This window comes from Dunckerocampus dactyliophorus, chromosome 11, assembly GCF_027744805.1.
Source record: "Dunckerocampus dactyliophorus isolate RoL2022-P2 chromosome 11, RoL_Ddac_1.1, whole genome shotgun sequence".
Classification (NCBI taxonomy): Eukaryota; Metazoa; Chordata; class Actinopteri; order Syngnathiformes; family Syngnathidae; genus Dunckerocampus; species Dunckerocampus dactyliophorus.
In genome coordinates, this window is record NC_072829.1 from 3279568 (window position 1) to 3420149 (window position 140582).

At 40.4% G+C, this 140582-nt stretch overlaps 2 protein-coding genes and 1 long non-coding RNA gene across 5 annotated transcripts; 1 reads left to right on the plus strand and 2 right to left on the minus strand.

The window, feature by feature from the left end:
• Nucleotides 1-16276: 16276 nt before the first annotated feature.
• pcgf1 (polycomb group ring finger 1) lies at nt 16277-20047 on the plus strand. 3 transcript variants are annotated; one of them, XM_054792289.1, is made up of 9 exons: nt 16277-16405; nt 17100-17205; nt 17280-17432; nt 17516-17587; nt 18212-18317; nt 18409-18451; nt 19437-19523; nt 19619-19699; nt 19874-20047. In XM_054792289.1, the coding sequence occupies exons 1-9, from the start codon at nt 16319-16321 to the stop codon at nt 19922-19924; spliced, it is 786 nt and encodes a 261-aa protein (XP_054648264.1). In that variant the 5' UTR covers nt 16277-16318; the 3' UTR covers nt 19925-20047. The 3 variants fall into 3 exon arrangements, with proteins under 3 accessions (XP_054648264.1, XP_054648266.1, XP_054648265.1); XM_054792291.1 differs by having other exon boundaries at nt 19440-19523; XM_054792290.1 differs by having other exon boundaries at nt 16319-16405; nt 17103-17205.
• A 2511-nt stretch (nt 20048-22558) lies between these two features.
• On the minus strand, nt 22559-24776 carry lbx2 (ladybird homeobox 2). The gene is made up of 2 exons (XM_054792321.1): nt 23771-24776; nt 22559-23389 (listed from the first exon to the last, which is right to left on the minus strand). The coding sequence occupies exons 1-2, from the start codon at nt 24108-24110 to the stop codon at nt 22932-22934; spliced, it is 798 nt and encodes a 265-aa protein (XP_054648296.1). The 5' UTR covers nt 24111-24776; the 3' UTR covers nt 22559-22931.
• A 152-nt stretch (nt 24777-24928) lies between these two features.
• On the minus strand, nt 24929-69921 carry LOC129190288 (uncharacterized). The gene is made up of 5 exons (XR_008572972.1): nt 69529-69921; nt 29453-32800; nt 29171-29350; nt 27372-27466; nt 24929-25862 (listed from the first exon to the last, which is right to left on the minus strand). It is a non-coding gene; the product is annotated as an uncharacterized LOC129190288 (long non-coding RNA).
• Between the last annotated feature and the right edge of the window lie 70661 nt (nt 69922-140582).

The window sequence follows — 140582 nt, forward strand, 5'->3', positions numbered from 1 at the left end:
CATATATTTTTCATTCTAGTTAATACAACATAAATACATTTATTAAAATATATTTTTTTAACTGCAGCATCAGAAAATGAATTATTCTTGTTAAAATAAAATCATTTTTAAAAATGAATCATTTCTTATTTCATAATTATATTAAAATGGAATACATTTATTAAAATAGATGTGTGGCACTCGAAAAAATAATCACTCAAAAGAAAATAACGACAAAACAAATTGAATTATTTTGTATTTGATTATTTATGTATTTAAATATACAACAATAGTTAAAATATTTTGTTTATTTTTACAATATTTGATCTCTTTTACATTTATTTTTAAATCATATTTAGTCAAATATCAATACATTTATTAAGATACCAATTTGTTTCATTGTGACACTGGAAAAAAACCCTCCATCGTTAAAATAAAATAATGGGAAAAAAATGGAATAACTTCTTATTCTATAATGTACAAAAATATTACTAAATGCATAAAAATATATATATTTTTAAATGGCAGCATTAGAAAATGAATCATTGTCGTCAAAATCAAGTCAGTGGAACCACGTAGGCCTGTTATTTTATCATTTAATACTTCAAGTATAATAGTTAAGTCATATTATTATTATATTAAATATTAATACAGTTATTACAATACCCATTTGTTTGTGGCTGTAGCGTTTTAAATGGCAATGTGGCTGAACAAAGCATTAGTGGCTTTTCATAATTAAACGCACACATGAACTCTGATGCGATAACAAGCACACACACGCACACACACACACATGCACACACACGCACACACACACACGCACACACACACACACACACACACACACACGCACACACACACACACGCACACACACACACATGCACACACACGCACACACACACACACGCACACACACACACACGCACACACACGCACACACACGCACACACAGACACACACACACACAAACGCATTCTAAAAGCACACACAACATTTTGGGAGCGGGTGGGGTTGGGCGGGTGGGGTTTACCCTGGCATTGTTTCTGTCTGAGTGCGTCCGCTTGTTGGTTGTGAAAGTTAGCGTCTTTGCTGTAATGCTCTCAATGTGTCCTTTCCACGCGCACACAAACAAGCGATGATGAGCGCTAACGCTGTGCGCTGCTAGCTCCGTCCAGTCTGTTGTTAATTAGCGCTGGCTGACCATGACGCGATGCTAACTCTGATGTCATGGAGAACCGCAACCTCGCGGGTCAGACGCCACATTGCACGCCGCGCGCTTCTTTGAAGCTCACAAACATCCAACTGGTCGCTGGCCCGCTTTTCCCCGATGCCAGCGGACGCTAAGTGAAGCTAAGTAAGGACGCTAAAAAGTGAAACAAAAATAATGTCGTTTTGATGTCATCTTAAGAAAGAACTAATGTTCAGTATGATTACACCCACGGCAATAGACATACTGTATATATTACTATGTGTCCTGTAGGGGGCAGTAATGTGTGTCATCATCATTATTGGCAAACGTAATCATTTTAAAGTCAGATGCACACCAAAATGTAAAGGTCGGTATTGCTGTTTGTACACGCGACTGATGGGGATTTTCCATTTGGGGCAGTGCCCCACCATTTGGCACTATGGTGAAAAGCACTTTTTCATTCTAATTATTTTTACAGGAATTCATATTTTTTGCAAAATTTACTTGCTTCGCCATGCTCTTTTGGAGTTTTTTCGTTAATTCGTTTTCTATGCCACTTGTCCTCGCAAGGGTCACGGGGGTATGCTGGAGTCTACCATTGTCTTTATTTTATTTTTATTTTATTTTAAGGACATGCTTAAAAAATAATTATAATAATAATTGTGAAATACAATGTAAATACTCTTATCAAAATAAAATAATTAAATAAATAATAGTAGTAATAAATTACAAATACATCAATTAACATAACAAATTTAAATAGCCAGCAGAGATTTTTAATATTATATTTTGGAATAATATTATTTGGGCATTGGTTGGCGTTTTAATCCATTTTAAGAGTTAATAGTACGAAATAGTTTTAATTACATTGAAGTTGAATTTTTTTCTCGATGTTGTGGCACCCCCTGGTGGCCGGGGCGCCCTTAGCGTTTGCCTATATTGCTTAATGGGCTAGCCGGCTATGATTCCCCCCCCCAGTTTGTGCCACAAACAGTAACATAAGTGACATAACGATTCATACTCGCTGGGAAGTAAAAAGTACACATCCTATCGTGAAAGCGAGTACTGCTTGTACATTTTTGGTAGAAATATTTGTATGTACACACTAGCAATTGTACTTTTTGGACTGAAAGATGACGACATGATGGACGTTTAGGGCCGACTTGATCTTCCAGCTGTGAGGTCGTCCGCTAGATGTTTCCATCTCCCAGGTAGAGTTCAGGTATGGGCTGCATTAGCGGCCTGCGCCAGTTTACGCATCAAAGAGAGCGGCGAGGGCGTAAAATGTGGCTTCATTCAAACAAACTGTAAAAAGAAAAACTTTTCTGGCAGAAGTATGTCAATATTTTCTTAAGCGGAGGTGAAATATTGAATCTATGGCAACTTATTTTGGGAGTGACAGGTCGAGGCGTACTGTACGTGTCGGGTTTGTACTGTAAAGATAAATGGAAACACACGCCATCTCCAACGGACCAGGCAGGTCCCAACACGTCCCTCCGAGAGAAAGTCCTACAAATAATCTCTCAAGGTGTTTCTCTTCTGGTCCTCCCTGCCGGAGCGGACAGGTGATCCCGCGTGTGATTTAAATGTCCTGACTGTTGCTCAGCCAATTAGCGCCACGCGCTTCCAACGCGCCGCCGCCTCCTAGACGCTCGTACATCAACTTGACTCAGGCTGGGGGGGCGGCCGGGATGAATTACTGGGAGTTTGCACTTCTTCACTGGAGGCCCCCCGTGCTCCAGGATGGACGCCAAATTGTACATCCTGGTCAATCAATCACACGTGGGGGGACAGCATATCAGTCAATCAATCGATCAGGGACAAATAAAAGTAAAAATAAAAATAAAAATAAAAATAAAAATAAAAATAAAAATAAAAATAAAAATAAAAATAAAAATAAAAATAAAAATAAAAATAAAAATAAAAATAAAAATAAAAATAAACATTTTTGGAATTAGAAATTGTAACCATTCAACTCGTGAATGAAATGTGAGAATAAAATCAAATAAATAAATTAGAATGTGAAATTAAAACATAGTAAAGCATAATAAAGTAAAGTGCGACTGTGAGCAGGATTTTTGTTTCGTCTGCCCCCTACAGGTCCGGAGTGGAACAACACGTCACCGGATTCACTATTAGGATGTTTGGGCTCTTTTGTGAAGTATTTTTGTTGCACGTTGATGTTTTCTGGTGTAGGAAATCTCTAAAAAGGCGGACAGTAAGAACGTAGGCGACACTATGACCCCACCTGACTTCAATGAGTCCAATTATGAGGCTCTAATCAAGTCAAGGAGACTCCTCCTGGAAGATGAAGAACAAGTGGTGATCCTCTTTCAATCAAACATCCTGTCCTACTAAAACTAAGTCCTCTTTGTCCTTTTTTCCCTTCTCCACACCATCTGCTAATGAGGACTCACAGAGGTCAACATAATTGTTGCAGGAAACCCGCACTGATCAGAGGTGCAATTTGAGGGGAAAACGGATGACCTCATCTCTTTGGTCCAGCAGGCAGGCGGGCGGGCAGGCAGCGCCCCAGGCATGGGGACGCTTCTGATTTGTCTTCTTGGGTCAGCAGCATCGCATGTTTGTGCGATGCGTTGGTGTGTCGAGGTCTCCAGTGAGGTCACGGCGGAGCGGGGATGCCAGCGATGATGAGTGTGAGATGATTGGACCTCCTAGGGATGATTCCACTTCCAGGCAGGGAGATTTAGTCCACTTGGAGGTCTTATCAAAGTTCTCGTGGCAGGAACCTGATTACGGCTGCTGATTAAACACGAATGTGGAATTAACCATTAAATGAAGGAATTTAGCAATGAAACGGGGAACTCCTGGATGTTCTTGGATGGCTTTCATGAGAGAAACGTGAAGCATATCCAACATAGCCAACATTTCATTCAACCACATTTTATTATCATTATTTCTTTGATATTTTTAGTATTTGTAGGAATATATATAATCCAGCTACCGACTCCAATAAGTTGCTAAATTATTAACAAATGTTGTATTTTTACAAAAATAAAAATCACCCTCAAACGCCTCTTTTCCACTAAACAGTACTACAAGGTACAATTTCTGCTCAATCGCTGGTGCAGAGGATTAATCCCTGCAACATTTGAAAATACATGGCCAGAAATGACAAAAAAATAAACACACACATGCTAATGTTAGCTCAGGACGTTGTGGTATTATATACTGGCTCCCAGAATGTTCATGATTAAGCATTTACATTTTTTGGTTTAAAATAAGTTTATTTTATTTTCTTATTTTTTAAATTGAAATTAATTTTGCATTTTATTTTATTCATGTTTTAATTTAAATTAACTTAATTTAATTTAGTGTTTTACCTGATTTTATTCCCATTTTAATTGAATTTAATAATTTATTTTTGCTTTTAATTGAATTTAATATCGAATTTTTGCTTTTGATTGAATTTAATATTTTATTGTTAATTTAATTTAATTTAATTTAACATTCACCATATGTCCATTATATTTTATGAAGATGCAAGGACGCCCACAAACATGTCTATTTTTGACACATGGCTCAGTCCCACTCCCTTTTTAATGGTGGAACAGTCCATTTTTGGGAAAAAAAATTAAAACAAATTTTTTGGACCAAAAATTTGCACATTTGTGGGGCTGTGAATGAATCCTCAAGATGAGAAGAGATTATTTCTTATGACCAGAAGATGGGCAACACCTGTGCCCTAACAATCTTTCGGGGGTCCCAATACCCCCAAAACAAACAAAAATGTTCCTTGATTATGTCCCAAAGACCACCAAAACGGACATGCCCGGTCACGCTTGCAATGCTGTTACCATGCCAACAGTGGAACAGGCCTCCACTACCACACAAAGCAGAGAAAGAACAGGGAGAGCTGTAAAGAACACCAAGCTAGACACACAAAGGAAGTGTACGCACGACCACTAATCTGAATTCAATAGAAAATATGACAGTTTTCACTTCAATGCCATTTGCTGTTGCACCTGTTGGGGCACTGTCTCGCTTGCCCCTGCAAAATAAAACCCCCTACTGGTCGACACTGAGCAAACACGCTCTCTCTAGCTGCAGAGCACTTTAGCGAGACAAAGCTGAGGCGAGCGAGACATCACATCGAGGAGAGCAAACAAAAAGCGCTCTCTGCCACTTAAGGCAAAAGTCAACAAAAGCGCTCGCAAGGCCTTTGATAGCTCAAGATAGAAGCGCTAGAGCATCTTTTTGATACGGTAAACAGCCAGTAAAGATCTGAAAAGAATAGAATGCCTTCAATTCATCTTGGAGCACTTAAGTGTCGGATTCCCTGTAATTATTCCCCATAATTACACGCATGCAAGCTTTTTATGGCCTTCACTTTTATGGGAATTAAAGCAGCAATTTGTACCTCTCAGGCAAGACAATGAATTGACGCCTGGTGCTTTTTCACTTTCATGCATTTTAGCCCTTTCTAGGACAGGAAACCAACCCATTTGCTGAGTTAAACTAGTACTGCAGTAGTACTAGCAGTACTTTGTATTTCTCCCAGCCTACCGTGACAACCTTTATTTGTATTATTATTACAAGTGGAACGTTGCAAAGCAGCTGTTCCAAACTGGTCTTCCCCATGGTAATAATAAGTCATGATTCACTTCATGTGCAGCAACATTTCTTCAATAAAATTAAATACAAGTAGAAGAATAAAATAAAATGAAATGTGCAAAGCGCTTTTAGTGCACATTATTTAAAAAAACAACAAGAAGGAACATGATAAACGCATGTGTGAAAGGTGAATAAAGTACAATGAATATATGTGGTATAAAATCATAATTCATACATCATCAAATGTACTGTATATAATGACATAACATTTGGTTTAGTTTGGATTTTACGCTGTGCTTGCCGTTTGCTCCACCACCTTGCACCTTTTGATGCTTTTCTATCTCAATAGCTCGTGCGGCCATACCTAATAAAGCGCATGCGGCGATTAGAAGCCTGAGTGGAGAGGACAGGTCGATGTTCCGTGCGCGGTGACGTGGCCGTGTGGCTCGTCCGTGTCAGCAATGGCACGCTAGGCAGCGAGATAGCAAGATAGATGAAAGAGCGCCCGCATGGGAAGAAGACGAGATGCGGAGGAAGTCTCCAAAACAATTCCATTATTGACACAGTGGGTGCAGCCCATAAGGGTCCACTCTTCTGGGTCCTCATCAAAGTTCTTCATAGGAGGCCACAAAGGAAATAATGCAATGAAGCAAATCGCTGGTGTGCATCAAAGGCTCGCCATTATCTCACACACACGCACGCACACACACGCACAAACTCACACACACACACACACACACACACACACGCACACACGCACACAAGCTCCCAGCATTCTTCGGGACATGTTGGAGTGACGTAAGGCTTTGATGTGAATTTATCTGGATGCTTAAATGGACACCATGTTGGAAAGGGTTCTGGTCCGTTGAAGAACAATGGCCCTGGTGACCTGTCCTGGGGGGGTCCAAACGCTAACACAGTTCTCCCTGGTCCGCCTACAAGCTATTGTTCTCTTCTGGACCACGACGGCCCCGATGGAACATCTGCATTTTACCACTTGGCAAAAGCTTCCACAACAAACTTAATGTTGGGATGTCCTCAAACGCACCGTTGGTGTGTTTAGGAACTGATGCCACCCAGCAGTACTTGTGTCCTCATTCTGGTACCATACGCATTTTCTGCTGCTTGCGCTGTAAAGGCTTCCAAAATATGAGACTAGAAAAACACTTGTCAAAGATCCTCTATATGTCAGAGCGCTGCTTTTAAGGATTTACTGCAGATGTGCTAGCCAAAGATTCTCTATTTCACAAGAGCACGCTGTTTTTTACAGGTTCTACATCAAAAGTGCAAGTCAAAGATCCTCTATATTGGGAAAGTGCTAGTCGAACATCTTCTATATGACAGGGGCACTCTGCTGTTTTTACAAATGTACCACAAAAGTGCTAGTCAAAGATCCTCTATATTGGAAACGTGCTAGTCAAAGATCGTCAATATGACAGGAGCAATCTGCTATTGTTTAAGGATCTACTACAAAAGTGGTAGTCAAAGATCCTCAATATGGCAGGAGTGCTTTGCTGTTTTTTAAGGATCTAATACAAAGGACCTTCTATATGACAGGAGCGCTGCTAGTCAAAGATCCTCTATATTGCTATGGTGCTAGTCAAAGATAATCTATATGACAGGAGCGCTCTTCTGTTTTTTTTGTTTGTTTTTTTTAATCTACAAAAAATCTGCAACCTGCTGTTTTTTGCAGGATCTACTGCAAAAGTGCTAGTCAAAGATCCTCTATGTGACAGGAGGCTCTGCTAAGTGCTAGTCAGAGATCCTCTATGTTGTGGTCAAAGTTCCTCTACAAGGCAAACGTGCTAGTCAAAGATAATCTATATGACAGGAGTGCTCTGCTGTTTTTTTAAGGATCTATTACAAAAGTGCCAGTCAAAGATCCTCTATATGACAGAAGTGCTCTGCTGATTTTTAAGGGCCTACTGCAAAAGTGCTAGTCAAAGATCCTCTATATGACAGGAGCGCTCTGCTGATTTTTTAAGGATCTATTACAAAAGTGCCAGTCGAAGATCCTCTATATGACAGGAGCGTTCTGTTGATTTTTTAAGGGTAAAACCGAGACGCGGCCTACGGCAAGCTAAGCCGTAGCACGGTGGAAGAATGCATGCAGACTGTGGTAGCGAGATCTCGCATGCGTTTAAGGTGGTGATGTTGAGCATGTGCCCGATGCATGTGCCTTGATGATGAGCGGACCCCAGGCTGGGTTGTCACAGTTCCCATCAGCGCGGGGCCCAGGTTGGCGTTTCGTGTAAAAGCGCTGATAGCAGCAAAGGACAACGTCTTCCGCGCTTTGAAATCTAAGACCCGGCAAAGAGGCGAGTCACGCTCGCCGGCCTTTGTCACGGCCGCCATCTGCTCACGCACGCTCTTATCGGCGCACGCCCATCTTGATCTTCATGGCCGTTTAAGAGGATAACGGTCAGGGCAGCACAATCCCGGCAGAAAAGGAAGCGCCGCCGGCGCTCCCTAGAGGAGGATGCGGGCCGGGCGAGTGCCTGATGAGCAGAAGGTGATGACGCGATGATGTGGATGTCACTGTTGGCTGATCCTATTCTCATTTTCGTGGCACTCTGCCAAGACGTCTGACTCTTGTTGACTTCTTTCCACATTCCTTCCCAACACTTTCACGCTCTTCCAGCAGGTGACAGCTTTTTGGCAGCAACCGACAAAAGACACACAGCGTTGGTTGGGGGGGGGGGGGTACTGTAGGTGAGAAGTGTCTTTGAACATTTAAAATACAACAGCTATGTTAGCACTGCGTAATATGTCACAAAAGCTCTTTAAACACAGCATTTTGGTAAGGAATATTTGAGTTAGGTCACGTGATGTGTGATGAAATCTCTTTGAAAGTACATTTTAGCAGCTTTTGATGAAATGTAAGCTGGTAAATATCGCAGAATCTAAAAATAAGCCACATATTCAACCCAGCAGACAGCTTTTTGGTGTGGAATATTTGAATTATGTCACGTAATATGTCACAAAAGCTCTTTAAAAGTGTATTTTACAAGCTTTTGACTAAATCTAAACTTAAATTTCAGAATATATTTTTTAAAAACTATGAATTTCAACCAGCAGATGGTATTTGGGTTTGGAATATTTCAGTTATGTCATGTAATATGTGATGAAAACTCTTTAAAAGTATATTTTCCAAACTTTTGGTGAAATCTAAACTTGCAAATATAGCAAAATGTAAAAATAAGCTACATATTCAACCCAAAAGATGGCATTTTGGTTTGGAATATTTGAGTTAGGTCACACAATGTGTCATGACAGCTCATTAAAAGTGTATTTTACAAGCTTTTGATGAAATCTAAACTTAAATATTTCCGAATATTAAAAAAAACAACAACTACCGTATAAATTTAAGCAGACGGAATTTTGGTTTGGAATATTTGAGTAACGTCATTTAATAGATATGTCATGAAAGCTCTTTAAAAGTATATTTTATAAGATTGTGGTGAAATTTAAACTCGAAAAGATATTGGAATATAAGAATAACCTACGTATTCAACCCAGCAGACAGCAGTCAGATTTGGAATATTTGAGTTAGGTCACATAATATGTGACAAAAGTTCCTTAAATGGATATTCCACAAGCTTTTGGTGAAATGTCAGCTGGTAAATATAGCAGAATATTTAAAAAAACCATGTATTCCACCCAGCAGACAGCATTTTGGTTTGTAATATTTGACGATGTCGTGTAATATGTCACTGAAGCTTTTTAAAAGTATATTTTTCATGCTTTTGATTAAATATAACCTCATAAATATCACAGATTATAAAACGAACCTACGTATTGAACCTAGCAGACGGCATTTTAGTTTGGAATATTTCAGTCAGTTCACGTAATTTGTCACGAAAGCTCTTTAAAAGCATATTTCACAGGCTTTTGGTGCAATTTAAACTCATTAATACAAGTATAACGGAACAAAATATGAAAATAACCTACATATTCAACCCGCAGGTGACATTTTGGTGAGGGACGTTTGAGTTATTTCACATAATATGTCACAAAAGCTCTTTAAAAGTATAATTTGCAACCTTTTGGTAAACTGCAGCCTACTAAATATGGCAGAATATAAAAGTAACCGATGTATTCAACACAGCAGACAGCATTTTGGTTTGGAATATTTGAGGTACATCTCGTAATATGTCACACAAGCTCTGTAGAGGTATATATTTGAAAAAAGGTGCGCGTCTACTGCATCCCATGGACCTGTGGTGGGGGACCCCTGCCTCAAAGGGTCTTAATAGGCTTCTGTAGCACTCACTGTGACAATCAATTACTTTTTTGTTAGTTTTTTTTTGCATCTGAGTGAATTGGGATAGCATATTTTTCATGCTAGCAGACAGCAAGGGGGGGGATTAACGGCTCTCCATCATTCATTATGCCCAGCAAGTACGCTGCTGGAGTCATTCCAAGGGGGCTCTCGTCATTAGCTTGCCACTTGGCGGGCCAATTGCTGGAGCAAAGCGGACAAAAGCTGCAGCTCGGCCCTGCATGCTCTGATTGCTCCCAGAGAGGCGACTGGAGGGGCCCCCCCTCCCTTGTTTGCGTGGTGCCACACACATTCTCACCACAGCCTGCTGGCTCGGCTTTGCTGGCTTTTGGCACAGAACGTCCCGCACAGAAGCAAACAGGACCACTGTCTCCTTTGCTCTACTGTACATATCATTAGGTACAACGCTACACATACTGCACACTCAGCGGACGTAACATTAGCTACACCATACTGCACACTCACTGGTAAGGAGTCGGTCAAGTAAGTATTTTCAGTCACGTCAACAGTATGATAACATACAGTGACTCATTCATCATAAATGATAATAAGAATAAAAATAAGTACAATGAAAAAATGAAATACAGTCAAACCTGTCTATAGCGGCCACTAAAGGGAAACGGCAAAAGTGGCCGCTATAGGCAGGTGGCCGTTATAGACAGGTTGGTGGCCATTTTGAATTTGTGCGCGCACATATTAACATGTCTGTGATTAGAAGCTTGTTGTGTTTGCAGATACATATAATTATACTGTTACATGTTGACCACTAACGAGCACTGTGGGACTGCGGATAAAAGTTGTAAAGAACAACTAGGCTTGTTATTCTACACCACCCACAGAACAAAGTTGTGTTACTATATACACGGCAGAGTGTCATTACAGCTTTAGTTCATCAGGAAGTGACGGGAAGTGACGGTGCGACGTCCCGAGCAGGAGAGCTAGGCTCAGTGCTAGCTGTGAGTGTCGAGAGAGTTGGGAAGTGTGTTTATGTTGGCGTGGATGTAAAGTCCTGCAGTGTTCTCCGCTGTTAATAAAGCCATTAAAGTGCATCGGCAATGTGAGTCTCTCCTTCCCCACAACAAGCGGCATTACAGTATTGACCAGTGCACATTGTCTCACACCAGGAAATAAACGGTGTCACTGTCTGCAACAAGCTCCAAAGAAGACGGCTTTTTTATGTGGAACAACTGACAGTTTGTGTGGATCTTGTGAATGATTGCGACTGAGCTAGGACTCAGTAATTAAAGTCTACACACAACGGCTTCATTGATTAAAAAACTAAACTTTTTCGTGCATGAAGCTTCTGCTTGAGTCGATATTTTGGCCGCTATATGCGGTCAGATATTGACCAAGGGATACAAAATGGGTGGCCGCTGGTCGCATTAGACAGGTGACCGCTATACACAGGGTCTATAACACGCAAATTTTCTGCGGGGGGTTTTTCCAGTGTCCGCTATAGGCAGGTGGCCGTTCTATACAGGTGGCCACTAAAACAGGTTTGACTGTACAAGTATATTTTGGATTATCCTATCATGCAGTCAGTAATAATATTGTTTATTCATTTTAACATTCATGTAAATTTAACAATTGCATTCATTTTAACACTGAAATTATGTAAACATATTTAAATAACAAATATTATAATATATATTATATATATATGTATAATATGTACATATATGAATAATATATAATATTGTATTATTCAATCATTATCATTAAATATTTAAAAAAAAATAAAATTTCATAAGAAAAAGTTTCTTCCTAATAATATTTAATTTTTAAAAAATGATATAATTATATATATCTATAAATATATTTGTATATGATATATATATATATATATATATATATATATATTAGATTTCTTTATTATTAGAATATACAAATTAAACATTCAGAACAAAAAAAGTTATTTCTAAATATAAAATATTCTGAGAATATTTTACTTGTTAAAAATGATGACAATTCCAATTAAAATTTTTCACAACATAAGTTACTTAAGTCCAGGATAATACTTCAAAACGTAATAGTAATTCATTGAGAATACAATACTCCACACATATACCAGAGATTCAATTACAAATATCAAAATGTATTGAATCAAATGCAAATTCATTCATTTATTATTTATTTTTGACATTGAGATGTAACCCACAAACATGTAAAATTGTTACAGAAATCTTGATTTGTAAAAGGAAATTATTCTTCAGTTAGTATTAATAAGAATGTCATTCATTGGCTCAGGGAATATATTCTTTGCACTTTTGACCCTTTAAATATATACTGCATATACTGCAGGTATTATCGTATTATATCTTTTCTCTGTAGGACGAGGGGTGTTTTTGATTTCCAGTATAAAAGTCATGGAAGCTGCCAGGAGAAAATTCAAGGCTGTCCTGTGCTGACTTGGACAAGAAAAAACAATAAGAGACAAAAAGCTTGGATCCATTTTAGGTTTCCTTTTCTTATGTTTTTTTTTTCTTCACAGTCGGCAGATGTGACTGCTCTTGCGCCTGCAGGCCTCCAGAGTCGAATGAGAGCGCTGTCAGTCAGAGAAGCGTTGACCTGGCAGATAAGACGTTACATGGCAGGAGACACAAGGCTCATCTGTGACGACTCGCTGAAGCGACACTGATCGCCCTCAAAGCACGCCAACACGACAACGCCTTCCTACCGTCCAAATTATATTGATGACGAGTTTTTTTAGGTCGCATGGTGGAAGAAGAAGAAGGGGCGAGGAGTAGCGTCCAATACCAATCACTCAGAATATCAATACTGTGATATATTGCATTGATAGATTAGATTAGATTAGATTAGATTAGATTAGATTAGAACAGAAATGTATTGGTGCCCTTGCATGGCGACCTGAGGTGGTGAGAAGAAAAGAAACTCTCCATCCACTTTGTGCAACAAAGAAATGTAGTGAGGCTGCAGGGAAAGTCTTTGTATGCGAGTGCAGCGTTTGGGTGGTCTTCAGGTTGTGGAAGCCCTCCGAGGAGGGTGGGGGGCTCAGGGGGACGTAGCCGTGTAACAGAAATACACGGACCTGTTCAAACACGGCCACACAAACAATACACAATCTTCACGTTCACGCCAACCTGCTCAGTACACGTACAAACAATATTTTACTAAATATATTGAAAGCACAAGTCCCCAAAAAGATGTGGAAATGATTTGCCGAGAGATGCAACCCAAAACTGCTGATTGGATACACTTTCTTTCCATATATACTGTATAATATCAATTAGAACACCATCCAATAACGTAATGTAACGTAACGTAACGTAACTAAACATTAACATCACATAACATAACATAGCACAGCACAGCACAGCATAGCACAGCATAGCATTACATCGCATAACATAGCATAACATAACATCAAATCAAAGAAAAATGAAAAGGAGATTAAAAAACATAACGTAACATAACGTGCGTGCGTAACATAAGATGCAAGCATTAGTATTCCTTTTCCGCTAAAACTTGACATGTCATATTAAGAAGCCGTACATTTAAATCGTGTCTTCCCTTTGCTTCTTTTTTGATCAGTTACTTTCATATGATGATAATGAAACTGTACAAAGTGTTATTTCTATTGGACAATTTGAAACCGTAGGCCAACTTTCTATTGGCTGTAAGTACCGGAATTCATTTGTGTTCAGAGCAATGCAAGAAATATGCAAAATTTGTGCCAGCGTGTGTTATTTAGTGACAAACAGTATTCCCCTGGTTTAAAAAAACACATAATCACATGATGTTTTAGTATTAGTATAGTTATTTGAAAAGCTTTTAAGTGTAAATTCTGATTTTTTTTATGTAGTACGGTAATCCCTCATTTATCACGGTTAATTGGTTCCACATCTGATGACCTTGATAAGTGAATTTCCACAAAGTAGGATTCCTTATTTATAAGTGGAATATTAGAGCATAGAAAACCAGTTTGTGACCTTCTAAATATGGTTTTTAACATTATTAGAGCCCTCTACTGTAGACATGAAATCTAGACACCCCTATAGCCACTTTTAAACACCTATTACCCAATATAGCAGACATAATATGAGAAAATAAGACATATAAGACATAAATAAGACATGATATAGACTATATCAGCAGGAGAGTTTCTTGTTTTTGTTTCCTTTTTACTTCCTGTTTTGTACAGTACTTCTTGCAGTGGCTATTGTCTCATCAATGTAACATTACTGACACCTGGTAACCAGTGTAGAACACTACATATCATCTTTGAATGCGTCTTCAGAATGCCCTATATTTGTATTTTACTTCATTTAGCCATTTTTATGCTTGGAAATGCTTAAGTTAGGGCAAAAAAAATCCGTAAATGTGTTCAAATATACATATTTTTGACTGATATTCAACCCCAAAACAGCGACGTTTTGTTAATTAATGTATTTTTTAAAAATTGTGATAGCGTGAAGCTGCGAAATGCAAATCGTAAAGTGGCGAGGGATTACTGTGCATGTACCCAGTAGCATAAACATGTGCTTTAAAAGCAAACATAAAGTCCCCCACCGGCTGTTCCCCGCTTGACACTTTTAGTCTCTGGCCTTCATAACCGCCGTCGACCGGTCTGCCGTCACTCTGACGGAACATCGCAAGCGCCGAACATAAACTGTGACGTTTTTTTGTGTGCACGTAGGAACAGCGGTGAGCTAACAGCGCAGGACTAATCCAGCCCTAATGACACTGCACCGCGCGGCCACAGCCCCTTTTAATCCTTAAATACTGTTTGGACTCAGGTTACGAGAACACGTTGCAGATGTTTCCTGGAACACCTGGAGGTGAGGTGCTATCACATTCTTGTCTTTGATAGGCACATTGCTGGAATAGCAGCAGGGCCTACATCATGGCTGACACAAATCTAATCTGGGCCCTTGCTAGGTTTGTTTAACGTTACATAAACAATCAGCGCGTGCATATTCTTCAATGAGCTCCCATACACTTTAGCACAATCATGCCAATTATATGCCCTTTTAAGGCGTGTTTTAATGCACGTGAGGTTCAGCAGACCATCTACTATGTGCTTAGAGCGCCCTCTATTGTCCATTTAGTTCAAAAGCAGGCAAGCCAAGTGAGGGGAAGCGCGAAAAAAAAAGACAGATTTGTGTCTTGAATGATGTCATTTGCTTCTCCTAATGCTTGAGGTCTTTTACCAAAAAAAGTGCTCAAATTTGGAGAGAACTTTACAAAACATTAAATTAAAGAAAGAATAAAAAAATGCAAAAATAAAATAAAATATTTGTATTCATTATAAGTTTAAAAAAAGAGAATGGTAAAAAATGTAATGTTAAGCATTAAAGAGAATTTGGGGTTTTAAACACGATTAAAAATAATATTTGTATTTGTTATTGTGTTATTGTTATTGTTATTGTAATTCGCAAATAATGTTAGTCATGTTTCCTGGTGCTAAACTGTTTTAAATTGTTAGTTTTGATATTGTAAAGTCTGCTTAGATGGACACAGTAATTAGTATATAAGTATAGTATACAATTTTTAATAAGTATTAGTATACAATATTGTTGTTATTGTGTTTATTTTACACCACCCATGTCAAATGTTTGGATAACATATTTTTTTACATACTTTATTTAGGGAGATTTTGGGATCTAGTCAAAACAACATTTTTAATAGTAAAAAAAAATTTTGTTATTGACAATATTTTCATATTTCCTGGTGCAAAGCTGTTAGAATTTGTAATTTCATTTAATTTAATTTCGATAAGCGGAAGAAGATGGATGGATTGATTTATTTTATATGAAACTGTTGTATTCCTATGTAACATGCGCATGTCCAAAATAAACTGACAAACTGAAAAAAATTATGATTTTTAAAAATCATTTTACTTTAATAAAACAATATTACCCATTTCAAATTGCACTTGTCTGGGCAATCATAAGAAGTCGACTACTACCACTAGTGTATCTACTGTGCTACTACTACTACTAGTAGTACTATTACGTCGATCTGGTCTAAAGGACACCTCTAGATATTTCGTCTACTTTAATGCAATTGTATTTCTGTAACATAAATGTATTACTAATATGACAACCTTTATAAAATTGTGATTTTACTTCATGATAAATCAGATAATGTACTTTATTTGTGTTGCGTGTTGCAGTTTGTTTTATTCTAAATACTCTGCGACTATTTTAAATCAAAATACTTTATTTAAGTTGTGCTTATATTTCTGGTATTTCTTGTTTATAACCCGCCTTCTTCGGGGTGCACAAGAGGCCACTTCCGGTTTACCCGGAAGTTCGCGTCATTCCCAAAGATGGCGGAGCAAGGTCCGATGGCCATAGCGATGCGGCTACGAAACCAGCTGCAGACCGTCTACAAGCTGGACCCGCTTCGGAACGAGGTGAGCGGCCGTGCTTGTCGTGGGGAGGGCGCTGGCGGGCGGTCGAAGCGCCGCGGAGGCGAGTTTAGAAGCCGCTTAGCTCGATGCTTGGGTGATGCTGGAGCGTCTGAGCATGCGTTGTCTTGCCGAGTCAAGCCCGCGATGTTCGCCTTCCGCGTCGAGGAGACTGGCCTCGGTTGTCGACTCTCCGGTGACCGGCCGTTCTTCTCTTTTGTCGATTGTTGTTTGACAAAAGTAAACAATCTGATGGAGATGCTAGGCTGCTAGCTGCTAGTTACAAGCTAGCTGCGCTCATTCACGGTAAAAGTCCAATAAATACATCAGAACATCTTATTGGACCACTAAAACCATGTCAAAGTCTACTTGGGTTTGGTCATTAGAATAAAAACCATTAGTTTATGATTCTAGCAGGAGGTTAGAGGTCACTGCCACAGCTGTCAGGTCCGGGGTGTAAACAGGAAAATAAACAGCAACACCACGCGGCGAAACAAGATAGCAGTTCGTCTTTTTAGCATGTTTTCTTCTACTTCACATGCTGCTGGGAGCACGGTTGACTAATGGCTAGCGCGTTTTATTGTATATAGTGCAGTGTGACCTGCAGGACTGCAATCTATCTGTGGCAAAAAGCATGCGTGGGAACCCCTGTGCTGTGATGCCTAGTTGTTGTGTAAAGTAAGAATGCTTGTGTTCCCAGGAGGAGGTGAAGTTAAAAATCAAGGACCTGAACGAGCACATCGTGTGTTATCTTTGCGCCGGCTACTTCATCGACGCCACCACCATCACAGAGTGTCTGCACACATGTGAGTCTCCTCCCAGCACCACCATTGCCGCCAACCCTCTTGACGATAACGCCTCCCTGGTCTCCCGTCCTCAGTTTGTAAAAGCTGCATCGTCAAGTACCTGCAGACCAGCAAGTACTGCCCCATGTGCAACATCAAAATCCACGAAACGCAGCCTCTGCTCAACCTCAAGCTGGACCGCGTCATGCAGGACATCGTCTACAAGCTGGTGCCCGGCCTGCAAGAAAGTACGTGTGGAAGATTTCATGTAAAAGCTGATCATACTGCGTGTGTACATAAATAAATGTCAATGAAATGCATGTGTTGACAGGCGAAGACAAAAGAATCAAAGAGTTCTATCAGTCGCGAGGGTTGGAAAGAGTTCTTCAGCCTGCAGGGGACGGTGAGTGGGACACTTTTACTACGTTTATGTTGTACGTTTAACACAAATGAAGGTCACCTGTCTGTGCGCATTGGTTCTGTAGTGGAATGAACGGAGAGAGTGAGCCCTCGTCCCGTTCAGCCTCTTTGTGGAGGCGGGGTTGTTAGTGAGTGGATGCAGAGGGTTAGCAGTTAGCCTCGTGAGGCAGCATACGTTAACATGAGTGAAGGCACAGAAGCGATGGTTCCTAAGGCGAATGCCACCGCCTCAGTGTGGGAACATCGTGGTTTTAAGCAGAATGAACAAGGTGAGCGCATGAACACCGACGACCGGCAAGGACAGTTTTCTCAACTGGGGAAAAAAAACACCAACCCATGGAGATGCCTGAGGCAGCGGAGCCTTCATCCCGACAGTCGACGCTTGCTGAGGCGTTGGCACATAATGTACTGTGTAGGCAGACATGAAAAAGACATGAAAAAGCTCAAAAGTAGACTTTAAAGCAAGAGAACATCCGTTTGAGAGAGTTGTGGAACGTGACGTGCTGCCACGATGCTACTGCATGTGTCCACTACACGTTCCACAAGTCAATATTCACTCCCGTGGTGATGGAAAATAATAACAATATCGTTGTTGTTGCTCCATCAGACTGCGTATCGGACCCGTCCTCTTTACCATACACCAGCTTCGACCACGCCAAGGCACATTTTTACAGATATGACGAACAGGTGTCGCTCTGTTTAGAAAGACTAAGGTGAGTTTTTGTCATCACACACACTATTAATAATAATAATAATAATAATAATAAGCATTATTGATGTTAATGATCTGTTTGCTGTGTGCAGTTCATCACTGGCTGGAAAAGACAAAAGCAAACTTGCCCTGCAGGTCAGTACTACTATATCATAATACTATACCCTTGTACTAGCAGTATCATCAACACACAAGTACAATTATGACACTTTCCACTTGTACTTGTCGTATCAACACAAACACTAATACTATATAACAATACTATGCACTTGTACTAATAGTATCACTCCGTAAATACTATATAATACTATACACCTGTGCTAGTAGTATCACCACTAATACTATGTAATACTACACATCAGTAGTAGTATCAACACACACACTAATACTATATAATACTGTGCACTTATACTAGTAGTATGAACACGCACACTAATACTGTATAATAATACTCTACGCTTGAAGTAGTAGTAGTAGTAGTATCACCACACATACTATATAATACTATACATCTGTAGTAGTATTATCAACACAAATACCATGTGATGCTATACACTTGTACTAGTACTATCAACACACAAATCCGATATAATAATACTATACACTTGTACTAGTAGCATCAACACACAGCTGTAGTAATAGTATAAACTTGTAGTACACATGCAATATAATCCTATACTATTGCAGTAGAACTAGTAATTGTACACGGACGTCAGTTCAACGCACACTGCAGACCACGGAAGTACATCCATTCAATGCGGCGCTGCATTCTGTCGTTTTACCAGCAGAGGGCGCCATTGCACTGGCTTTTACTGCTCCCTGACGTTCAAGCGTGGGAAAGCTGCGGTACATGAAAACACACACTTGTCATGAGACGCTGAGGAAAATGTGAAAGGCAGCAATGATATTCAGTGATGAGATGTGCAGAAATGCGGCTTGCTTCGACGTTGGAAAAGTGCTTTTGTATTTTTATAAGTGTGTCTCTTATTTCCAGAAATAAAAAATGATTTTGTTGATTTGCAGTATTAATTTTTTATCCAAGCAGCGCTGCATCGGCCATTGCAGACATCATTTCAACTTCCTGTTGTGTGTTTCTCGTGTGTGTGGTGTGTCTCTGCAGCAGAAGTTTGTGCGTTGTTCTGTGCGAGCGGAGGTTCGACATTTACGAAAAGTACTTTGCCACCGACTCAACGTGGAAAAACATCAGGTAACCTCACCTTCACTTCCTGTTTGCCTCCAAAATACAACAACTAGTACATGATTTTTATTCTTCTTTGTGTGTGTGTGTGTGTGTGTGTGTAGGTCCAGATGTTGTTCAACAACGAGTCTTTGCCTGATCACATGACCATGAAACGGTTATGGCTGTCACACTGGTTTGGAAAGGTGAGACACCTGGTGGCCACTTGCATATAACACGATTTAAAATATTTTCAGTGGTTAAGTTAAGTCGATAACACGACACACACACATATATTAGTTGTCTTTTAGTGATGATGCCAGCTTTAACACTAAAGTCGATCAGAAAGTAAGAATAAAAGTTGTGCTTTTGTGTTGCAGGCGCAGCCGTTAGTGCTTCACTACACCATCAAGGACAAACGCAGCAGATAGGACTGGTTTCCACAAACAGATTTTCTACTATACATATTTCTATTTTAATAGTCTTTGTGTACAGCAGCTTATTTTGCCTCCTTTTTGTATTTTTGGAAAAATAAATGGAAAATGTCAAAATGATGGGCGATTTATGATCTGCGATACTTTTATTTGATGCTTGTTTTACATTCACACCAAAAAACACATTCATCATTAAGGTTTTTTTATATATTTTTTTAATATGTTTTTTTATATGAGATTTCATAACATGAAGTTTAATAAAATACATTTTCATTTTTTCAGGATTATCATTTTGAGGCAGCTTATTTTTATATGATAAATATTGCTGTGGATAATTTTACATTTTTTTTTTACATTAAAAATCTGCCATTTCTCTCCAATAGTTAAAAAATAATAATTTTGCCTCTGAATAGAATTTAACATGAACTTAAAAACTGCCTGCTGCCTGTTGTGTTGTAGTGACGCCATGCGGCCGCTAAGTGGAGTCCTTGTGCCGCACGAGGCAAGGGCAGGCGTTCGTCTGTTGAGTCACGTGCTCATTATGTCACATTGAGACGCCCTTGTAATAAGTTGTCTCGCTTTTCATACGTTCGCTTGATCACATGACGATGTTTGAATAACGGAATCATTATTGCAATTGTGACGACGTCATTTGGGCTTCGTTGTTGGTGTTGATTATGCTTATGCAGCTGTCACGTGATCATAAATAACACCTTGTTACTAGCATGTACGTTATCGCTTGATAAAATGCACAAACAAATGTTCAGGTGTACTTAAATAATGTTTTTCCCATAAGAACAAAAGACACGCTGGTTATTCTTATGTGTAAAAAACAAAGAAACAATGTTTTAAGACATAAAAATGGCGACACCACAATTAATATTACATAGGCTAATATAAATACGAGACTAAAATAAATAGCAATCCTTTGTCATTGCAGTCATAATAATGTAACTTTTTGTTTATTTGTATTATTCATCCGCACTCAAGTCTTGTTGCCCCCCACCCTCTCCCTGCAGGCCTAAAGTGGTCGTGAGGGGGTGTCACTTGACTTTTAACCTCCGTGATTCCAGCCCATTACCTCCATTGTGTGCCGGCAGTCTGCTGCACTCTCACATATTGTGCCTTTAAATTGTTATTCGTTTGACACACACTCATCACCGGGAGCATGCAAATACTTTTCACATTTTACTTACTCTGTTTATTAAGTGAGAGTTAAAAATGATTAAGAATACATTTTGTTTGGGGGTGCGGTAATAATTCATGATTATTTATTATGATTATTATTATTAGGCGTGCCAGATTAAATTATTTGAATGAAATAACACTCATATATTAAATAAATTTTTTTAAACTCAGGTTTAGTTACTTATTTAGCTATTTTTTAGAGTTAAAAATATTTTAAAAATCATCAAGAAACACTACTCATAAAATTATAAATAAAAAATAATTGATCATAAGGCAAATGTTAAACATATCAAGCATAATAATATCAAAAGCTGTATATTTATAGTAATGTAGCATTACTGTGAAAATATATATATTTTTAAAACGAGTTATAAAGTACTTCAATAATGATCAAGAGAAATATTGATCAACCTGAAAAAGCTTGAACATTTAACCCTAATAGAGGTACAGTGTGTTTACAGTAATATTGCAGTGGCGTGTATTTTGGGAATGCCATAACAGGAAATACAAACAATGAACTCCAATAATGATCAAGAAAAATACTGATCATCCTGAAAATGTCCTGAGAAATGATAATAATGTAAAAAATGTTGCTTATCAGGAAAATGATTGAACGTATAAATTACAATAACGTTGTCATTTTCCATACATGCATTAGCAGCAACATACACCGTAGCTATTTTTTAATGTCATAACGGTAAACACGAGTTATAATGAACTCCAATGACGACCAAGGAGAGTATTGATAGTCATAAAAACGCTTTCACAAATAAATGATAACAATGTTGGACACAAAGAGTGTATTTTGAAACGCCTGAACAGGAAACGGGGCTTATGATGAACTCCTTGATCATCGTTTCTCAGGACAAGAAATCAACCTTCAAGCTGAGTTTTTGTCCCGAGTGAGTGCAAAGTGACGTTGAAATGAAAACCACGAATAGAATGACATATTTTTCTAGTGTTAGATAGCATGTTTCTTATTTGGATGGAAGCTGTGTAGTAAGTTGTCTTTTTATTCATGAGGAAGATTTCCCATTGACGGCTTCTGAAAGGAGGCCAGATGCCATCCGGCCTGAATGCGCTCCAAAGGCGGGCTCCGGCCGATCAATCAAGTGGCCGTGCAAGGTTGCAAGGTTGCGAGGTTGCAAGGATGCAAGGATCTTGGGACGCAAGCAGGAGGAAAACATATGGCGACACGGAAGAAGAAGATGGAGGTTGTTGCGCAAGAAGAGGGGCGTTAATTATTCCACATTTGTTTGTGTGTGGTTTTTTTAAACAAACAGGCGATTGTTTAAATATTTTACCTTTAAATGAAATAAAAAATATTTATTTAGTCATATATTCATACTTTGGATGTAACTGATATTTTTATTGTGATGTTATTTAAATAAAAAAAGACTTTCCAATAATTGAAATAAGCTTTATTTACATAGATGCCGATTAAATACACTTCACCTTTATATATATATATATATATATTGTATATATACACAGAGTGTAAAAGGTTCATTATAATAATAATAATAATGCTCGCAGACAGTTTTAGGTAAGCATTCATCCACAAAAAGGTGTCCAATGTCCCTCCTGAAGCACCACGTGTCCATTTGTCCTTGAAAAAAAGTGAGCTTTCATAAAAAAAAGTGTCTGTCCGTCTTTCTTGACAATAAATTAAAACGAAGGGAGAAAAAAAACATCCTAAAATGTTTTCATTTACGCTCCTTTTTTTTTTTTTTAGACAAAATCCGTGCAAAAGTTTGGGGGAAAAATGCCCTTGTTTTTTTTTTTTTTTTTTGAAAAACCCCCCAACAAAAACCTGTCAATCATCCACTTCGATCTCCTCGTCATCCTCAGAGAACTCGTCCGTAGTTTGGCCTCGGGACGAGGAGGGGGACTGTGGGAAGACCCTCATGTGTCCATCAGAGGGGGACTGCGACCCCGGTCCGCCCGGTCCAGCCTGGGCCTCGTCCACGTTCTCCATGGTGACGAGCTTCTGCAGAGTCTGCGGGGTGATCTTCTTCAGGGACTCCACGTCGGCCTTCATCTCCTCCAGGTCTCGCTTGAGCTTGGCGCGCCGGTTCTGGAACCACGTGATGACCTGGGCGTTGGACAGGCCCAGCTGCTGGGCGATCTGGTCCCGGTCTGCGGGGGACAGGTACTTCTGGTACAAGAAGCGCTTCTCCAGCTCGTAGATTTGGTGGTTGGTGAAGGCCGTCCGCGACTTCCTCCTCTTCTTGGACGTCTGCCTCTGGCCGAAGGCGTTCATGTGCTCGCGACCTGCATGCAAACATTTCAACTTTTTGTTGTTGTTGTTACACTCAAAACCAGCACAGCTTTGCTTCTATGTTTGCAATAAAACTTTCATATTTCAAATGCCAGCATGAAACATAGGAGCACAGAGTGCCAGTACACGCGCAGTCATTCACATTTCATTCGCTTTCATGAGGAATATTCTGCACATCCCGACACAGTAGATACAATATAAAGCCAAACTGTGCTATTTTCCACCTAGCAGCGTGAGTCAATAATAGAATTATAAAACATAGACACGTGCATGCTGGACTTCTAACGGTCACCCGTAAAATGAAATGTCTTCAAACGTGTTTATTTCTAGAAATATATATTTTTTTCTGTAGCGTATATCAGAGTTTGGTTTACCTTCTGCCGCCTGAATGACGTTGACCTCCAGGCCCTTGAAGGTCTTGCTGGCGAGCTCCTCCAGGGCGCACAGCGGGGAGGAGGGCGTGCTGAGGCCGTTCCTGGCAGCGTTGGAGGCGGCCACCTTGTCCAGCACCCTCGGCGGACACGTGACGGAGGGGGAGGTGGTGGTGGGCTTCTTCTTGACGGAGGGCTTGTTGAGGATGTCCTCGATGCTGAAGGGCGTCAGCGGCTTGTTGGAGTTGGCCGGCGGGGGCAGCTGGTCCAGGGGAGCCCGCCTCCTGTCCTCGCCGCTGGACTGCAACGCGGATCCCGCCTTCATGTCTTTGCTGGACGTCATCGACGATTGACCGGAAAAGTTCTTTCGGTTCTTTCTGCAGTGTTCGTCCGCGCTTAAAATTTTTTTTTAGAGCCTCTCGAAAGCGGGTCTCGCTGGCATGCTCGCTGCAGCCCGTCCTCCAAAAAGATCCATGCAAACGCTCGCAAGCAGCACCCGCCGGACCGAACCGAACCGGAGCGTCGCGCGGAGAGGAAAGACGAGTCCCGAGCGGGCAGCAGAAGCAGAAGCGAGAGAGGTCGGACTGCTAACGACTTGTTGTTGATTGGCTGAGGCTCAATTAGAGCAAAAGCACACTTTGACCCGCCGCTGCACTTCAAAAGAAAGAAGTGGACCAACCAACCGGAGGAAGAGGAAGATGAAGAGGAAGGCGGAGGAGGAGTCTGACGGCTCAGCATGTTTATCTCTACATGCACTCTGATACAATACTTAGTATTACTCACAAATACTTGACAACAGCCTGATGGGACACGTTCATTCACGACTGTTTACTGACATTCTTCAAGGTATTTACGAGATAACATCCAGTCCAGTAAACACAGAGCTATTGCAAACTTGTATTCTTTAATTACAAAATAAAATTGATTTGAAAACATCCCTCTCTCTAATATCTGCGTCGACGTAAACAGCATACGTCATTCACTGATGCAATAAATCCATTTGAATGATAGAAATATGTGCAATATTTGATCTACATGATTTAATTATACAGGAAGAGTGATGAAATAATCTTATTACAATTATAAATAAAAAAATATTTATGCATCATTTCTGAAAATTTGGTTTTTTATATATGTCAATGACAGTAAAAATAAAGTGGAAGTCATTACTGATTGGTTCCTGTGTTATTTATGAAAAATGTGACGCATTCCACCCACGGACGATGTAAAAATATGTACTGCACGTGTTTCAAGTGAAATGTTTCATGCATTATATGTGCCTGTAATCACTGGATTATATCACCTTCATTGTGATGATGATGTGTAATCAATTAAGCAACAGAAAGAAAGAACGAAATCATTTGGAGCACAGCAGCAGGTATATTTAAAAAAAAAAAGGTTTCTTTTTGTTTGACACGTGCATTCGTCCTATTTGCCACTATAATAATTGTCGAGCATTTGTGGTATAAACTATTATTATATTTCAATCCGATTAGTCAGAAATACAAATACACACACACACACACACACATATATATATATATACACAGTATTTGTTGCAGTTTCCTTTGAAAGATGAGTTGCTTGTGGACCATTTGGATGGAAGAAGAAGTGTTGTGTGCCAACAGCACCATATGGTGACAAGAGTTGTAAAACAGCAGGACTTTCTGTTACGGCTGCCTTGGAGGTCTTTGCTGCACCTTTCTATTTGTGGGAGGGGTGGAGGGACATTTTGTTCGGACGCAACACTGCCTCAGATTAAAAACGCCGCGCCATTTTAGCTCGCTGATGTTGATATTTTGCACTTGTCTGAGCATGATCGTGAAAAGCGCCGATGTTCACGCAAGCACGTGCTTCATCTGCAGTCGTTGGTGTCCCGTGCGAACGTTCAAAGTGTCACAGCTCATTCATAATCGCAAATTGAGGCGGATGCTTAATTCGGTGGCCGTGCAAGCAAAGCATGGCTGCTGCTAAACTTGTGCTGTTGCTTTTTTTCGTTGGAGCTTAATTGAAAGGTTAATTTGAAGCACGAGCAGCTGACCTCATCAATCATCAACTCCTTTAATTGGACGCCTCAGCTTCCATCAGCACCTGCCTGCAAAAAAGAAAAAGAAAAAAATCTTCGCGACGAGTTTTATTATTATTAATTCATTTTAACATATTATTGATTTAAAAAAAACATGAATTCCACAGGATGAAAAATAAAAGCAATCATCAACGGGTAAAGGTAATTAGTCCCCAATTAAATGACAGCTTTAAAAATTCACCTCACGAGTTTAATACATTAAAATCCAGTCATAACATTGCCGAAAATGACGCGTTGCTGCAAAAAATGCAGAAAAAAATCCAAATACGCGAAAAAGGCGCACAAATTATCCACGCGGAAATGTATTCGTGTGTTTTACGGTGCTGGGAAATGCAGTGTGTGGCGCCATTATTCCTGTTTCATCATCACTGAGGCCTAAAACAACCCTTATGTATGAATACAATTGAACACGTTTACCGTAAAAGAAAGACTGCAAATAGAATCCACGTTGACTTTATTCAACCACAAGACTAGTTTTTGTTACCTTTTAAAAAATATGGTCTTCTTGCCGTTTATGTAAAAATAGAAACACTTCACTCACGGGCCACTTTATTAGGTACAACCACACAATGTAAAGATAATATTGAGAAAAGATTGATTCCAAAAACAGCTGTGAAAGGATCATTTAATTGGTGGCTAATAATTTATTATCGTGTGTGTGTTGTAAAGCGTCACAGCGTGTCGTGGTGTCAAATGAACGTAAAAGAATGCGGTACAAGGAGGGCGATATAATATAACAACTAATATAACATAACATTTTATTGCTTGTTCGATGAGGAAACAAGGTGGTCCATGCATGACGTTTTGTGTGGCGCTAAGTAGCCTCATTTAGCAAAGTAGATGTTTTCCGTTGGGCGAGATTTAAATTTCAATAAAAATATTTCAAACTAACCACCGAGCACTACAATTATTTATATATTCTTGGAGGACATGCCGGTTCTGTATAGTCGACGCTTTAATTTTCTCCCCAAGCTATCGTTGAACGCATCTTTCCCGTCCTGGCACTCAGGTGTTCGTTTGCACAGCACCCCGGCGCCGCTTGGAGGGGCGGAGGCGCATCTTTCACGCGGTGACGCCACGTCCCAACTTGTCATTGGACGCCACCGGGGCATTCCGTGACTTCATCACCATCACCACCAGTCCAAAACAAACCTGCTCATTCATGAATTGATCCGTCTTTTCAATAGGTGTTTTATATAGCATGTGGTGATTTACATACATAAAAAATGTGTATATATGATACTGTAACAGTCCCCACCACACAAGCACTAATATGGTATTTATTGAATCCAAAACTTTGTGTCCAACATCAGCTTTTGTACAGATAGATGATGTTATATATTATTTGTTAAAATGTTCAGTGATATTTAAAAGTGACCTGCAGACAAAATTATGTGCATCTGAGCTTACAAAATCCAAACATGCAGTGTTTTGTTTTTTTTGTTTGTGTGTGCTTTCCTAAAGATGATGTGCATGCGTCCAGATGCTAGCAAAGGTGGCGATGGGCGTTGAAGTTACCACTGTGATGAAGACGACGCTCCCCACTGCAAAGAACCTCCAAGCTGGTGACAGACCGCACGGGCCCAACCACTGTGATCATCTGCAGCAGATGTCTGAAACCACAAAGCAAAGATGCTTCTAACTTGGGACATTTTCATGGTCTCTCAGTAAAGAAATGTATCGATGTGATCAGTATCAGTGTATAGACAACATTTACCGTGGCAGATACGCGTTCAATACAAGTTCTGCTATTTCATATTTCAATTACATATCACGCACACACAAAATCAGTATTCATCACATTTTCTCAAGGCTTCCAAAAACCAGTAATACATTAAATAAAGAAATATAAGACGAACAAAAATTGTAATAAAAAAAATTCCTCATTAAGGGTGTACAGTATATATATTATTATATTTAAAGTATATCCTCGAAAAACATGAACATGTCAGTTGGTGTTGGAGAGAAGCGGTTAACTCGATAAAAACATGATCTACATTGCAAAAATGTCCAAGTTTTGCTACTTCTGTAGTAAGAAATCAGTCAAATTTGACTTCTGTGCGACAAACACACATCAGTTACAAATAGGGTTGCTATCACTCACATATTATCCAACACCGGCGCCAAATCAAAATGGAAAGTGTACAAGTTTTGGCCAAAAACAATGATTTTTTTTTTAATTATTATTGTTGCGGGATTTCCTGACATGCAAGTTGATCATACTGTAATAGTTATTTAAATACTTCAATCATGCTCAGTAAGTCATACATTTAGCAATGTGAAATAAAATCCTCAAGAAACTGTCACAATTGTCACAGCAAAACCAGCTGCAATACGGAGCACAAAAAGTGCACCAAAAAAAGTACAGTACTTGAAGTATCATAGATGATTGTGTTGTAATATTGATGTTCAGAATTCCGGTGTTGGTGAATGCACCTCGCTGGCTGTGCATGTGATTGGTGGATAATGTGGAGTGTACGTATGAGTTTACCATGTTGGAACTGAGCACTGCTGCTGCCGTGTTAAGGTCAGTAATAACATTTAAGAAGCGCGTCATCTGTCAGGATGTTGCATTGCTTGCAAGACGTTACTTATATCATATCACCTTCAAGCACTTGTTGCAGGTGGCTGAGTCTGCATTCATTTAGCACCCAAATGAGGCATCGATATCAAGTTAGTTATACGCTGAAACCAGTGCCATTATGATACCGTTTGTGTACGCATCCTTAGTTACAAATGCTTATTTCCCCTTCTTGTTTGTTGATTTACATAATTTTGTAAGAACTTTGTTGGAAAAAACGGCAACTCTGTTTTTGTTTCCAAGAAAAAAAAGGAGTCTGGCCTCCATTCAGGACTATTAAGGCCTATCTTCTCATGTCACCGGCCATATCTTGGCAAATGAAGACAAATGTTTGTGTGAGAAGGCCGCGTTCCAGGGGGATCCTCGGCCAAATTAATCACTGCAATTCTATCCTCCACCACTTGGGCGCCCGGCGGGTCCCTGATGCGAGGTTGCCGAGGTAATGAGGGCGGAGTGATGAGCAAGTCTTTCTAGAGATGCTGTGACGCCGAAGCCTCGGAGATCGCCTCCTTGCAAGCCTGCACCGAGTCATCGTCTCCCCTCTCGACATCAGGATTTCATTACGGTGATTCTCTCCAGTCCATCACCACCACCACCGCATCTCCCCCACCATTCCCTCTCTCTTTGCTCCACTTTGCTCCCCAAACCAAATGAGGAAATAGCTTGTCTGCTTGCTGACAGTCTCCAAGCTTTGGCCGTAAAGATAAATGATCCCACATATTTAAGTATAACACACCTGATCTGTGGGATCCATGCAACAAAAACAAAAAAATCCATCTGTGGAAAAACAAAAAGAGGAAGCGTGTGAGTAACGAAGGTCAAAGAATATTCAAGATATGAACATCCAAGTGATACTTCATTGGGCTTTCACTTCTTTCTGACTCTTTTGACCGCAACAAAGGGCTATGGGCTATGCCTGAGGAAAAACACAAAAAATATGAGTTGGCTGATAAATTCAATAGCAGGGTTATCTGAAGACATCATTCACTATTACAAGTTCTCATCAATATCAGATTACATGCATTTGAGCTCCACCAGTTTTGGTGTTTCCTTGAGAGCTGCCATGCAGGCCCTGGTTCAGGGATCCACGCTGAACAACACCTGCAAAAACAACAACGGCAACACCAGAACCAGATCCAGAACTAGAATGGGATGCCGTGATGAAAAATAAAGGTTTGTGTAGTTGGATTAAAGCAGTGGTTCTCAATTGTTTTCTGTCATGCCCCCACTGGGGGAGAGAAATGTTTTAGCGCCCACCCGATTTGAAATCGGATGAAGAAAATGATAATATCTATTTATTTATCTGTACAGTACAGACTGAATTTGAAACGGAAACCGGCGAAATGCAAACAAATGGAGAGCAGTGAAGCATAATCGCGAGTCCAACTGCATGCTGAGTACGACAAATTCAGACGTGGGCAGGTCTGCACTAATACTCAAAGTCCTCCCTGCCTCTCATGCCTCCCCTGGCAGTTCGCCACGCTATCCACATGGGGCTATCCACATTGAAACGTTTTCAGGTCAAAACAGCAAAGTATTTGAACCTTTCCGCCTGTCATCCAGACGGGAACGGCGTTCTGGGTGCCCTGAAAAGGTATTTTTTTGAAAACATCTTGCAGAGTAGGAAAATCGGAAAACACCGGCTTGTCGTTTCCGTATAGACGACCGAACCTCTGTTTTTCAGAAACAATGACGTCACCAATCCGTTGCCACAACGACGCCGTCACGTGACCAGAAGTGAGCTTTGACGACAAGCCAACATAATATCTGAATATTTCGACGGACGTGACTCGGGTTGGGCATCGTTTGAATTTGAGCAATTCCGATTCCTCCTTTCGATTTCCAATTCCTAACGAGTCACGATTCCGATTCTTTTCAAAGGTAGAGTCATAAAAGTTGGCATGGTTTACATGAGGGCGCTAACCAAAGTTTTTGGATGAAATGTCTGAATGTCTCCATGATTTGTTTTAAATTATATGAACTTTTTATGAATTTACTATGAATATCTCACAGGGCTATTATTAACCGATATATAAACATCAAACAATTGAACTTGAACATAAATGTAACATAAAGTCATTTTTATTTTTGAAGACCAGTAACCATGTTACTGAGCTCCTACTAAACTGCTTGCAGAATACCAAATAAGTACGGTGAATGGAGTAACACTTCGCGCGGGGTCTGGTCAACTTCCTGGCTAAAGCTAGGTTAACATCAGGTAAAGTACACAGCATCACGTTAGCTGGATATATGAGTTGGCCACCGTATTCGCAGTACAAAGTATAATTTGTTTGCTACTTCAATGTTGGCATAAGATCAATGTAATTTACTGTTTTACTTATCTGACTTGTTGGAAGAAGATCACCAACGTAAAGACTGAAATTTTAAAAACATGAAAGATTCCGGCAGAATCAGGATGTAAGTCCCGGTTCCCGTCGATGCTCGATGGATGCACATTTTTTTCAACCCCCCAAAAAAAACAATCCAGAAATCATTCTATGTAGACAGGGCCTGAGAATTCTTCACCAGTTGTGCGTGGGGAAGGGTGACAAACTTGACGCAGGTCCATGAGTACCGTGATGGACTTGGGTTTGATTCCCCGTAACTCTCCTGGGCCCCACTGGTCTGCGTTCAGACTGAGCATTCGAACGACGGTGTGTTTACACGTCCCATCACTTCTACGCTGCTGCTTTACCGCCATTTTCCTGATTTAGTGGATTATTTTGATTCCTGTTAATTATTGCAAGAGAAGTGACACATTAAATGACACATTCTGCTCCAATTGTGATGACTTTGTGATTTATTTCCAGTCTTATTTGGAGTTTTTCGGATGTTGCAAGAGCAGTAATTGCATGAATTAAATGACACATTTTTATTATGTACCATGTGTATGACTTTGAGATAATTTTGAGACTTTGAGACGTGCCGTGCCTGGGTACGTATCGGTACACTCACACTAGTCAAACGTGCCGTGCGAGTGTGTCTGTAATTTTGTAACAATGCTCGAAAACATCGTAATCTCCTTTTCTAGCGCTATAGCGACTACATTTAATGGAACAGGAAAATAGCACTAAAACACATGTGAGAAACATAAATATGAGGATTGTGAAAATGTCTTTTGGCCCGCCGCCGGCCATAACTTACACTGTCACTGTACTGCCTAAATATTAACACCCGGCTCTTGAGAAGTAAGGAAAAAAAAACCCTATGGAGTCCATCGAGTTTTATTTTCCTTTCCTGGGTTCAAATCAGCAACAGGACAGTGTGATGGAAAGTTGTTTCATGTTTCCAGCTTAGGGAGATTTTGTCTGCAGAGTTATCAGAGGCCTTGCTAATTAATGACAGCGAATGTGGCGGAAATTAGTCAGCTGTGCTGCTCATTAACAGTTACAAATGGGACTCTGTTAACGCTTTACAACACAAGTAAACACATTTAAAATGAAGAACTTGATGGGTTATAAATATTCATGATGGTAAATTAACGTGACAGAAAAGTAGAAAAGCACATGATGTCAATAAACAAAGAACGTTAGGTGTTGGATGAATGCATACGTAGCAGAACGGTCACTTTTAACCTGCTTTTTCGATGAATGCTTCAGTTGGGAACCCACGTGCTAGTTGCAAGTTGAGACATTTTTAGTGTTCAGGTTAGTCCCCGAGGCCTGGGCCAATGAAGTTGTGCTATGGTTCTAGAAACCTTTTCTTATAAAAGTTGTTTTTGTTCCATGGGTGAACCGAGTAGGGTTGGTCTTGCTCATATTGGGTTTCCGGAGGACATTACCAATTGAGTTAGAGGGTTAATTTCAGATGCCTGTTGAGTTGGTTTAGTACCTCCTTTTATAGACTCAAGTTTCTTGCACACTGAGTTGAGTTGACCCTTGAGATATGTTCCACTGGCGAGAGGCCTTCACCAATGGAGTTCGGGTTGGTTCCAGAGACCTGGCTAAGGTTGGCTAGGTTCAGAGGTCTGATTTTCAGGAGCTAGCTAGGGTTTGCTCCAGAGCCCTGGGTAAATTCAAGTTGGCTTGGTCCAAGAACTTTTTCCATTGCAGAAAGGGTTACTTCGAGAAGCCTGGATCAATAAAGTTGTGTCTGATCTCATAGAGTTATCGATTGTTCCAAGGACCTGGGCGATTGGAATTGGGGCGGTCATTAGTGGATTGAATTGGATTAGTTCTGCTTTGTTTGTTCAAAAAGATCTGTTGAAATTGAGTTGAGCTGGTAGTTCCAGAGGCCTTCCTCAATAGGATTAGGGTGATCTACAGATCTGCTTCTGTGAATTTAGGCCTAGTTTCAAATTCTGGAGTTAGGGATGGTCCAAGAACCTTTCTTCTATGGAGGTAGTTCCAGAAGCCTTGATGATGACCTACAACAAAGAGGTATAGGGTTAGCTCGAAAGCGCTCTGCCGACACTCATTGAGCTGTTGATCCCTGAGAGATATTGTGATTCTGCCTGCCTATCTCCAAAGGCTTATTGGATTCTGGAAGATCCATGTAACCTGTTGGGAAAAGTCAAAGCCTGTCCACACATAGATTTCAGTGTCAAGCTTGAGAAGGAGCTCAGAGTCAGCCCATGTCTGTAGCCGGACACTCCATTTCCAACTACACTTATTGGCTTTGAAAAAAAAGACAACAGAGAGGAGAAAACAAAACTTGACAACACAATTCAATATCGAGTGTGCCAATAAGACGGCGTGTATGTTGGCGGGCCTGGCACCGCCCTTGGTGACCACATCGGGCGTAAACCGCCACAGATGAAACGATATGGAGATTATCGGGACAAAAAGCCTCCCGGCTTGTCACGGGATGCAGAGCGTATTGTACATCCACATGTATTGAACACCAACCTGTCACCGTGTGTGACAGCCCCATTCATCACGCACAAAGCCAAAGCTGTCAGTGGCACAAAGCGCTCTATCTGGGCCGCATCCTCCCCCCGCCTTCTTTTTCTAAGTGACAGCACTGAAATGAACACGAGGACGACACCGGAGTATGTATTCAAATTTGTTTTCCTGCCTCCCACTGAAGCCAATTTCCAGAGGCTAATAAACCCAGGAAATACATCATGTCAGGGAGGGGGGACAGCCCTTTTCTCGCTAAAGCATCATGAAGTCCCGTGGGTGGTTGCCATGGGAGACGGCAGAGCTGTAATTTAATTTGAACAGCAGCGAGAGTCTCCACTAAATGATTTCTCCAAAGCAAAGCTGTGCAGGAGCAGGAAGTCAAGGTTTATCAATCCGCAATGAAGGCTGTGGTGGAAAAAAACACCAGGAATACAGAAAAAAACATTGGCATTTTTTCATAAACATTTTTTTCACCAAGCATTTTTACAATTTAGATCACTGAAAACGGTCGAAAACCCCCCAAAACTTTTAGCTTATTCAGGTATGTAAAAAAAAAAAAAAAAAATTGCACATACAAAAATCTGCTAAACAGCGGGTCCACGATAGGGAACACTGTATTTATTTTCTATGGGAAAAACTGGTAACAAAAACCGAGTTACCGCTGTACATGATTAGAGTGTGTGTTAAAAATCCAAACCTACTTTTTAATTCTTCCAAGCCTGTTAAGAATTTTAGATTATTAGCAAACTTGTGACCTGCGAACACTTTTTATCAACACCACTCATAAAGGCATTAACGCAAAGTTTTGCGTTTGCAGCATGTGTTGGCTTTGGTTTGTGTGTTTGTATGTGAGATGCCTGGTGTGCGTCCTGAGTCAGCAGAGGCTCAGTAATTACCCTCGCATCCAGACGGACGCGCTCAGCCGCTCTGACAGGCCGAGCATCATTTCCCGAGTGTTCCCTGGGAGCGCACGCTGCAATAACGCCGCTCAACAGGCCTATCAACTTGATCCGCATCACACTCTCACACAATTGCAAGAGCCTAACCTATTTACGCCGTAAACAACCACAGCCAGCTAATAAAACGTCCCGTTTCTGCGCGAGGCTGTAATCCAATCAGGTGCCTTCTTAGATGGTGCCTCGACTTGAAGGCAATATTGGGTGAAGAAATGTTGCTCCCAGTATATCTTTAATGAACATAATGAGTCTTTTTCTATTAGAAATTCATAAAGAATGTATCAGGACTGCACCGCTCTTTCCGTAAATGCTCGCTTTGTGTCACTGTGCCCGTCAAATAGGAAAGAGTCTGACGTTGCTATTTAAACATCAGTTATTGTTTGCCTTGAAGCTGTCGCACTGCTGGCAAACAGCGTGAACGTCAGACCGGGTTATTGCTTGTATTTTCAAGACAGTACACAAGCGTTTGCGTGCAAGACTTACAGCCAGTTCAATCTCATTAAAGCCACTGCAGATTTAATTAAAGAGGGGCCACGAATGTTATTGATTTTTTTTTTTGTGCTAAAATGTTGAATACGACTTGCATCAATATTTACTTTTAGATTTTTTTTACATTGTTTCTAGCTTTTAGAAATGTTGACAACCTCAGAGGAGATGAAAATACCCATTAAATAACAAGACATTGTCACAAAGAGCAGAAAATAAAGACTGTCTTTGATCTGTATTATTAGTTTTCTTAAAAAGACTGTTAATGTTATCATTTTATAAGCTTTCAACGTAACGCCTCCAGAATGAAATATCACAATCACAACTTTGAATTGATTGAATTCCTTGAAACTTTGAATTTTACATGAACAATGTCGGAATATAATGAGGTCAATAATTCAGCATAAACTTGAAATAATAAAGAATAAATAATTATTTTTTTCATGTCGTGATATTAAGAGAAACAAAGAATATAACACATTTTTTGAAAATTAGGTTGCGGAAGAAGTTATGACATACATATGTTACAAGAATAAAGTCAACATATTATGGGAATAAAGTCAGAATTATGAGAAGAAAATTTACAAGAAGAAAGTTGAAATGGTGGGGAAACTTAAAAAAAACAACAACAGCAGAAATGGAAAAATGTAGCTGTAATTTTAGGAGAACAAACTCATAATATTAGGAGGAAGAATAATACTAAAAGTCTTTTTAGTAACATACGGTTGAAATATTAAAGAAAAAAAAACAAAAAACAAAATAAGGTTGTCATTTTTGGAAAATCAGGTTGGGGAAAAAGTTATAATATTGGAAGAATGTCAAAATATTATGGCAATAAAGTCATAATATTAGGCAAAGGAAGTTTGTGACGATAATTTAAGAAGAAACTTGAAATATGTAGAAAATAAAGAAAAAAAGCAGCAGCAAAAATGTGAAAAAAAGTTATATTATTAATAGATATTAATAATAGGCTTTGTCCACCCACAGTCTTGGTCTCAGACCAGCCTTCAGTGTGTTGTTCATTTTAATGCCTGATACAACTAAAGGTACCTTTGTTTGGGCAAATATAACAATGACAATAAAAATGGCTCACAAGAGTTACATTTTTGGGCAGTACAATGCTATAGCTATTCATGTAAGAATTTAAGTGATTTTGGTTATTATCAAGAAAACCATGGAAGTTGCTAGATATCAGCTCTTTAATCAGTGGACATCCCCACTTCTGAACATATCTACGTGGGTTTCTTTCCAAAATATCAAAGTGGAAAGTTGCATCCTTTCATTTTTCACGATGTGACCCTTGCTGGAAAAAGTTTAGACATCCCCAGCTTAGAACATTTAGCAAAAACAGTTAAATACAAATACGTTTTTAGGTGTTTTACCAATCTTCTTCAGAAGCTGCAAAACTGTTATGTCTAGAAGTCCAGAATCCACGTGGGCTCACCTAGCAAGGGTTGTTTAAAAATAAAGAAAAAAACAAACACGCAATGTTCCACATCTACTATGCTGTTGGAGAAAGCTTATTTGGAAGTCAGTGCACTATTCCCCCTAGTGCTTATATTTTTAATTAACCTCTGAAAGATAGCGTGCTGTAGCTTCCTGTGTCTGTGGCGGCGAGGTTAATGATTTTGCAGAGGACAGATCAATGCACCTCAATTCCCGGCGCCGCATGTTCCGTCTCACTTGCCGGACCACGGTGAAAGGGAGCAGAGGGCGACACTGATTGTGTCGGAGTGGACCGGCAAACACCCTCCCCCCTGCACAGGGCGAGACACGCGTTGCATTCAGCATAATCTGAAGAGAATTTAGTAAAAAAAAAAAAATGTTTGCAAAAATGTGAAGCGAACAGTACCAGCTACATGTACATGGGCAAAACCTGCAAAAAAAACTACAAATATGGACAATCATAATGTTATGGTTAGTGTCATGAAAATTCTATATTTTGCCATATTTTCCCCATTCCTCAAAAAATTCCTCCCATAATTCCACATGATCTACTTCAAATGACCAATGTAAAATTTATAATAAAAAAAAAACTTTTTGGATACAAACTGATTAATTAAATGTGCCATAATCACCTAAAAGCAATAAAGAAGGGGTGTCCAAAGTTCAGCCCCGGGGCCATTTGTGCCCCACAGCTATTTTTTTTATTGGCCTGCAGCGCTTTAGAATAAAATCACTTAACAAAAAAAAAACAAACAACAAAAATAGAAAAATCAGCAGTAATTTTGAAAGAATAAAGTCAAACTATTAAGACAAAAAAGTCCTAATTTTACGAGAATAACGTCATAGTATTATGTAGCATAAAGCTGAAATATTAAAGAAAGATGTTTTTTTTTTTAAGTCATAACAATATGAGAAACAAACAAAACAAAATAAAGTTGTAATTTTTGGAAAAATAGGTTTGGGAAAAGTTATAATAGTCAAACTATTATGAGGATAATGTCTTAATATTATGAGAATTGAGAACAATTTGCAAGGAAAAAGTTTGTAATAGTTAGAAGATTTAGAAGAAAACAGCAGAAATACAAAAACAACTGTCATTTTTACAAGAATAAAGGCAAAATATGAAGAGAAAATAGTTGTACTTTAACAACAAAAGTCGCAATTTTACAAGAATAAACTGACAACATTATGAGGAAAAATAATGACATTTAAGTAGCATACTGCTGAAATAGTAAAGAAAAAATTTCGTAACTACTTCCAAAAATTTAGGGATATGCACAACTGTTATGTTAGAGAACAGCAAATTGTCCGTTAAGTGCATTAAGTATTGAACATGTTGGACATGTGTATTCAAAATTAGAAAAGCTCAAATTAAGTTCACCTATAAAGTTGATAAAGTAGTACACTTTAGGTTCACACTGAAATGTGTGAGAATGTGAGAATAAAGTCAAAATATTATGGGACTAAAGTTATAATATTGCAAGAAGAAAATGTACAAAGATTATTTAAGAAGAAAGTTGAAATATTTTGGAAAAAAAAACATTGTGAAAATGGGATTTTAAAAAAAGCGCAAAGAGCAAAGTTGAAAAATAGTTAGATTTTTCACATATATCATAAAGCTGAGATGCTGTTTTTTCTTGAAATATACAATGTTTGTCACACTTAAATGTTTCAGATCACCAAACAAATGTAAATATTAGTCAATGACAACACAACTGAACACAAAATGCAGTTTTTAAATGAAATTTTTATTAGTAAGGGAGAAAAAAATCCAAACCTACAAAGCCATCCTTAGCGGCAACAACTGCAATCAAGCGTTTGTGATAACTTGCAATGAGTCTCTTACAGCGCTGGGGAGGAATTTTGGCCCACTCATCTTTGCAGAATTGTTGTCATTCAGCCACATTGGAGGCTTTTCCAGCATGAAGCGCCTTTTTAAGGTCATGCCACAGCATCTCAATAGGATTCAGGTCAGGACTTGGACTAGGCCACTCCAAAGTCTTCATTTTGTTTTTCTTCAGCCATTCAGAGGTGGACTTGCTGGTGTGTTTTGGATCATTGTCCTGCTGCACAACCCAAGTTGGTTTCAGCTTGAGGTCACCAACAGATGGCCGGACATTCTCCTTCAGCAGAATTAATGGTTCCATTTATCACAGCAAGTCTTTCAGGTCCTGAAGTAGCAAAATAGCCCCAGACCATCACACTACCACCACCACGCCAGATGTAATGGGACACACGCCTTCCAAAAAGTTCAATTTTTGTCTCGTCAGACCACAGAGTATTTTCCCAAAGGTCTTGGGGATCATCAAGATGTTTTCTGGCAAAATTGAGATGAGCCTTAATGTTCTTTTTGTTCAGCAGTGGTTTTGGTCTTGGAATTCTGCCATGCAGGCCGTTTTTGCCCAGTGTCTTTCTTATGGTGGAGTCATGAACACTGACCTTACAGTAACTGAGGGAATTTGCCTTTGGATGTTGTTGTGGGTTCTTTTGTGACCTCTTGGATGAGTCGTCGCTGCATTCTTGGCGCCATTTTGGTTGGCCGGCCACTCCTGGGCAGGTTCACCACTGTTCCATGTTTTCTCCATTTGTGGATAATGGCTCTCTCTGTGGTTTGCTGGAGTCCCAAAGCTTTATCAATGGCTTTATAACCTTTTTCACACTGATAGATCTCAAATAATCTCAGTTGTTTTTTCTCCCTTAATAATAAAAAGTTTAATTTCAAAACTGCATTTTGTGTTCAGCTGTGTTGTTATTAACTAATATCTAAACTTGTTTGATGATCTGAAACATTTAAGTGTGACAAACATGCACAAAAAAAAAGAAATCAGGAAGGGGGCAAACACTTTTTCACACCACTGTATATAACTTCACAGCATATCTACATGTGTTGCTTTACAAAATATCAAAGTGGCATCTTTTCATTTTTCACTATGTGGCCCTCGCTGAGAAAAGTTTGGACAACCCAGCAATAAAGTAAAATGAAGTTTTGAAATGGTGCAAAATGGTTAAACCAAGCGAGCAGCAGTCCTAATTAATACTGAAGGGTGTCATTACTTGCCGAGCGTACCAGCTTAAGATTTTGTTTACTCATTTACATGCTCAGTGAGGCGTCATTGACTTTATGTCAGCGCGGATGCTTATTTTTAAACCATATTGATCCTGAGGTCATAATGACCTCCTTGGGGACAAGCGGCTATCAAAAGAGTCACTTTGACAGAAAAGAGTTGCAAAACCGCCACACTGAAATTAGCTTGATATACACTAATTAGTCCGGAAGTTTTTCAAGAAAACATGAGGGAAATTTTACCTTTCATGGACACCATGACGGCGTAATGCTGGCAAAATAAAGCCATTTGAATGCCGAAATGAACAGAGATGAGCGGTATATGTATTCCTAATCACTACAGAGGTGTACCATTTTCCACAAACATTCAAAGTGAAGGACATTGAGTTCATGCCTGTATTTATTCTTTTCATTTAGGGGTGTTAAAACGTGGCAAGATATCTCATTTGGAGAAAAGCAGTATCATGAGAACAGGACAGCCAGAAGCCTACGAAGACAGTGAACTATGGCATGGCTAATATGAATGATGATACAGTAATATGGAAGTGGCAGTGTACAAGGCATTATTGGTAGAGCACATTAATAAGTGCTTGCAGTCCAACCTTGCAGTCACCTTGCAGTCCAACCTACCTTGATGTTCCCAGCGTCAGCGAGTGACGTGTGGCTGTTTTTTTCCCCCATCGTAGTTAAACAGCTGTTTGCTACTTGTTGATGTGCAAGCTGAAGATGTAGTAATTCTACATTTGATCAACTTTACTTAAAGATTTGTCAGATCTACCCACGTAGATGTTTGGAACTGTTCACACCCTTAATCACAGAGTGCTTCTACTGACGCTCATTGCATTTTGCTCAGCGCCAATAGATCCGTGTTGACAATTTAACGACATGGTTGATATATTTAACGAGTTAGGGTGCACATTTAAGTGTTTGTTGAGTCATGCGTTTATTCATAAATTAAATACAAGCCATTAACAAAGGTGAAGAATCTGCCGAGCAGGCAAGCTGGAGTAAGCTCCATCTCCGTAAGGCTGTGCAATGCACGTCTGAATGCTGTAAAAATCCCTCCACAATGCAACCTAGCCCCTGACCAACAGAGCCTAGAAATTAAGAGCGTGGACACAATCCTCCGTCACCTTGCTGCACCACGCCTTCATAGCAAAACACGTATCGGTGCCCAACATTCAGCGCAGGGGCCATTTGTGGAGCATGGCTCACCGCAGAAATGAAATAAACAAAAACCCAGCACGTACTATCGCGTATTCTTTGTCTCCCTGTTAGAAAATGCTAACATGTCAGTGAACAGAATATTGCTACGACTCGGAGAAGAGTAACACTAAAATAAGGTCTGCCTCTTACAACTCCTTTTCATACATGGTGAATTGTGTAAGCGTAAACGTGCCCCTAGGAGAACTAGCATGATGGAGCTGTTAAACCAGCACCAACTTCTGACAGGAAAGTGAGGGCTCATGCTGTGCTGTGCTCAGCATGTCCACACAACTATTCTCCCGCTCCCAGAAAAACTACAAGGATGGCACTAACCCCCGCCCGTCAAATCCACCGGGGCTCGGGATTAATGGAGAACAGAACTCAGGAGGGAAAAACCGGGCAAAATCATCTCCGCTATCCGCCGGAACATCAAAACCGGTCTGACCGCAGGGAGCCGGATCGGTTCGGTTCTGCGTCAGATCATTCATAGCTCTCAGTTGACCCCTAGCTGAGCGGCGTTCGCATGTGGACATCTCTATCTGAGGAGATTCACCCCTTCCCAACCTCTTACACCCCCCCGAGCACAGAGCTTGGCAGCCATGATGCATAAATCACCGCACGCCAGGGGGATGACATCACGGCACATTGGCAGGACTATCTAAGCAGGGACAGGGAGCTTTTGGGGAAGGTTAACGGAGATAAATGGAGCTTGCTGTCTTGGTTGCGTCCCTCTCCATGAGAACCTTGCTTGACTCATGTCCTCATGCCCTCCCCTTCCGTGTTCTGCACTCTGCCATTTGTTATCATCAACCATTTCAGTCCCGTCTTAATCCTAGATGATTCTGGAAATTCTGGAAAGGCCCGTTTCCATGATAAATATATCCCCACAAACATCAGCCACTTTCAACAGATACCTCTGATGTGATGCTTAACGAAGCTTCATGATTTATAGGCAAAGAGAAAGGTTATTTGCAGCAGTGTGAAGACAAAGCGACGCATGTGAGCCAGTTTTCACCAAGGAGCAACTGGAATCATGTTTGTGGAAAGAAGAAGCGCCAGAACCAAGTGGCCTAAAGTGGTCCCATCTTGTGGAGCAGTGGTGGACCAACACAATGAAAGAGAGCATTTGTGTGGAAAAGTTCAAGGAGGAGTGTTGGTCCAACAAACATCCAAAGACCCCAACTTTCCAGCCACTGTGGTTCTCAACCAAGTACTAAACTAAAAAGACACCTGGGGCAAATAAACTGTCAGTGACTTCATCAAAGAATGTGTAGTATTAGAGTTAGTTGAATGGCAACGAATGGCAAAATATATTATTATCATTACATTTTTTTCTTATACTGGTCCTCACAGTATCTGGCCAGTTTGCCCACTGAAGGCCGAGGTATCAAATGCGCTGCCTACTGCAGTAAAGGAGTGCCAATGTCTTTACACTACAGCTGTTTGTACTCTTGTTAAATTTGTTAAATTTGATTCCCAGGCCTAGATTTAAAGGTGTTTAATGCAACATGGCTGAGATAGCTAAGGACAAATAAGCCTTGAATTTCCTTCTGGATCAATAAAGTATCCATTAGGGGTGTCACAAGTTCTCGTGTCACAAGATCTCACAAGATTCGTTCAGAAAAAAAAACATCTTGTGGGCACTAAGCCTAGGACGATAATAAATGAATGAATTAATCACACAATAAATGAAAATGAACTTGATCATTTTGTCAGGATCAATATATTGCCATGTGCGTCTGTTTCCTCGTCTCTCGCCTCCAGGCAGGAGGAGGGTTCAGTCTGCGCAATGGTTTCAGCATCTTGCCGTGTTTGTTCCACCAAATAACGGCATGAACGAAGTTAGCGCTTTTGTCAGTCATACAGTCTCTCTGTCTCGCTGGGTGGAGACGGGGCCGCTAGCATACCCACAGTGTGTAACGTAGTAGAAGTTAAATTAGTCAATTGCAATATAATGTCATATTTTTTCATGGTACTTTTCTTAGTAAGTAATGTTAAAATCTCGTCTCGTACTCGACGTAGACCCAACTGCGTGTATCATGTTGTCTGGGGACAACTCTACTACGCATCTATCGGTCTATTTATGTAATCAGTGGCCACATGTTCTGATGTTCAAATTTGAGGGATTATTGTAGTTTATCAAAGCAAAAACTTGTGTTGGTGAATGATGGACTAGTTTAGGTTAAAGGTTACTGGTCATTGCGGCTTTCCACTGTTTCACGCAATAACACCAGGGTTTGGACTGCCACCACTTGAAGGGATGCGTACGCGCGCTTACTTTAATCTGAAAGAACAATTTAGCACAGCTCGTCTCCAAAGTGCTGCTATGAGGGGATGACTGACAAGGAGAAACCGATACGGGGGAGAAAATCTGGTTTTGCTTTCGCCGCTGGTCTCTTCTGGCCCGTGAAAGCCAATAAATCCTACATCCAGGGCTATTAGATTGACGGAGCTGCGCACCGTTTGATGTTCAGACGTATGAGATCAGTCTGCGGGCATTCCGGGGGCCAAATGCAGTTTAGCTGTCATCGACACGCCTACGTTTTGGCCATCAGCGGCATGCATGTCAATTATCCACGCCTCAGACAATCGTGCGTCCGAGATAATTCTTATCTGTTCAACCTTTTCACCTGGGTTGACACGGTATCTGTGCGGCGAGGAAAGCATCCAGGTTGCCCTGCTCGACCTCTCACGTTGTCACGGTACTTGTTGAAAGACAAATCCATGAGAAAAACGTGTTTATCCTCATCTTAGGGGAAGTTAATGACCTCTGGCTTACTCGCAATAGGTCATTCGTACCGCAATGGACTTGGGTGTGATTACCCCTCCCTCTCCTGGCCCCTGCTAGCCTGCACTCACACGGATCATTGGTGCTTCAGTTTGCTTGTGTCATCACTTCTGTACTGCTGCTTTACAGGAATTTCCCTGACTTCGTGGGTTATTTTGAGCGATTCTGATTATTTATATCATACAAGGGGCAGCTGTCATGAACTACTTACATGAGGAGCAATCACATATAGTGGAACCTTTGTTTGTGTACGCACTGGTAATGGGACAGTTACTGGTGTCAAGGTATACCACAGTATGGAAAAGTCAGTTTTCTAACCATGTTATTTCATGTCTTGAGGGCTCTAGTAATGTTAAAAACCATATTTAGAAGATAGTAAATAGGTTTTCTATGCCATAACAACACAAATATTCCATTTATTAATATTAAATCCTATTTCGCGAAAATCCACTTATGGCGGTCGGGTCTGGAACCAATTAACTGTGATAAACGAGGGATTACCTCTCTCATGCCTAGAACACCCTGGTTAGCATATTTTTCAGTTTATGCTGAAAATGTACGCAAAAATTTTGCTTTGGTTCGTGACGCGTCTTTATTATACACATGAATGTAGTCGTGACTTGTGGATTATTTACTATAAAATATGTTGGTTATCATGAAGAACTTGGGGTGATGGCATTACAGTCTTTCTATGACTCGGCTACGTTGCGGGTGTTCTACATAACGACCTCTTCCAAAGGAAACACTGAAGATGTCTAGCAACTCTGGGTCAGCACTGGATGGTATGATAGTAAATTCCCCCCCTCAAGTACACCATAAAGGTTTCAGGCATTGAGGAGAATGGAAAACTGCGTGACCTGTTGACCTTGACACCCTTAACCCCTGGCCCGGATCCTGGGCGCCTCTTCCCAAGACCATGCGAAAATGTTCACATTTGGACTTTTGTCTGTGTGACCTTTTCGCTGGTTGTCACTCCCCTGGTGTCCTAAGTACACCACTGGAAAGGGAGCTCTCCAAAGATGGATAACGTCTGTGATTCAAATTAAACAAACACCCGCAGGAATTGCTCGCTGATTCTAATTATTTCCGCATTAACGTTTTTGTCTTCAAGTCCCGCAGCCTTTGACGCTCACCTCTCTGCGAGCTCGTCGGTGAGCGAGAGACATGTTGACAAGAGGGTGCTAAGTGGATATGAGTTATGGGCAGTTGGGCGATGTGTTTGTTTAACCATCTGGTAGCGACTCCCTCTGTTTTGTGATAGAGTGCCTGTGGAAGGAAGGAGTCCAGTTCTCGTAAGGAAACACGTACACACAATGTTCCTTGAAGTGGGTCGAGCTACAAGAGATAGCTGCTAACCTCATTGATGCCCCTGTGATTGGCTTATCTCCACACACCAGGATTTTGTCCAAATTAGCCCAATAGTTACAAAGTCGCTTCCTGTTTTGGTTGAATTTAAACCACTAGTAGCTCCTCCTTGGTTCAGTCAAAATGTAATTTTTTCAAGAGATGCACATGTCTACAGAACACTCATGAAACAAAAGGTGTTTCCTACGACTTTAAACACTTTTCCTCGGTTGTTGATTGCATTGTCGATGGCAAACTTGAGATATGAGTTAAGAACGCGATTTTCTTTCCCCGCACGGTAGCCGCTAACTCAACCACGAGATGCCCCAGAGATCTTTGCCTCTGACATTATTAGGAGCTACAAGTGTGTGAGACTCAACATGGTGTAAAAACAAACCAAATGTCAGCACAGTTGCCCGAGCGCCTCCGCTACAGCCAGCAGCACACGTAATGAAATCTGGGAAGGGTCGGTTAGTACGCTGCTGACCTTTTATACATTTATTGTTCTCTTGACATTTCTCCCTGACGGGGGAGCTGAAACCCGGAATGAGGTGCCAGTGCAGGGATTGAGATTTTTTAACCTTCGTCTTGATGATTTTTATCGATCCAAACTCTTGGGCTCAGACAGAGTCAATATGCCGGCGCTAACGTGTCGCTTCTCTCTGCATGTTATAGGTTTTAGAAGCGTTTGTTGCCTACAGGGGGGGGCCTTGCATGACATGACTTTAGTTAGATTTCATAAAGTAATCTCTAAGTCTCGAAGGTCAGGGAAACATGGCTTTGGTGGGATGTTATAAACAGTATAGTTTAGATTAGAGGAACACGCAGCATGGTCCAAAAGAGTGAGTTTATTCCTCTGGAAGCAGTCCTTTGCCTGGTGGGCATTGTGAACTGCAGTATTGTCCTCTTGAAAAAGCCAGTCATGACCACGCAGACGAGGGCCTTCAGTCATGAGGGATGTCCCTTGCAACATCTCCAAATAGCCAGCTGCTTTTTGACGCCCCTGCACAACCTGAAGCTCCATTGTTCCATTGAAGCAAAAAGCCCTGCTCATGATGGCACCCCCTTCACTGTGCCGTGTGGAAAACATCTCAGGTGGGATCTCCTTGTCATGTCATTAATGTTGGAAGCCATCAGGACCATCAAGGTTACATTTTTTTCTCATCTGAGAATAAAACTTTGAATGTCCCATGTTTGGTGCTCTCGTGCAAATTCCACATGGGCAATTTTGTGGTGTTAAAGGAGGCAAGGCCTTTTTATTCTTTAAAGTCTTCTCTCGCAGATGCCCTCTGATGGTCACTGGACTGCACTCGGCACCAGTATCAACCTTCATTTGGGCCAAGGATGGTCCCATCAGCTGATGAACAGCCTAATTCACTTCAGTGCTTGTTTGCAATAAATTTCTGACTGAAAATGTTTTTTTGTATCACTCCTATTTTTTCTTTTTGCATTTTGAAGCTCAACTTAGAACCTCCTTAAGATCCAACAGTGAAAAATGTAAATCTTTGCAATTTTTCCAGTAGTCTCAACATTTTGATCAGGAGTGTGTCTCAAAAGAATATATTGATCGCAAGAGGCTGCAATATATATTGGATTTGAAGCCTATTACGCACATTCAAAGAGCAAAATGCTAACAAATCAGATGACGACTTCACATGAGGAGATCCAGGTGCGTGAAGAGAGAAATAGAATTTATCACCTCTACCATATGAAGACATCAAACTCAAATTGGTCTGAAAACTCCTCGCCGGGTCGGCGGCTTTGTGATACATCAAAAAGAGAGAGAAAAAAGAACATCAGCTAAAAACGATCATGACAGACGAGATGATGTACACGTTCATCCCTTTGAGCTCGTCACACCCCATAAATTTAAATCAAGTTATGTTTTCATGTGCAATTCCAGTGTTTTAGCTCGAGACATTACCCAGAAGTGGGGGGGGGGGGGGGCTCGTGTAACGGAGATCTGAGATTGTGCTCCACCGCTGATCACATGACCACTGCGGAGCAGGTTAATAAAGTTTGGGGCTGTGGCGTGTAAATTGTCAATTTGCCTTGGCTGGCCGCTCAAGGGGGCACGGGGGAAAGAAAACACCGCCGGGTGACTCAATTGACACTCCTTCCAGGTCAGAGGTTAATGAATGATTATTTCTCTCTCCCAGCAGGCGCTGCCCGCTCTCCCGTGGCCGGTCCGCTGAAAGAAAGTCAATTCAGGCGAGATAAATCCCAGGGAGATAATTTGCTGTGATTTAATCAGGGCTGAACTGATTGCCTGGGACAAGGCAAACATAACCAAGAGGAATTGGTTTATTGATCTCCTTGATCGCCACACTTACCGGCTGAGGGTTTAGTGGGTGTTAATCTATAGAAAGTGCTTTAATGGCTGCTCATTACTGCACTTTATTAGTCCACCCCCAGTGAGAGTAAATCCTGAACATTTACAGGACTAAGGATGGTAGACATGGAGCATGTAGCTTGTGTACGGCGGCGATGAGGCAGCTTTGAAACACATTATTGTGTGAAAGTGTCTCTACGCGTGACCTGAACCCAAACAACTTCTGCTGACTTCTGACCCGCAAACCCCGCTCGCCAAGCCAAATGAGAGGAGAAGCAGAGTTCATGATGGATTTGATTTCACTCCTGGACCAGGTGTGGGCTTTGTACTTGCCACGAACCGTGCCGGCACTCCGGCCATGCCGTCCTCCGCTGCCTTATTTACACCCGCGTTTTAGCCGGCGACAAGACAACGGAACGATTCCAGACTTCATCAAATGAACTCACCTTCACAAGACTATATTTTTGAATAGTCAATGTTGCAGATAAAAGGGATTTTACACTGACCGGCATTAATGTCTTGGAAATAGATGATAAACGATAATGGATAATACAACAAACAAACAAACAGCCATGTTTTTCAACCAATCTTGCTGAGATTTAACACACACATGCTTGCCAGTTGTCCAAAGGAGTGTACCAAATTTAGTGGCGATTTGGTTAAACATCCTTAAGTTACACTGGGTGTTTTGTAGATGGTATTCAGCTTTGTGTGAAATTTCAAGTCATACTGACATATGAGGTCAATTTTTGGGGTTTAATAACAAAAACCTAATAGCACAGGCAAAGGAATAGTGGTGCATGTGTTGACACTGTGTGAAAAGTTACACCACGGGGAGTAGTCATTTAAAGCTTTAGTTATTGTTAGATTTGGACGCACGGTGGCCGAGTGGTCAGCATGTTGTATCTCATGTCGTTAACAAGTATCTCAGTTTGGGCATCTCTGTGTGGATTTACATTATTTCCTGTGGGAAAAATCTGATTTCCTTAATTTGGGGGATCAGCAATCGGACGATCCTTACATTTGATACTGATCTTACCCATGAGCTCATCTACCTCCGCAAAGGTCAGAAAGTAAGCCACTGCTTCCCTTTGCTCGGCCACACTGACAGCTAGCAATCGAGCTAAGCCTGAAGCTAAAGCTAGCCGGAACAGAGAGCCCATAAACATACAGTATACTGTATAGAAGCCGCATCGAGCGCTGAGCTGTACGTCAACGTCGCCGCCATATTGGATGTGGCAAGACTGTGCTATAAATGAATACAAGTAAATGCACTTACTTTCATGAAGCGCCTTTCTACAAAGAAATTTAAGTTAATGCATTTATACATTCACACATGCACTAATATATCTCAAATCTTTGGTGCCTAACTGTTTCCCAAGTATATTAGTGCATGTGTGAATGTATAAACAAGAGGCATTACCTTCAATTTCATTGTAGAAAGTCGCCTTACGAAAGTAAGTACATTTACTTGTATTCACTTACAGCGCAGCCTTGATGCATCCAATATGGCGGCGACGTTGACGTATCGCAGCAGCGGACAAACCCACTCAATGCAGCGTCTATCTATGTACAGGAATGTCTTGTGAGAGCCAAGTAGCGTCCCGCTGTTAGCACTCATGAGCAGTGAAAAGAGCAAAACTACTATTTTTTGTTTGTTTTTAAAAAGTGAAAAATAAAAGACTGATATGATTTAGTAGTTTGGGCAGCAGTTTTGTATACTGTATATTTATGAGAGAAGAGAGAAGAGAATTTGTATTGCTTCACGGGTATTGTTCATTGAAGGCGTATGGTGTCAGCTATGGTGTCGCTCAGGTCAGGCTTTTTAAAGATCGGCGATTGGCCGAAAAATTGTGATTGGTGCACCCCTAGGAAAACACGGCCTTGGTTTTCATAAGTTTCGGAATGAATTAATGACAAACACAGAGGTTCAGCGGTATTTCTATTTTTGCTGTTTGTTTGAAATGAGGCATTTAGTCTCAAGAAACATTTTCAGGCTGAAATGGTTGATAAAACTCTCCTATGATGTTAGACCCTGTCAGTCATACAAGTCACGTGAGCGCTTGCCTTTTTATTGGCTGACTTTGTTGGAACTGTTGTGTGGTGAAGTTTGTTTCGCGGGATCTCATCTATCTGTCAAAGGTCATTTATTAGCCTTGAGCTTTGACTTATTAGTGCGGTCTCTGCTAGAGAAATGATTTATTTGATCATTTATATGCCGACGACTTGATGATATGCGAGGCTGTTGCCTGCATCTGCTGACTAAATCACCGATGAGATCAGCGGATGACGGCGTCGAGCCAAATGGGGGTTCATGCGGCACAAGGAGGCTTCATTTCTCAGGCCGGTGCTGGACAGTTGTCCTTTGGGTTAATGGCTTGCTGAAGACCTGAATCAGAGCCAGATGAAAGCCACCAAAAGGGCCCTCATTTTTTGCCATTAATCATCCTTGTTTTCTTTAAGCTGATCTTTTCACCCCGTTTTTAAGTACCTGTCCGTTTTCCAGAAGGGAACTTGTCCGGGGTGCAAGGGGCCAACTGGAGCCCTATCCGATCCCCCGACCCCTCCTCCCATGCAGTCCCATGAGCACAGAATCAGGCCCCCGGGTTTAGTGGCTTTTGTAATGGCAAATTATACGCGCTACAAGGGTAAGATTAATTGAAGGCCCGTCTCGGGCTGCTGCGCCGCTCCGGCTACGGGGTAACTTGAGAGCTTAGCGACGTACTAAAAAATGTAGGCGGCTGTCTGGTCAGCCGAAGTCATCTCATGACCTCTCGTGACGCTTAACCAATGCTTGTATTTTGGTTACCCCGAGGGGCCGTCTGACTGGGGAAAAAATCATCATCATTTGTAAAATTAACTAATTGTTTTGTCAGATTTTTCAACACCGCCATCATTCCTGCACTAATAGATTGTTGAGAGTCTGTGAACACTTACCTCGCTTCCATACACAAGGATCTAAATCATTTCTACAACACTAAGATATTTGATTGGTAGACGTAAAGAGGAAAAGGCACAAAACAATACATTTATGGCTTCTTAAGTATAGAAGAAATAAATTTGAAGCTAACTGGTTAGCTCACTTGCTTGCTTGCTAGCGGCCATCTCGAGTCCCCATGCAGAGTTGCGCAATGTGGTGTAAACAACAAATAATAGGAGTGTAAAGGTGACTATAGGCTTGTTATTTCATTTCTACAGGGCTCTAATAATGTTAAAAAAACACATTTACAAAGTCATAAACAGGTTTTCTATGCTCTCGAAAACATTCCATTTATTAATATTGGATCCTAATTACTTTATCGTGGTCTGGCCTGGAACCAATTAACCGCTATAAACGAGGTACGATTGTGTATACCACAGATGACTTATTTTACACATTTCTAATCTTCAAGGAAAACTGCACTTTTTGGGGAATTTTGTCCGTCATCCACAATCCTTATGTGATAAATGAACACATGTCTTTCTCATTTCTAAAGATATAAAAACATATAAAAAAAGCAGCTAAGAATGCACGTAATGGGACACACCTATTCCACCTATAAAGACTTCTAAAAAAAACCAAAAAACTCTAAAACGCGCCAACAACCCTCCATTTACAAAATGTGACCTGCATATTAACCAAGCTACTGCGACATTGTTGTTATTATTGGTATTAACATTGTTACGCTGAAGAACTACGTTACTGGCGTAGCGACACTTCACCACGCCACACACTCACTCACAGGGCGTCAGCGCCGCGCTCGCAACGCCTCAGGCCATTACCGAAAGGTAACGCTACACACTAGAGCTCCACTGCTGCTGTGCTTTTACTTTTGAGTTTGGAAAAGTTCACGCTAGGTGTAGCCTTTCTATGTTGCTTTGTGAAATCAATGCACCCAAGGACGTTCTGCTTAATGCTTAAAAGGACCAAAATACGGCAAAATATTTTAAGTATTACACTTCAATGTACCTGTTACTACATGGTCACAGCATGTATATGAAACCATAAAACCTTGTTGGAGGTTTTTGGAGGTGGTTTAATAGCGAGCTTTCAAGGCGGAATGGGTGTGTCCCGTTACGTGCATTAATAAGCTACCTCTTTTTAGCTGTCTTTACAACGCATTTATTAGAATATTAAAACAATAGATCTGCCTGTAAAAATATGTTTGACTGATGGGAAGACCGTCCATCTCATGCTAAACTAATGAACTGTCCCCCAGTTAAAGGCAAAAGACCAGATAGCCACCGAAACCGTTTCACGGCAGCCTCACCTCAAATCGCAACTAGCAGAATACGATGGCGTTTATCTGCTCAAATCTGTGGCCCATGTGGATCAAATCTGCATTTTGCCATTTTCAAATAAGAGTGGCGTCTCGGTGTGGTGTTTGCCTCCGAACAACATTTGACCTCTTGCAAGAATGCGGGGCAACAGGAGGGGAAAAAAAGAAAGAAATGCAAACGAAATGGGAGGCCGAGTGCCCCACTCATATCTCATCTCTATTAACGGGTTTACGGGTGACCCCGGGGATCCTCGTAAAACTTTACGCGGAGGTTTCAGTTAGAGATCTCTTTTAAGGAATGAAAGAAATTGGTTAGTTTATGGTTAGCCTTCAGAATTTTACGGCATGTTTTACTTAAGTTCCCCCTTTTTTTTTTTAACAGATCCTGGTTCCAATTAGTGAAGTAGCAGCACCGTCGGCTAAAGTGAGGTCCTCTTTGGTGCTCTCGGGCTAAGACAACAGCATAAAAAACAACGTAGGGACGTTTAAATGAATGACTGCCGACGGCCGAGGATGCCTTTGGGTAGAGTGGACAGGTGTGGAGATGAGGTCCCATGATTCTCTTATTCGATGCTGCTTCAGGGACAATGTGGGAACTGTCAGAAGAGAAAAGCGATCTCTTCTTGCATTACAGTCTTCTGCTGCTTTAAGTGGATGCTTGGCAGAGTTCAAACATCAAGCTTAATTTACAATTAACCTCAGATCCTCCAAGTATATTGTCTGCAGTGCCAGGGATGTCTTCTTATGTGGATTAGTGTGGAATTTGTTTTGTTCCAGAAAAGCTAGATAGAGCTATTGCATAAGATCTCAGCTTGTGTACGGGTACACCCAATGTTTAGCCTCTCATTGTAGAAGAAATGCGGTTCTGGACCTGCCCCATGAAGTGTATACCCACAGACAACAGCTGCTGTGATGAGGAAAGGGAATTTGACAACATTTCCTTGGTCATCTATGGCGAAATGAACAAAAATGTAACTACAGTCGTCCCCTGCTACATCGCAGTTTAAACATCACTCCCTCACTCTATCGTGTGTTTTCAAATATTAATTAATACATGATCATTGTTTCGTGGTTAACCACGGCCTATTGTTACGCATTATAAAAATCTGCATTTTCAAGCATACAAATGCCTAAAAAAAGCATACAAATACAGTACAAGCTATTAAAGGGTTCCTGACATGATTCATCAACTTTGCTTAAGTATTATATATTGTTTGTAATTATGTTTTATATTTTTTAAACAGTAAACTCGCAAAATTGACATTTATAGACCATGGCGCCATCCATGACGAACTAGCGCACACAGTTCAGCCTTAAACTGCAAAGAACAGGGGCCTACTGCACCAAACTAGGATAAGGGATTAAAACGGTTATTGTAGCTCAATTTATCCATGATCCGGTTGTACAAAAGCGGGATAGTGGAATGTGGAATATGTTCTGACATAAGTTACCGTGGAGTTTTAGTCTGTGGAGTTAGCCTGCTCCAGACCAGGCTAAGGTCCAGGATCTATGTCATCTCATCCCTTATGTCAATCAGTAGTCACCATAAACGGAAACCAATAATTAATCCACCGCCCATCACACATTGTTATCACATTCAACTACACCCACTGTCATTATTTCAACATTTGTCATCATTCATTTCAATCAATGTACAAAAAGGCTTTTAGATGATGTTGCAACCATTAGATCATTTATGAGATAATTTGCACGTACTATATATAAAATACACATCCCATATAAATACAAATACACATCTACAAGATAAAAGAGTTATACAGTCTGATGGAGTTATATTTACACAGTTTCACATCTGTAATCAATTTCACCTACAATTTCAACAGATTCATAATCACAGCGCAACTACGTTTTCGGAGATGTTAATTGTGTTGGTTGTGGATGTGTACTACATTACCCAGAAGCCTTAGCGCTCGAGGGGAAACCGGAAGCGAGTAATGGTGATATGCTAATAAAGCAAAGAGTTCATAGATACTGATCAGTGTACACCGCTGTCCTTCCGGGATCCGGGATTGGTTTCACCTGGCTTGATTAATCAGTGTATACTCATCCTGGCTTGGGCTTTGTGCAACCAATTAAGCCTAGACGCTCTTGCTTTGGATTGGTTGGATTTCTGAATCCTAGTTTTGTGCAATAGGCCCCACAACTCGACGTGGGCGTCCATCTGTCTCGGTCTCTGCACTTGCTTCATCCATTGTTGTTTTAAACCTTCCTCTTTCGGAAAAGAAAACAAAGTTACAGTATCACTCAGATCCTGTGAATATCCAGCAGCACGACTATATTTTTTTATGAAAAATATACTGAACCAAGTCGACGATCTACCACGAGAAGCGTTTGTTTACCCTGCTTTAGCTGAGAGGTGTCACCCTGACGACGTCACTTCCAAAATGAGGCTGAGTTGCGAGCTAGTTTGTCATGGGTGGCACCATCAACTATAAATGTAATTTTTGCTAATTTACTGTTGGCTTTCAAAAATCAAACAATGTAGAACATAATTACAAACAATATATAACATATTTAAGCAAAGTTGATGCATCATGTCAGGGACCCTTTACAACAAGCATTCAACTTGAGAATGTTGTATTCTACATTTTTCAATAGGTGTCAGTAATAGTTCCGTGAGACAATCACCAGTCTTGATCACCAGAACAGCTAAAACTGAACGCTGAAACCCGGCGTCACTTCCTGTCTGCCAGCAATTCTGCTCCCTTACAAGGTAAACTGTCTTAAAAGAAAACCACTTTTTTTTTTTTGCACATAATCCACAATCCTCAACTGAGATATGAACACACACGTCTCTCTTTTCTGTACGTTCTAAAGATATAAAATCTGATAAAAAGAGACAGCTTATTACTGCAGGTAATGGGACACACCTATTCGGCCTACAAAGCCTTCTATTAAAACATCTCCAAAAACCTCCAACAAGGTTTTATGCTTTTATATCCATGCTGTGAGCATTTAGTAACAGGCACATTCATGATAACATGAAATACTTATAGCATTTTGCTGTAACTTCCATCCTGGGCGCATTGATTTTACATAGCAACACAGAAACCACAGCTACACCGAGCATTAACGTTTCCAAATTAAAAAACAAAAACACAACAGCAGTGGCCACAGCTCCAATATGTAGCGTTACCTTTAGGTAGTGGCCTGAGGCCTTGTGAGCGAGTGTGTGGTGAAGCTAGTTGCTAACCGGCCAGTGGCTAGCCGGTGTGGTGCGGCGAGGTGTCACTACAACAGTAACGTACTTCTTGGGCGTAACAATGCTAATAACAACAACAATAATAATAATAACTATCAATGTAGATTGGTTAATATGCAGGTCACATTATGTAAATAGGGCGTTGTTGGCGTTTTTTTGAGGTTTATTCAGAAGGCTTTATAGGCCGAATAGGTGTGTCCCATCACGTACAGTCATGAACTGTATCTTTTTATATATCTCTCTTTTATATCTTTAGAACGCACAGGAAAATTCCCCCCAAAAAGTGCAGTTTTCCTTCAAGGGAACACTAAACACACATTTTACAAGCTCCAACCACATATCGTTTCTTGCATGAGGACGTGGCTGGCGAGTCCATACGCATGCCTACATGGGAGGTGACAGTTCTGTCTCGGCCGCCAACTTTTCAGTCCGAGTCCAAGCTCTGTCCTGGCCTGTCCTGTTTATCGCCACATCCAAACTGGAGCGCAGAGAGCAATGCAATTCCTGCCTGATGGTGGGATAGAGGAGGCCTGGCGGCGAGTCCCGTGTACTTGGACGCTCAGGCCAAGCGGCCCATTGACCGGAACATCAGTCAGAGACAAGCATACCTGGCAAAACAAAATGATTTGCATCCGCCGTCAATTCATCCTAAGCCGTCATTCGGAGAATTCCTAAACAAAAGTTTCCACTATAAATTACCAAGTGCCTTTGAGTGATGACAGGCTAACTGACGAGAACTCAGGTTCTCCGTTGTACTTTTTTTATTTGTGCTAAAACATGTGAATGCAGTAAATCTTTGTATATGCACTGTTTGAACCAAACTGATTTGTTTGAACACCAGTTCTATTTATATCATGCCAAATCACAACTAGGGGTTGCTATATTAATCATTTAATTAATAGAAGATTTCAGTCCATGGAGTGGAAATGATGGATGATTAATTGTATCTTGGAGATAATGAGATGAAATGGCGTGCACGTCTTGGCTACAGCCATCAGAGGCACTGTTGATTTAGAAATGCAGGCCGACGCTAAGCATCTCCTCTGGGCTGCACTGTTCAACTTGAAAGCATTGAAACAGGAATTCAGACTAGCGATTCTATTAAAATACAGCCAAAACTTGGTTTTCGTTTGCCCTAGTTTCCGTATGACGTGGTTTTTCGTCAAATTTCCGCGTGACAAAGTAGTCCATTTGCTCTCTACTACATCGTTCTGCCCGCCCTACGCGTTGCTGACTCAATGTAAGCTGTGAGTGTGCCAGGATGTACAGGAAGTCCGCATGAACAATAAGTCCCAACCATTCCGCATTTATCATTATTTTGCATTGTTTTCTGCATGTAAATCAAAAAGCCAACATTTAGTTATAGTAATGTCACGTTTATCGCGTTAATTGATTCCAGACCCGACCGTGATAAGTGAATTTCCAAAATATGGCAAAATACTGTGTTACGCATTAGGTTAACTTCATGATCCTCTGCAGACGCTCTCATTCCAAGAAATTCAAATTTCCCCGCCCTAATTCAAAGAAAAAGCAAAGCAGCAGGATTGAAAGGGCGTAAGTGACGATTGTAAGTGACATGTTCTGTGTGTGGAGCTGATCTGCAGCTCGTTGAGTCAGCTGCTCTGCTGTGTATTAAAGCTGCTGCAGACAGGAAACCACCACTGTGTTATGGATGTAGTTCCTTCCTAAAGCCTGCTGCAGAGGCTCAGAGGAGATAGGGAGAGGTGTGCGTGTGTGTGTGTGTGTGTACATGCTTTGGCGTGCCACTAACTTGAATGTCTGCTATCTGGAAAGAATCAAGATCCTTCTTGGATGAATATTATCACCAGCAAGTCAGCCTGACATTGTTTTGCTGCCTTCCATATTCAATTTATTTGCTTGTTAGTGTCCAGCTTGCAGACACTAACTGTACCGTAATGTGTGCCTTACCAAATATATGAATTCTTAATTTAATACCGTCTCTGCAAAAAGGTACAAGTGTGACTACAAGACATCATGAAAGAAAGCAAATCTGTGAATAGATAAGAGAGAACAAGAATGTGGTGGGGGGCTAAAAAAAGTGTGAAAATAAAATCCAGGGAGGAGCAGGACGCGGAGAGGGAGCCAAGCGAGGTTTTGGCTTTATTACATCCTAATACGTCTTCCATCTTGAGCCAGCGAGCAGAAGAGCGGCGAGACATAATTATATCCCCTCGGCGGGCAGTCTCCCTGTATTAGCGTCTCCTCTTAGTTCACTGGCTGCGACAGAGACAAATGAGAGAGTTTTTCCAGCGGATCATTCTCATCCGTTACTGCCAGTTCCGTGTGATGGATCGCCAGAGCCAAAGCGGGCCAATAGATCACGGCGTAAAAGAGACTCGCTAGCGTGGCCCAGCTTCACAGATCATCACCCGTCTAATGCACACTTTAGGTTAAGAGTCAAATCCCCTTAGTTGCTGTGCCCACCATGCACCCCATCCCCCAGTCCTCCCCCCATGCTCTGTATCCTCCTCCAATCCTCTCCTTGCTGACTTTCTCTCATGATGGCTCCCACCCCCGCCTGCCGATTAAGCTGAAATAAATGGCGTGCAATTGTTCCGCTGAACCGCGCGGGCCTTCCACTGCTGTGATGGTGATGATGTGAGAGCATAATTAGCTGACCTTAAATGAAGCCACTTATATTAAGCCATCATGTCACATCCTGGTGCAGTCTCCGTGTGGTCACCATGAAACAAATTGGGAATTATTCTACGCAACCCTCATTAGTCGTCCTACAAATGTAAATTATGTCATACAAAGGTGTTCAGTAGGGGTCAAAATATTAGAATGGGGTCCAGTTGTAATCCATTGATCGTTGAGAACTATTGTTTGATTTATTGGGTGGAATTGATTGTTCATTAATCACATCTTGAAGTAACAACTGCACTACTTGACTGCAACCAACAGAGGCGCTGTTGATTTTGATTAGTGTGTACTAGTACTACTATTATTACAGTGGATCACTGCACATTCGCAATTCAGCATTCATTATGTTCATCACCCATTTAATAGATAGTGTAATATTAGAAGTATTAATATTAATTTCTACTCGGAAGACAGACGAATTATAACAATTATAAATAGAATTTAAACATAAACATAAATATAATTGATATTATTTTTTGCCCCCCCCAGAAAAAACACTTAATCCACCACAAGCCGGTAATAATTTCTAAATACGTACATAATACAGGTACATACAGCGTACACTGTTAAAAAAGCCCACAATTTGTACATGTTAGTCTTTATGCACCATCGATGTTTTTCGTCAAGTGTTGAGATTCCGCACTTTGTTCGACAGTCCCTGAACGCAACATAGTTGCTGTGAGACGTAAACGTGAAACTCATACACAGTAATCCCTCGTTTGTTGCGGTTAATTGGTTCCAGAACCAACTGTGATAAGTGAATTTCCACGAAGCAGGATTCCTTATTTATAAATGAAATATTTTGGTAGTTAGAGTAAGGCTGGACGATATATCGCTATTATTCATATATTGATATTTCTTTTAAGCACGATATCAAAAACCAGCATATAGTTCATATCGATATAGACTGAATTGGCACCGTAACCCTTAGCATCTTGACGTGGAGGTCTCACTCACCACTCTGCACTGTGTGTGAGCAGACTGAGCAGAAGCCAGTCTTCAACGAAAATGGAAGAAGCGACAGTGACAGCGTCTGCAGTGGAAGAACTGGTCAGAAAGAATAAAGCAGTGGCTCAGTAATTTGGAGGTACTTTGGATTCAGAGCATCCGATTAGCAATAAAAAAAAAAGTGACTGTCAAGTGCAGAAGCACTAGAAATCTTTTTCGCCACCTTAAAACTTGCCAAACACTCCAATACGAGGAACGTGCGAAGCTGCGCACTGGCTGCACTCCTGCCACAACACACTGCTTCACTGCTTGCTTCTTTTTCCTGTTGCATTCTGCATGAGAAGGAAAAGCGCAAAGCGGTGTGCTATTACTAAAGCGGTGTCCTATCATATTGCTAAAGATATGGTCCCCGCACCAGTGGAAAAAAACAGCTTTAAGAATATGCTGAAAACAATAAACTTGCGATGTCCAGTGAGCTTCCCAGTCACAATTATTTTGCACGAGAAGCCCTACGACAAATGTACAAGAAAGTCAAACGGACAGTTGCTCAGCCTGAGGCAGTTGACAGGTTGGTGTTCCTGGCACAAACTAAGGACATGCATATGTCTTCTAAAAATATTAACCTAAAAAAAAAAAAAAAATTACTATTGTTCAATTTAAAGTATTTTTGAGTTGCTGCTGACCTTTAAACATGTCCCTCATATTTTGATGTTTTGTGCTTGTTCTATATTTCTTTCAAAAAGAGAATGGCCTACTATATTTTAGCGGCAAGTTTTGGTTAAAATTGTTTGTCATGCATCTTGCATGACACTTTAAAACACGTGTCAACCTCGTGCCCTGGAGGGCCGAGACGCTGCAGGTTTTCTCTCCAACCAGTTTCTTCAGCAGGTGATTTAATTGATGAGCTCCTTCCCTCAAACTGAAGGTGTTGATCATTAAAATCACCTGCTTTAGTGACTGGTTGGAAAGAAAACCTGCAGTGTGTCGGCCCTCCATGGCACGAGTTTGACACCCCTGCTTTAAAATGTAAAAAAAAAAACGTCCTCATGTTAAGTATTTTAATAAAACAACTTGACACGCATATTTGGCTTTGACTTTGTCTAAACTCAATTTGCGGAAGAAATATCGGGATATACTGTATATCGATATTCAACCTAAATATATCGGGACATGAGTTTTGGTCCAGATCGCCCAGCCCTAAGTTAGAGCATAGAAAACCTGTTTATGACCTTCTAAATTTGATTTCAAACATTATTAGAGCCCTCTACACATGAACTAAAAACCCTATCGTCACCTTTACACTTCTATTACCCAATATAGTACAAATAAGAGAAAATAAGGCATAAATAAGACTCATGCTCATGTGCGATAAATGTGTTCCATAGGGGAGCTGAGTGAGGGGCGGACAGGAAGTGACATAGGGGGTTCAGAGTTGTGTTTCACCTTAGCATGGGTTATGGCAGCAACAGTAGTGCGTATTTTTATTGTGCCTGTTATAAAAGCCTGTTGTTCCGGTGATCAAGTCTGGCGCTTGTGTGTCTCGCCGAGACATTAAAGTAACATTACTGACACCGAAAGACCAGTGTGAAATACTACACATCATCATCATTTTTCAATGCGTCTTTTGAATGCCTTATATTTGTATTTTAGCTCATTTAGCCATTTTATGCTTGAAAACGCTTCATTTAGGCAAAAAATATGTAGCATTTGCTTAAATATGCATATGTTTTGACTAATAATAGGCGGCATTCAACCACAAAACAGCATGATTTATTCATGAATACATTTTTGAAAAACTGTGATAGAGTGAAGTGGCAAGGGACGACAGTATAACAATCCCGCCTTAATTTTGCTCACTGTCCATCAAGGAAATTCCTCTTCATTGGAATGTGGCATTATTATCTTTGTAAAAACAATGTTTTTCTCCTATTTCACAAAAACAAATGTACGGTAATGTATTTCTTTATCAGCATCAATGCTAAAATATTGTGAGGCAAATTGTGTCCATGTATGAAAAACAGTGTGAATTTATGAAGGGTCTTTTCTGCAAGACTATGACTGAACGACTTTAAGCATGGCAAACAGTTAGGTCTCCATCAGGGGAAGTGAACAAACACCCCTAAATAGCCCTGATAGTCTGCTGTAACACTGAGAATTATTAGCACTGCTGCGCAACATTACAGATTTCAATTAATTCTGATGGGCACAGATGTTGCGTCACTGCCACGCGAGGCAGGCTCGTTTCGATGTAAATTGAAGCTGTTAGACGAGGAGAGGGATGCTCACCAACTGAAACAGGCAAGCTCACAGCCTGGGATTATGGATGGTCCAAAGATAATTGGGAGGGTGGGGGGATATTTCATCGACTGCTTTTCAAAGGAAAACAAGCTACACTTCTACAGCACAGATGTTTGTTCTGTGCACCAGCAAATAGTCATTCCAGGCCAGGGGATGAGCTAGGAATACAAAAACTGCTGCCGTCGGGTTCCTGACAGGAGCCCGGGAGAGTCCGCCGAGGTCAGAGTCTGCCTGACCCCCCTCATCCAAACAGGATGTGCTTAAAGAAGGATGAGAAGTTCTGTAAAGCCGACCAGAACGTGTCAAAGGACTCATTTTTCTTCTGGGCTTCTCTCCGTGGATGTGTGGGAACCAAGGCTGCTGCGATGACAGCTAATGCAGCGTCGGGCGCTGTGATGAAGTCACACCATTGTTAGCTTTCGATCGGTGGCCTAAACGGCGGCGACCTCACTGGGACGCACTTCCTTCGACGACTTTGATGCATGAAAGTGTGAGGAACAAACAGCTTCCTTGTCAGATGCTCCAACCTCAACCTGAAAAAATGGCTTTAATGAGGCAGGAGGATCACATTAGACAAAAATGACTCAAACCTCAACACCGAGATTGGATTTACACGACGTGGTTCAAGTCACGCATCTGACTTTACATCATGGCATATCCTAGAAGCCCAAATAGAAAAAAAACCCCGTCAGACCAGTTGCAAGTGTGGATATAAATCAGATACGAACGTGACAGCTGCTAATGCAAGGCTGTCCAAAGTGCGGCCCGGCGGCCATATGTGGCCCACAGCTGTTTTTTAATTGGCACGTTCAAAAAATATAATTTAAACTAAATTTAAACTACAAAAAAAATTGGAAAAATCAGCAGTAAATTTACAAAGAGAAAAGTTGTAATCGAACCAGAGAAAGTTGTCATTTTAGGAGAATAAATATAAATAAATAAAGATTAAGAGTAATATTATGATGACAAATAATGCCATTTTAGTAGCATCATGTTGAACTATTAAAGAAAAAAGACATTTTTTTCAAGTCATAATATTATGACAAATAAAACGAATAAAGTTGTAATTTTTGGAAATTAAAATTGCATAAAAAGTTTATAATGATAAAAGAATAAAGTCATAATTATGAGAGAAAATTTACAAGAGGAAAGTTGAACTAGTTAGAAAATAAAAAAAAAACGACAAATGGAAAAACACAAAATTTTATGAGAATAAAGCCAAAATATTAATTTTAAAAAACTTTTCAAATGAGGAAAAAAAGTCACAATTTTATGAGAACAAACTCGTATTATAATCAGCAAAAATGCCATCATTTTTATTAGCATGGTATTTAAACAGTAAAGAAAAAAATAATTACAAAAAAATGTAATATTATGAGAAACAAACAGAAGAACAAATAAAGTTGTCATTTTTGGAAAATTTGATTGCGGAGAAAGTTATAATGTTACAAGAATAAAGTCATAGTGATAAAAGAAAATTTACAAGAACAAAGTTGAAAAGTTGGAAAAAAAACACGACAAAAATGGAAAACAGCTGTAATTTTACAAGAATAAAGTCAAATTATTAATTAAAAAAGTGGTTTTCAACCGTGAAAAAAAGTCGCAATTTTATAAGATTAAACTCCTAATGTTATATTTAAAAAAAAACATAATTTTAGTAGCACAGAATTGAAATGGTAAAGACAAAATACCTTTTAAAATTGTAATATTATGCAAAACAAACAAAACTAAATGGAAAATTTGATTTCATAAAAACTTGTGACATTGTGGGAACAAACTGAAAATATTATGAACATAAAGCCATACTATCATTAGAAGAAACATTACTAGAAGAAGTTGAAATACAGTACAGTAGTACCTCGCATAACGTAAACCTCCTTTTACGTAAATTCCACTGAATGCAAAGAATTTATGTCAAGTTTTTGCATCGTATTACGTCAGAAATTCCATATAATGTAAAGCGTCAAGTCGGTGCAAGTTCAGAAATTCGATTTGAAAAGCTCGCGCGACAGAGGGAGGGAAACATTTTCCACGACTAACAAAGTACACTTGGTGACGCCTTCTGACGATTCACGCTCTCATTGGCTGATTATCGGGGCACCGCCTACGCTCTCATCTCATTGGCTGATTATCGGGGCGCCGCTTACGCTCTCATCTCATTGGCTCAGCGCGTACGTGAGTTTGTGTGAGAGACAGGCTTCTCCCTTCAACCTCCCTTCCTCATCGTAGTCGCCCTTAAACTAGTTGATTGTTTTTGTTTTTCAGTTCTATTCATTTACAGTAATCTTATTCATTACCTTATTTTATATTGGAATGTTACTCTACTCTGTTTATGCTAACGTTTTCTTATATTTTCCCACCATATTTGGTGGACTTTGAATATTTTGAAGTGCCAAAGGGGTCAGTTTGGGAAGATGTATTGTTGGGAAGATGTATTTTACGTTATACTTCGTATAACGTAAAAACCCTATAACGTAAACGTTCTCGGAACGGATTATTTACGTTGTAGGGGCGTCTACTGTATTTGGAAAATTAAACAAAAAAAAAAAATGGGGGAAAAAAAAGAGCATACAAAAAAGTTCATACTAATAATACCTACTGTACATCACAAAGCTGAGATGCAGCGTTTTTCCTGACATATACTTCACAAAATATCAAAGTGGCACTTGCATCCTTTCATTTGTCAGTATGTGGCCCTCGCTGGAAAAAGTTTGGACACCCTAATGAATGTGCTAATGAATGGTAATTTTGGAGTCTTTCTATTGATTTCTTTGATAAAAGGTGACGGCTAATATATGGTGCTGGTGAGAAGATGTCCAGTGTAATCCATATGATAAAAACATCCTCTAATTTAATTTTAATTGCCTGTCCAAGAGACAGCTTGTCCAATCCTGCTGTCTTCCCGGTGCCCCGTCTCCTCCTAACATCTTGACGAGCGGCAGGATTCACAACAACAGGTGTACAGTCGGTAACGAGGTCACAGCCCTTCCACATTTGGCTCGCTAAAGACGGGCCGCAAGGAGAAAGCCGTGACGAGCCTGCAAGCCGGGATACTAAAAGAGTGTGATTTATCACCTTTGCCAGCACTCTGCCGCGAGGGTTAGTGTGTTGACAATGACTTCACCCAAGTGTGTCCACAAAGCGTCATCTTGTAGCGCTCTTCTCCAGACTTTATTGCAGCCACATCTACAAGTGGCAGCCCACGCCATAAATATCGCATGCATGTCACCACTTTAACGCGATAGGTGTAGTGCCGTGGCACATGACAATTACACAAGCTTCTTAGTACTTGGAGGAGGTTCTTAAAGGTCCCCTAATGTGCAAAAGTGACTTTTTAACAATAATGTGTGTTTATGAGCACCAAACGTGATAAAAATCTATCATCTGCCTTACTTCTTTGCTCCACTTTTGAGAGAAAAGGCACTCAAACAAGTTGCGTCTTCTCATGACATCATGAAGAAAGAACCTCCTTCCTCATGGACATGATACCGTCTCTGACCCACCCCTAGCTAGATGAAACTCCCCCATGTGGGCTATATGCCCACCACTTTATAAAAAAAAAAAACCCAAACAAACAAAAAAAGGCTTCACCATACATCTTAAAATACAGCTACAACTAGAAAAGCACTCAGAGAGTGCGGACCTCCCCCCATATTGTGATTTACACCATAAATATTCGTCCTACATTTATCGTGTCTACATATTAAGATTCCTTGACCATGAAAATATGAGCAATTAGCAATTGGATCCATAATGATATCAATATTAGTTCAGTAGTTATTCACACAAATCGCGTTTTCTGTAATGGCGGTTTTCTTTTGGATGTATCTCCAGAGCTTTTGAAGATACAACAAATCTGTTGGCACGCTCCAGATTCCACAGTGTCTTGGCTGCACAGTATATAACGGTGTTTGTTGCATCTTTATAGCTGTTGTCTTCCTGTGATGAAAATTCCAAATGTCCCGTATTTTTTCATATTGTGGATCATAGTATCTGGAGTTATTCCCTTATCTGGATCAGCCTTTGATATTTTGTAGAACCTGTTGGAAACTTATCCTGTATTATTTTTCCAAGTGCTGTGACCATTTTTTGCGGAGTTATATTCACAAATGCCAAAAATGGTCCTATCCCGCAATGTTAAAGAATCCTTTAAAAAAATTTCCTGGATCCAGACCATGATTCGGAACACCCCTAAAATTTAATCCATTATTCTATATCCCATTTCGGACAATTCCTGAAAATTTCATCCAAATCAATTCAGAACTTTATTGAGTAAGTTAGCCATAGTTCCCCCCATATTTGGATTTACACCATAAATATTAGCCCTACATTGGTATGTTAGCATGCTAGCAGTGCTAACACGCTAACACATAGCATAATAGTGCTTATAAAAGTGTTTATATGTGTCAGGCTAAGAAAATGGATAAAAATGCTACTATGTTAATGCTAGCAATGTTAATGTGCTAATGTTAGCATGCTAACAACTGGCATGATAGTCTTTATATAAGTGTCTACCTATGAAAAAGGCTAATAATGCTACTATGCTAATGTTAATATGCGAGCAACGGTAATATGCTAATGTTAGCATGCTAAAACCTAGCGCAGGGGTCACCAAGGTTTTTCCTTGTGAGAGCTACTTTTATAAAATGAAAATGGCCAAGAGCTACTCATTTTTGTAATATTTATTTTCTTATTTTAAACCCAAACAAAGCGAATATGCTTGTTTTACCAGAACATGAACAAAACGCTGGTGTCCACAACTCACATTTTGTATTTCAGAATGCATTTCTTTCTACTGTTCTTTCATTATTAACTGAAAACCTGAATGAAAAGCAGGCTTGCGGGCACCTCATGCCGTCGTGGGGGGCTACCTGGTGCCCGCGGGCACCACGTTGGTGACCCCTGACCTAGCGTAATAGTGCTAAGAGTTGATATACGTGTCTACCTATTAAAATAGCTAAAAATGCTAGTCTGCTAACGTTAGCATGCTAGCAATGCTAACATTAGCATGCCAACACCTAGCATGATAGCACAAAGTACCGAATGAGTTGAGAATTTTGACTTTGGAGCGGTCATAATCTGTTGAGAAATGTGGCCGTAGAGCAGGTAATAATAATTTGTCGTAGAAAAACAAGTGAAATTTGGGGAAATTTTATGAGTTCTTCTCTATCCCATTGCCGACAATTCCTGAAAATTTCATCCAAATCCATTCAGAACTTTTCAAGTTATTTTGAACACTGACAGACCGATAAACGCTGGCAAAAACATAACCTCCTTGGCGGAGGTTAAACATACATGGGAGCTGCAAGTGTTACCAAGTCGTTTTTCTTTAGTGAATAGGCTACCCTCGCAAGGTGTTAAAATGTGAATGTAAGGTTAGCGCTTTAACATAGTTATGCTCGTGCTGCCAACGTTTGTGTTTGTCAAAAAAGCGGATAAAGTACACAACAGCTCTTCTTGGAGACACACACTGTCAGAGACCAACACAGTGCAGCTCAGCTTTTGTTAGACAATCACTAGAGATTGACCGACATTTTTTTTTTTCAGGGCGGATACTGATTTTTAGCAGTCAAGGAGGCCGATAACCGATATTTGGAGCCGATACTGGCGACAGAAATGTGAAATACGTAATAATGACACAAACTATCATGATTCCATATTACTATGGGTGAAAAAATAGCGCAATAGTGTTTGTGCTTGTGGTTAAGGAAGACGTACCTAGCGATGTGATTCCAATTTGGAAGATATTTTTTATGACACTCTGATTTCGTTTACGCAATTAAGACAGTATGCGGCAAATGGCGCTCTTACCTTGAAGCCCGGAAGTGTGTTGTGTGTGTTGAGAATGTGTCTTGACGGTTAAGACAGCTGGGTGCAAGAATCAACGTGCGTACAGCGAGAGTCGCGCACACGCACACGCACACAGCCGCGCTAGCATGCTCTGCTAAACTAAGCTAACCGACCTGGCTTCAGGCATTTCTACATTTTTTTTGCCAACTTTTGCCGGTGCAGACAGAGCGGCGCGGCTGCATCGGAGCCAACATCACCAACTTCATGGCGATATGTGTCAAAATTATGAATATCAGTTGATAATATCGACCCGGACGATTAACGGTCGATCACCAACAATTACCTGCTAGCTTTTTATGCTTAATTTTAACATTCATTAAAGCTATTTGGACAAAAGCTAGGATGTTTTATGTTTTACATTTTGTTCCCTTACTGTACAAAAATGAAGCGATCTTAACAATGAAGCACATACTGATCTGTGATTATGGCTGCGTACTGTTACTACTACCGCTAATGTAGCTAATATAATATACACTGGAACCTCAGTTTTTCTCATTAATTAAGTCCAAAAAGCAATTTTTGTCAGAGGAAATAATGTAAATCCAATGAATCCAGACACCCAAAAATATGAATAAAAAATAGCGAATAGTTTTAGATGCAGCAAACAATGCGAAATAAAGAGGAATGGATGACACTCACTGTTGTCAGGGATTTCCTGTACATGCTGGTGAGACTGAATTCAAAAGTCTTTCTCATGTTCTTGATCAAATTTTCTGTCACTCAACTTTATTTGGCCCCATGGCGGATTTTTAAGCAGTCACAGTCAATTAAAAAAAAAAATGCATGAACAGTGAGTCAGTGAGACTTTGCTTGGATTCAGTACAGGGCAAACTGACTCGTTTATTACGTGCAATATTGTAGGACAATCAAGAAAACAGGCAAAATGCATGCAAATAGGCAGTCACCACTAATGGATATTGGTACTAAATCAGAATGAGTACATTTACTACTGTAAACCCAAATATCCCTCGAGCTTCATTTTGCAGGTCACTGTAAATGTGTCCCCAACGTTTGCACCTGGCACACATTGGCTGTTCCAATGCTACTTCACCCACAAAGTCACATTGAAAGAGTCACTACACACACACACACACACACACACACACACACACACACACACACACACACACGCGCGCACACACACGCGCACACACGCACCTGGCCAGCTCTCCCAAACACCCCCTGTGGCAGCGTCACGTCATCTATCCTCCCATCAGAGGTGGCTGGAAGCGTGTGTGTTGTGGTGGGGGTGGGGTGGGGTGGGGTGGGGTGGGTTGGGTTGGGTGCCAACCAAATAACTTCGAAGCTGTCACCGTGGAACAGCCCCCCGCGCTTCTCCCAAGCCGCTGCCACCCTTGCCCCCTTTCCCCGCCCCCGAGCGGCTGTGAGCGTCTGTCATCGCCCGGAACAAGATGTCGTGTCAAGGCGAGGAAATTACACCATAACGAGGCCCACTTGAGATTAGGCTAATGAGAAAATCAAAACACAATTTAATTCTTGTCAGTGGCAAAGCGTCTTTAAATTACCTCTGCTACTCGCATGCTGATTAAGAGAAGTCTGCCAGTCAGAGCACCGCCTCGTATAAACAGCCTCTGGGCTTTTTGGACCATGCTTGGCATGCACGTACACACACACACACACACTGTGTTTGATGACTGTGTCAACGCTATTAACAGCTAGCTAACATTTCCTCTTTAAAGTTGGCAACAATGAGGCGTCCACATCCCTAAATTAGATTAATCTTCACCTACATAACGTCCGTGGTGTGCTCCTCGACTTGATGTCACGACGGTAATTAAGTGGTAAAATGTAAGCTACAGCGTGTCCTGATATGGCCGCCTGGCTATTCCCAAACAACCTGCCAGCATATGGCGGCGAATGTTTCATTTCCCTAATCGGCCCTGGGAGGAGGGGAGGGAGGAGGGCGAGGAAGCTGATCTGGGTTGCCTGGCAACCGTGAGCTGCTGCATCCAGCGCTGTCAATTGGTTCTGCCAACAATTGGGGCTTATCAGGTTCTGCGGCGCTCCGAGCTTGCTCACAAATGAGGACAAGTGAGGAATGTTAATTAATAACACTGCTTTTCTTTTTGGCGTGGTTTGCTCCGGGACATGTCAGCAGCACCGGCGTCAGGCAGCAGCTGGTTGCTTTCTACGTGCTACGTGCAGAGTTCACATGTTTTGGACACTTAAGTTAGGACTTTATGATTACTTTAGTGATACTGTCCGTACGGGTTGCCATAATACTCCATGAGGCAAAATGGGAATGCACTACTCGGCTGCAACCAGAAGAGGCGCTGTTGATACCGACCCAACTAGTTTGCGGGCTAATACAGTCCAACATGACGTTAGCTAAGGCTCAGTCAAAAAACAACAAGTTTTTTTTCCTGTGGTGTTTTTTAAAAGTTATCTGCTCACCGCTAAACACACACAGCAATTTAAAAATCCAGGGATCCAGCCCCAAAACCAAACTTTTTAGCTGCTTCTTCTTCACTGGTGCCGGCGAAGCGCTCATCGAAACTAGGAATCGAAATAAAAACATTTCAACGATCCCGGGAGAATCTGAAAGTTAATCCCGGTTCCCATCGATACTCAAAACTCGATGCCCAACCAGTCAAGTCAGTTGTCGTATGTGCTTATGAGGTGTGTTAAGAAGTGACAAATTACAGTCACAGACAGTCCCATTAAGATGTGTTTGTCAGCGAGAGCGAACAGGTAGCACCAATCTAAAAATAAAAATAAAAATCTGTGGCAGTCCAAATGTATTCATGGCGGGCTGCCACAAGTAAATGAATGCATGGGAAACCGTGGTGTGCAAATGTGTGACCCTGTCAAGTCTGTGAATTAAATGTTGTTGTGTAAATGAGATTAATAAATAAGATAAATAAAAATTGAATGACTTTCATAGATGCTATATAGAAAGTAAAATCGGCCTAGAGGGTCAGGGGGTGCCGAATAAAGTGGCAGGGGAAACACTGTATATCCAATTAATAGGCCTTTATTGACCTTCACCATCATGATTCTGAAGGTCAAAATCAAACTGATTGTAAGTTGTGACTGGTAAGACATTAAAAAACACGATATTCTTATGTTGGTTAGAATTCAATATATAACCCCTTGAAGCTAAAACAATTATTTTGGTTGTGATTAGCAGAAGGGTATTGGTTATTGGAGCCCTACGTTATTTCACGTACAGCTAATAAATAAGACGTCATTTTAGAATTCGTCATCTACAAACAGTGGTAATAAATAATACAAATAAACCTCCAAACAATACAACCACTGTTGTTCCCTACACACACGACTTTCATGAGCAACCATTCATTCTATATTTGTTACTTAATAACAAATGCTGAGCTCATTTACTGTATATAAAAATATTTACTCACCTGTGCTGCTGAGTAGTTGGAGACAAATCCACCCATTAGGACATCACCACGCAGATACACGTCGATAACCATGGCAACCATGGTGTATTCAGTACATTATTGGTAAGTATAGCCATGTCATCTTTCAGCCATGGTTGGTTTAAAAAAAAACGCTGAAGACCAGTTAGCTTGCGCTGTTAGCGAGCTAGCTAGCTAGCGCTCACTAATCGATTTTCTACTCAAATACACGAAAATGTCTGAAATCGTGGTGCGCATAATGCATAGTTTTGCCCTAGTTGGACCAACGTAAAATATATCTCGTCAAAAGACTCATGAGTTTGAGTTTAATTGCCATATTTGGAAAGTATTGTGCAGCAGGCCTGTACAGCTAACGATTGACATGGCAGACTTCGTACCTGGCAACAAACAGGGGGTCGAACCTGATTGGTTGAAATTTCTAACCTTAAAAGGGACTGTACAGGAAGTAGTCTACCCAAGCATGGAGAAAGATTCCCTTTAACCCACGTTGGTTGTTGTTTTTTGTGTCTGTTTTTTTTTTTTTTTTTTTAATTTAAACAATAGTTCAGTTCATTTTGGTACAACCAATTAACAGTATAGATCATGTGATCACACATCTGCTGTTTATGTGGTTATAATGGGAATACTTATACAGTACTTTTACTTATACAGTAATACTTACAGATGGGAATACATACAGTATATAAGCATAAGTATATATACAGTATAACAGCTTGTCTTATCTTTTTTATTGCATCGTTGGTAATAGTTTATTTTTGAGCTGAAACACAAAATCTAAACAGCACACACAATTTTTTTTAATCCAAATTTTTTATGAAACAGTGCTTTCACTATTTAGGATGTTCTCTTATTTCACACCTTATTTCAAACCAGGTGAGCCAAGTTAGCTAATCCCTGCTACAGACCAAACTGTGCATCCATGTGAAAAGAAAAGCCTCCACCATCCTCTCACGTGCTTCACCGGTGTCGCTTTGATTGCTCCACATTGAGCAGCCAAGCATCAAACGCCATTTCCACCTCTTTTCGTGCTCCGCCGCTCTGGTCGAGACATATGGCACGTAGACACCATGGCTATTTTTCAGATAACTTATCACACGAGAGGACGCAAATGCTGGGGTGGACCTGACCTCCTACTGGTACTGTGTTGGCTTTAGGAACGTGTAGCCATGATTACTATGACAGGTCAGGCTGACGTGGGTTGCATTTTCTTCTTTTTCTGCTTATTTTTTTGCAACACCAATTCCAAAAGAGGAACTAAATGCAAGCGTACCAAGCACTGTAACTCATTATAAAACATTTGTTTACGTTTTATAGTGGTTGACTTATTTTTACACTTTTACAGATTTTTTAAATTTTTTTTACAAAAAATAGTATTTATTGTTTTTTTGTTTACCTTTTCTAAGCTACACCATGTGACTTAAAACATTGGCTGTTCGGGTGATAAAGGTTGACCCTGGAACAGATTATTTATTGCATTATTGCCAATCTGCATTCTGCCAGCGATCCCTTAAACCGCTACATCCTCCCGAATCGTCCGAGCTGAAAGAGTTAAGACTTCCTCTCCTGATGGCCTGATGTTGGCAATGCATGACAGCACCACCTGACAGCGCCCGCCTATGGATGACAGATGAGAGCGTGGTGTGGTGTGTATGAGGTGTGTGTGTGGTGTGTATGTGAGGGCATGATTATGAAGATGGGGCGTTCACGGGAGAGCAGTGACAAACACACACGCAATCAGCTTGTGCCAACCGCTTAAAGACATACCAGTGCATGCCGACCAATACACAGTACTCGCTCGGCATACTCCCATCTATTTGACACAGTAATTACAGCACACACAGATTCCAATGATGGATGAACTCCCAGTCGGGGATGAGGAGTCTCTCTTCCTCCCATTCTCTCCCTCGTCTTTCTCTCATCCAGGCGTGATGCCCTTGGAGGTTATAAACAGAAACACTTTTGCAGATTATTATGATTTATTATGTAAAGTGCTTACTCAAAATACACTGCATCCCTAATAAACTAGCCCAGTTTGACTCCTTGTGACCGCCCTTTTGTGTTTCAGTCTTCACGCTGACGTTGTCACCTGGCGCCGTCAACAGTGGACGTGACTGACAGGTAAAGTCTAACTCTTGGTGCAAACAAAGGGTAAGGCAGCTCCTGGTTATCGGACAATGTCCTCAAACTACAAAAAGCCACAAGGAAACGCACACTTCTTCTCTACTGTCGGCAGGTTTTACTGCAGGGTGATGTAAAAACCTGGCGGAAACTTACTGATTTTGAGTCTAAATAGCTGCCTCACCCCACCCAAACCAACCTGCACTTCTCTTCATTCATAATTCACCGGACCTTACCACATGATAAGGCATGTATTATGAGCACACAAAGGCTATTAAGGTGAAAATTTCTTACCAAGAAAATGCATGATATGCTGCTTTGCTGCTATGCCTCACTGACAAAACGTGCCATTGGACTGTTGATATAATAATAACAATAATTGTAATTATTATTATGTCTGCCTCTTCTCTCAGTATTTTTCCATCAGTCATATGTAAGTGTTGTGCAACTCTTATTGTGCTCTGTGAGTGTGTGATGTGTCATGGAGGGTGAGTGTGTTTGTCATGATGCCGTCTATGAGAAGTTATTAGACTGAATTTGAAAGTGTAATAATATTACGTCTGAATTACTGTATGTCTACTATATTAGGTAATAGGAGCACAAATGTGATCATAGGTGTGTTATTTCATGCCTAGAGGGTTCTAATAATGTAGAAAGTCATATTTAGAAGGTTATAAACAGGTTTTTCTATGCCCTAACTACAAAAATATTCCATTTCTAAATATCCTACTTAAAAATTCAAAATTCACTTGACACGATCGATCTGAAATTGATTAATCACGATAAACTTTTGTTTTGACCATTGCACATGTCATTCTAGGTTATCAAAATCATTAATTGTATTGCAAGCTAAAATGGATGAAGTATCACCCTGATGTCGGTATAAGCGGTATAAGCTGTATTCCATCCATCCATTTTCTATGCCGCATATCCTAATTAAGGTCGCTGAGGTATGCTGGAGTCGATCCCAGCTGACTTCGGGCGAGAGGACTGGTCGCCAGCCAATCGCAGGGCACATATAGACAAACAATCATTCAGGCTCACAATGGACAATTTAGAGCTGCCGATTAACCTAACATGCATGTTTTTGGAATGTAGGAGGAAACCGGAGTACCCGGAGAAAACCCACGCACGCACGGGAGAACATGCAAACTCCACACAGAGATGCCCAAGCAGAGATTCGAGCCCAGGTCTTCCCGATCGCCTGACTGTGTGGCCAATATGCTAACCGCTTGGCCCATAAGCTGTATTATATTATGCAAATAAAGTCAGTGTTAATATGGTAACAACTTTATTAGCGGGATAAAAGCTGTAAGCACAATGAAGGGAGGAAGGGGAGGGGGCCCGAAAGCAGCGCTGTCGCCCTGGGCAACAAGCGCATCCAGAGGCGTCCTCCTCACTCGGGAATCAACCACCCCTGACGCATCAAAAGTTGTCATTGGGGGAAAGAGAGACACGGCAAGGTCACAGCAAATGTGGCAGGCGACCTTCTCGTCGCCTGCTGATGTCTTTTTCATTATTCGCTGAGGGGAGGTAGAGCGGGGGGTCCGATCCAGATGACTGCGCCCTCGGATGGGCCTGAAATGTGCAGCATAATGGGGGATAATGTCATCACCCACATGAATGGATCCAGAGTGGCGTTAATGTAGTGGTGATCTTTTCCTGTGTTTCTTTGTAAACATACAGAGGAGCTAACTAATGATATACATTACACATCCTCATTCTCTCGGTTTGCAAAAACACTGTAACACAGTGTTCCCTTGCTCCATCGCAGTTCACCTTTCGCAGACTTGCTGTTTTGCTGATTTTTTAATTAGGCCAAACAGTACCCCAATAAACTCAACTTACCCAATCATCAACATTTAAGTGGCCGTCATCGCATTCGCATTTGGAATCCATTGTCGGGCTCTGGGGTGGAACCTTGCGGTTCCTTAGTGATGTCCCGATCCTTTCTTCAGCTGATCAGCTGCCGTTTTGCTGTATTTTGAAGATCGGATAATATCGGCTTCCGCCACAAGCTAGGGTCAATCTGGTTGCCGTATCACCTTCGGAACTCGGAGCCTGTGGCCAACACAGTAGGTGTGGTAATGACACTCACATCTGGTTGCCACTTGACTCCCGCCACCCGCAAGAAGAAGAAAAGGCAACGCCACCATGCAGACATGTCCGCGGTCTACCGTGGTGAAGTTAGTTTCACATTGGACGTTGGGTATTGGGCTCCGTAGCTACAGAGGTAGTGCCCCCTCACTGTGCCCAGACTGCTTTGTCATGGTGCGGGGAGCTTGCACACAGTGGCGGAGCTACGTGGTGGCCAATGGTGGCCGTGGCAACACCACTGGCCATCTCGACATTTCAGGTATCCACTTATTGCCACCCCTATGGGAGTAATGGTCTCACCTTGGCCACCCCAATGAAAATTTTCTGTCTCCGCCACTGCTCGCACGGGAAGTGCTGCTATAGCCGCTGGTTGTTTATACTAGGGACCGGCAATAAATTACTATTACGCTGAAGTGAGTTTGTTAAAAAAAATGTCATATATTCTAAATCACACCACAAATTGATCTACAACCACGTCAAATGATTAGTCCTACCCTAAAAGTATTTTGCACGCCCATTTTTTTTCCCAATTTTATCCTTTATTGGATGGATCTTTTATTGGATTAGGGAGCTAACTCACAGAGGTTTGTTACAAAAGCTAAACAATATTGTTGGCCATGCTGTGTAACAGAAAAGTACATTTGGTTGCATTGGTTGCATTATTTTTAATGCTTTGAAGAGCTATTTTTATAACCAATAATCCAAATCCCTCGACTACATTTGTGTGCATAACATGTCATTTAATTCATGTGATCGCCCCTCTAGCAGGCAATTAATGACTGCCGCTACCTAAAGACTGGAAATAATCCACAATGTTAAGAAGAAAAATTTGATATTTTGCTTGGTTACATTTTCACATGAGCACTGATAAATAAAATAAAAAATAAATAAGTAATCATCCTACATATCTTTTCATCAGTCTGATGTTGGCATCCTTCCGTTTGAATGGGTTGAATTTGAGTACCCCTTATTACAACTGGCGTGCCCCTGAGGATACGTGTACCCCACTTTGGGAACCTAGGGTCTAGCATGAGTACATCCTAAATCCAGCTGATGCAAGACTACTACAGAGTGTAGCATACTTGGGTAGCTGGTGCTTCTCCATCCATCCATCCTTCCATCTATCCATCCATCCATCCATCCATCCATCCATCCATCCATCCATCCATCCATCCATCCATCCATCCATTTTCTTCCACTTATCCAGGCCCAGTTGTCAGGGCAACAGTCTCAGTAGCGAAGCCTCAGTCTCCGGCCACCTCTTCCAGTTCCAGTGCCAGCCGTGAGACCTAATGCCTCCAGCTTGTCCTATTGGTCTACCGTGGGGCCTCCTCCCGGTTGGGCATGCCCGGATATTCTCACCAAGGAGGAGTCCAGGAGGCATCCAGACTAGATGCCTGAGCCACCTCAACTGGTTCCTCTCAATGTGTGGGAGCAGCAGCTCGACTCTGACTTCCTCCCGGATGACGGAGGTCCTCACCCTAATTCTGAGTGTCCAGACACCCTACGGAAGAAACTCATTTTGGTTGCTTGTATCCAGAATCTTGTTCTTTCGGTCACTACCCAAAGCTCGCGTTCATGGGTGAGTGTTAGAACGTAGATCGACCGGTAAATCAATATTTTTTGACTTCCAGCTCAACTGTCTTTGGTACAGAGACGGCATTGGTCCAGGCGCTGTGTCGATTTGCCTGTCGAGCTCATGCTCCAGCCTTCCCTCACTCGTGAACAAGATCCCGAGATACCCGAACTCAAGAACAAGACCTCACTCCCAACCCAAAGGGTGCAGTTCACCCTTTTCTTTTGATAGTCGGTGCTCCTCTATTTTTAAAAGCAATGCTTCAGTAGCGTGAATGCTTGACTCTCAAAATACAAACCAAACAGCGGCTTCCATTCAAGCTGAAATAGTCCCGTCGCCACCCTCATATGTCTAACTGGGCCCCGTTTCCGCTCGGACGTATTAGTGCCCCGCTTCCACATGAGAGGAAATGAGCGTGGGCGCGTTGTTGGCCTTGAGTCTCACCACTACGCAGCCTTGCAGGGCCTGCACAAAGTGAAGGGAAGGTAGCAGTTGGTAGTCTGCAGCCCCTGGGCCTTCCTGTTCGCATGGCTTTTGGACCTACAAGACACCGGGGACCCGGCTGCTGCCACACTTCGTTCACAGGAGGCCAGTAATTTCCCGTCTTGACGTCAGCTGCCTGACAAATAGGTGAGAGCGGATTGGCAGGCTTTTTTGACAGCATGACTCAGGCACGTCTGTTTGCGGAGGAACGACTGTGCGAAAACACGTTTCCTTCAGAGACTTCCAAGGCCAAAATAATAACTGAATAACAATCCGCCCCACCCTGACACACAACAGCACTGAACGTGGAAGAATAAAAACATGAATTGGTAGTTGCTTTATACGTCTTTATAGGTCTTTGACACCTGCACCTAATAAAATATCCAAGCCGAAGAATCTGACAAAGTATCACTTCGTTCTGTTCCTGAATATCACAAGTCAACATAACAGCAAGACAAGTAATAAACTTTCCTTGAGCACGCACATCACCATCATGCGAATGATCTCCCGTATTTCCTGTGCTGATTCCGTTGTCGTGCCCCTGGGTCAAGTTGTAAATCTTGGCTGCAATTGTCATCACCTCAGCAGAGGAAGACCTTCTCCGGGTCTGCATCCTTGTCATGTTTCGCATGTTGGCATGACCCCCGCCATTGTTGAACAGGGGCACATTGGAGCTCTTTGATGCGCTAAGTGATTTACAGAGTGCCGTGCACGGGAAGTGGCCTCCGACTTCAAATAGGAGCTCAGAAAAACAATAGCTCAGGGCTGATTTATCTCTCGTCGCGTAGTTTCTCTCGCTCGTGAGACCTCTGGGCCTGAATTTGCCTTTTTTTTCAAAACATCATTCATTTTCTATGAGGGGCTGTCACCGTTTCAAGGATGGTTTCACACATCTGATAAATGTGGACATGTTCACATGTGTCGGAATGCTAATAACCTGCATATCTCCTTGCTAGGAAGATGGATCATCCGTTCAGATGCAGATGACAATGCAAGACAACAAAGATTTTGACTTGTTTAATAAGAAACTGATCATATTATCAGGAAAAATGTAATAATTTTAGTAGCATAGAATTGAAACAGTAACAAAAAAATACATAAAAATAATGTAACAAAACACTGCCCCTATGGTTTTGGTAGAGAATTGCAAGTCACGCCCTCAATCCCCGCCAAAGAGCTACAACAGGATCAAGAAGCCATCAGAAGGGCCGGCATAGTGACTACATACTTAAATCTCGACTGTCTACGACAGGGGTGCTCACACTGTTTCAGCCTGCGAGCTACTTTTAAAACAACCAAGTCCCAAAGATCTGAATGAATGAATATAGAAAATATATATATTTACTATATTTATTTCATAAGTATGAGTACGTGTTATGTACATTATACATGCAGGGTTTCCCCGAAGATCTTTTGAAGTCGTGGTGGGCTGCACTGGAGGGCGGATTGTCGCTGCTGTGTCGTGCCGCTGCTGGGTCTGCAATTTTTTTAAATAACAAGTAGCAATTTCAACAACTAGCAGATCATGAACAGAACATGGCATGACTGTTGATTTCATGACAAAGTTGCTGAGAGCACTGCCAACATTTAAACTGCACTTTATTTACAAAGCACATCTCCACTCAATGTGCTCATTTGTCATTAAATACTGGTGTCATGCTGGAATAGAACACTTATGAAAATACTAAGAGGTGAAGCAAATGTTATTTGGTGAACTACTCAACATCAGCTGGCGAGCTACCTGTTGGAGACCCCTGTGATAGCGTCACTGTCTAAAGCTGTACATGCTACGTGTTTCTGTTGCACAGCTTCAACACACAACTAGTGTTTTGAAGACACGCCGTAAGTATTATAATGATAACAACAGAGCAAGATTGTTAAGTGACACTTTAAAAAAGTTGTGATGATAATCAATGATTAATGTAGCTCATGGACGTACGCTAGCTAGCGAGCTAGCTAGATGCCGCCAGCCAGGCATGTAAACAAAAATGGCAGAAAGTGGAATGAGATTGAAATGTGAGCGATCACACACGCTGGCATAGATAGGCTTAGCATGTGTCAATTCACTACACATTTTACGGGCTATTGTTCATTTTCCCCATAATAAGAAGCAAAGTGAAAGTCAACACAAGACTTGTCGCGTATCGGGTCACACATGCACACGTGCCAGCAAGGCAGACAGGCAATTCCGGTGCATGCTTATCAAAATAAAGCACAGTGAAACATTTTATGATATTTTAAATCGTTTCCAAACTAATTGTGGTCAATATGTGCGTAAATAATAAGCTATATATGTATCTATAAAGCATATATATACATTGATACATGTTACCGTTGCAATCAATTACATGTAGTGGAAACCCTGACATGTATATCAGGGGTGCACACACTTTTTCAGCATACAAATTACAAGTCAAAATGATCTACCTCTTTCTATAAAACATATAACATATATAAAATCTAACCGGTAAACTTTGAAATACTATTGTAAATATTAATGAGTAATTAGTATCTGACATTCACATTTTCAAAGTTTACAGGTAAGCAAAGTATTTGATAAAAATAAAATTCAACATTTCCTCAGCAGTTACATGTAGAGTACATAACCTGAACACTGGTAATCTGTAAATAGCTACGTAGCGTTCATTAGGAGACGCAGTTCATGTATTGCGTTCCGTTCATTTGCTATCAAACATGACTGATGATATAACATGATTATGCAAAAGACAATGCAGCCGAAGCCAAGGCAACATATTGAAAAGGTTTCAGCAATGGCATATTTTCAAATTCATCATGAAATAATAGTTGAAGAAACGGAAGTGTATAAAACACGCATTTCTACAGTGGAGTTGAGGACACATAAGCAAACCATCAAACCTTTTTTCTACATAAGTAGCCGCTACAAGTGAAAGGATAACTTTTGTTCTAAATATAGACATCTTACCGCTGAATTCGTTTATCAGAATAATAAAGATGAGAGTTGCATCTCCGTGTGGAGTTTGAAACGCCGCGGGGGATCAAGAACGAACCAGGAATCATCAATGTGACGTTTACGTGATCGACCCAAGCTTCCTTGGCGATCTACCGGTAGCTTGCGATTGACGTAATGGGCACCCCTGATGTACTAGGTGTTTAATATATAGGGAACCTTAGAAGGTTGGGGTGGGGGGCACAGACTTACTTTGTACATATTTTAAAGTAAAAACAAAAGTTATCCTTATTATGCAAAACACATCAGGCTCCGTTAATTTCTTATGCTAAATGACTGAGACATGTCCAATAATATAAATAATAGACAACGTTGTTGCAGCCTTCATTTCCATCACGGAACAAATCTATGTCTCTATCTTTACTGTGTACTATATTTCACACTGGTCTGTACCAGTGGGGATGCTCCATTTAGGGAGGGGGGGCCTCCTATTGTGATACAAAGTGAGAAATAATCATTCATTAACCCCGAGTGACCCGGTGTGTGCAGAGTGTAAGATGGAGCCCCTCATTGTTGGTGTTGGGTCATGTCCATTGAACACACACACGCGCGCGCGCGCACACGTACACGCACACACACACGTACATAACACAAGCACATTAAATGGATTATGTGGTCAAACACGCCCCCGAGTTTCCCTTTCAATTATGTAGTGAATGGCTTTATGAAATGGAGCACAGTGGGGCTAGCGGCGTCCACCAGGACCCCCGGGAGCTCGTGCAGTGTGTGTGCGTGTGTGTGTCAGACATGTCAGGTTCCCAGTGGTACAGAGTTTATTGTCACAGTGAAGAGTTAATCAATGTGACAATCAGGTCTCCCTTGTTGCATCCCCTCCATCACTCTCTCTCTCTCTCTCTCTCTCACACGCACACACACACACACACACACACACACACACACACGCACACACACACGCACACACACACACACGCTGCACTGTTACAATGTAGCAGCTGTTATTCAAGATTGATACATTAGCTGTGCAGTAAGCAGTGTTGTTGTTTTCCTCCAAAACATGATATGTGTAGTTTTTTATGAAAGTGTACATTACAGCGTTCTCTCGCTCTATCGCCATTCACCTTTCGCGGATTCGCAATTTTTTTTAGTGCTTCTTTTTTTTAAATTACAGTGTATGAGTGCTGTCACAGGCCAAGCCTGCCCCTTTAAGAAGAACTGCATTGTGGGAAGTTGAGTGCCTATCTCGTCCCCCTCTGTCTGCACCGCCCATTGTTTTCTGCGTCCTGATTGGCTGTAGACTATCAGTTTCCTTCGTACAGTACAGAGGAACGGCGCCAGGACGAGAAGGCACGGTCACAGGAGTGAAATATGTGTGAATGACTTAATCATTTCTTGTGTTGATCATTAAGGTTGATCATTAAAATTCAAACGAAGGTTTGAACTTTTTTGAGAGAAAATGTTATTTCCTGTCTGAGAAAAGTGTATCAAGTGTATGGTGAGGGGTTTTACAGCCTTAAAACATATAAAATAATTGTTTAAAAAAATGAAGTTGGCTACTTTGCGGATTTCACTTATTGGAACCGATCCCCCGCGATAAATGAGGGAACACTGTACTTATGAATTAGTAGTCAGATTCACTGTGGCTATTTATTTTTGCATAGACAAAGTGATGACAGTAAGGCAAAGCTTTTTCCAGCGAGGGTCAACTGAAAGGATGCAACTTTGCCCCTTGGATAATTTGTAAAGCAACACATGTAGATATGCTAAGACTGGGGTGCTCACACTTTTTCAACCTGCAAGCTACTTTTAAAATGACCAAATCCCAAAGATCTACGTCCTACTACAAATACAGAAAATACGTATATTTAGCATATTTATAAGTAGGAATATTTATGTAAGTTGTACATGTATATCAGAGGTGCATGTACTTTTTTAGCATGCAAGCTCCAAGTCGACATGATCTATCTCTTACTGCAAAACATACAACATATATATAAAATCTAATCAGTAAACTTTGAAACTACTATACCAAATATTCATGATTAGTATTTCACATTCAGTTTCAAAGTTTACAGGTCAGCAAAGTAGTTGATATCATTCAGTAATTCAAAATTCAATTCAATTCAATATGGCAATAAAGATAATTACACATATTTCCTCAATAGTTGTGTACCGGTACTACAGTTTGTCAGTCAAATAGCTACATAGTGTTCATTAGACACAGTTCACGTATTACCATTTGCGATCAAACATTACAAATATACAAGAAATGAAAATGATTCTGCAAAAAACAATGCAGCCGAAGTCAAGGCAACATATTAAAAAGGTTCCAGCAAAGGGCACATTTTCCAATTCATCATGAAATAATACTTTAAGAAACAGAAGTGCTGAAAACACGCGTTTCTACAGTGGAGTTCAGGACGCTTAGCAAAGCCATCAAACAATTCACTTTTTATCTACAAAACTAGCCGCTACAATTCACTATAACGTTTGTTTTAGATATTGGCATCTCACCGCTGAGTTAGTTTATCCGTAATCGGAATAATAAAGATGAACGTTGCATCTCCCGTCTGTAGCTTGCCACGTCTGTTCACCACTTCATCTTTGCCAATAGCGAATCGGGAAGGGAGCTTAATGTCAGCTGACTGATGTCATATGACACCTACAAAGTGGCGTTTACGTGATCGACCCAAACAATCTTTGCGATCGACATAATGGGCACCCCTGTGCTAAGAACACATACATATTTTCCAAAAAAACTGCATCTCAGCGTAAAGCCTATTATTAGTATTATTAGTATCAACTTTTTTTTTTTCATTTTTGCTGTTTTTGTTTTCCAAATATTTCAAGTTTCTTCTTAAATCATCTTCATAAATATTCTTTTCATCATATTTTGACTTTATTTCCAAAATATTTTGACTTTATTCACATAATATTGTAACATTTCCCCCAACTTATTTACAAGAGGTGTCAGAAGATCTCGCGAGATTAAAACGTGACTTGTTCAGATTTCTCGTTCAGAAAAAAATGTCTCGTGTGAACTAGGCCTGGGAAGAAAATAAATGAATTAATCACACAATAAATGAAAATAAAGCCTCAATATATCGCCATGTGCATGCCCGTCTGTTTTCCTCGTCTGCCGCCTCCAAACAGGCAGGAAGAGAGTTCACTCTGTGAATTGGTTTCAGTACCTTGGCGCGTTTGTTCCATAGAACAACGGAGAACAGAGTGAGCCTTTTTGTCAGTCATACATTCTCTTTGTCTCAGTTGGTGGAGGCGGGGCCGCCAGCACACACAGACGCATGTAACGTAGTAGAAATTAAATTAGCAGATTTCAATATAGTGTCATATATTTTTTTTACGTAAAACTTCGTCTAGTCTCGTGAGACCCAATCTCGTGTATTGTCTCATCTAGTATTTACATGGATTGTTTCTCAGAATGCAACTTTTTTGTTTTAATTTCTAAATGACTTAATTACTTTATTCTTGTGAAATTACATCTGGTTTTTCAACTTCTGCTTTTTGAAACATTTTGTTTACACTTTCCAATTATTTCAACTTCCTTCCTGTAAATTAGCTTCTACTTTATTTCCCATAATATTCTGACTTTATTCTCGTAACATTGTAACTTTTTCCACAACCTCATTTTCCCAAAAAAATACAAATTTGTTTTGGATTTTTTCTGATATTCCAACTTTTAAAAAAGTCTTTAAAAAAATGTCTACTTTATGCTACTAAAATGACGTTATTTTTCCTCATAATAATACAACATTATTCTTAGAAAATTACTTTTTCTTTTTTTTTCCTCTTAATATTATTTGAGTTTATTCTTGTAAAGCTGATTTCTTCATTTTAGCAGTTTTTTTTAAATTTGTAAATTATATTTTGAGAATGTGCCACGGGCCAAAAAGAAACAGCCACGCTTTGGACACCCCTGATGTAAGGTTTTTCTACTAAATCATTTTAATTTTATCCAAAGAATTTTGTATTTTTAGTCTAATATCTGCTGCAAAGATACGTGCGGTCTCCCGTATTTCAATATGAAAAAAGTGATCAATTTCATATTTTTATCAGTTCGAAATGCTTTGAAAAACTCTTTATTATTGCGTGAAAATGTTCCGCTTGATGGATTTTATTTACCGCTGAGGTTTTTGTGTGTGAGAGAGACACGCAGGGTTAATTTTCATAATTTTGTAGTATAAATAGGCTTAGTTAATGTTACATGAAGGTTGTCGTATCGACATATTGACACGTGCGACACAGAGCAGATGATGTGGTTGTGTGCATTAAAAGACTAGTGACATGTTGATATTAACGCTTGTGTTTTAATTAATGATTATCATGATAATCCAGCGGACCTGAAGTAGCCCTTTAATAACTCTTCAGATTAGCAATTAGGAGGGCCCTTACGTGTGTGTGTGTGCGCACATGCCTCCTTTCTAGCACGGCTGAGTGTTACGTGATCTCAGCGCTTGTGCGACAACAGAGGCGCATTGTGACAGCTTTGATTCATTCGATAACGATGACCTATCGCTTTATGCCGAGGTAAGCGCACAGCTGTCTTCCGAAGGTTAGAAGGTTAACTTTGTTAACGGACGCTGGGCCAAAAGGGCAGACTCGGATCAAGGGCGCCCATCAATGTGAGCGCTTGTCGATGAAATGGACGTGGACTGAGGTCGTCCCACTGACACGATGGTCTATTGTTTTTATTTCATGTCACACATAAAACGACACCAAACAATCCTAAACTGTTTACATCTAGCTAGGCCTGTCACGGTAACACATTTTGCTGGTCGATAATTGGCCTACAAATTATTGTCGATAATCGATATTGTTGACAACATTTTTGAGACAATTTTTTTCATTAAATATATATGGCATAATAATGAGGCTACATCGTATCAAAAGCAATAAACTTTAATCCGATCCCGTTGCCGTATAGCGTGGGTGACTCTGGGCCACATTCCAACATGGTAGGTGTGGTAATGCGCCTCATAGCTAGTTGCCACTCGACTCCCACCACCTTCAAGAAGAAGACAACGCAACAGCACCATGCAGACATGTCCGCGGTGCACCGTAGCTACAGAGGTAGTACCCCGGCCTGCTGTGTCATGGTGCGAGGACCTCGCACGGGAAGTGCCGCTCTAACTGCTGGTTCTTTATACTAGGGATCATCAATAAATTACTATTGCGTTGAAGAGAGTTTGATAAAAAAAAGTCATATATTCCAAATCACACCACAAATTGATCTATAACCATGTCAAATGATTAGTCCTACCCTAAAAGTATTTTGCACACCCATTTTTTCCAATTTTATCCTTTATTGGATGGACTTTTATTGGATTAGGGACCTGACTCACAGGTTTGTCACAAAAACCAAACAATATTGGCCATGCTGTGTAACAAAAAAGTAAACTCAGCAATACTTTGCTTGCATTATTTCTAATGCTTTGCAGAGCTATTTTTATAGCCATATTCAGTTCCACAAATTCATGTTTATAACAAAAGCTTATTAAAAAGAAAAAACAGGATCAGTACCAGATCAGGTTGGATCAGCAAGACTAGAAAAAAAATTGATCGGAAGCCAAAAAATTGCCAAAAAAAAAGTACTTCCCTAATTTGAACCATGCTTGATTTCTGCAAGTGTCAGAGATGAACTTTTGGGCAACACTGATTCAGAAAGCTGCCCACACAGCAGGTGCCCTAATGCCGCCCTATTTAATGAACCAATGAAAACCAGGACATTTTCATCACTTTCTAAAAAAAATAAAATAAAATAGCAAGGCCGGGACGGGATGCGTCCTGGGACATTTGGTGACCCTATTTAAGCAAACTAGTAGCGATGACCTGCGACTGGCTGGCGACCAGTCCAGGGTGTACCCCGCCTCTCGCCCAAAGTTAGCTGGGATAGACTCCAGCATACCCCCGCGACCCTAATGAGGACAAGCGGCATAGAAAACGGATGGATGGAGAGGAGACAAAGACGATGGAATGCGTCCCAGGAGTCCATTCCAATCTTTTTCCCACATTTATTTAAGCAAAATGAGAACTCACTTCCCAAGTTCTTATCTTATCTTCGTGCATTTCTTGACTTTCGTCCTGCCTCGCCGCCCCGAGCAGGAAGCAAGGAGCAACCCCGCGGACATGCTTGCTGTTCGGGACGGATGGCGAATCATTCTTCTTCTCCAGCGTCAACAGGAACTTGAACCTTTAATCCCTTGGATCTCCGAATCCAGGAGAGCCTCAGATTACTCATCATTTAAGTTAATCCCGGGAATTTGCACCATGTGGTGAAGACGCTCTCAAGGCTCCGCTTCTTTAACTGGGGGAATGGTAGGAGTCACATGCTAGGGATCATGTGAAAACAACGTTGAATCGTGTGTTTAAACGCACATCCTTGAAAGCCATTGAAGATTTACAATATCCATGAGCACAAGCGCTCAGCTTTTATGAGTAGAGATTTCTCACCTTCAGCTGCAAATTTGACCTGGTCTCCCGCCAACACCTTCAGCTCTGTTAAAAAAAACAACCAAAAAAACGCCCGCGTGTGAAATGAAAACCGCTTTTCTAAATGGTGCGCGGCTATCAGGGAGGACAAAGCGGAGATAAATCTTGCATCTGCATTTGTGGAAAAATGCGCGTGAAAAACGATGGCGGAGGAAACCCGATCCGCTCTTTGGAAGTGCAGCATGGAGGAAATTCAAGACCACGCGGCAGCTGTACGCAGCACAGAGATCCTTTCGGAATACTGCTTTTTTCCATGACTCAAAAGTGGACCGCATTGGTCTTTACCAGGATGCAGTGGGCTTGTTTTACGACTTGTGTCCAAATAAATTGCACTTTTATGAGGAATTGTTATTCACGGTAGAATAGCGCCCTCTGTGGCAAGACAATGAATCTTTTTATTTGATTTGTACGTTTTTTTTAATGTACAGTTTAGAACTGCAACAATTAATCGATGACACAATGGTTAATCGATTATCCGGTTAACCGACAACTGCACTAACGGTCAAAAGTTTTAGAACACCCCATTTTTTCCAGTTATTTATAGAAATTCAAGTCGTTCAAGTCCAATGAATAGTTTGAAATGGTACAACGATCAGGGGTGAAGTACCAGAGGTTAAACCAAAGGGCAAGGTTACGCAAAACTGAAAAATGATGTATATTTCAGAATGATACAAAAATGCCTGTTTCAGGGACCACAAAATGGGTCAACAATTTAAAGCTGTTCTGCAGAAATGGAGGTGGATCAAACCTTGGCAGATGGTGAAACTAATTCCTACAGTTCTGAAATACTTACTACCTCCTCTGTCTGCATAAAAGCAGTGTTTGGAACACACTGTGGTACTATACCCTCGTGAGCATCAGTTGAACTGTATTGAACGGGAGAAACTAGTTTGTTGCTACAACACTGGCAACAAAAAAGGCAACTAACAATGGAAGACAGACAGACCATCTTAACACTTCAAAATTTGGGGTTTTCCTCCAGATAATAGGAGGGTTCTAAAATGTTTGACTGGTAGTGTATTTTGCTGTTTGAGTAATCGTTTATGTATTTATGTATTTATTTTTTTTATTTATTTTTTGGGCTGATTTCAGCCTTAAACCTATTATCTTTGTGTTGTTTTTTAATAAATTTTTAAAATGTGTTTTTAAATTGTATTTTATTTTTAATTTAATGTAATTTTAAAATGTTACTTAATTTTAAAATTGTATTTTATTTTTAATTAATATTTATATATTTTGTTTATTTTTACTTTTATTGTTTTGGTTTTATTATTTTTTTTACTTTTCGACTTTTATTTGTGACTTATTTTTGTTTTGTCTTTATTCTTTCATCAGCTTTGGAAAACAGTAATCAACACTTTTGCCTCTTTTCTGATATGTAGTTGACCAAACCAGAGTTGCAGCAGTAGTACTGGAGCTTTTTATGTTGTACGTTTTCACTTCCATGGTGATTGCTTTCCTTTTCTTTGGCGCACTGCCACTTAGAGACATCACGAAGTGTAAAAAGTTAACTATTTTGCGATGTTATTCGCCACACACTGGGTTCTTCTGCCCGGCACGAGGCACACAGCGCATTCTTGTGCGTATTCTTCCGCAGGAGCGCAATGTAGCTCGCTGAGGGCTGCAACTCACCATTATTTCCTTAGTCGACCAATCTGAAGCTTTTTGTTTGGATTAATTGAGTAATTAGTCAGTTAGGCCCTAGACTGGGGGTGTCCAAACGTTTTCCAGCAAAGGCCACATGATGAAAAATGAATGTTTGCAACTTTGCCACTTTAATGTTTTCTAATAGAACACACGTACATACGCTAAGTTATATATATTTCAAGAAAAAACTGCTTAGTCATTAAGATGAAAAAGCCAATTAGGCGCAGGTTTTCTCCAGACACTCTGGTTTCCTCCCACATTCCAAAAACATGCATGTGAGGTTAATTGGAGACTCTAAATGGTCCATAGGTTTGAATGTGAGTGTGAATGGTTGTTGGACTGTATGCACCATACGATTGGCTGGCTACCAGTCCAGGGTGGACCCTGCCTCTCACCCAAAGTCAACTAGGATAGGACCCGAGTGAGGGCAAGCAGCATTGAAAATGGACGGATGGATGCTTAAATATGGCATATACAGTACAGTGGTGTGAAAAAGTGTTTTCCCCCTTCCTGATTTCTTATTTTTTTGCTTGTTAAATGTTTTGAGGTCATTAAACAAATTTAAATATTAGTTAATGACAACACAACTGAACTCAAAGTACAGTTTTTAAAAGAAACTTTTGATCATTAAGGGAGAAAAAAAATCCAAACCTACATGTCCCTGTGTGAAAAAGTGGTTGCCCCTCGTTAAAACATAACTGAGATTAATTGAGATCTATCAGTGTGGAAAAGGTTATAAAGCCATTTCTAAAGCTGTGGGACTCCAGCGAACCACAGTGAGAGCCATTATCCACAAATGGCGAAAGCATGGAAGAGTGGTGAACCTTCCTGGGAGTGGCTGGCCAACCAAAATGACCCCAAGAGCGCAGACTCATCCAAGAGGTCACAAAAGACCCCACAACAACATCCAAAGAACTGCAGGCCTCACTTGCCTCAGTTAAGGTCAGTGGGCCTCATTCACAAATCGTTCTTACGCACAAATGTGTTCTTAAAGCCTTCTTACAAAGATTTTTGGCATTCACGAAACGTGTTCTTAACTCACAGTTCTTAGATCTAAGAACAAATTCTACGAACGCTCAGGAGGACTCTTACGCACAAGCAAAGCTTGCACTTTCAATGCGCAATCGCCCTCATGATGGATTTTGCAACCTGATCCCAAAAAATGTAGTGCAAATAAAATATCCCAACAATGATTTATCATCAAAACAACTAAAATATACTCCATGGATAAATATATATTCAAATCCCAATTCATCAAAAAAAAAAAGTAGCTGGCTGGACGTGCGCTGCGCAGAGAGAGAATGTAAAGGGACCATTAGATTTATTTGCTGAAAGCGACGAATATTTGATGTCCCGCTTCAGGCTTCAGGCTTCCCTCTCTGTTCTTGCAGGTGTGCAGGATCATCAGAATAACATCGCAATGAAATGTGGTGTGCCTATTACGCACGTAGCACCCCCAGATAACGACATGCGCCCCCAGCCACGTCTTGAGCCAGAGCATGGGGCTGCTGTATTAATTAGGCAGCGTCTAATCAAATGTAACCACAGAAAAAATAAATTGTCAAACACAAACTATGTATTTTGACTTTATTTTTCCATCATGATTGTGTAAATATTTTCTAGAGTTTCCGAAATGGTTTGGTTTCTGATTGATGGCCCACCTCCCCTCCCGTTTCCTCCAGATCCCTCCGGTGCAGTCTAATCTTTTTTTTTTGAGTCTATTTTAAGTCAAAACACTTCTTTTTAACCTCTGCGGTGGTGCGTTTCTCAGTGGAAACGGCATTTATGTTTCCTGCAATGGTGCTCCATGCCGACTCTTTTTGGATGGCCTGATGACCGGTGGAAACACTTGAAAATAAGGTGGTCTTGTGTTCGGTCACTCCTTGTAAAAGCACCTCTATTTCAGTAGAATTGAAGTTTTTCTTTCGTTTGTCTTCCAGCTGCTTCTCAGTCTTGCCCTTGCGCGTTGCCATCTCCGCCTCCAGCTGCCTGTTGCGCACCGCACATTTTTTTTACCTTATATAGGAAATAATAGGCGGTGACCTATGCAAATTAGGCCTCACATGCACGTGCATCCCCGTTGGCATTCATCAACCTAAGAACACCGGTGTGAACGATTATCCCTACTTAAGAACGTGTTGTGAATGTGGCGCAGTTTCCAACCCGCGCCTTCTTAAGTACACTTCTTAAGAAGACTTTTAAGAAGATGTTCGTGAATGAGGCCCAGAGTTCATGACTCCACCATAAGAAAGACACTCTGTAAAAACGGCCCGCATGTCAGAGTTCCAAGACCAAAACCACTGCTGAACAAAACAACATTAAGGCTCGTATCAATTTTGCCAGAAAACATCTTGATGATCCCCAAGACCTTTGGGGAAATACTCTGTGGTCTGAAGAGACAAAAGTTGAACTTTTTGGAAGGTGTGTGTCCCATTACATCTGGCATAAAAGTAACGCTGCATTTCAGAAAAAGAACATCATACCAAAAGTAAAATGTGGTGGTGGTAGTGTGATGGTCTGGGGATCTTTTGCTGCTTCAGGACCTGGAAGACTTGCTGTGATAAATGGAACCATGAATTCTGCTGTCTACCAAAATATCCTGAAGGAGAATGTCCGGCCATCTGTTGGTGACCTCAAGCTGAAACCAACTTGGGTTCTGCAGCAGGACAGTGATCCAAAACACACCAGCAAGTCCACCTCTGAATGGCTGAAGAAAAACAAAATGAAGACTTTGGAGTGGCCTAGTCCAAGTCCTGACCTGAATCCTATTGAGATGCTGTGGCATGACCTTAAAAAGGTGCTTCATGCTGGAAAAGCCTCCAATGTGGCTGAATGACAACAATTCTGCAAAGATGAGTGGGACAAAGTTCCTCCCCAGCGCTGTAAGAGACTCATTGCAAGTTATCACAAACGCTTGATTGCAGTTGTTGCTGCTAAGGGGGGCCCAACCACTTATTAGCTTTAGGGGGCAATCACTTTTTCACACAGGGACATGTAGCTTTGGATTTTTTTTCTTCCTTAAAAATAAAAAGCTTCATTTAAAAACTGCATTTTCTGTTCAGTTGTGTTGTTCGTGACTAATATTTAAATGTGTTTGATGATCTGAAACATTTAAAAGTGACAAACATGCAAACATGCAAAAAAGAAGAAATCAGGAAGGGGACGAACCAAATCAATACGAAGCAAACGCAAAGACTGAGTGTTTTGGTCAGCAGTATATCAGAAAAGAGGCAAAAATGTTTTCCAAAGCCAAACCTGACGTATGCGAATATCTTTTTTTGCCTAAAACACAAAGATGAACAAAGAAAATTTTAAAATATTCACATGTAAAGAGGATGATATCAGAGAATATTTATATTTTTACATTTAAAAAAATGATCAATTAAATACCAAAATAGTTGTAGACGATTGGATAATCGATTCACCATCGATTCATCAATTGGTGCAGCTCTAAACCAGTTCTCGAGCGAGTCTCGTGTGTACGGATCAAAATTAAGTTTTTATACATTTCTGGGTGCCTGTTTGTAACCACGGAACGTCGTAAACGAAGGACCACCTGTACTGGGAAAGAATATGATTCCAAATGTCAGAACAAATAACGCGAGCCTTGATATTTCGTTTCTTGTGTCATTTCCAGTCAAACAAATGAAAAAAATGCACTTCAACTCCGACTGTGGGGAAGATTTGTAGCTTGTCAGTGTTTCCAGAGACTGCATTAGAAGAACAAAAAGATATCATTATCACGCAATTGATCCCCACAAGGGACCGGCATCATTCAACATCATCCGATACGGAGGTCCATGCCTTGCCCTGCTCAACGTCCACATGAGCAAACACGGATTCCTAAATGACGCCTTCCCAGGCCTCTAAAGGTTGCTTTTAAGAGGCAAGATGGAGGGCCAACCTTAAGTCCAAAGCTGCAGGAGATGGAAGAGTTGGCTTCCAAAGGGAGATCTATGGCCGTCGTACAGCAGCTCGTTTGGGGAACTTAAAACCTCACATGACACTGCGGCCCATTAATAACATGAAGATGAATTGTCCCGGCCTGGCTCCGGTCGGGAGGTTGTGCGGTTTGCAGTATGATAACACAGAAAAGTATGTTACAGTACACGTCCCCCCGCTTCTTGCCTGATTTGGCTTTACAGGACTAATCCTCCGCCGTTGAAGCTGCGACAGCGTCCGCCTCACCTCCTTTCAGGAGGATCCGGCGTGGCAGGTAAAAGCTCGCCAATCAGTGGCACATATGGTGCGCATTACAGCGGGAACGGCTTTTTCTCTCCCTCGACACGTCGATGACAGACGCGCTCTGATTCCACATATGTTGAAATGTAGAAAGCGATACATGGCCGCTTTGATACCAGATGATTTATTGGACCCTGACACCAGTTGCCAATGACTTGGAGGAGGGGGGAGGAGCAACACATGATGTTATTTTTTTGTTTTTATCTTCTATTTTTCTTCACATGTCAGCTTGCTCGATTCTACGCTTAAGGAAGATTAAGTTGTCTTCTAAATTTTCATTGAAGTCTTATTCTTAGCTCTACTTCAAAAGTTGCACAATTTGGAATTTGACCCAAATTTTTCAAGGAAAATCTGCCTCAAAATGTGCACAAGCGCGCTGGCAGTCAAATATATTTCATATGCAGTCGTCCTTCGCCACATCGCAGTTCCAACATCACTCCCTCTCTCTGTCGCACATTTTTGTGGTTTCTTGTGTTGATATGCGGCCTATTATTAGTCAAAAATATACGTCGTTTTTTGCCCAAATGAAGCGTTTTCAAGCACAAAAACAGCTACATGAACTAAAATACTAAAATGTACTTTATATCAACTGATTTTGTCAGTTCTACACACAAATATGAAGCTAAGCAAACACCTTGCAATTGGGTGGAATTGATTGAAAAAAAATAAAAAATAAAGTAATCGTCTGAATTTTTGGAGTGTAAAATAACATTCATAGATCTCCACCAAGGCTCATTTTTGAATAAAACGGCTGAATGACGATAAACTAGGTGGGAAACTACTCAAGCTGCAGTAAATTCTTATTGAATTGAATGAGATTTGACTTTTATGGACAGGTTTAATGGGATTTTCCAGATTAAAAATACATTTTGGTAAAAGGTACACTTCTGAACATTCTTAAACATAGCAAACTCTGTTTGAATGAGTCAAGATGTTTTTCCCCCTATTAACAATCGATATCATGCGACTAATGAGTGAATTGGATGGGAAGAAAATCTGTCTGTCCAAGTCGCCATGTCAAAAAGTGTAGAGACGCAAAGCCGTATAAACGTGTGCCAGTGGAAATTGTCACGTTGGCGATATCATAATTCCATCACCAGACTAAGCCTTTCACGTCGACATAATGGCAGATAAACAGTCTCAGGTTCAAATCCCAGCTAACCTAATTAGCCGGTCAGGGCTCTCGCGTCTTAAACGGGGATGAGCCGGCTCGTCCTCGTGAGTGAATTGACCCGATATCACGTTTCTGTTGACCGCGGAAGCACCCAGAAGAAGCAAATCCATATTCATCACGTTGCATCCGAGGTGTCGTTTAACGTGCAGCACGTCCTTCAGCATGCAAATCAGCTCTTTAGCTTCCTCTCTGCCGTCCGGTAATTGGGTTTGGAATGCATATATAAATGTTTGCACACTTAGTCAACACCCCGAAATAAAGAGGGTCCAAGATGGCAGTTAATAACATACAGTTAGACATGACATGACCAGAAAAGCACTGCTAGTGACGGCCACTTTGAGTCATTTGATATATCCCTTAATGCAATTATTATTGACCAAACCTCTAACATAGGCCGTCTTTTTGTTCCAGTGCGTAAACCGTGTGTACCATGCATTATTCCATTGAATTTTTCCTCCGTCGTAAAAGAAGAGAGCCTCTAAACATGTGTCACATAGCAAATAATGGGATATGCTACTGTTAACCTTTATTCTAACCGCATCCGTTTTCCCCCTAAGTGTTAGACACGCCCCTTTTACCAGGGCGGGAACCACCCAGGTTCTTTAAGTCTTTCAACTGTGAAATCATCATCTGAGTCAAAAAGTAAGTTTAACCATTTATTCTGTTCGGTGTGAATACAAGCAATTGCAATGCCAGCCAGCGCTGGAGAGAAAGGAGTCTAGCGAGGTCCGAGTGGTCTCTGAAGTGAAACAGAGTTCCTCTTCCTCATAAGCCTTCTGCGGAGGTGATCCCGATGATCAGGACACTTCCCGTTTACTGTTTGTTGGTGTATTGGACTGGTTTCAACCAGTCTTGGCTAGGTGGATGAGCGTCTCACGCAAGTGACGATGAGTGTGTGTGTGTGTGTGTGTGTGTGTGTGTGTGTGTGTGGGTGTGTGTGTGTGTGTGTGTGTGCAAGATGACTAAGGGAGCAGGGTGTGCTTGTTCCTGCCAAAGATGACCTTGAGTTCTGTGTCATACTCTTGCAGCAAGCAAGTCTCAGACATGTCTTGGCACTTACTTACAACATAGGGAAAATATTCCATTCCCAACATAAGACATAATATAAATCCAACTAACCCGTTCCAGAAAGCCACAAATTTGAACACAAAACACGTTTATATATGTTTCACATGCAGAAAAACTTTGAAATGCATATAAATGATGAATGAAATGGATGAATGAACATTTAACATCACCTTTACCATGACTGAAGACGTGATTGTGATTGTCTAAGACACGATGTGGCAGCGAGACCCACTTGGACACTACCTTGATGCTTTGCCATGAGCTATATCTTGAATTCAATAGTGTTTCCCATCTTCTTTAGCAAAATGCTGGCCCTTGCAACTTTCTTTGGTACCATTGTGGCTTATTTTGGAGCCATGGCGTAACTGTGTTAGCTAGCAAAGAACTATAGAGTCAACCGCTGATGACATCATCGACGGAGCTGACTTCTGGTTCCTGTTTCCGCATATTAGCAAGCTAATAGGCTGCTAACAAGATTCAAGATTCAAGAGTTTTATTGTCATATGCACAGTAAAACAGGTAGTTCTGCTATGCAATGAACAACAGAAGAGACATTATCTTTTCCAAAATGGGGACTTCGAACAGCCTTCAAAGCACCTTTCATGTTGCTGTAGACTTGGTACAGGATGCTATTTGCCCTCGTGGTTAAAAGGACGTTTTGCGATAAAAATGTATCAGACTTACACCATATTGCACGCTAACCGGGGCAAAAATTTTGCCATACATTTTCGACGTTAACCAATAAAGACGCTAACCTGGGCGTACGCTAGCCAAGGTTTCACTATACTCAAATCGAACACGTGACAACATGAGTGTCAAACCTCGGTTTTCGTACACCATAGTTTTTGTATGATTCGGTTCTAATCAAAAAATGTTCATACAATATCACACGTAACAAACTAGTCAAGTGCCCAAACGCTTAGGTGTCTGGAGTGGATTCTGAAAAGGATTCATTAGATTCTCTTTTTTTTTTGTACGATTTGGAACAAATGAATAACAAAAACCAAGGTAGCAATGTGCTTCATGTAGCATCTGGTGTCCATTCTTCTTATTCTCCTATTTTTATGTTCTTTTTGTTGAGGCCAATTCTTCGTTTGGACTTAGTTGAAGCAAAAAAGACAAAAAGCAAAAAAAAGCAAAATGCATACTCGTGAAGTTAATCCTTCAAACTATTTCCTTCAAGGGCAGAATACTGAAAAATCAAAGGCTCTTTTGATATTTTACATTTTGTAAAACAAACCAATGCTACGATGTTTAATATGTTTAAAGACAAACGAGCCTTCATCTGAAGCATTGCGTTAAAGTTGACAAACCGCGTTATTAGTATGCACTTTTTCTCCTTACAGTACACTTCTTTTTGCTCATTTTTGCATTACATTTTTTTTGTTTACAAATATTTCAACTTTATTCTTGCAAACCTTTTTTTTCGACTTTATCCCAAAATATTTTGCCTTTATTCTCGTAATATTATTTTTTCCCAACCTGATTGCACATTTATTCTTAGTTTTGCGTCTGTGTAGGCTCTCAGTCGTACAGGAGTTGTCCATCGAGGAAAAGGCTTCTTGAGACGTCATCTGTACTTCTGTGTAGAAGGTGTCGGACGTTTCGCTCCTCATCCGAAGAGCTTCGTCAGCTTCGTTTGCTGACGAAGCTCTTCGGATGAGGAGCGAAACGTTCGACACCTTCTACACAGAAGTACAGATGACGTCTCAAGAAGCCTTTTCCTCGATATTCTTAGTTTTGTTTTTTTTCTCATGATAATGTGTCTTTTAAAAAAATAACATATTTTTTTCTTGAATATTTCAACTTTATGCTTCTAAAATAAGTTTTTTCCTGATAATATAATGACTTTATGCTTGTGAAATTACAACTTTTTTTTCTCGTAAGATGAGCACTTATTATTATCTCTTCAACTTTACGTTCTTACGATTTTGACTTCATTCTGGTAAAATTACTGCCCTTTTTGTCCATTTTTGCTAGTTTGTTTTGTTAGTTTTCCGGTTTAATTGCATTTTTATTTGTCCTTAGGGCTATTAAAAAAACGCAGCTGCGGGCGACAAGCTGAATTGATCTTGTGTCATGCATGAAGGCCATTTACAGGAAGTGTTTTTAGGCGTATTTATCCAATGGTTATTGTGTCTTTGAATAAAAAACAGCCAATGGTAGATGTTAGATATTTGTTATGTTTTTTATTGAATATTATTTTTCATGAATTGATTGAAAAGACTGTTTTGCAAAAGAACCCAAAAAGTATACGACCATATGAGATATTGTAGGTATCATGGGTAATTGAAACATGCAGTATTTGTATATCAGCTACTGTATCTAGTTTGGAATGAATCTACAGAATGGAGGTCCACATTTTAAAGTCAGGAAGTTGAAAGCAGCCCCTCCTAATCCTGACAGTCAACACTGCCGCAATAAAAACCCTTATCACGCTACGACTGCTCTTTGAGGCACAACTCAAGCCTGAGGAGATGAAGACAACTTTTACCACAGGTCACGCGCAACTGCTGCCCGTACGGCCAGCAAGCCACGGAAATATGAGCCGGAGGCCTCCCCCCCGACGACCCCCGCCCCCCCTTCACCCGCCGTAAATGTGGCATGAAGGCCTGGGAATGCGAGCGGGAGCCCAGCTCAGATTGAGCTTTCAGTCCGTTTAGAGCTCACGGATGCTTGTCAGTCACATGAGGGAGCACCACTGAGAGGACGCAATAGTTACGTTACGTATGGGAGGAGATGTACCATGCATGTACTGTATGCACAAAACCACTGCAAAAGGCACACCTGCCGACATTTTTTGGCACACGGCATGCATTTTGCCCTTTGAATACGTGGCTTTCTTGCATTTCGCCGGTTTTAGTTTTGAGTTCAGTCCCCCAAAAATCTTTGAGCTGCGGTGACGCAAACCGCAAAGCCTGTGACTGGTCAGCTTGTGGTACATCGTTTCCTGTGTGAATACGACTCACTCGCCTTCTCGAACGCCTTCTCCTCTCCATTTTCGAATCAACATCTGCAATAAGCATATAAAAATGATGAATTGTCACGCATCGATTCTACATGTCTTGTTCAAAGCAGAGGGAAAATATTCCATTCCTAACATGATCGTATTTTGTTTTGTTTTTTTCAGCTTTTTTACTTTTTTTGTTCTGTAAACAAGGTATTAAAAAGTATGATGCTGCTAGGAATGGAATATTTTCCCTCTGCTTTAAGCAAAACATGTTGAAGGCTTGTTGGGAAAATAGTCCATTCAAAATTCACTGTGCCCCTGGCATCCTTTGATAAGGAATGGGATATTTCCCTCTGCTTTGAACAAGCCACGTAGAAGGTTTGTTGATAAAAGCAGAGGGAACATATTCCATTCCTTATCAAGGGATACTAGGGTGTGCACCTAGCATCCTTTGATATTTTTTTCAAGTTGGGGGGTATACTCATAAAATGTCAAGGTTGCCAGGTCTGAGTTTTACTTCATATTGCAAACACTCTGCTTGCATCGAGGCCAAGTGATGTTCCTTTTTTGAAAAATATAAAATTATTGATGCATTTAAAAAAACATGATTTAATGCAAATTCCCAATTGGTGAAGGCATTTTTTTCCACTTTCAACATAAACATCAATCTTATTACCATTAGTGTGGTCAACAAAATGTATTTCCACATGGAAACGCTGATCATAATCAGTCCTTGTTATTTATATATTATTATTTCCATTCCTAAAGCAAGGGATGGTCTCAGTCTACCTGTTACTGCATCAAGTCCACCTGCTGGATGGAGGGTAGCACTGCGATGGCTGACAGCTCACTTGTTGACGCGTGTCCTGAGATAATTAGTCCCCAAGTAACGAGCGCTCTCTGATGACAGCCACTGAAACTTGAGCCCGGGTGTGACATGCTCCCCTTGTCACTCTCCCCTGCCCGACAACTGCAAGGAGGTTATTTTTTGCCCCGGCTGCCTGCGGGGCTAGCCTGGCGCCAACCCCTGGGACCTGGTGAGGGGTGGGGGGTGGTTCTGATGGGGCCAATGCTGCCATTTGCCCCTTAACCTGTCATGCCCTGCTGATACCAAATGGCACCCGGCAACCTAATACTGAAAACACCGTGCAGACCTGTCATAATGGCTGTCACTGACAGAGGGGACAACGTCGTGTTGATGCCCGAATTCATTCATTTCATGCTACTACTGTCAGAAATAGGGGTACAATCTACCTGAATGTACACCCCCTGTATCATTTTTGGACTCCAAATAACAATAGGTGTTCCCAAGCTATAAAGGTCCAGCGTCCACAAGCCTTTGAAGCTATTGACATGTCAGTGGTAAATCTTTGTATTATTGGGGATTACTTCTTGCAATATTACATTACTCCCGTTGATCCATCCATCCATCCATCCATCCATTCTTTTCCGCTTATCAGGGTCCGGGTCGCGGGGGAAGCAGTCTCAGTAGGGAAGTCTAGACTTCCCGGTCCCAGGCCACCTCTTCCAATTCCACCGGGAGGACACCAGGCTTTCTCAGGCCTGCTGTGAGACATAGTCTCCCCAGCGTGTCCTAGGTCTGCCCCGCGGCCTTCTCCCGGCTGGGCATGCCCGGAACACCTCACCAGGTAGGCGTCCGGGAGGCACCCAGACTAGATGCCCGAGCCACCTCAACTGGCTCCTCTCGATGTGAAGGAGCAGTGCCTCTACCCACCCGAGTCCACCCACCCGACGGAGGAAACTCATTTCAGCCGCCTGTTTCGGCGATCTCGTTCTTTCGGGCACGACCCAAAGCTCATGACCATAGGGGAGGTTGGGACGTAGATCGGCCGGCAAATTGAGAGCTGTGCCCTCCGGCTCAGCTCTGTCTTCACCACGACGGTCCGGTACAGCGACCGCATTACTGCAGACGCTGCGCCGATCTGCCTATCAACCTCACACTCCAACCTTCTCACACTCGATACTTGAACTCCTCCACCTGGGGCAGGACCTCATTCCCAACCCAGAGGGTGCAACCCACCCTATTCTAACTGAGAACCAAGGCCTCAGATTTGGGGGTGCTGAGACTCATCCCAGACGCTTCACACTCAGATGCAAACCACCCCAGTGAACGCTGAAGGTCACAGCCCGATGAAGCCATCAGGACCACATCATCTGCAAATAGCAGAGACGAGGTCCTAAGGCCCTTGAACTGGACTCCCTCGATGCTGCGCCGAGAAATTCTGTCCATGCTCGACTTACTGCTGGCAATGTGAACCAGGTTCCTGCTCCTACTATGCGGATTTCACTTATTGCGGGCTATTTTGGGAGCCTATCCCCCGCGATAAACGAGGGGACACTGTATTATATTTACAGTATTTTATGAGGCGCTAATGTGTGTTATTTCAAAGCACCACAAAAGGAATCATCATTTGTGGAAAAGGAGAGAGGAAGTTTGCGCGCACAGCCCTGACACCGCCCACACAAATAAAGGCCGTGCGTGGTAATTAAAGTTGCTCTTGATGACATACTTGTCAGATGCAACGAAAAGCTGTCGTATTTTTTCAAAGGCGAGAAACGGAGCCCTGAGGGCATACGTGTCTTGTAAACTTAATCCCTAGAATTATTTGACAACCTGATGTTGTTACAATTAACAGGAATTGAACACATGATACATATAATACACTGTAAAACAAAAGATGAAGTATTCAAGCCCTGCATTGTGTTTTTCATATATCTTTTAGCCGGGATACTATACGCTGGTGTGTAATGGTGTTTACGATAAATGACGAATGATATCCATCAGTGTCAAATAACTGATAAAAGTTTGAAGTCAGTAATGGCGTGACGTTTTCATGCAATGATGGATAGCCTTTTAGCCTCACCAGCTAAAATGTGCGTCTCCTTTTTGCCAAAAAGTGCGTACGGCAACTATGAAGGGTGCGCACAATCAAGCTGTGTTTTTATAGGTAACATGCTTGGCGTGGAAAACGGCGTACTCAACTTTTCGGCCGTGTTTGAGCGCACGGAAGCGTTATAGGTGAGGCCTCAGAAAAGTCTCCCAATGCTAACGTGTTTTGTCTTATTTATGTCTAAAATGTCTTATTTCTTGTTATTATGTCTGCTATTTTGTGGATTACTGTATCACCAAGTTGAGATGCAGTTTTTTCTATACAAAACATCAAAGTGTCAAAGTTGCATCCTTTCATTTTCCACCATATAGTTCCACCCCTGAACTATACAGTCAAACCTTGGTTTTCGTTCGCCCAGGTTTTTGTATGATTCGGTTTTCATACACTGTTTCTCAGTTAATTGAGTTGACATTATTTCCTAAGGGATTTTTGTCCGTTTCGGTTTTTGTCTGACCTTTTTTGGAAAGAATTAATGACCAAAACTGAGGTTCCACTGTATTGCTGTTTATGTATCAGCAAATGTGATCTTATTTGCTTTTGTTGCATGGTGGGGTTTATATGAATTTGTTCAGGAGTACACGCCCTCGTAGTGTTACGTATCAATACTTGGACAGATCAGTGTCTTGCTGGAGGGTCTGCAGTTACCCGCTGGGACGAGGCTTAAGGAAGGCCTGGTGTCTTGATCTTCCTCAAAGCCAAAGCAAACAAGCGCACTACGGAGGATCTGTAGAAAGCAATCAAAGTTCAAGTGCGGGGGATTTTGTGCAGAGAGCAGGAACTCGTCCAGAGTCAACAAGGCGGAGGAGGCCTTTCCCTCGGACTCACCCGCAAATTTAAAACTTAGCGTGAAACTTGCGCCGCAGGCTAAATTTGGACACTTGGGATGAGTGGAAGCGCAGGGAATGGCATCGGCCAGAGAGAGGCCAGCATGCCACAGACAAGCGTCTTGCTTTTGAACATGATCTCACCGTCTCTGTTGTCAGTTGTTTTTGGGCTCCCCTAAAAATGCTCGTGAAAGAGCCTAAAGAGGAGCGCGACACAAAGTATGCCGGCTTACTTGAATTACGCCGGGAGTGGGGCAAACGCGACCTCACAACGTCATCAAAGAATCACCAGCATCGATAGCTTTACTTCTAATTTAACCCATCAGACGCAGTTCTTTAATGTCAACCCATAATAACGCATGCTGGCACAAAGTCAATCAGTCCACTGATTGTATTAGTCGCGTTTCATACTTTGCACTTGACTTTGCTCTTACACGGATGTTTGTGCCACATAGAAATGTGCAGCTTTCCAAATTGTGCTGTCGCCGGTATTCCTTAACTGGATTCTTATCTGAGAATGTATTAAGACTAACCTGCCGTACTTGTTGATATGGGAGAACATGTTATTTCAGTTGACTATTGGTAATGAAAATTAAAATAAAATATATAATATTAAATAACATAATATAAAAATAGTAAAATAAATAAAATTACAATATCATGTATTTATAGTCGGACAACATGACATTTTAGCCGACTAATAGTAAAACAAAATAAATATGAAATAATACAATCTAATATATATTTTGAATATAAATAATATGTATAATATAAAAATGATAAATATGATATATGATATATATATAATATTTTACAAATTTATAACAAAAAATATAATATAGTCAACACTTTTTTGTTGATAGGAAACATGACATTTTAGTTGACAATAAAATAAATTAATAAATATAAAATAATAAATACAAATAATAAATATAAAATTCAATATGAACTATATATTTATAATATGAATTATATATAAAAAATAATATAATATATTCATAATAATAAAATCAATTTAGCACTTTTTGTTGTTCATAGGACAACATGACATTTTAGGTGACTATTGGAAATAAAATCAAATCAATATTACATATTTGTAATATAAACAATATATCATATAAAATGTTAAAAAATATATATTTATAATACATAAATAAATATGGCACTTTATAACTTGTATTGCATATTGCAGTATTTGTCTTATTTTGCACAAACAGTGTTTATTTGTGAAACGCATCCAGTGGCATTACAGCAAAAGAGGCATAATGTGTTCATTCCAGAGCTGCTGCCTATGTCGGTATTGGCTGGCTTTGGGAAAGTAAAGTAAAGTGCTGGACAATATCAGCATATCGGATATCGGTAAGAAAGCGAATCAGGAATCGGGAATCTCTAGTATTATTTTAGAAAGTCCAAATTGTGTATAAAAAAAGTGTCTAATGATATTTTGTTGGCGCCTGTGGAACCGATACAGAGTTCTGCAGAACAGAACTGCAAGCAACATGGCTTGATGATGTGATTTCATTTAGAAAGTGACGGGAAGCGGGCATATCTCTTTGGAGGTGACACCCTTGCTCTTGAAAGGCAGACACTAACATTTAAAAGTCCTGAAGGACTCGGGTCCTCGCCAGCCGTGACCCCCGAATGCTGCTCATTCCTTGTGGATCTTGTGCGTGAAACATTTGTGTTGACACCCTGCAATGCGCCGTTGATGACTTCATCCAGCAGCTGAGTGTGTTCTTTAAAGTACACCCGCCCCACCCCAGCAGGGGTTTTTAGGGACAAAAAGCGCCTCCTTATCTCTGCGGGAGAGGCAGAAAATAAGGGGTCTCGGCGGTCGTAAATTCACGAGGATGAGCTGACGATCGCCCAGTTGGACGGTTAAAGCGAGCCCTGGTCTTCTCATGTCGCTGATAGCAAGTGTGAGGATCCTTCATGAACGCTGGCAGGCGGCTTTGCTTGTGGAAGAGTTCTGGAAGATCTCCAGCGGCCATAAAAATAGGCCGAGTATGAAATGGAGACTATTGTACGAGCTGGCATCTCGCCGGGTATCAGAGTGACCCTTCTGGGAAGTATCTTGTAACCTGCGCTTGTTAGAAAGCCTCCATAAAGACACCTGACAGCTGAACCCCCAACCATTCTCATGTAGGTTTTAACATAGTGATGAGGGGAGGGCTTGGACAAAGCGGATTGTTGAACCGCTTCCACTGGCACGGATTGTTCTGGAAGATTAGGCTTTAAAAGAATAAGAACGCCATCAAATACATTGACGTTGGGCTTGTGGGGTCTCATGTTGCACAACACTTTCTAGCAGGGGTCTCAAATCAAACTTTAGTGTTCGTGTTTTATATTCATCTTACACAATATCACGGCCAACTTGAGTCCCGTAAGATATGGTCAGAGGCGCTTTAGCTTGCTTAAAGGAAGAGGCGGGCAACAAATAGTCAAAGCTGCGCTCGCAGTGAGCTTATTACACAGCGAAATGAACACTAACTACGATCAACTACATTAACTCTAACCACGTAACTTTAGCATCTCTGTACAAATCAAGTGGCGCAAGGCATGCTGGGAATCCCCAAAGCACTCACGGTGTTAGAGGTCTCTGGCAGCAAGAGCAGCCTATGTTCTGATAACCGTCCTTGTTCTCAATTATTAATCAATTAAAAACTTATTAATTCATTATTAATTTACAAAAATTGAAAAAAATCTGTTGTACTTTTTTTGGGGGGACATTGGTGCGACCCAGCCTGACCCAGACTCCACCTCCAACAGCCCCCGGGGGACTTGGTTTTGCGACCCCCTGCGTGAAATCCTGTGTGCGAACGTCGCAAGACTTCAGTTCAGCGAGCGTCTCTTGCCTTTAGCTTGTTCTTTGGCTTTTGCGACGCTTTCGAGCACCAGAGATGTTCTATTTGATAGGAGCGCCCCGCTGTTTTGAAGGATCTACTGCAAAAACACTAGTCAAAGATCTTCTATTTGATAAGAGCGCTCTGCTGTTGTTACTGTAAAAACACCAGTCAAAGAGCTTCTATTTGACAGGAGTGCCCTGCTGTTTTGAAGGATCCACTGCAAAAACACTAGTCAAATGGAAAAAACGGACTCAAAGATCTTCTCTTTGACAGGAGCGCTCTGCTGTTGTTAAGGATATACTGCAAAAACACTAAGATCTTGTACCGGACAGGAGCATGCTGCTGTTTTTAAGCATCTACTGCGAAAACACTAGTCAAACAGCCAGCAAAAACATCAGTCAAAGATCTTCTATTTGACAGCAATGCTCTGCTGTTGCTCAGGGTCTACTTCAAAAACACTAGTCAAACAGCGAAAACACTAGGCAAAGATTTTCTATTGGGCAGGAGTGCACTGCTGTTTTTAAGGATCTACTAGAAAAACGAAAGGGACAGATCTTCTATTTGACAGCAACGCTCTGCTGTTTTTAAGGATCTGCTGCAAAAACACGAGGCAAAGAGCTTCTATTTGACGGGAGCGCTCTGCTGTTGGTAAGGATGTACTGCAAAAAACACCAATCAGAGATGTTCTATTTGACAGGAGCGCTGTGCTGTTCCAATAGAAGCAGCAGCCTCAGCAAGGGTTGTATTACTCGTGTATGTCTTGTATATGAATGTATGTGAATATGTATGTATCACACGTGTGTGTATGAATGTATGTGAATATGTATGTATCACACGTGTGTGTATATGAATGTATGTGAATATGTATGTATCACACGTGTGTGTGTATGAATGTATGTGAATATGTATGTATCACACGTGTGTGTATGAATGTATGTGAATATGTATGTATCACACGTGTGTGTGTATGAATGTATGTGAATATGTATGTATCACACGTGTGTGTGTATGAATGTATGTGAATATGTATGTATCACACGTGTGTGTGTATGAATGTATGTGAATATGTATGTATCACACGTGTGTGTGTATGAATGTATGTGAATATGTATGTATCACACATGTGTATATGAATGTATGTGAATATGTATGTATCACACGTGTGTGTATATGAATGTATGTGAATATGTATGTATCACACGTGTGTGTGTATGAATGTATGTGAATATGTATGTATCACACGTGTGTGTGTATGAATGTATGTGAATATGTATGTATCACACGTGTGTGTGTATGAATGTATGTGAATATGTATGTATCACACGTGTGTATATGAATGTATGTGAATATGTATGTATCACACGTGTGTGTATATGAATGTATGTGAATATGTATGTATCACACGTGTGTGTGTATGAATGTATGTGAATATGTATGTATCACACGTGTGTGTGTATGAATGTATGTGAATATGTATGTATCACACGTGTGTATATGAATGTATGTGAATATGTATGTATCACACGTGTGTGTGTATGAATGTATGTGAATATGTATGTATCACACGTGTGTATATGAATGTATGTGAATATGTATGTATCACACGTGTGTGTGTATGAATGTATGTGAATATGTATGTATCACACATGTGTATATGAATGTATGTGAATATGTATGTATCACACGTGTGTATATATGAATGTATGTGAATATGTATGTATCACACGTGTGTGTATATGAATGTATGTGAATATGTATGTATCACACGTGTGTGTGTATGAATGTATGTGAATATGTATGTATCACACGTGTGTGTGTATGAATGTATGTGAATATGTATGTATCACACGTGTGTATATGAATGTATGTGAATATGTATGTATCACACGTGTGTGTGTATGAATGTATGTGAATATGTATGTATCACACGTGTGTATATGAATGTATGTGAATATGTATGTATCACACGTGTGTGTGTATGAATGTATGTGAATATGTATGTATCACACATGTGTATATGAATGTATGTGAATATGTATGTATCACACGTGTGTATATATGAATGTATGTGAATATGTATGTATCACACGTGTGTGTATATGAATGTATGTGAATATGTATGTATCACACGTGTGTGTGTATGAATGTATGTGAATATGTATGTATCACACATGTGTATATGAATGTATGTGAATATGTATGTATCACACGTGTGTATATGAATGTATGTGAATATGTATGTATCACACGTGTGTGTATATGAATGTATGTAAATATGTATGTATCACACGTGTGTATATGAATGTATGTGAATATGTATGTATCACACGTGTGTATATGAATGTATGTGAATATGTATGTATCACACGTGTGTGTATGAATGTATGTGAATATGTATGTATCACACGTGTGTGTGTATGAATGTATGTGAATATGTATGTATCACACGTGTGTGTATGAATGTATGTGAATATGTATGTATCACACATGTGTATATGAATGTATGTGAATATGTATGTATCACACGTGTGTGTGTATGAATGTATGTGAATATTTATGTATCACACGTGTGTGTGTATGAATATATGTGAATACGTATGTATCACACATGTGTGTATATGAATGTATGTGAATATGTATGTATCACACGTGTGTGTGTATGAATGTATGTGAATATGTATGTATCACACGTGTGTGTGTATGAATGTATGTGAATATGTATGTATCACACGTGTGTGTGTATGAATGTATGTGAATATGTATGTATCACACGTGTGTGTATATGAATGTATGTGAATATGTATGTATCACACGTGTGTGTATATGAATGTATGTGAATATGTATGTATCACACGTGTGTATATGAATGTATGTGAATATGTATGTATCACACGTGTGTGTGTATGAATGTATGTGAATATGTATGTATCACACGTGTGTGTATATGAATGTATGTGAATATGTATGTATCACACGTGTATATGAATGTATGTGAATATGTATGTATCACACGTGTGTGTGTATGAATGTATGTGAATATGTATGTATCACATGTGTGTATATGAATGTATGTGAATATGTATGTATCACACGTGTGTGTGTATGAATGTATGTGAATATGTATGTATCACACGTGTGTGTATATGAATGTATGTGAATATGTATGTATCACACGTGTGTATATGAATGTATGTGAATATGTATGTATCACACGTGTGTGTATATGAATGTATGTGAATATGTATGTATCACACGTGTGTGTGTATGAATGTATGTGAATATGTATGTATCACACGTGTGTGTGTATGAATGTATGTGAATATGTATGTATCACACGTGTGTGTGTATGAATGTATGTGAATATGTATGTATCACACGTGTGTGTATGAATGTATGTGAATATGTATGTATCACACGTGTGTATATGAATGTATGTGAATATGTATGTATCACACGTGTGTGTGTATGAATGTATGTGAATATTTATGTATCACACGTGTGTGTATGAATGTATGTGAATATGTATGTATCACACGTGTGTGTGTATGAATGTATGTGATTATGTATGTATCACACGTGTGTGTGTATGAATATATGTGAATACGTATGTATCACACATGTGTGTATATGAATGTATGTGAATATGTATGTATCACACGTGTGTGTGTATGAATGTATGTGAATATGTATGTATCACACGTGTGTGTGTATGAATATATGTGAATACGTATGTATCACACATGTGTGTATATGAATGTATGTGAATATGTATGTATCACACGTGTGTGTGTATGAATGTATGTGAATATGTATGTATCACACGTGTGTGTGTATGAATGTATGTGAATATGTATGTATCACACGTGTGTGTGTATGAATGTATGTGAATATGTATGTATCACACGTGTGTGTGTATGAATGTATGTGAATATGTATGTATCACACATGTGTATATGAATGTATGTGAATATGTATGTATCACACGTGTGTATATGAATGTATGTGAATATGTATGTATCACACGTGTGTGTATATGAATGTATGTGAATATGTATGTATCACACGTGTGTATATGAATGTATGTGAATATGTATGTATCACACGTGTGTGTGTATGAATGTATGTGAATATGTATGTATCACACGTGTGTGTATGAATGTATGTGAATATGTATGTATCACACATGTGTATATGAATGTATGTGAATATGTATGTATCACACGTGTGTATATGAATGTATGTGAATATGTATGTATCACACGTGTGTGTATATGAATGTATGTGAATATGTATGTATCACACATGTGTGTATATGAATGTATGTGAATATGTATGTATCACACGTGTGTGTGTATGAATGTATGTGAATATGTATGTATCACACGTGTGTGTGTATGAATGTATGTGAATATGTATGTATCACACGTGTGTGTGTATGAATGTATGTGAATATGTATGTATCACACGTGTGTGTATATGAATGTATGTGAATATGTATGTATCACACGTGTGTGTATATGAATGTATGTGAATATGTATGTATCACACGTGTGTATATGAATGTATGTGAATATGTATGTATCACACGTGTGTGTGTATGAATGTATGTGAATATTTATGTATCACACGTGTGTATATGAATGTATGTGAATATGTATGTATCACACGTGTGTGTGTATGAATGTATGTGAATATGTATGTATCACACGTGTGTGTGTATGAATGTATGTGAATATGTATGTATCACACGTGTGTGTATATGAATGTATGTGAATATGTATGTATCACACGTGTGTGTGTATGAATGTATGTGAATATGTATGTATCACACGTGTGTGTGTATGAATGTATGTGAATATGTATGTATCACACGTGTGTGTATGAATGTATGTGAATATGTATGTATCACACATGTGTATATGAATGTATGTGAATATGTATGTATCACACGTGTGTATATGAATGTATGTGAATATGTATGTATCACACGTGTGTGTATATGAATGTATGTGAATATGTATGTATCACACGTGTGTGTATGAATGTATGTGAATATGTATGTATCACACGTGTGTGTATATGAATGTATGTGAATATGTATGTATCACACGTGTGTGTATATGAATGTATGTGAATATGTATGTATCACACGTGTGTGTATATGAATGTATGTGAATATGTATGTATCACACGTGTGTATATGAATGTATGTGAATATGTATGTATCACACGTGTGTGTGTATGAATGTATGTGAATATGTATGTATCACACGTGTGTATATGAATGTATGTGAATATGTATGTATCACACGTGTGTATATGAATGTATGTGAATATGTATGTATCACACGTGTGTATATGAATGTATGTGAATATGTATGTATCACACGTGTGTGTATATGAATGTATGTGAATATGTATGTATCACACGTGTGTATATGAATGTATGTGAATATGTATGTATCACACGTGTGTGTGTATGAATGTATGTGAATATGTATGTATCACACGTGTGTGTAGATGAATGTATGTGAATATGTATGTATCACACGTGTGTATATGAATGTATGTGAATATGTATGTATCACACGTGTGTATATGAATGTATGTGAATATGTATGTATCACACGTGTGTGTGTATGAATGTATGTGAATATGTATGTATCACACGTGTGTGTATATGAATGTATGTGAATATGTATGTATCACACGTGTGTGTATATGAATGTATGTGAATATGTATGTATCACACGTGTGTATATGAATGTATGTGAATATGTATGTATCACACGTGTGTGTATGAATGTATGTGAATATGTATGTATCACACGTGTGTGTGTATGAATGTATGTGAATATGTATGTATCACACGTGTGTGTGTATATGAATGTATGTGAATATGTATGTATCACACATGTGTATATGAATGTATGTGAATATGTATGTATCACACGTGTGTATATGAATGTATGTGAATATGTATGTATCACACGTGTGTATATGAATGTATGTGAATATTTATGTATCACACACGTATGTATGCGTTATATATGTGCAGATGTAAGCGTAAGAGCGCCACTCTTATAAAAAAACGACGTACACGAGTCAGTGTGGGAAATTCCAGCTCGTTCTCAGCAGGGGTCCTGCTCAGCATGGAGGTTTTTTTTGGGTGGGGGTTATCTCCTAATGGTAATGACCAATGTCTTCTATCACACTGACATGTTGGAATGCATCTCAGGGAGCGCATTGGCAGGACGTTCCACCCCACTGTGGGATGGAAACAGCTGTAAGTGAGAGGCGGACATGTCCCAACTACACGACCGTACAAGAATGCGCGCTCCAGTCTTGCACACGACTGTCAGGGACGCTCGTTTGCATTTTAGGTGCCTTTGATTTGTTTCTTGACCTGCCATGGATCAGGAAAGCCTCTGAATCTTCCTGACAGCTTGAGAGGTAAAAAGGTGACGAGGAACTGAGATGCTATCAGCGGCGAGAGCTGGCTGTTACGGTACGCCATCAAAATATTAGGAACAGCCCTCAGTGTTACGACCACAATCAGAGTCGCCCCTCCTTACACGCAGAACACACGCTGGGGTCTCGTTTTGTGCAAGGGGGCGCATTACCAGGATGCGCATCATGGCCGTGAGGCACCGCACACCGAGTCAGAATTAAACCTTCCAGTAATCTGACACCCATCTTGTTGCCACGATTATATAAATACAGTATTTGTACAGTAGTGGTAAAAAGTGTTTGTCCCCTTCCTGAGTTCTTCTTTTTTTGCATGTTTGTCACACTTAAATGTTTTAGATATCAAACTAATTTAAATATTAGTCAATGACAACACAACTGAACGCAAAATGTAGTTTTTAAATGAAAATTTTTATTACTAAGGCAGAAAAAAAATCCAAACCTAAACATCCCCTTGTGAAAAAGTGATTGCTCCCCCCATTAATAACATAACAGTGTAACAACTTATCAGTGGTGAACCTTCCCAGGAGTGGCCAGCCAACCAAAATGACCCCAAGAGCGCAGCGACGACACATCCAAGAGGTCACAAAAGACCCCACAACAACATCCAAAGAACTGCAGGCCTCACTTGCCTCAGTTAAGGTCAGAGTTCATGACTCCACCATAAGAAAGACACTGGGCAAAAATGGCCTGCATGCCAGAGTTCCAAGACCAAAACCACTGCTGAACAGAAAGAACATTACGGCTCGTATCAATCTTGCCAGAAAACATCTTGATGATCCCCAAGACCTTTGGGAAAATACTCTCTGGTCTGACGAGACAAAAGTTGAACTTTTTGGAGGGTGTGTGTCCCATTACATCTGCCGTAAAAGTAACGCCGCATTTCAGGAAAAGGAAAAATCATAGCAACAGTAAAATATGGTGGTGGTAGTGTAAAAAAAAAATCCTGAAGGAGAATGTCCAGCCATCTGTTGGTGACCTCAAGCTGAAACCAACTTGGGTTCTGCAGCAGGACAATGATCCAAAACACACCAGCAAGTCCACCTCTGATTGGCTGAAGACTTTGGAGTGGCCTAGTCCAAGTCCTGACCTGAATCCTATTGAGATGCTGTGGCATGACCTTAAGAAGGCGCTTCATGCTGGAAAAGCCTCCAATGTGGCTGAATGACAACAATTCTGCAAAGATGAGTGGGACAAAGTTCCTCCCCAGCGCTGTAAGAGACTCATTGCAAGTTATCACAAACGCTTGATTGCAGCTGTTGCTGCTAAGGGGGGCCCAACCACTTATTAGCTTTAGGGGGCCATCACTTTTTCACACAGGGCCATGTAGCTTTAGAATGAGATGCTGGTGGTTGGTCCCTGTTGATGTAATGGTACAGCTGCTGCCTTTTTCATCCCAACCCGAACAGTTAAAAAAATTATAACAAGAAATATAATCAAGAAATATAAATATTTATTGAACAATTATTCAGTTTCCCATGTATTCGTATAACTCCACAACACCTAACTAAATTCAGATTGAAGTCAAATAGAATGAAAATAGCTTTTAATGGGTCAGTTAGGTCCAAAAGATGTGGTCATCACATCGAGGTCCTGTGTGATTTTTTTCATGGGGCCCAGAATTGCTGTTGATGATACAGTCATTTAATAAATGAGGGGGGGCAACAGCTCCAAATACAATTCAGCTTCGGGCCCCAAAATGGCCACAATCAAATCCAAATCAGCACAGCATTTATCATGTTTGTTTTAACATTTCTGATGCTACTCTGGCGATACTGAAGCCACTGCCTGTTGGCCGCTAGTGTGTACGTTCCATTAACGTCTAACACACACACACACACACACACACACACACACACACACACACTGAGGCCTCCTTCCGATGCCCTGGCGATGAGGGCCAGCAGCCAAGAAAAGTGGAGCGCATTTCTTTCTCGACGCTGCTTCCCAGTTGTTGTTGTCTTTAAAGCCACAACTTGAGCTTGTTTGCGATCAACTCTCCCTCGTCATCGTCCAAAATAAAAGCTCATTAAGGTAAATAATAACTGTCGTGATTGGATGGAAAGAGAACAGCTTTCAAAGTGAAATAGTGTCTTTTCTTCTTTGGACGGCCGCCTAAACGCTGTTCTGGGTATTGTAAGCAGCAAATACTTGGAGGGGCCCGCAGGCATTAATCACACTTAACTTGACATTATAGGACTTGTTTATTGGGGTGAGAGTCGCACGGGCCGCCGGGTCGCCACAAGGTCAAGGACGGGCTCGTTTCTGCGAATTTGTCGCAGCTCTTTTTAACCTTTCCCCAAAATCCTCCCACCCTGTTAACGCAAATGCAACAGCTGTTCTCAAAAATAAAAAAAGGTTACTGCACACCCGTGGGTTATATGTTGATGTAGCATGCATGCTCTACATCGGGGGTATCCAAAGTGCAGCCCGCAGGACATTTGCGGCCTGTCGCTTGTTTTTTATTGGCCTGTGGAACATTCTAAAAATCTAATTTAACAAGGAAAAAAAATGTTTCAATGGAAAAATCAGCAGTAATTTTATAAGAATAAAGTCAAAATGTTAAGTGGAAAAAGAGAAGAATAACATCATGATGTTATGAGGGAAAATGACGCCATTTTAGTAGCATAAAGCTGGAATTTCAAAGTTGTAATGTTCTGAAAAACAAACAAAAAAACGAATACAGTTGTAAATTTTGGAAAATTGAGTTGCGTATAATGTTAGAGGAATAAAGTCAAAATATTATGGCAATAAAGTCAGAATTACAGGAAGAAATGAAAAAAACAGCAGTAATTTTATGCAAATTAAGTCAAAATATAAGAAAAAGTTTTATTCTGACAAGAATTTTATGGGAATAAACTTGTAATATCATTGTAATATTATAATAATATCAGGAAAAATAATTTCATTCTAGTAACACACTTGAAATATAAAAAAAAATATAAGTCGTAATATTATGACAAACAAAACAAAATTTAAAAAACAGCTATTTTACGAGAAAAAAAATCGGATTCTCACAAGAAAAAAGCTGCACCAAGAATAAACTCGTAATATTATGAGGAAAAATAATATCATCAGTTAAAATATGAATGTTATTTTTTTATTAGCTGTTTTATTATGGGAAACAAACAAAAAAAAAACAGCTGTACTTTTATGAGTAAAAAGTCCAAATTTTATGAAAAAAAGTTGGATTCTAACGAGAAAAACATTGCTAGGAAAAATAATAATTTTGGAAGCACAGAGGTGATATATAAAATTATTTTTTAAATTTGATTAAAGTTGTAATATAATGAGAAACAAACCAAAAACTTGGCTGGAGAAAAAGTTACACTATTATGGGAATTCAGTCATAATATTACGGAATAAAAAAGAACCAAGATGATTTGAGAAGAGAGTTGAAATATTTGGAAAATTTAAAAAAAAACAACAAAGAACAAAGTTGATATTAATAATAGGCTTTTTTTTTTGCTTTACAAAATATCAAAGTGGCCTCCTAGCAGCCCTCGCTGGAAAAGGTTTGGACCCCCCCTGCACGACATGAATACGTACACAACAACTGACTGTTTCAACCAAAAAATTGGCAACCAGAGTGTTTTGCCCATCTCCACTGCTTGCGGTGGTCGGCGGAGCAACGAGGCACACCTGCTGCCCATCAGCGGTTTGTGCCGTTTTGGCCTCCGGAGACCCAGAAAAAGAAAAGTTGTGGCATTTTTTCTGCAACATAAAACAAACAGTTTAACGCCGGAGTGGTCATTTCCCGTCACGGAGAGGTTAAAAGAATGAAACGTGTGGCGTTTTTTGCCGTGAATCACGTGCGCGTGCTTTCTCGCAGCAGGAATGCCAAGAGAAAGGGACAGCAGTGGAGAAGGGTCAGGCATATGCACTATTTTGTGCTATTTTATTTTTAATTAAATGTTTAATTATATCTCATTATTATAATTGCCGCTTTGCACACTTTATCACTGTTGTTAAGAAACTGTGACTTAGTAAATCATCAGTCATGCTGTCTAGTGGTTAAATACGTTACGAATATGCATATTTAAGCAAATATCTTTGGTATTTTTTGCCTAAATGAAGCATTTTTAAGCATAAAAATGGCTAAGTGAATTAAAATACACATATAAGGCATTCAGAAGATGCATTCAAAGATGCTGTGATGATATGTAGTATTCTAAAATGGTCACTAGGTGTCAGTAATGTTGAGACAAAAGCCACCGCAGGAAGTACTGTACAGAACAGGAAGTCCTTTATGTCTTGTTTACGTCTTATATGTCTTCTTTTTCTTTTAGTATGTCAGCTATATTAACTTTTGAACAACACTTTTAAACATTTTATTGATTACTTTACTGATTTATTTGTGACACATTGAAGTTGTCGGGCCGCACGGTGGCCGAGTGGTTAGCAGGTTGGCCACACAGTCAGGAGACCTTGAAGGCCAGGGTTCGAATCTCTGTTTGGGCGTCTCTGTGTGCCGTTTTCATGTTCTCCCCATGCGTGCGTGGGTTGATTGGCGGCATCAATGGGTGTTTGTCTACATGTACCAGTCTACCCCGACTCTCGCCCGGAGTCGGCTAGGATAGGCTCCAGCATACCCCGCGACCCTCGTGAGGACAAGCGGCATAGAAAATGAACGGATGGACATTCAAGTTGTGTGAAATGTTTGGAAAAATATATATATTTTTATTTCTTACATATACTTTATTGTTAAAACAATGGATTTTGATATTTAGATTTTATACCATTTTATATTAAATGATTTTTTAAATGTATTTATTCAATAATTTTTTTTGAATAATGACATTTTCCCCCGTTGATTGTGACTGGTGCGTACATTTCGCTAATTTAAGACGTTCACGTTGAATGAACTCCGACTGTAGAAGACACTTTCAAAGCGGCTCGAGTGTCGTTTTGGTGAAGTTCCCCGTGCGTCCATACACTTGCTGTTGCTGCCTGCACGTACGCAGCCTATAAGCAGGGGATGTGTTGTTTTGCAGACCTGTTGCCATGGTTTCAAACACGAGGATGCCGCTCCGCTGACTGACGCACCATCTGCTGAAAGGAAAAGGAAAGGAGGTAAGGTTTCAAAGAAGGAGACAGGAGAGACGGAAGACGGAGAGTTATCGCTGAATAAACGTCACCCAGACGACTAAAAAGTGAAATATGATTGAGCAATACAGACAAAGAAGAAATATCAAGTACTGGATTATGCTTCATAATTAGTATAGAATATGTCAAACACTCCTTTAGGGGGTCAACGTACGTCTGAGGGTAAAAGGAAGTACAAATATCCACGCTATGTCTCCATTAGACGTGTGCATGCAGCGTTCACAGAATGACTAGTCCGTGCCCCGGACGCACGCTCGTTACTTGTTACGCCGCGACCATTAGCTCTCGAGGTGACGTGTCGCCCCCGTTTATTCAGAATGTGCTCGTGCTCGAGCGGAAGCACCGCGGGCCTTGACCCGGTGGATTATTTCGAGTCTTTGGTGATTTTCTTTTGTGCGAGGTGGCGGTTATGAAAAATAACGAGCGCAGGGCGGGCTTCGACGTTTATTTCTATCGTGCAAATCCACCCGTGCCATCGAATTTTGGGAAATGAGTTATAAGACGCGTCTACATGTCTCGCGTCGAAAGATGGCCGCTAAAGTGCTAAATCACGGTGTGACATGCACAATGCTAAAATGTTAAAGCGTGCAGGATGGGTACGATGCATGCAGAACTAAATCTCAATGTTATATGCAAAATGCTACAGCTAGTATCTAGCAAGACAGGTACTATGAACGTAAAACCCATTTTAATTTTGGGAGAATCACCCCCCAAAATGTCACTGCTAATAGTTAGCATGCCAACAGTTAACATGCTATTAACGTGCGTGGGTACACTGTGACAGTATGGAAATATCTCTCGCTCAGAAAGATGGTTGCTGAAGTGCTATATCTAAAAGTGATATGCAAAGTGCTAAAATAGCACAAAGTGCTAAAATGCTAGTGCCTCACAAGATGGGTACGATGCAGCTAATGTCCTAACTTGGGGCCTAAGCAGAATCTTCTGAAAAATGTCAGCGTTAACAATGCTAATAGCTAATATGCTAACAACTAGCACGCTGACAACCTGGGTGGATACATTGTAATAGCATGGGAACCTCTCTCACTTCTATAGATTGTTGCTAAAGTGCTAAATCTCAATGTGATATGCAAAATGCTAAAATACAAGATGGGTACTATGCACACACAGTCCTAACTCACACCTATTTTAATTTTGGGAGAATCCACCCCCAAAAATGTCAACGCTGACAGTGCCAATAGCTAGCATGCTAGCAGCCCGGGTGGGTACATTATAACAACATGGGGACCTCTCTCGCTTCAACAGATGGCTGCTAAAGTGCTAAATCTCAATGTGATATACAAAATACAAAACTTTCACCACTTCCTGTTTGCTGCTCTGACTTCTTGTGTAAACGTTTGTCAGCAACTTATTGTTTTTCGACCATTTTTTGACAGCATGCTCACCTAAAAAAAAAAAAAAACCAACAACAAATAATCCAACTTTGTAATGAATTTGACTATTGATCACATGTCTGGCCAGCACTTGATTTATTGCATGTCATCTTGTTGATGAGCAGTCTGCTAGAGTCCATCAGATGGGAATTGAAATCAATGTGTCACGTTATTAATTGCTGCTGGACCTTCTGAGATCTGCAACTTTCTTCTCGTCCTCCATGGCGGGGCTATACGTACCGTGCCAAAAGCCACAGAAATGATCGCAATTCTGACTTGGGAGTGTGTTCCCATCAACAATTATTGTCTTTCATCCACTTGGCAGGAAGTAATGAACGGCCCGTGTTTAACATTTGAGGCGCGCTCTCTCAAAAAAAAAAATCCATGCCAACTCTGGCCAACATCAAATACTTGGACCTGTTTCCCCTCACCAAGGACGCAATTAATAATAATAATAAAAAACCCAAAAAACATTCCAGTCCATTGCCGGTTTCAAATGTCTGCAATATTTCCTTTGAAACAATTTCACTGGAAACATTTAGGGATTATTAACATGTGTGTCCGCTGAGGAAAAGCACGACTCAGCTCTGATGAGAAGCTCCAATAAATCAGCCCATTTATCAGGATGCAAATTCCTGGGAAAACTTCAACACACACACAACCTAACATCAGCGTCCAGGGGCCATTCATAAAAATAAAATAAAAAATAAAAAAAGAATGCCTTCACTGCTTCTCCGAGCATTTTCAGGCGTTGACTTGAACATTGCTGGGATTCGTAATTGACACTTGCAGCTGAGGCGACTCATTGGTGGACTTGCTAGCATGCGTACGCAAACGCACGCCGAAAACTAATCATTGATTTCACCTGTTCTGTTTTTTTTGTTGTGATATACTGTAGGTGAAAAAGCTCATTCATATCAGCTTCGCTCTTTGCTCTTTTCCCCCCATTTATGCTGCTGTTTGAATTTCACAAATATTTCAACTTTTCTTAAATAATCTTCACAAAATTGTCCTCTCTTAATATTAAGATTTTAATCCCATAATATTCTCACTTTATTCCCATATTATACCTTTTTTCCCCAACCTAATTTTCCAAAACTTACAACTTGATTTTGTTTTGTTTCTCATAAAATGACGACTTTAAAAACAAAATAATTTTTCTTTACTATTCCAACTGCATGCTACTAAAATGACGCTATTTTCCCTCATAATATTGACACTTTTCACGCTAGAATACGCCTTTTTTTTCTCTCAATATTTTTATTTTATTCTCATAAAAAAAAAAAATTGTTTCTGCTGTTTTTCATGTTTTATTTTTTTCCAACTATTTCAACTTTCTTCTTGTAGATTTTCCTCTTGCAATACAAGCAGTTTGACTTTATTCCTAATAATTTTATAACTTTTTCCCGGACCTTATTTTCCGAAAATGACAACTTTATTTGGTTTTGTTTGTCATAATATCACAGCTTTAAAAAAAAACATTTTTTCTTTGATATTTCAATTGTATGATACTAAAATTGCATTATTTTTCCTCATAAGATCAGGAGTTTATTCTCATAAAATTGCAATTTTTTTTCACATACAGCTAAGATCCTACTTGGAAAAACATTAAAAATACTAAGGAAGTAGGCGCAAACCTTGTTAAATTTTTTGTTGATACTGTTATTGGCAAAACCAATTGAAAAAAGTGATTTGTAGAATTTATTCTTCCCTACGATATGTGAAAAATAGGTGGGAAAACATGAAAACATAAAGACAACAGAAGAAGACTGGACAAACGTATGTAAAACACAATGGCTGACACGTTATCGTACAAATTGTTGGAAGGATCTCCGGCGTCCAACGGTGAATGAATTATGGCCAACAAGTAAGCATAAGCCCCGCCCCTGCAAAGAGGGCCATGTTTTCAAGCGATCTTGCCGTTTTGAGGCATTTCACCCGCCGAACACGGCAGCTGCTTTACCGCACGGCATTATCGCCGCTGCTGTGTTTACGTTTCCGCCCACATTCCGATGTTTGTCACGGAGACGTGAGTATTTGATACTTAGCATCACGCTGCGTTTATGAAGCCGCCTAAGCCTTTTATTGCCGTCTGGCCTCGGGTGAGGCCTTTTTAGATGGAAGCACGTACTCGCGCTGATAGATGTAATCCGCCCCCGCACCGCTAAAACCCGCCTTCATGCTTGTTGACTTCACAAGGCTCTGATGTCACAATGCACGGCCCCTTGAAGTGGACCCCTCCAGCAATTTCATGCTGCCAGTGCTTGGAAGGTAGGCTAGAAATTGGAGTTTTATTGCTTTCTGGAAGCTTCCAGCTCCATTTCTCATGCCGTCTCATGTGAACGCCTGAAACGCTGCTAATCTGCTGCACTTAGGCAAGATTCACGGGGGCGACCATTAGCTGCTCAGGGGAGGCACGCACTTCAAAGACGCCGATGTTAGCAGCTTCTTTTGGCTTCAGGAGTCGTACTGCTCTACCAAAGTCTTTTGGAAAATTTCTTTCGAGTCACACAAACATTCAGAATTCAGACCCAAGTCCGTGTCGAAGGGCAAGCTACGCCCCTCGGGCTGTATACAACTATTTTTAAATTATCGTAAATCTTGATGACTCCACTGCTTGCTGAAGAGAGTTTGTGCTTTGTAATCATTACGGTAATCTGAGGGACTACGTCACAGCAGTTCCACGAAGATGAGGCTGCGACACAAACCAGAGTGAGTGGTTTGTTTCCAATGAAGCCGGTGTGACGGAGAGGGACAAAGTGCCGCAGGAAAGTCTTACTTTATATTTTCTGGGTGTTTTTTGCTGTTTGTTTTTGTGTTTTGCCACGTTGTCCCTTTTTTGCTGTGTTTTTGCTTGATTGTGAGACACGCTACCTCCGTAGGGTGGCTGGACTCACCCTAAGAGAGAGGCTGAGGAACTCAGTAGAGCCGCTGATCCTCCACATGGAGAGGAGCCAGTTGAGGTGGCTCGGGCATCTAGTCCGGATGCCTCCCGGGCGCCTCCCTGGTGAGGTGTTCCGGGCATGCCCAGCCGGGAGAAGGCCCCGGGGCAGACCGAGGACTATGTCTCACAGCTGGCCTGGGAACGCCTTCTGGAAGAGGTGGCCGGGGACCGGGAAGTCTGGGCTTTCCTACTGAGACGAGCGTAGGAAAATGGTGGAAGTCAACAAAGGAGGGATGTTCATGTACATTCTGGGTGTCTTATTCAGTAGTTCTTGTTTTTTGTATCACACGTTTACAGCAAAAACCGGAACATTATTATTAATAATAATAATAATAATCCACTGACGTGAGTTCAGTCTTGGGTTTGTGATGCAGGAAATGTGTTTTTTTTTTAATTTAATAAAAGAAATTGCAGAGTGCTGGCAGACGTACTACCAAGTCATCGTATTTCATGTGCTGTCTGCGGCGTACGAGTCTCACGCACATCTTTATTACATCAATGTCACAACGACCTTTTCACGACGTCATGGATTTGTCAGCGGCAGCAATCGGCGGGGAAACACGACGTTGTGATAAATGCTGATCCAGATCTTACACTCTGGTCCACGGTACTGCAAAGCCTCAACGACTCACATGAATTCATCAGCCCGGAGTATCGTAACCTGCGCTCGACATCGACTGTTCCATCGTGTGGTGGAAGATGCAGAATTCTTCCTCCAATCAGCTCCACTTGTTCCACGCAGGAAGTTCATATTTGCACCAGCGTCACCGCGTCTACCATCCGCTCACCGTCTTTTACGTATGTCATGTAGAATCTTTTATAATTAACGTAGAGCTTTCTCAGTCCCTTGCGGACTGACGTCACACCCGACTTTGCTTCAAAAGTAAAAGCAGCGGAGCGCTCCTGTCACATAAACAACCTTTTGACTCGTCTTTTTTTCTTGTGCTCCCTAAAACGGCAGCGCAAGCCCGCCTGTCACGTTATAGATGATCTTTGACTGGTGTTTTTGCAGTAGGTCTTTAACAAACAGAAGCGCACTCCTGTGCTATCAAGGATCTTTGACTCGTGTTTATGCAGTTTGTCCTTAAACCCAGCAGAGTGCTCCTGTCATATAGAGATTATTAGATGATCTTTGACTAGCATTTTTGCCTTATGTCTTTTGAAACCAGCAAAGTTCTCCTGTCATGTAAAGGATCTTTGACTCATGTTTTTGCCGTCAGTGCTTGAAAACAGCAGAGCACTCCTGTCACGTAAAGAATCTTGGACTCACATTGTTTGGCAAGCGCACCTGTCACATTATAAATGATCTTTGACTAGTGCTTCTGAACAGCAGAGCACTCCTGTTGTGTCGGCGATCTCTGATGCTTGCTAAGCTGAGGTACGGTGACATCTCAAACTCTGCGTCCTAAGGTTCTGTGTGACGTTTGAGGCGCGTTTTTCCCCAAAAAGTTCAACTTGTGAATCATGCAAGCTCGGGAGCGTACAGACGGTATTTATCGGTGATAAAGAGATGAGCGACATGCCGTGAATGTGTTCTAAGAATGCTAGCAAGATGAGCTTAGCGGTCAGGACTAAAACAAACAAACAGCAGCTTACTTGATCGTCGGCCATGCGCTTTGACGTCAGCCTTGGTACGCATGGGGGGGATATTTGCGACGTGCCAGCAGTGTCAAATGCATCATTAGCGTTTGCTATGTTTTCCTGGATGCAACGTGCGATCAGGCAAAGACATTCAACCGCGTCAGTCGGCTCATCAGTCAGCAAGCCGAGTCGGAGAAGACGCCATTAGCATAGCTGCGCGATAACGACAAAGCGCACAAAGCGACATGATGACGCGCAGCTGGAAGGCTCAGAATCAACACAGGGCGACTCCACTCGGGTATTTTAAGCGGGACGTCTTCATTCCTTCCAAGCGACGTGAGCGATCATCTTGCATTGGCCACGCTTGGGAAGCGGCGTGACCCCCACCCCCGAGGCTAGCTGGCTATCTAGCGCATCCTTTAAGCAGGCTTGACCGAGCCAAAGTCACACACTCGCCGGTCACGCCCGGAGCCGACGCATTTGAGATGTGACAGCGCGATCAATTGACATGATTGATGATCCACTCCCAAAGGAAAGATGAGAAAGTACCAGGAATGTTTAGCAGCCTGGTCCTTCTTTATATCTTTCCATGTAGCTGTCCTACTCGCAAGCTAATTCAGCTAGCTAGCCAACTTGACCAACTAGGAAACAAATCCATCAAAGCAGGGAGGGGGGTCAAGAGTGTGGATGGGGGGCATTTGTGGTTTTATTGTCCCGCGGCACAACCTAAAAATATCATTTAAAAAAAAGCAAAAATTGAAAAATCAAAGTTAAAATATTAGACGAGATACGAAAGTCCTGTTCTAATGAGAAACGTCGCAATTTTAGGAGAATAAACAGAAGACAAAAACAAAAGTTTTAATTTTTGGGGTAAAATTAGGTTGGGGAAAAAGTTGCAATTTTACAAGAATAAACTCATAATTTTATGAGGAAAAATAATGTCATTTTAGTAGCATAGATCTGCAATATTAAAGAAAAAGTATTTTTTTAAATGTCAGAATATTATGAAACACTAAAAAGTTGTAATTTTTGTAAAATTAGCTTAGGGAAAAAGTTATAATTTTACAGGAAAAAATCATAATATTACGAGAAGGAAATTTACAAGAAGAAATTTAAATACTGTATTTGGAAAATGGAAAAAAAACCCAGCAGAAATGGGGAAAAAAAACAATTGCAATTTTACATTAAAGTCAAAATATTAAAAGAAAAAATATTTTCAATTTTTAAAAAATAAACTTGTTTTCTTGGCCCCGCTGTGGGTTATTTTTTCAAAAAGAAATTTGTGGGCGGTGAGTCAGCAATGCGTGCTGTGTTTGTTTGGGCATGCTATTCCGCTGGAGGATATAGTGCAGGGGACTGGACTAGCATTGTACGAAAACCAAGACAGTGTACAAAAGAGGGGAAAATTCCAAGTTAAAAAACCAAAACACACGAAAACTGGGGCAATGACTAATGTATAGACATGTGCTGTATCTGCTAGCAAGCTAACCAGGTAATGTAGCTATTAGGGATTATTACAGATATTATTATTATTATTCGGACTTGTCTGCACCTTTAATCGCCGAGCGCTTCTACTGATGCGCATTACATTGGCGTCACTTTCAAGCACCCCCGATCACAGGTTTCGTTTCATAACATACCTCATGCATAGAAGAGATCCATGTTGACAATTTAGCAACAATGTCGCTATGTTTAGCCAGTAAGGGTGCACAAGTAAGTGTTTCTTGCGTCATGCATTTATTCGCTAATTAAATACAAGCAATCGACGAAGGTGAAGAACCAGGCGAGTGGGAGTGAGCACCTCAAAAACCCTCCACAATGCAACCCAGCCCTTGACCGACAGTGCCAAGAAGGTCAGGGTTTGGACATACTCGCCTTGGGTGCATGGGTGTCCAAAGTGTGGCGCAGGGGCCATCTGTGGAACGTGGCTAATTGCAGGGAAAAAAAAAATTAACAAAAGCAAAAGTGGAAATAGAGCAAAAAGGCATCATGGAACTAGAAAAAGCTAAAATGTTGATACTAATAACTAATAAAAAACCAACAATGATGAATATCAGAGGACAGCTGGACCGCGCTGACGTAAATAGACAACGACAAGTAGATCAGAGGAAAAGAGCGAGCTGTTATTATTGAAATCTTTTTGAAATCATCCAAATAATAAAAATAACTTCTAGGCCTGCTAGCACGATGGCATTGAGTTTAGTGGAGAGGAAGGTGTAAACAAGCAGCCGTTTAGTCGTGATGAAGACTTTCCTGCTTTCAAGGTCACGGCCTTTAGCCCGCTAGCGCTAAAGAGGCGCTGTAGGCTATACTGGGACAGGCAGGCCAGTTGCAAGACCGGCCTCTCCCAAGGCCGTCCAGACAGCGACTGACCCCCGTGGAGCCAGAACCTCGGCGCTGGCCACTTGACTGATTTTGCCAGATGGGCCGCGGTGCCATCCAGGAACCCCCGCTGGGGCTCCGGTGACAGTGTGGGGGGCCCGCACCCACTAGCATAAAGCGCTCATGCTGCTCCACGACACGCCGCCGAGTCAGCGCGTGCTGACATGTTCCAAGAACGTACAGAAGTGGTGTCGTTATCATGGGGGGGTCACTTCATGCGCAACTTCAATTACAATAATAAGCTCATATGTAGCATTCGTTGTCTCTATGGTCTCCGTTTCACGCACACTTTGTCCACATTAATACTTCAGAATTGTACTGTGCCGTACACGTTACGATATTTACACTTTTATCGTTGGATTCATTCGGTTCCCCAAATTAAACATGAAATATAATGAAATATTTCACCAATATGAAAATCCAGTAAAGCAAAATCACATTATTGTGCTGTTATTACAAAATGTTATATGAAAAAAATACATAAATAATACCTTGAAGCTCACTGCATTCATAAAATATGAATTTAAATACATTAAGTACATTTTGTATTTATTTCAACATTTTCCACTCTTATATTCAGAAACATAACAAGTCAAATTCCCACTTTGGAGTTGCATTTAAAAAAAATATAAATATATATATATATATATTTATATATATTTCCTGAAGTTCCCAACTGATTAGAAAACTAAATGAAAGATTTTATAAATGTGAAAATAAAATAATGCAAAAAAATAAAAATATAAAAATGAATATTTTTAAAAATTAACAAAAATATGAAATTTCATGATTATACCACTATGTTTATTTAAAAAACATAAACATGATGACTTCTGCTACTACTATTAATAATAATTAATATGTTAATATTAAAAAAAATAATAAAATTCAGTATTTGGTATCTTACTCATTTTTATCGCTTTATTTCTATTTTTTCTGCTTTTATACACAGAAACAGAGTCAAATTCCCACTTTGGAGTTGCACACATATTTTTAAAAATATAGTATTATATATACTGTATATATAGTAGAGTTTTATATTTGGATTCATTAAGTTTCCCAAGTGATTAGAAGACTAATAGAACGACGCTCAATATAATTAAATATATGAAAAATCCGAAAAGACAATAATGCAAAATGATATTTTAATGCTATACCATTAGTTAATACTAAATATTATACAAAAAAATAACAAAAATAAGCCCACCGCATTAATAAATATGAAATGTAATTATATATGGCCATGTTTATTTAAAAAAAAAATCAAAGGCTACTGCTACTAATAATGAGAATAAATACAATTATATTGAAAAAATGTTTATATAATAAAATTCAGGTATTTTTCTATTTTTTTAGCATTTTATTTCTGTTACTATTATTATTATTATTATTATTATCTATTTTCTGTTTTTATATGCAGAGGCATATAGCGTTAAAGTCGACCTGCACACATATTCTCATTATTATGATTATAAATATTTAAAAAATGTAATACTTATTATATTTATAATATTTATGCTGCCCAACGATGCCCACTAAAGGTAATGAAATATATGATAAAAATACAATAATGCAAAATTATATTAGAATGTTATATCATCAATGCTAAATATTATACTAAAAACATAATAATACGAAAAGAAAATAAAATAATCATAATGCCTTGAAGCTCACTTCATTAAAGAAATAGGAACTTTAATGATGTACCTTTTAAAAAAAAAAAAAAAAAGGATGATGATTATAATAATGTTCACAAAATAAACTGGCCTCAGTATTTGCTATTGTTCTAGTTTTTAATCACTTTTTCTCTGTTTTTTGCAGCAGAAGCGCGTACGGTTAAAACTTCCACCTTGGATTTGCTCACATTTTTGGAAATAAACAGAAATATGAACGTCCACAGATGCAAAAACTGCTTGTAATTTCCAATCTGTGTGCAATTTAGGCTTGAGGCTCACAATTAATTAGCAAAGAAAGCGGAAAGGTTGGTCTTCCAAAGTGGATCCAGATGTCGCGGCAGCGTGCGCTTCCACCAACTAGCGTGCACGCTTGTGATCCAAGCGGCCATCGTTGCCCTGAAAGAAAACAACATCAGCACACCTCCTGATACGCTGGAGACGGGGCGCGGGTGGGCCACGTCCGTCTCAGCTAATGATGAATTTCCTTTGGCGCCACAAATACTTCCTACTTACAACAATTCCAACATTTTATTTCCACGTCAACACGGAGTAGATCCCCCCTTGGAGTGGACCCGCTCCAGTCCATATGCTCCTGATTTGAGATTGCATGGCTTTTTTATTATGATTATTAATTCAGCCGGCCATCTGGTGCTGGCCGAGTCACCGGCAGGTCAAACAGCACTTCCACTAAACATCACTTACAGCCGGGCCAGAACAAAACACTGCTGGAACCGTGATGGAAGATCACAGTCCTTCCTGGTACCACAAGTCCACGGCCATTACGTCACATTTCAACCATTCACTACTAGCTTCTACTAAAAATACTCATCAAATTTCCCTGCACAGTCACCATTTGTGACCCGTGTGCGCAAACTAGTGTTATTTTATGCACATGTATAAACCGCAAGGTATGCTGGGAAGCCCATGTGCACACTTCCCCAACCGGCGGTTGCCCAGCATGCCTTGCAGGTTTAACATGAGTATGAAATTGCATTGTTTTCGTGTGTAAGGGTTTATTTCGGTACCAGCATAGCGTGTGTGGTGCAGTTACGTGGTGTGTTCTGTATGTGGTGCTCGTTTTGGGCGGCGTTTGGCGTGATGACTTCTTCCTGGTTTGTGTTTGAGTGCCAAAATAGACATCTCATACAATTACTCGCCACTTTTCAGACATAACCCCCTACGAAAAAGTGTGAGGGGGTACTTTATATACAATATAATATATACTCCTGATCAACATTTTAAAACCAGTTGAAAAATAGAAAAATGTACAATTACACGCGGTGATGATCTCTTGATGGCAAAGACAAAGAGAAGCTTGCCCTTTCTGAACGCGGTGGGGTTGCTGAGCTGCATAAGCGAGGCCTCTCGCAGCGCGCCACCGCTGCTGAGGTTGGACGCAGTAAGACAGTCATTTGAAACGTCTTCAAACATCCTGAGGCTCGTGGAACAAAAAAGGCAAGTGGTAGACCTGAAAAAATGAGCCGGAGGATCCCATTGGCAGGACACGGGACCATCGGGACACGGGACCATCCTCGGCCCAAATGAAGGATGTTACTGGTGCCGAGTGCAGTCCAACAACCATCAGACTGCATCTGCCGGAGAAGGCTTTCAAGAACAATTCGCACAAGAGCGCCAGACATGGGACGTTGAAAGGCGGAAGAAAGTTTTATTCTCTGAGAAAAAATTCCAACAAGCAGATCCCACCTGAGATGTTTTCCACACAGCACAGTGGAGGGGGCGCCATCTTGAGCCAATTGAGCTTCAGATTGTGCAGGGGCGTCAAACGGCAGCCGGCTACATGAAGATGTTGCAGAGGGCGTCCCTCATGACTCGAGGCCCTCGTCTGTGTGGTGAAGACTGGCTTTCTTCAACAGGACAACGCTATGGGAGTTCACAAAGAACTTCTTCCAGACGAATAAACTCACTCTTTTGGACCATCCTGCGTGTTCCCCTCATCTAAATCCAATTGGGATAGATGGCAAAGGAGGTTTATAAAAATGGACATCAGTTCCAGATAGTGGATGCCCTCCATGAAGCCATCTTCAGCACCTTGAGCAACATTCCCACTAGCCTCCTGGAAACACTGGCATCAAGCACGCCCAAACCCGCCAACAAGAAAGACACAGCTACTCTTTACTTACAGCTTTTTTTTCCAACATTTTAATTTTATTTTAGGGAGGTTTTGTTTTGTTTTTTTAAGCTATGGTCTCTACTTAAAACCTTCTTAAGATCCAACAGTGCAAAATGTGAATTCTTGCAATTTTTCAAGTGGTCCTAATATTGTGTTCATGAGTGTGTACTGGTACTGTAGGACGTCCTGGGGTGTCACATTATTACCTGGGAAAGTAACCAAGGAGACACGCCTGCCCTACCTTATGGAGTTCCCACTACGATAAATAAAAAGCTTAAGCAAAATAACATTTTTGCTAAATTGAAAACCCCAAAAAAAAAAAAAAAAAAAAAAGCAATGACCTGTTTAGCGGGGGTGAATAAAGAAAGGGTGCTTGGATGTACAAATACCCGCATGAGAAGGAACAGTTGGAGCTGAGAGCTGAGAGCCATGCTGCCTCACACGGACGGGAAAGGACAGGGAGAGGCGGCAGGAAGAAAGTCCGACATAATGAGGAGAGGAAAACGTACTACGAGGAACCTCGAAACACTCGGCGAGCATCGTGGCTTTTTATTGCTCTGATGTTTTAATATTACATACATTTGTATAGACAATACATACACTGTAGATAGATTGATATGTTTTATTATCAATCCTATTAAATAGATGTACTGTGTAAAAATAAAAAAATATACAACCTAAAATAAATAATACATGATTATATGTTATGTGTACATATAATAGGTGTGATATATATATCGAAGAAGATAAAGATTCCAGAAGATGTCGCTAGCTAACATACGTATAAAAGGAACACTCAGGCTAGAAGGCTCTTGTCTCCAAAACAAGTCCTCCACATGCTTATCACCTGATTCCGACTCCATTATTTCCCATTTGGTGGGATTCATGTTCAACCTAACAAGATTTCCTCTTAAGCGCCATCTGCTGGATTAAATGGGACATTATCCCAAATAAAACTATAACGGTCACGAGTTATGTGTGTGTGTGTTTTTTTTAGAGGTGTGTGATAGGTGTGAAGCGTCACGTGCATGGCTTTAACGGCAGCCTGACAAAGGCGGTAAGAGGAGTCAAGGTGTCAGACAGGTGCAGTGAAAGAGGAGAGCGGGACGAATAAAACCCGAGCGGGAGGCAGGCGCTGGGAAGTCCAACAAAGACGTTTAAGCGCCTCTAAAAGCCGACCTCTCTCGCTCCTCGCCGGATCCCGTGCTCGTAAATCGCCAGTCGTTAAGGACTCGGACGCCTCCTGGCACCCACTTCAAACGAGCACACCGGTTCCGCATGTTAGCGTTGGGGTTGAGGACGGACGGCGGTTACGACCCAGCCGCTGCTCTGCGCCTCCACATCTGGCGGGTGCAGAGCCTGCGCCCAAATTGAGACTTTGTGTCTTCTTGTGACATCTTTATGAAGGCGCGCCGATGCTCGCTGCGGCACCCGCCGGGACTTCTCGCCGCGTCGCTCGCTATAAACCTCGCAGTCACCCCCTCCTGCACCCCCCCTCACTCACCCCTGACATGGTGAAAAGTTCATGCGAAACATTTGGAGCGAAGAAGCCTTCCATCTTATAGGAGCTGTGAAAATGGGAATTAAACCCGCGCACCTTTGAGTGTGGATGACTCCATTTGGTCTTCACTGATTTATTAGCTGCCCCTTAAAGCCTGCAGCAGTCTTGGCCTGCTGGAAGAACCCCAGAGGAGCTTCCACCCAAGGATGCCACGTCCTCGGCACAGAAACGCTACTAAACTTTGGGAGCAGGTGCGTTCAAATCTGCAAAGAGCTTTGGGGAAACACGGCAGAGTCAACCACCGCAGCCAAAGATGGTTGTGACTTTATTGAACGTCAAAAGTTCCCAATTACACAAAGGTGACTTGATGTAACAGCAAACGTGATTTAAAAAGGGAAAAACATCATCTCTCTCACTTGTTTACTCTACTTGTGAGAGTAGAGGCGCTGAAATGCCTCACTTTTGAAGTGACGCCTTTTCAGGAGCTCCTGAAGGAAAAACCTCTTTCCGCTGATCCACCCCTAGTTAGGTGAGGCTTCGCTACACATCTTGAAATACTGCTAACGATCCGTCATTCAGCTACAGACATGGGAGCTGTAAGTTTTATCATTCGTTTTTTTCAGTGAGTAGGCTAAGCTAGCATGATGTTGCTGTTCAAATGTAATGTTAGCACTTTACCCTTCGAGGTCCCGACAGGACAAAAAAAAGTCTCATAACCACAATTTTTAAATGCTTTTCAAGGTTTCCTTTTTTCTGAAAAATAGTCCAATTTGTCGTATTTACTGTCGAGACTTTGTTTGGCTTGTTTCTCATAATGTTACAATTCAAAATAGAATGATTTCCTTTTAACATTTCAACTGCATGCTACTAGAATGACATTATTTGCCCTCACAATAGTGTTTTCTCGTAAAATTGCAACTTTTCTCCGAAGTGTACGACGTTTTTCTCTATTTTCACTTTATTCTTGTCAAATTACAGTGTTTTTTTCCATTTGTGCTGTTTTTTTATATTTATTTTTCAGCTATTTCATCTTTCTTCTTCTACATTTTCTTCTGGTAATATTTTGACTTTGTTCCCATACTATTTTTTTTTCGCCAACCTAATTTTCCAAAAATTCCAACTTCATTTTGTTCTGTTTGTTGTCATATTATTAAGAGTCTTAAAAATAACTCTTTTCTTGTTAGATTACAGCTTTTTCTCTATATTTTTTTTTTACTTTATTCTTGTAAAAATTCTTGTACAGCTGTTTCTTTTCCATTTTGGCGGCTGTTTTTTCCACAACTATTTCACTTTTCTTCTTGTAATTATGATTTTATTTCCATAATATTTTGATTTTTTCTTTTTTTTTTTTTTGCTCGAGCATTCTAACCTAATGTTCCAGAACTTACTTTATTTTATATTGTTTGTTTGTCATATTAAAACTTAAAAAAAAACTTGTTTTTCTTTCATATTTCAACTTTACACTACTAAAAAGACCCGAAAGTAATTTGGCTTTTTCCTCTTCATATTTTGACGTTGTTCTCGTAAAATAACAGCTGTTTTTTTCATTTCCACTGTTGTAATTATTTTATTTTCCAACTATTTGAACTTTCTTGTACATTTTCTTCTCATAATATTATGACTTTATTTTCTTTATTTGTTCATTTCTTTCCCTCATAAAATTCTAATACTTATTGCCCAACCAAACTTTCCAAAAATAACAACTTTATTTTGTTTAGACTTTTTGACTTTTTTTGTTAATATTTCAACCTTCTGCTACTAAAATTACATTATTTTTCCCCATAATTTTCCAGGTTTATTCTAATAAAATTGCAACATTTTTCTCGCAATATTCTGACTTTATTCTTGTAAAATTACAGCTGTTTTTTCCCAACTATTTCACCTTTCTTCTTGTCATTTTTTGCTCTAACATTATAACCTAATTTTCCAGAAATTACAACTTTAGTTTATTTTGTTTGTCATATTATGACTTAAAAAAAAAAAAAACATCTTTTTTCTTTAATATTTCAACTTTACGCTACTAAAAAGAGCCTAAATTAATATGATGTTATTCTGGTAAAATTACGACTTTCTTGTTGGATGACAACTTTTTTCTCTTCATATTTTGACTTTATTTATGTACTTTTTAAAAAAAATTTTTTTGGGGTTTTCTTGTTAAATTATATTTTTAGAATGTGCCACGGGTCAGTTAAAAAAAACAGCTGCGGGCCACAAATGGCCTCCGGGCCACATTTTGGACACCCCTGGTGCATAAAACACTTTGCCCCCCCGGCGTCTGTTTGACTTATGAACAAGTTAGAAATTTGCATGATTTTTCATGAAAAAACAACCTTCTTGGGAAAAATCATTCATTATTTATGAGCAAAAAAAATGAGCAAAACAGTACCTGAAAGGACCAAAAATTCCCCATCGTGTTAAAACTCCAGACATAAAAGCACTTTTAAACGGCCTCACTTCCAGTGTGAAAGCTGCAGCACACTTCCAATCCACTATTGTGGCACCTGTGACACGTACTAAAACGGCTAAAAATACCACATTATGGTCTTTAGTCCATAAAAAGCTTCCAATGATAACAAGCCCCGCCTCTTTGTGGTGTGGCGTGCAGACTGCAGGTGACAGGATGTGTCAGGATGGCGGTGAGGATGTCGGACAGGTTCATTGCTGCGGGAAGGGGGAGGGGGTCACATGGGGTCCTGTCACTTCAAGACAATGAACATCAGCCCCCATCCCTCCCACCCCCTCCCGCATGAGTCTTTGGGGCATGGCGCCATGGCCGTGGGCATGTGACATTCACGTGCACGGTCTGGCACGCATGCCCTGCGTAGCCTGTGGACTCGCTCGCAGCCAGGAGGGGAGTCGAAAAAAGGTGGAGTGTGAGGACTTGACAGCAGAAATAAATCACGGCAATTACGAGCTGGCTCGCGAGCGACAGGTCGCCCTCGGCGTTCAAGGTCAAGGTGCGTCCCGCACGCCCTCATCCAACATGGAGAATGCCTAAAAGTCCAGCTTGTGTCTGCGTAGCATCCGGCTGCCATTGTGAGGTCTACGCCATCTTCTGCCAGGGATGGAGGGTTGGGTGTGCGGGGGGCAGGGTGGTGGGTGGGGTGGGGTGCAGGACAGGGGAAATTGGTGTAATGAATTTAGGGCGCTCATGCTCGCTGAGGCGAGCCTCCCTCGGCTGCTCGCAGCCATTAATCTTCCGCACTCTGTCAGAGCAAAATGTGCCCACAATAGGCAAAGGGGGGGCTCAAATTGACTACCAATTACGCGCCTGTGAATAAAGGATGTGGGGAGAGAAAAGGGGGAAAGGGAGGGGGGGCACAATATGGTTCAACAGTACCGTTTATTTTAGCCGTGCGAGGAAGCGTGAAGGCCCGCAGAGAGCATGTGTGTGTGCTCAAGTGGGAAGAACGGTGGGGGGGGGGGGGGGGGGGGGGGGGGGGGGGGCACACCACCATCGGGTGTTTACAAGCTGCAGGGAGCTTTTTTTGTAGCAAAATACAACTTTTAAACGGGTTTACACCGCACCATTACTGCCAAAAACTGCCCCAAATGGGTTCGTGTTGGCGGCTTGTTGGAAGACATGAAGTGCAAGCGGCAGGACCACGCGGAGATACACCAAAAAGCCCACCAGCAGGGATGTCCGACACTGGCTTTTTTGCCGATAACCGATACGCCGCTATTGTAAAACTCTCAATTTCCGATTCTGATATCAACCGATACCGGTTCTTGGGCACTACTTTGAGGCCTACAGCTGATGTAATGTGAATTACTGCCTGTGTGGGATCCATTGAGTTCTTATCTTAGCCATCTGACAAGATCAAATACATTGTGTTTGGTGCCTAACTGTTTCCCACGTGCATTAGTGCGTGTGTGAACGTATAAAGGAGAGGAATTAACTTAAATTTCTTTGTAGAAAGGCGCTGTATGAAAGTAAGTACATGTACTTCTATACTTCTTACAGCGCAGCCTTGCCACAGCCAAGATGGCGGCGACAGTGACGACCAGCTACGTGTATGGTTTTGACAACAGCGCTTTCTGTTTCCCAGCGTGCTTTGCTGTACTGTTGTTGCAAATGGCCGCTAAGTGACACGTTTAGAGCTCGCATCGTTGCTGTTATTCCTTGGTAGTGTCTTGTCTGTTATCTACCTATTACGTTGCTGTGTGATTTTTTTTCTTTCTTTCTTTTAAGACACCGTGAGAAAGACTGGTATGTGGAAACAATACCGATGTTGGCCGATATCGCATTTTTACGCCAATATCGGGTCGGAAATGATCAGTGGCCGATATTATCGGACATCCCTAGTAACATCACACGTTTCCTGTGGTGGAATGAGCACATCTGTTGTGAAGCTAATGGACACAGAAATTAGCTTCTCAACGTGGCTGCAAACAACAGCTCTGATCCATAAGTTTGAAAGGCTTAAAGTTGGACGTAACATTCAAAGCCGTCGTATGAGTCGATGTGGGCCAACACTCGTGTAAATCCGATACAAAATTGAAGAAGAAGAAGTAATCTACCTAACCGACATGTGTACGAATGAAAATACGCATGATATCGTTTGAAAAAGCAACAGTTTCACATACGTCCCCACGGACTCTACTAACGGAGCGTCTGTCGTTGTGCACAGTGTCAGATATTACTGTCGCTTACTTGTTACATTCCTACTAGTGACGATAAGCGGCGTAAAAATTGGATAGAGGGAATGGGAGGAGCCAGCTAGCTTGCTGCTAGCCACCCACTTGAGAGACGGTTTGATGAGGTCATCATTTGCGCGCCGGAAAATACGGGAGCCCATTGGCTAAAAATCGCAATACCTATATTGACTGATATTACATTTTTATGCCAATATCTGGCCGATAATATTGGTGGGCCGATATTATCGGACATCCCTATCCACGAGTGATTCAGATTTCCCTATAAACGGTGCAACCAAAGCAACTAACATACACACACACACACACACACACACAATGTAACTATGCAGGTGTCGAAATAAACACACACATGCACATGCAAAACCATATTTATAAAAATGTATAACCCACAAGGCATGCTGGGTCGGCTACCCATTGTCAACTATATGGGAAAAAAACTAAAACCCTTAAAAAGGCATTTTTAGTGTAGCAGTCTGATTTGGTTAACAAAGTCGTTTGTTAGCATGATTCGCAGGATTAGCACGTGTGCAGCTCCTCCACCCACACCAACTTGACGAGCGCTAACCCCACTGGGTTTCATTACGTTGAAGCAAAGCTCGTTCTTTGGAAAAGCAGAGGAAAAAAGTCGGAAAGTGAGGAAATAAATCAAGCGCTGAGTTTGAGGATGAAGAGGATGTGAAGTGCGCACACTCCAGGCTTCCAAGGAAAACCTTCCCAGCGCCAACAAAACCTTCCAAAGCGCTCATTTGGACACATCTGTGCACAAGAATGCCAGGAATGTTTGGAATGTTGGAACTGATTGACAGCACACAGTACACACACATCACGCTGTACACACACGGTACACATGTTTATCGCCTTGCATGGACGCGTAATTACACAATGCCTGGTGGGATACATTGTGGTGGTCTACCTTGGGGGTCATTTGACTTTGTACAGTACATATCAAATTAGATATATCATTATTTTATCTTTTATTTTTATATTTACTATAGATTTGTTTTAATCCTTAAATCAAATAAGCTCCTAATAAGATGTTGTTGTATCTTTTTGATTGATATATGCTTGTTTTAAGTCGTGTACAAAATAAAAGTAAATATAAAATTAAACGAGATATATAACTATTTTATCATTTTTTTTAATTGCATAACTTGTTTTAACCCTTGTACAAATAAAATGTCATTATTTTAGCTTTTTTTTTAAATTTATTTGTGTGTACTGTACTTGCAGTGGTGTGAAAAAGTGTTTGCCACCTTCCTGATTTCTTATTTTTTTTGCGTGTTTGTCACACTTAAATGTTTCAGATCATCAAACAAATTTCGATATTAGTCAATGACAACACTAAACACAAAATACAGTTTTTAATGAAACTTTTTATTATAAAGGGAGAAAAAGAATCCAAACCCACATGGTTGTGTGTGAAAAAGTGATTGTCTCCTGTTAAAACATAACTGAGATTAATTGAGATCTATCAGTGTGGGAAAGGTTATAAAGCCATTTCTAAAGCTTTGGGACTCCAGCAAACCACAGTGAGAGCCATTATCCACAAATGGTGAAAGCATGGAACAGTGGTGAACCTTCCCAGGAGTGGCCGTCCAACCAAAATGACCCCAAGAGCGCAGCGACGACTCATCCAAGAGGTCACAAAAGACCCCACAACAACATCCAAAGAACTGCAGGCCTCACTTGCCTCAGTTAAGGTCAGTGTTCATGACTCCACCATAAGAAAGACACTGCACAAAAACGGTCTGCATGGCAGAGTTCCAATACCAAAACCACTGCTGAACAAAAACCCATTTCAGAAAAAGAACATCATCCCAACAGTAAAATATGGTGGTGGTAGTGTGATTGTCTGGGTTGTCTGCTCTTTTGCTGCTTCAGGACCTGGAAGACTGGCTGTGATAAATGGAACCATGAATTCTGCTGTCTACCAAAAAATCCTGAAGGAGAATGTCCGGCCATCTGTTGGTGACCTCAAGCTGAAACCAACTTGGGTTCTGCAGCAGGACAATGATCCAAAACACACCAGCAAGTCCACCTCTGAATGGCTGAAGAAAAACACAATGAAGACTTTGGAGTGGCCTAGTCCAAGTCCTGACCTGAATCCTATTGAGATGCTGTGGCATGACCTTAAAAAGGTGCTTCATGCTGGAAAAGCCTCCAATGTGGCTGAATGACAACAATTCTGCAAAGATGAGTGGGACAAAGTTCCTTCCCAGCGCTGTAAGAGACTCATTGCAAGTTATCACAAACGCTTGATTGCAGTTGTTGCTGCTAAGGGGGGCCCAACCACTTATTAGCTTTAGGGGGCAATCACTTTTTCACACAGGGCCATGTAGCTTTGGATGTTTTTTCTCCCTTAATAATAAAAAGTTTCATTTAAAAACTGCATTTTGTGTTCAGTTGTGTTGTCACTGACTAATATTTAAATTCATAAGATTCAAAATTCAAAATTCATAAGATATTGTTGTATTGTTTGTATTTGCGTATACTTATTTTAACCCTTCTAAAAATTTAATTCATAAGATATTGTTTGATCATTTTCATTTTTATTTGTACATACTTGTTTTAACCTTGTAAAAAAAAAAAAAAAGAAAAATGAGATATATAATTAAATGAGATTTATCATTTTTCATTTGTATTACTTGTAAAAAAAAATTTTTTTAATTTTATATTTGTATATACTTGTTTTAACCCCTGTAAAAAACAAATAAGTTTGTATATAACTATTTTAACCCTCAAATAATATGAAATATTATATTTCAATTTTGTAATCGTATTTTGTCACTTTTTTATTTGTGTATACTTATATTAATTGTTCTAAAAGTACCATTATTATTGTATTTGAATATACCTGTTTTAAAAATAAAATGAGTAATGTAGTGCGAGATATGACTTTTGTCAACACAAAGTTAAGATGCTTTGTTGGAAACCAAATGAAAAAGTTTAATTTTGTTGTAAAATAAAACCGCAGCACTTTTGCAAAAAAAATTTGCTAAAATGTTTTTTTTGTTTAATTGCTTTTTCGAAAAAAAAAAAAAAAGGAAGTTTGACGTCCAGACGAGAACAATAACACGACTATTTAGAAAAACTGCGCTTGCAGACACGTTTTCAGAAGCTTTGGGATGATTTGTCTCCAAAACAAAGTAAAAAGCATCACAAGCTGTTTAACAGCAACAAAGTGTGTAAAGTGTGTGTGTGGGGGGTGGGGGCGGGGGCGGGGGCGGGGGCAGATGGACCATGCTCTTTCTGGGTGGGAAGAAAAAAGGCGTGAAGGACGGCCAACTGCTCGAGGTCATGCAAGGGTTGCGCTCGCCACTTGAAAGAAAGAAAAAGACACACACACACACACATACTTACACACACACACACACACACACACATGCTGAGGGCCCAACACAAACATCATTAACAAAACAAACACGCTGACTGACACCACAAACACACACCAACTTTAACATTTGTGGCTCACAGTTTCCTCCCCAGCGATGACATGATCAGATAATCACGTGATCAATCCCTCCTGTATCAGAGTGTCCTGTCGTGCCAGTGTACACACATGCTGCCTGTTGTCGTTTTCACGGCGTGGAAACGCACGTACTGTAGGGTGAGTACGGCCATGTGTCGCATCGCAGCTGCGTCGTGTCACATGATGATGTTTCCGCCTCAGATATGCAAGCTGTGCCAGAACAGATAACTTCATGCGACACTTAATCCCACATACTGTACCTCGCTGCGTTTATGCCGACTCTCCCTGTCCTTTCACTGCTGTGTGGGGCGGCAGGGCACTTGGCCCCGAGTTGCCAAGTAAAAATGTGTTTTTCATTGAGACAGACAATATATAATATCATAAATATAATAGTTATTTTATTTTTATTTCAAGGTTCCAAAGTAAAAATGTGTTTTTATTGAAGTAATATATGACAAAACAGGCCTACATATAAATAGCATAATTATTTTAGTTTTATTTAAAAGTTACCAAGCAAGAGTGTGTTTTTTTAAAATGGAAATAATATAAAATAAAATATGTGTGAAAATTTTCAAACAATGATGTATTTTTATTTAAAAGCTGCAAGTAAAAATGTGTTTTTATTTAAATAACAGACCATAAAATAGCTTCAAAATATTTTAAAGAATTATTTTACCAAGTAAAAGTATTTTATTTAAAAGATATACAACATATTATATACACTGCTGATATATATTTTGATCATTGTTATTTCATTTCTATTTAAAAGTTGACAAATAAAAACATGTTTTTATTTCAATAAATAATTGTATATATATATATTTTAGTTATATTATTTATATATATATATATATAAAACATAGATAATATTTTAAATAATTATTATTTCATTTCCATTTAAAAGTTGACAAGTAAAAATGTTTTCATTTAAATAAAAAATGTCATATATATGTGTGTGTGTGTGTGTATACAGTATTTGTATTTTAAATTTCTATTTTAAAGTTGCCAAGTAAAAATTACTTGAAATGAAATAAAATAATCATTATTTATAATATTATATATATATAAATTTTATATATATATATATATATATATATATATATATATATATATATATATATATATATATATATATATATATATATATATACACATATATAACTTATATGTATATATATGTATATATATACATATATAACTTACATATATAACTTTTTTATTCATGTTTTTATTTGTCAACTGTAAAATAAAAATAAAATAAATATTCATTGTATTCTATTTAAATAAAAACATATTTTTACTGGGATACTTTTAAATAGAAAATATATAATTTAAATATATAATAACACAAATAACACATATATATAATGTATATACTCATAATACTTTCAATAATTATGTTATTTTTATTTAAAATGTGACCATTATATAAACTCAAGTGATATGTAGTATAATATACATACATCATATTTGAAATAATATTGGTTTGATTTTGATTTAAAAGTTGTTTTTTCAAAGAGGGACTTGTGGTTCGAATGTGAGACGGTTTGCTGAGGAAGGATTTGGTCAAATCACCGTTACAGAACAACGTGCTTTCACACAAATGTATTTGTCACGCTGTTAATATAAAGCAATATGACAGCGACATGTGCTCTTGCCATTCATCGCTGGTTTTGTCGTACTCGCCTTTATTGAAGTCAGCTAGACTTCAATTCTTTTTACACTTAAGAAAGTGAAAGTGTTGTGTGAAACATCGCCTGGGCACTAAAAGGTTAACAAGGTTTGGTGATGATGGCCACAGTTTGACCCTGGAACTGATGTGCCATGATTTCCTATGGGATCAGTGAGTTGTTATTATTATGCTTGTTATTATTAGGATTATGAATATTTCCTGAGGGATCAATGAGTTTGCAAAGAAAGAAAAGATTGTGTTAAGGTTTGGGTGCAGGCTGCAGACGCGGGAGACAATATGGCGGCTGGGGAGGCGTGCGGGAGAGACATCAATCTTTCACTAATTCCTTCAAGTGTGAAAGGGTCCTCCTGGTGTCAGCCAAAGCGGGAAGATGGTCCCCGCCGCTGCTATTGATGAGGGGAGGCCGACACCCCCGGAAGGCCGAGCAGATGGCGACAGCATTGTCCCAACAAAGGCGTCTAATTAGGAGCACAATGCAGGGAAAGGTGGTGCAAGGCAGGAGGGAACGGCCTCCTCCGCCTCCACACACACACACACGTAACACACTCTCCCCTACGCCCCCACTGGCAGTAATATGGGGGCTATGACTTTATTACCCCTCATTAACACAAATTAGACCACTTGAGCCCCCCCTCGGTGGTCATGACAAATTGAATTAAGTGTTTGGAAGCAAGTCAGCTTCACTGGCCAGGCGGCGGCCATATTGCATTGACATTCATTGCTGCCGCTGTGTGTGTGTGTGTGTGTGTGTGTGTGCGTGTGTGTGTGCTATTATGTGGAGGCAGGAGGAGTTTTTTAGAGGCGGTGAATTCCTTTGGAAGTAACGTGGACGCTCCTGACCGCGGCCTGTTAAGTTGAGTTAAGTGAGGCATTAAACGCACCAGCAGATGTTTCCATTTAACAAAAACACCTCCAATAGAAATACACCAAACACAACATGATTATTGTATTATTCTAATGCAAATGTGAAATCATTCATGGTGGGGGCTATGCTCATCTTTGATCACAGGAATGATGACTGTATTGTTATTCTACATCAACCGCACGTGTGCAGAAAAATAGCACAAAATATGAAATATGTGTGATGTCAGCACGGTAAAAGACACACCACTTGTTGCCTGCTTCATGAGACTGCGTTAATTCTACTGTTTTTTTGCCATTATGATGTCACAAAAGTCTGGGTATTATTGTTGCATACATTTTTCAAGACATTTTTAAATATATGTTATATTTATATATTATATATACACTGGATATAGTTTATATTGTGATTATTTTATATTTTTATTTAACAAAACAGTGGGAAAAGTGGCAGCCCTCTTGTACATGTAGCCTACTGTAGATTGTCCATATTTTTTTTATATAATTAAATACACATCTCCAAATGTATATTTATTCCATATCCGTTCCGTCAGCCAATACATGCAGTGTGTAATTACAAATAGTAGTTTCACTGACAAGTATAAACTGTTTTTTTTTATTCTTTTAAAAGAAAAAGATGTCTTAGGAAGTCCAGAACCTGTGCTGCAATTGCTATAAACGCACATTTTTCATGACTGATCTCTCTTCTTCTATGTGATGTTTGCAGGTAATGAGGAAGCAGGTGGCCCCTTATTAGCAGCAACATAAGGCAGGGCAAAAAATATATTCATCAAATAATACAGCGCTAGTAATAATATAAACAAGTAATTCACCGTCTAAGCCAGAGGCTCATTTAAAAGGGCAAACCTCTGGAAGCCAATAAAAGGAGACTACTAGCCTAAATTAATGAAAAAGGGGAATAGTTTATGTGGTTATGATTTTTGAACACCAATGCTAAACGGGTTTATATTCAGTCTTCGCTCATTGTTTCACAAGCAGAGACGGGTAAATATGCACACGTGCGTCACACCCCCAGTTTAGAGATGGTAACGGCTTCATCACGTGGACGAAGGTTGTACAATGCTGACATCCTGTGGCTGATATGGGCATTACAAATCATTTGAATTCCAACAAATGATCCTGCATTGGGTTTTTTGTAAAATAACAAATATGGTGGCCATATGTCATCATCTTCATTTGTACAACTTTATGTTTATCGACAGGCTCAATTTCGTCCAATTTGTTTATAGTGAAAAATCCCAAATACTTTAAATGCAGCACATACACGGTCATACTGTGTATGTACAATCCCAACTACTGTAAATGCAGCACTTACACGGTCATACTGTGTATGTACTAGTTGAACCAACTAGATCCCACTGAAGTGGATGTTGCATGAAATCATACGGTCTGTTACAATTTCGCCATTTAGAATCCTTTCCTACTCATTGGCATTTTATTTTGTCGAAGTCGTTGGTTGTAATCCTCAAGACGTCCGTTAGAGGGTGCTGTTGAGCAGTTGGCCACAGTCAGGTGTTTGGGAAGATGTGGTTCGAATCTCCGTTTAGATAAGTGTGGGTTTTCCCGGATACTCTGTTTCCTCCCACATTCCAAAAACATGCATGTTAGGTTAATTGGAGACCCTAAATTGTCCATAGGCATGAATGTTAGTGTTAATCGTCTGTGCCCTGTGATTGGCCACCACTATAGGGTGTACCCTGCTTTTCGCCCAAAGTCGGCTGGGATAGACTCCAGCTTGCCCCCGCGATCGTCGCGAGGACAA

Coding starts and splice junctions, on each gene's coding strand:
- pcgf1 (XM_054792289.1), top strand. CDS start 16,319: ATGGCGGAGCAAGGTCCGATGGCCATAGCGATGCGGCTACGAAACCAG. Junction 18,318..18,408: donor CTCTGTTTAGAAAGACTAAG/GTGAGTTTTTGT, acceptor TGCTGTGTGCAG/TTCATCACTGGCTGGAAAAG. Junction 19,524..19,618: donor TCAACGTGGAAAAACATCAG/GTAACCTCACCT, acceptor GTGTGTGTGTAG/GTCCAGATGTTGTTCAACAA.
- lbx2 (XM_054792321.1), bottom strand. CDS start 24,110: ATGACGTCCAGCAAAGACATGAAGGCGGGATCCGCGTTGCAGTCCAGC. Junction 23,390..23,770: donor CGTCATTCAGGCGGCAGAAG/GTAAACCAAACT, acceptor GTTTGCATGCAG/GTCGCGAGCACATGAACGCC.